The sequence below is a fragment of the Heteronotia binoei genome, chromosome 6 (assembly GCF_032191835.1).
Source record: "Heteronotia binoei isolate CCM8104 ecotype False Entrance Well chromosome 6, APGP_CSIRO_Hbin_v1, whole genome shotgun sequence".
Classification (NCBI taxonomy): domain Eukaryota; kingdom Metazoa; phylum Chordata; class Lepidosauria; order Squamata; family Gekkonidae; genus Heteronotia; species Heteronotia binoei.
Genome location: NC_083228.1, coordinates 38,883,092 through 39,027,270, shown reverse-complemented (window position 1 = coordinate 39,027,270; position 144,179 = coordinate 38,883,092). Strand labels below are relative to the sequence as shown.

General features: G+C 43.7%; 1 protein-coding gene across 4 annotated transcripts; it reads right to left on the bottom strand.

Moving 5' to 3' along the window:
* Positions 1–55,793: 55,793 nt before the first annotated feature.
* PCGF5 (polycomb group ring finger 5) lies at positions 55,794–104,584 on the bottom strand. Of its 4 annotated transcripts, none has more exons than XM_060241306.1 (10): positions 104,241–104,580; positions 73,100–73,413; positions 71,602–71,698; positions 69,320–69,375; positions 69,142–69,201; positions 65,062–65,207; positions 63,144–63,242; positions 61,009–61,098; positions 58,892–58,951; positions 55,794–57,097 (listed from the first exon to the last, which is right to left on the bottom strand). In XM_060241306.1, the coding sequence occupies exons 2-10, from the start codon at positions 73,209–73,211 to the stop codon at positions 57,050–57,052; spliced, it is 768 nt and encodes a 255-aa protein (XP_060097289.1). In that variant the 5' UTR covers positions 73,212–73,413; positions 104,241–104,580; the 3' UTR covers positions 55,794–57,049. The 4 variants fall into 4 exon arrangements, with proteins under 4 accessions (XP_060097289.1, XP_060097290.1, XP_060097291.1 ...); XM_060241307.1 differs by lacking the exon at positions 104,241–104,580 and adding an exon at positions 73,924–74,045; XM_060241308.1 differs by having other exon boundaries at positions 56,539–56,993; positions 104,241–104,584.
* Between the last annotated feature and the right edge of the window lie 39,595 nt (positions 104,585–144,179).

Below are 144,179 nucleotides of genomic sequence, written 5' to 3'. Positions count from 1 at the left end.
TTCTGTGAATTTATTATTTGTACCACTAGATGGAGTCTCAGGCAGGGAAGACCTACTACACGTACTGTGGTGAGCATATGAATTCAGGAGCCTTCAGTATCATCTTTGTGTAACTTGAATTAATGGAACAGATAGTAATGCACATACAAGCATCAGCATGCATAAGTACTCCTGACTTTTCATGAGTAAAAGGAGCGTGTGATACTGCCTTATACTAATGGGCTACCTAGGGGCAATAGCTCTCCAGGATCTCACGCAGAACTCTCCAGCACCTGCTATGTGTGATCTTTTAACTGGAGATACCTGGAATTGAGCTCTGGCCCTTGTACACACAAAGCACATGCTTTATTGCAACTCCTGCCAAACTGGGCAGATTATTCTAAGTAAGCTCCTCTAGCAAAAGAACATTGTAAAATATGTCACTGAGAAGAAGAAATATTTTTTTTATAATTTAAATTTTTATTAAGAACATTTTTATAAAATATAATAATAACCCGATTTAAAAAAGCCAGATAGTACAATCAACATAGATAGGAGTTATACATATATCACCAGCCTTATCAAGTGGGCACTAGATATCAGTACCTAAATAACAATATATTGGGACGAGGCAGAGTTATAAGGGAAGGAGATCGAGACATAATAGTGCTCGACCCCCTTCCAGCCTCCGTCCCATCCCGACGGTGACAAGTAGTAGGACCAGGCTGAATTACTCGCCTCCGTCACTGGTGTTATGCAATGCCAGGTCCATTAATAATAAGACCTCTGTCCTGCGAGAGTTTCTGACCGAACAGGACATGGACCTGGCTTGCGTGACCGAGACCTGGGTGCGGGAAGGGGAGACGGTAGCTCTCTCCCAGACCGTTCCCCCGGGATACTCGGTCTTCCACCAGTCACGGACTAGCGGGCGGGGGGGAGGGGTGGCTCTTCTCATACGAGAGGCTTACTCCTTTAGGGCACTTCCGGCCCCAGAGATTCCAGGCATAGAATGTGTTGGCCTGATGTGGGATGTTGGGGAGGGGTTGGCGATCTGGCTGGTGTACCGACCGCCTAACGCACCGGCCAGCGCCTTACCGTCCCTTGTGGAGGCCGCGGCGGGCTGGGCGTTGGAGCACCCAAGGCTTTTGGTCTTGGGTGACTTCAATGTCCATGCTGACGACGCGGCCTCCAGCCAGGCGACGGACCTGGTGTCATCCATGGCGACACTAGGACTCTCCCAGGTTATTACAACGCCCACTCATCAGGCGGGACACATGTTAGACCTGGTCTTTGCGGCCGGAATACCAGTGACTGATATTGCAATGGAAGCAGTGCCATGGTCAGATCACTTTGCCCTTAAGGCCCGTGTGGGAGTGTCACCCAAAACCTGTTTAGGCGGAGAGCGTATTTTAGCTCACCCGCGGAGCCAGATGGACCCGGAACGGTTCCTAACGGCTCTTCGGGACACCTGGCCTGCTGGCGACTCCCTGGATGATCTGGTAGAGTCCTGGAACGATGGGCTCTCCAGGGCCATCGAGGAGGTCGCACCCAAGCGCCCTCTGCGTTCCCGCCCGAAGCCATCGCCCTGGTTCAACCAGGGGCTGCGGCAACAAAAGCGGGGACTCAGACGGCTAGAGAGGCAATGGCGGCGTACTCGAGACGAAGTGACCCGAACAGCTTATAGAGAGAATTTGAAGGCCTATGAGATGGCAATCAAAGCCGCAAAGAAAGCGTTCTTTGCGGCTAAGATTGCGTCCGCAACTTCGCGCCCGGCCCAATTGTTCGACATAATTAGAGGACTTACAACACTGCCGCAAGGCAGACCAAATTCTATTGAATTGGAAATAGGCTGTGAGGCTTTTGCGAAATTTTTTGTGGATAAAATCGCGTCACTCCGCCCCGACTCCTCTGCCAATTTTGAGACAGTTAGTGAACCCGAGGCTCCGAGCCTGTCTTCGGATTATACGCTGGATGACTTCGACCCCCTCAGCCTGGAGGAAGTTGACAGGATACTCTTAGCTGCTCGCCCAACTACCTGTAAATTGGACCCATGCCCTTCCTGGCTTATTAAATCTTGCCAGGGTGACCTTAGATATCCTATACGGGATATCATAAATAGATCCCTGAGGGAAGGGCACTTTCCAACGCCACTCAAAGAGGCCGTGGTCCGTCCCCTCTTAAAGAAACCATCTTTAGACCCGGCCCAATTGGCACACTATCGGCCGGTCTCAAATTTGCCCTTTTTGGGCAAACTTATTGAGAGGGCAGTGGCGATGCAGCTGCAGACCTTCCTGGAGGATGCTTCCATCCTTGATCCATTCCAGTCCGGCTTTCGCCCGGGACATGGGACAGAGACGGTGCTGGTCGCCCTAATGGATGACCTTCAACGGCATCTGGATCGGGGCGGCTCGGCGGTGCTGATGTTGCTGGACCTGTCGGCGGCGTTCGACACGGTCGACCATCGGCTACTGAAGGGTCGCCTCGCCGACGCAGGGATTCAGGGGTTGGCTTTACAGTGGCTTTCCTCTTTCCTTGAAGGTCGGGGACAAAGGGTCGCAGTTGGGGGGGAGCTGTCCCGGAGGTGCACACTTGACTGTGGTGTGCCCCAAGGGGCGGTTCTCTCCCCGATGTTATTTAACATCTATATGCGACCTCTTGCCCAGATTGCCCGAAGGTACGGGCTAGGGTGTCATCAGTATGCTGATGAAACCCAGCTCTATCTATTGATGGACGGCCAGCCGACCTGCGTCCCGGAAAATCTAGACCGGGCATTATATGCCGTGGCTGAATGGCTCAGACTGAGCGGGCTGAAGCTTAATCCTGCGAAGACAGAGGTCCTTTGCTTGGGTCGCCGTGGTCCGGAAGGGGGAATCCCCCTACCAGCCTTTGACGGTGCGCCGCTGATAGCGGCGGACAGGGTCAGGAGCTTGGGGGTGCTGTTGGAGCCTTCCCTAAAGATGGAGGCTCAGATAGCAGCCGCTGCCAAGTCCGCGTTTTTTCATCTTAGGCGGGCAAGGCAGTTGGCCCCCTTTTTGGAGCGCGACGACCTAGCAACAGTGATCCATGCCACGGTCACCTCGAGGTTAGACTACTGTAATGCCCTCTACATGGGGCTGCCCCTGTCCCAAACTCGGAAATTGCAGCTGGTGCAGAATGCCGCGGCCCGGCTGTTATTGGGTCTCCCAAAGCGGGAACACATTCAGCCGGGTCTTCGGACCCTGCACTGGCTTCCAGTAATATACCGAGTCCGGTACAAGGTGCTGGTTATCACCTTTAAAGCCTTATATGGCTTGGGACCTGTCTACCTGAAGGACCGTCTTTCCCCGCACGTTCCCCAGAGAGTACTGAGGTCGGGAACACAAAATCTCCTTACTATCCCTGGGCCGAAGGAAGCCCGTTTGAAGTCCACCAGAGAAAGGGCTTTCTCTGTTATGGCCCCTACATGGTGGAATCAGCTGCCGGAAGAGGTGAGGGCCCTGCGGGACCTTGTTCAGTTCCGCAGGGCCTGTAAGACGACCCTCTTCCGGCTAGCCTATAACTAGCTTGAGAATTTTAATGTAACTTGCTGGATTTCTTTTATATACAGTTGAAATATTTATTAATGTGTATTAATAACTAAGGTTTTATCTGTTTTATCTGGTTTAAATACGGATCCCTTTATATGTTTAACTATTGTAATTTTGTTGGATCTACTATTGGAAGCCGCCCTGAGCCACTTGTGGGAAGGGCGGGATATAAATCTTAAATAAATAAATAAATAAATAAATAAATAAAATATACCAATCACCATTGAAATAGAGGGAAGAAGCAATTCATCAATCAAAAGTTTATAAATTATGAAATTCATATATTTATCCGGAATTTTACCAAATGCAGTATTCTTATTATTGATATATTAAAGAAAGCAAAAACATCTTTCTATAAACCAGTCTCCCGCTTTTGCATTTTCCAATAAAGAGATACTGGTAGTTAGCTTGTCATGAATTAGTAAGTCCCATACCTTGTTACTCCAATTTTGAAACGTAGGACTTTTATTTTGTTTCCAGCAACTAGCAATAGCAATCTTTCCCGCCAAGAGTAGTAATGATGAAAGCTCTGAATCAGGCCATAAATTAAATAATACCACTTTGGGTGTCAGTGGAACAACTATTTCTGATATTTTTCCTATAATATTTTTCCCAAAAGTCTTAATCGTTGGACACGCCCACCAGCAGTGGAGGAAAGTACCAGTCTGCCCGCAGCCTTTCCAAAAGTTGGGATCAACTTTCGCTCTACCCTTAAACAATTTGAAAGGAGTCATGTCCCACCTAGCAAATATTTTATAGTTCTGTAAACAAAAGTAAAGCGATTTAGATTTAAATAAAGATGAAGTCCACAGGATTAAGCTTATCTTTGCCTTGCTTGAGAATTAAAATCATACGAGATTCCAGCCAACTAGGCGGAAGTCGACCTTCTTCCAAGACCGAGTTGCAGGTATCTAGTAAGGGATTTAAAAGAGATGATTTAAAATGTTTGTAATATTCAATTGGAAAACCATCCCTCCCCGTAGCCTTATTACTTTTTATTTTTGAAATGACCGTGTTTAGTTCTGTCAAATTAAAAGGCCTGTCTAAGAAGGAAACATGATCATTCGTAAGGGTGGCATTACAATTAATGGATCTTAAGTATTTTTCAATATTCTGTGAATTTGGTTCGCCAGACTCATATAAAGTTTTATAAAAATCAAAAAAGGTTTTCGAAATCCCTCTAGAAGATTGAATAATACCCTGAGAATTTCGTACTGCATGTATTAGGTTTTGAGACCTTCTCTGTGCGATACGATATTTTAGTAATCTAACTGATTTAGAGGTCTTCGTAACGAATCTGTGTTTTTGAAAAAGAAAATTCTTTTGAATGGACGCTGATTCTAATAGCTCGAGATGATAAGTACTCCTTTGCAGATCTGGTATAATTTGACTTGTCCAATAACGTATCCATAACAAAATTTAAATCTCCACCAATCAATATATTGCCTTGTTGGAACTGCTGTAGTTCTAAAAGTGTTTTATTTAGAAAGTCAATTTGACTGCTATTGGTGGAATAGATTGAAGCAATGGTGGTGGCCATTCAAGAGCGCTTCTTGGAAGACTTTCTTTCTTTCTTTCTTTCTTTCTTTCTTTCTTTCTTTCTTTCTTTCTTTCTTTCTTTCTTTCTTTCTTTCTTTCTTTCTTTCTTTCTTTCTTTCTTTCTTTCTTTCTTTCTTTCTTTCTTTCTTTCTTTCTTTCTTTCTTTCTGCCTGTTTCATAGGACTGAGGCCCTCACAGTTAAGAGAGTGATAGAACAGTCCCTAATCTCAGGAGCATTATAGTGTATTATGATCATGATGCATTATCTATTCTTATTCAGTGGCTGCTTCCTCAGGGGGATTTTCTCCTGCATGGGCAGCAAGATGCCCCTTTAGAAGAAGAAGAAGAAGACTGCAGATTTATACCCCGCCCTTCTCTCTGAATCAGAGACTCAGAGAGGCTTACAATCTCCTCCCCCCACAACAGACACCCTGTGAGGTGGGTGGGGCTGAGAGGGCTCTCACAGAAATTGCCCTTTCAAGGACAACTCCTGCCACAGCTATGGATAACCTAAGGCCATTCCAGCAGCTGTAAGTGGAGGAGTGGGGAATCAAACCCGGTTCTCCCCAATAAGAGTCCACACACTTAACCACTACTCCACACTGCACCACATTTAACCACTACACTTTAGTATTTGGGAACACCCAGATGCCATCGTGAACAATCTAAGCATGACTTGTCTGGCCCCCATACATTTTCCCTTTGAGTCAGATCAAAGATAAGCCTACTGCTCAAACTGCAGGATGGCTGCGGGTGGCGCATCCATTTGGATCTCTACCTGCAGCTACTACTGGAAAAGTATAGAGACAAGCCACCTTCAGAATGGCAGCAGTAAGGTCCACATTTCCTTTCCCCCACTTTCAGCCTTTTAAAGGGGCCCTTTTTCTTTCCCAGCTGAGTTGTGCTCTAGAATTCAGCACAGCTCAACAGGGAAATGAAAGGGGGGGGGGGGCTAGACCATGAAGTGAGTACTTGTATGTTTGCTGCAATTGGATGGAGAAAAGGGGAATGAACAGAGCCGGGGGGGCAGTAGTGGAGCTGTGGGCAGCATCCCTGCCTGTTCCTTGATGCTGCTGCACCTGTGGCAGCAAAGACACATTTTCATGCCACTGGCTCTACTACTTCAGACCCACACGGCTGCCCACTTGGATTTAAGTGAAGAGAGGAAATGAACATTCTGTTTTGCAACGTGTTTGGCAGTGCTCTTTGTTGATTTTGCTTTTCTGCAGCTGCATGAGCAATTGCAGTTGCTAATCTTTTGCAACTTCTTGGGTTTTAAAAGATATTAATTCTGTCTTGGTTTCCAGCTGGCAAAACATCATTTGGTCAGTCCAGGAAACAGCGTCAAAGAGGCACATTGAGCAAAGTTGTGCTTCCAGATCTGTCAGGAACCACAGCGATGAGGTCATAGGAAGAGAGATTGGCTTGAAGAGACAAAAATAAGACAGCATCACTCGGCCAGTCAGCTGCAGATTAAAGCCCCTGCTACAACCGCTGCATAAACCTGGCATTTGGCTGAGCCTGTGAACAGACAAAGAATCCAGGAACTCTGATGTATCAGCAAAAATGCACCTATAATGTGTTAGCAAATGAAAGGCTCATTTATTTTTTCATCAGCAGGGCTTAGGAAGCAAATTTCCCTTTAACCAAAAGGTTATTTTTAACACAGAGAGCTTCAATTTGTAACAAAAATGCTGTTAAATTGCTCCCTCCTTTCCCACGGAGTGAGAAGCCCAGGAGCAGTGCTGCAGGGCTTAGCTTTCATTGGCTAAGAGAGTGAACTGGAGACTGAAGTTATAATATTGGGTTATTTACTGATATATAAGTGAAGAGCAAACAGACAGAGAGCGCAGCCCATGAATCTTTGTGGGTTTCTGTGGCTGACATTTTTTGTTGTTGTTCAGTCGCACAGTTGAGTCTGACTCTTTGCGACCCCATGGATGAAGTCATGCCAAGCCCTCCTGTCTTTCACCATCCTCCGAAGTCCGCTTAAATTCATGTTAGTTACATCAGTAACGCTGTCCGGCCATCTCATTTTTTGCCATCCCCTTCTTCTTTTGCTTTCTGTCTATCAGGGTCTTCTCCACTGAGTTCTCCCTTCTCATTTGGTGGCCAAAGTATTTGAGCTTCAGCTTCAGCATCTGACCTTCCAGGGAACAATCAGGGTTGAAGACATGTGGTCTGGTACTCCCATCTCTTTAAGGACTTGCCAGTTTGCTGTGATCCATACAATCAAATGCTTTAGCTGACTTTAGTGCTGCTAAATATATTTAAAAAAACTGCATCATGTTTCCAAAGAAAGTACCCACATCCCAGAAATGCTTCAATTTGAGCCCATCCAGGTTTGGGGGATTATTTTGAGCAATCTACCTGAATCCAAATCCAGATTGCAAATTTTCATCACCTGCCTCCTTTTGCAGGTAAATTGCCCGTTCAGGAAAACAGCTGCAGTCATTTGCTCCTGCTGAAACATCAATTGATCATTCCTGACTATCAGCACACATTCAGCTAAGCGGTCCTGTAACAATAATTACTTCATTGCTTCTCGGCCTTTTGGCTAAGATCAAGTGTAGTGTGTAATATATTCTTCAAGTAAATAGTGATGGGGCTTCAGGGAGCAGAGACTAAAATAATACGGTAAAAAGGTTATTTAAATGGAACTTTTATTTTCTTCAGTAAGGCATGATATGCTTATCAACATGATGCCTCTCATCTCATGCTGATCCAGGAAGTCCAGAGGGACTAGGAGCAATTAGCCTGAGTATTGGCACACACCCTGTCGGTACCAGTCGCACTGATTTGTCACAGCTTCCGCTTGCAGAGCTTTCCATCTGGGAACGCTTTGTGAAGTCCTGCTTCTCTGACCCGCCTGTTTTCTCTGCATCTAGGAAATGTATACATAAACAACAAAGCCCCCGTCCCCCATCAAATGAATAAAAAGCTCACACAGCATGGGATTTGAGGATGCTAGCATGCGCTATTGAAAATGGCATATGCTTTGTACCCAGGCCTCTCCACTTGGCTCAGCTACATGATCTGTCTCCTGGTGGGAGATTGCAGGAGGGAGGGGGACCTCCCTGATCAGCATCACACCAATGCTGCAATATCAGTTTTGGGGTGAACTCGATGTAACATCATCACATCAGTTTGTTACTTTGGGATCCACCCAGAACTCTATGATTTGACCATAGAGTTTGGAGCGATTTCCATAGCGTTGTGATGGAATGATGATGTCACTTCTGGTTCATACAGGAAGTGATGTTAGGGCATCAGCATGATGATGAATTCCTCTCCCATTTTCCCACACTGCCCTGTTGAGTGGTGGTAGAGAATAGAAGGGCTGCGGGTGGGGAGGTCTCTCGTTTTAGCAGGAGCCCTGGCTACTCTACCTCCAACATTCAACTCTGGCTACAGCCCTGAGTTTTTTCCTAAGGTTTTACTCCAGCTTTGAGTGGGGGAATGGTCGCTGTGAGTGCTGAGTACAGGAAAGTGGCACCAAACATGGGCAGGACTTGCAAAAATGCACTCCTTCTCTTCCACACAAGGTGCTTTCATTGCTATTTTTCTCAAAAGATCCTACCAAACCCAGTTTGTCAAGATTGCAGGAATGTGTGTGGGGGGGGGGGAGGAGAGGGAGGGACAGAAGTAGGGCAACATTTCATGTGGATGCTCCCCAAAACAGTGTCGCAATGAAGCCAAAGCAGAGCAAAACGTCTGTGTGAAAGTGGCTTAGCTCATTGGTCTACTGTCACCCAAGTATTTCAACACTCCTGATGTTTGCTTGCTTTGTCTGAGAACTGTGAACTGACAGGTACAATTTAGAACGGGCTGGGAGAAGAACTGGCAGATCTCCTGCCCTCACTGATGGCTGGCTAGTCAGAGGTGTTGCTTTGCAATTACTGCTTTCTCCTAGCCTCCTCCCATCACATGCCCTGACATTATTAACTCATCCTGGATAATGGGAAGAAAGCTGCCTTTAGGTGCTCTGCCAGTGCCTCGTGCTGTCAGCCAACTCTAGCAGTATGGCTGCTATTTAAAGCCTTTTCTGGCGACAGATGCGTCTGGGGATTGTGCTGCATTAGAAGAAGGTACAGTAGCATGTAGAGTGTATTCCAGTACATCCAGGAGGGTTACATAAGGGCTGTCTCCAACTGGCAGGCTTAGGGCCAAAGTACATGTGAGGCAGCTGGATCAGCTCACCCACTCACACACTTCTTCATCGCTACTCAAAATGCACCATAAGAAGGGTTTTTAATTAGTGGTATTTAATCCTCCCCCCATGCTGTTTTCATGATCTATATCAATCCCCACTCTTTGCCTCACTGAGAAAAACAACAACAACAGATGCAATTTATAGGACATAGTTTATGTGTCTCAGTAGAAGTTCAGGGACCCCAACAAGCCCGGCTGTGCAGAGCTGTATTCCTTTTCTCCTAATGAATGGATGACTGTTCCAGTCAATGGGCAGTCCAGAGCTAGCATAGGGGTAGGACAGAGGCAAGGCTTTACTGTTTGCTGTCACCAGAGCCAGCCTTACAACCTCACACAATGCTTTTCCCCTCACCTTCCCCCCATCATTTCCCCCTTGTGGCCCCACCTTTCCCTCCCCCACCACCACTTCCCCCTTGTGGCCCCACCTTTCCCTCCCCCACCACCACTTCCCCCTTGTGGCCCCACCTTTCCCTCCCTCACCACCACTTCCCCCTTGTGGCCCCACCTTTCCCTCCCACACCACTACTTCTCCCTTGTGGCCCCACCTTTCCCTCCCCCACCACCACTTCCCCCTTGTGGCCCCACCTTTCCCTCCCTCACCACCAATTCCCCCTTGTGGCCCCACCTTTCCCTCCCCCCCACCACTTTCCCCTTGTGGCCCCACCTTTCGCTCCCCACTACCACTTCCCCCTTGTGGCCCCACCTTTCCCTCCCCCACCACCACTTCCCCCTTGTGGCCTCACCTTTCCCTCCCTCACCACCACTTCCCCCTTGTGGCCCCACCTTTCCCTCCCCCACCACCACTTCCCCCTTGTGGCCCCACCTTTCTCTCCCCCCCCCACCACTTTCCCCTTATGGCCCCGCCTTTCCCTCCCTCACCACCACTTCCCCCTTGTGGCCTCACCTTTCCCTCCCTCACCACCACTTCCCCCTTGTGGCCCCACCTTTCCCTCCCCCACCACCACTTCCCCCTTATGGCCCCACCTTTCCCTCCCTCACCACCACTTCCCCCTTGTGGCCCCACCTTTCCCTCCCTCACCACCAATTCCCCCTTGTGTCCCCACTGAGTGCTGGTGGGATTGAAATGGAAAGTGCTGGTGGGGATTCCTCTACCTGCAGCAGGAAAATGCAACCCTACCTGAGAGCAGGGCTGTCTTAACACATGGGCCTGATGGGCACTTGCCTGTGGGTCCCACGAGCCTAGGGGTCCCATACTAATCTGTGTATCATGCAGTAATAATAACCAGGTATTGATAATTAGTGAATATATGAATGGATGAACTTTTTATTTGTTTTTCAAGCCTCATGTATTGTTCAAATGCTTATCACGTTGATTAATTGTTGCTGCACAGCATGTTTTTAATGTTTCAACACCGATTTTGTTGGAAGTGCCAATAAAATAAATATATATTTAATTTTATCGACCATTTACATTTTTATTCCTGTGAGTAGTTGTTGTAGGGGCCCAGTACACTGAAGAAGAAGAAGACATTGGATTTATATTCCGCCCTCCACTCAATAGTCTCAGAGCAGCTCACAATCTCCTTTATCTCCCTCCCCCACAACAGACACCCTGTGAGGTGGGTGGGGCTGAGAGGACTCTCACAGCAGCTGCCCTTTCAAGGACAACTTCTCCCAGATAAGAGTCTGCACACTTAACCACGACACCAAACTGCTTTGCCTGGTGCCCGTAATGCTGTTAAGATGGCCCTGCCTGAGAGAGACAATACCAGTCAGAAATGTAGATTAGTTTCATCCCTGTATTTCTATATGCAGTTATGAGCAAATGATCTCTTATGTAAACATCTGCCTAGTTAGAAGTCACTTATATGTCTCTAACAAAGTAGGCTGTTCTCCATAAAAGCTTATGCTGACATAAGAGAATGTTATTGTTTAAGATATCACTAGATATCTGCTTATTATGGATGTAACAGACTAACATGGTTATTTTATGGTTAATAATAATAAGTACTGAATTAATAACAATAAGTATTGAAACTTGTGTGCAAATTCCAAAGAGAAAAACAAAGAGTCATAAAGTGTAACCCAATGCTTCCTCCCTTGACTCATCCTCAAACTATTGATTATCCAGTTGGAGAAACCCAATACTAACTAATCATGCATTTTATTACATTGGCCTAAGCAGGAAAGGAGCCCCGTGGTGCAGCGTGGTAATGCTGCAGTATTGCAGTCCAAGCTCTCTGCTCACGACCTGAGTTCGATCCTGGCAGAAGCTGGGTTCAGGTAGCCAGCTCAAGGTTGACTCTGCCTTCCATCCTTCCGAGGTTGGTAAAATGAGTACCCAGCTTGCTGGGGGAAAAGTGTAGATGACTGGGGAAGGCAATGGCAAACCACCCTGTAAAAAGTCTGCCATGAAAATGTGGTGATGCAACGTCACCTCAGAGTCGGAAATGACTGTTGCCTGCACAGGGGACTACGTTTACCTTTTTTACTAAGCAGGAAAAATGTGCAGGTTTTACTATTGGGTCCCTAAGCTGCCTAACTAGGGCCGCGGTCACACTCACCATTAAATCCATCCCTAACCCGTCGCTATTATACCCCGCAGCTTTTTTACAACGAATTTCCTGATCAGACATCCCTCCATCCTTCAGTTCTAAGCAGCATTGGTCCTGTCGCCGGTTGATCAGAGGTCTCAACCGGACCTCATTTTTTGAGATGGCATTCCACACTCGTGCAAGTGCAGTATGTGGGATATTGTGCTTGGTTTAAAAAAAAATGTGCCAGAAAAGGTGGGCGATCTGCCCCCCCCCCATTGAAACACCCAGAAAGGAAGGGGAAGCCCAGGAGCTCTCTTTGCTGTCTCTCCACCTGGCAAAGAGACAGCAAAGGTGGGTGATCTTCTTTCCCCCCACCGTGGTGTTTAAATGGGGGGGGGGAGCACGGCAACTCTCTTTGCTGTCTCTCCGCCTGGCAGGGGTGTAATGTATGGCGTTCGCAGAACGCAACCATTGCATAATAACGCAACAGCGAAATAGCGTTAGTCCGCCCAAGCAGCGGAGGCAACTGAGAACATCCAGGTGCCTCCGCGCGGGGCGCTGCCAACCGCCAATCACAGCTAGTGGCGGGAAATATGGCTGGCCTGCATTGGACTGGCCAGCAGGAAGAATAGTTCCAGTGCTGTATATATGCGGGGCCCGGCCCGCGTGTTTCTCGCTTCCATCTTGTTTTGTACCATGTAATAAACTACGTTGCCCTACGCTCGTCTCTGTTATCGGTACATTACAGTGGCGACGAGGATGGGATTCTAGCCTCATCGGCTACTACGGAGATCCAGGGCAACCACGGGTCACGACCGCCGCCGCCATGGCAACCCAGCGCGGAACCACCGGCTACATCGAGACCTTCGACCCCGCAAATCCAGAGGGCTGGGAGTCCTACGCGAAACGGGTTGAGTTCTACCTTAGGGCCAACAAGATCGCCGATGCTAGCATGAAGAGGGACGTTCTCCTGAGCGTCTGCGGCCCGGCCACATTCGAGATCGCCAAGGGTCTCTCGGCTCCCGCCCGCCTAACGGAGAAGTCCTACGAGGACATCATCAGGCTCCTCACCGGCCATTTCTCGCCCCAGCCTTCACGGGTGGCCCGCAGGTTCCTGTTCCACAGAAGGGATCAGGCTGCAGGGGAATCGGCCGCTGACTACCTGGCGGCCCTCCGCAAAATCGCCGGGAACGGCAACTTCCCCCAGCTGGAAGACACCCTGGCCGACCGATTCACGTGGGGCCTCCGCGACGAGAGGCTCCAGCAGAAGCTCTTCGCCAAAGAGGAGCTCACCCTCCAGAGCGCCTTCAGCGAGGCTGTCGCGTTCGAGAGGACCACCCGGACCTTCCCCAGAGCCAAGACCGAGACCGCCCACCACGAGGAGCTGGAACCCGAGCACCAGGATGAGGGAGAAGCCTTCCAGATGCGCCGCTCCACAGGACCAACCGCCCGAGCTCCACAGTGCCCCCGAGCCAGCGAACGGCCGAATCAACGCACCAACGAAAGGACCAAATGCGCCAGCTGCGGTGACCCCCACGACCGACGGGACTGCCAGTACCGGACCTGGGACTGCAGGAGCTGCGGGAAGACCGGCCACATAGCGCGGGCTTGCCGAGCCAAGTCCAACCGCCCGCAGCCAACCGCGCACCACGAGGCTGCCGAGTCCCACTCCACGGCCTCCACCACACTCCAGGTACTGAACTTGCCCCTTACCACCCCCAACAAGATCAAGATGGCGGTCCTCATAGAAGGAGCCCCCTGCCTCATGGAAGTGGACTCAGGCTCCTCCATTTCCATAATCGCGGAGGAGACCCTGAGAAAGCTATGCCCCAGCCAGGGGGTGCAGCTGCGACCGGCAAATTTTATCTTGCAGGACTTCCAAAAAAACCCGGTTCAGATCGCGGGGTGGGCACGGGTACACGTGGAGCGAGGGTCCTTCAGGGGCCCGCTAGACATTCTGGTGGTCAAGCGACCGCTTACCACCCTGTTGGGTCTTGCATGGTTCGGCCCCTTGGGAATCCGCATTGAGGTAGCGCAAACGGCCACAGCAAGAGGGTTCGGGGAGGTGTGCAGAGAGTTCCCAGACGTATTTGACGGGTCGCTGGGTAGTTACAAGGGACCGGCCATCTCCCTACCGCTCGACCCAACGGTCAGACCGATCCGGCTCAAGGCAAGGAGGGTCCCCTTCACCCTGAAGCCTAAAATCGAGGTGGAGTTGGATCGCCTAGTAGCACAAGGGGTCCTGGAGCCGGTCGACTATGCCATGTGGGAGACCCCCATAGTGACTCCGGTCAAACCCAATGGGGAAGTGCAGATATGTGCAGACTATAAGTGCACAATCAACAAAGCGCTCCAAGATAACCCATACCCAGTGCTGGTAGTCAGCCACGTCCTGGCCGCCCTTGCGGGGTCAAAGATTTTCGGGAAGCTGGACTTGGCACAAGCCTACCAGCAGCTCCCGGTGGACGCCAAAACAGCTGAGGCACAGACGATAGTCACCCACAGAGGGGCGTTCAGGGTGAACAGGCTACAGTTTGGGGTCAGCGTAGCTCTGGGGATCTTCCAGAGTATAATGGATGCTCTCCTCAAAGGGATTCCCGGAGTCCAGCCGTTTTTTGACGATGTTTTAATCGCCGCCCCGGACCCTGAGGAGTTCAGCAACCGCCTCAGGGAAGTGCTCCGCCGTTTCCAAGCTGCTGGCCTAAGAGTAAAGAGGGAGACCGAGACCGCCCACCACGAGGAGCTGGAACCCGAGCACCAGGATGAGGGAGAAGCCTTCCAGATGCGCCGCTCCACAGGACCAGCCGCCCGAGCTCCACAGCGCCCCCGAGCCAGCGAACGGCCGAATCAACGCACCAACGAACTCCACGGGTGGAGTTCCTGGGATTCGCCGTGGACGCGGAGGGAATCCACCCGACCGAGGAGAAAACCAGGGCCATCGTTCAAGCCCCAGCCCCCACGTGTAAAGCGGAGCTACAGAGCTTCTTGGGGGTTCTCAATTTTTACCACACATTCATACCCCACAAGGCGGCCATTGCCGAGCCCCTACACCGGTTACTGGACAAAAAAGCTCCATGGGTGTGGGGGAAGAGGCAAGCCGCTGCTTTCCAGGCAGTGAAGGACGTTCTGGTCTCAAACGCGGTACTACAGCACTTCGACAAGCGCCTCCCGGTCATCCTGGCATGCGATGCATCGCCATACGGGGTGGGCGCAGTCCTGGGACACCAACTACCGGACGGCCGGGAGGTACCGGTCGCTTACTATTCGCGCACACTGACATCGGCGGAGCGTAATTACGCTCAAATCGACAAGGAAGCCCTGGCCATCGTAGCGGGCGTCCACAAATTTAATGATTATTTGTACGGGCGCCGGTTCACAATAGCGACCGACCATAAGCCGCTCTTGGGTCTGCTGGCCCCCGACCGCCAAACTCCACAAATCCTGTCCCAAAGGGTGTTGAGGTGGAACCAATTCCTCAACTCATACACCTACACCTTGGTACACAGGGCGGGTAAGGCAATGGGCCACGCTGACGCACTCAGCCACTTGCCACTTCCAGACATGGGCCCCGATCCTGCCCCAGCACACCTAGTCATGTCAGTCGAGTCACTCCCAGACCAGCCTCTCCACACGGCAGACGTGGCCAAGGCCACCGGGAAAAACAAAACTCTGGCAAGGGTGCTCGACTGGGTGGTAAGGGGGTGGCCAGAAGGGGACATGGGGGAAGAGTTCAAGCCCTACAAAATGAGACGGGAGGAACTTGCAGCCCACAAGGGGTGCCTGCTATGGGGGAGCCGGGTGGTGGTCCCCCCCCTCTACAGAAACGGGTCCTGGAATCACTCCATGAAACACACCCGGGCGTAGTGATAATGAAGGCCCTAGCCAGGAGCTATGTGTGGTGGCCGGGAATGGACGGGGAGATAGAAAACTGGGTCCAGCGGTGCAGCGCGTGCCAGGAGTCGCGGCTGGACCCACCCAGCGCCCCGGCTACACGGTGGGAGACTACAAGGAAACCTTGGTCCCGGCTCCACATAGACTTCACGGGGCCATTCCAGGGGCAGATCTTTATAATCATTGTAGATGCATACACAAAATGGTTAGAGGTCATCCCCGTGGGGTCCACCTCTTCCGCAGTGGCAATTAGAGCACTGCGCAGGGTCCTGTGCACCCACGGCATCCCGGACACCGTGGTCTCAGACAACGGGGCAGCATTCACCTCGGGGGAATTCCAGGCGTTCCTCCAAAGGTACCTCATAAGACACATCAGGTCGGCCCCCTTCCACCCGGCCACCAACGGCCAGGCTGAGCGGATGGTTCGTACAACAAAAGAGGCCCTGGGCAGAATAGTGCAGGGCGATTGGGACCACAGACTAGCCGCGTTCCTCTTCGACAACTGGGTCATCCCGAGCGCAGTCACCGGGGTCAGCCCAGCCGAGCTCCTCATGGGACGCAAGCTCACCACAAGGCTGGACCGACTGCACCCCGACCGAGCCTCCGACGTGCGAGGGTCCCCGGAGATCAGAGACGCGGCTAGGGGGTTCTTCGCGGGGGACCCAGTGTTCGCCCGCAACTACGCTTCGGGACCAGAGTGGGTAGCCAGGAGGGTACTACGGGTCGTGGGGTCCCGCCACTACGAGGTATCCACCGAGGGGGGCCAGATCCTACGCCGGCACATCGACCAGATGCGCTGCCGGACCCTACCAGAGGTACCCACAGAAACGAGGGATGTGGTGGGGTCTGAGGAGCCACCAACAACCCCTGTGCCAGCACCAAGCCCGCACCCGCAAGCAGAGGGGAACCAACCCCCAGAGACAGACCCGCAGCTCACCGACGCTCAGGTCCCCGGAGGGACCCCGGAAACCGAAGCCACCCCGGCACCGCAAGCAACCCCAAGGCGTTCAACACGGGAGCGCCGACCTCCCTCCTACCTCCAGGATTATGTCATGAACTAAGGGGGGAGGAGTGTAATGTATGGCGTTCGCAGAACGCAACCATTGCATAATAACGCAACAGCGAAATAGCGTTAGTCCGCCCAAGCAGCGGAGGCAACTGAGAACATCCAGGTGCCTCCGCACGGGGCGCTGCCAACCGCCAATCACAGCTAGTGGCGGGAAATACGGCTGGCCTGCATTGGACTGGCCAGCAGGAAGAATAGTTCCGGTGCTGTATATATGCGGGGCCCGGCCCGCGTGTTTCTCGCTTCCATCTTGTTTTGTACCATGTAATAAACTACGTTGCCCTACGCTCGTCTCTGTTATCGGTACATTACAAGGGGGACAGCAAAGGTGGATGATCTGCCTCCCCCCCCCCCATTTAGGAAAGGTTCCCTGTGCAAGCACCAGTCATTTTCGACTCTGGGGTGACGCTGCTTTCACAAAGTTTTCATGGCAGACCTTTTACAGGGTGGTTTGCCATTGCCTTCCCCAGTCATCTATACTTCCCCCCCCCCCCCCAGCAAGCTGGGTACATAATTTACCGCCCTTGGAAGGCTGGAAGGCTAAGTCAACAATTGCTGGCGCAATGATATCATTTGGAGTGGGCTCTCGCAGGGAAGTGGATGTGCGCTTGCGACGAGTCAGCTGCAATGGAGCATTCAAACATAGAAAGTACGCGTGGGAGTCGTCGGAAGCATTCTTATTCCAGATTTAATGTACTATCAAAAAAGTCCACATCTCAGTCATGGCAGTTCGGGACACGAATGAGCCAACGACCATTGCCAGATGCTGATGTTTGGACAACCGCATAAAATCCGACATGCATCTGGCTTTCATCCATGCCCATCTCATCAGTTTATGTGCGTCTGACCTCGGCCTAGAAATTAGCATGCATAACAAATAAGGCAATGCTTTCATGACAAACAGGAAAAGAACTCACAAATAACCCAACACAACGCACCGGGTCAAGATAGGCCCTGCCTATCACATTGGATACAGTACAGGAACTTCTGATTTCTCTCTTCCGCACGCCCAATAACTTGTGATTTGGACTCTTTCCCCTCTTGGCTGATTAAACCTTGCCAAAGGGAGCTTAGATGTCCTTTACGGGACATCATAAATAGATCCCTCTCTGAGGGGCGCATTCCAGCACCCTTGAAGGGCTATGGTCCACCCCCTCCTGAAAAAAAGTACAGCAGACCCGGCCGAATTGGCAAATGACCGACCAGTCTCCAATTTACCGTTTCTTGGTAAAATTATTGAGAGGGCAGTGGCGTTGCAGTTGCAGGGTTTTCTGGATGACGCTTTCATCCTAGACCCTTGCAAGTCTGGCTTTCACCCAGGTCATGGGACAGAGACAGTGCTGGTCGCCTTGGTAGATGACCTCCAGCGGCATCTGGACCGAGGCGGCGTGGTGGTGCTGATGCTATTAGATCTGTCGGTTGCATTCGATACAGTCGACCATCAGCTACTGACCCGCCACCTCACCGACATAGGGGTTAGGGAGCTGGCCTTACAATGGCTTTCCTCCTTCCTCAAGGGACGGGGACAAAGGGTGGCAATCGGGGGTGAGCTGTCCCAGAGGAACACACTAGATTGTGGGGTGCCGCAGGGAGCAGTTCTCTCCCCGATGCTATTTAACATCTATATGCGCCCCCTTGCCCAGATTGCCTGGAGGTATGGGCTTGGGTGTCATCAATATGCAGATGACACCCAGCTCTATCTGCTAATGGACGGCCGGCCTGACTGCGTTCCAGGGAGCCTGGACCTGCCATTGCAGGCCATGGCAACCTGGCTTAGGCTGAGTGGGCTGAAGCTGAACCTGACGAAGACAGAGGTCCTTTGCATGGGCCGCGGCGCCCTAGGGAGAGAGTAATACCTCTCCCGGTTTTTGACAGTGTGCTGCTGAAAGCGGCGCACCGGGTCAAGAGCTTGGGAGTTCTACTGGAGCCTTCATTATCAATGGAGGCCCAGATAGCAGCCACTGCCAAGTCGGCATTTTTTCATCTGACGCGGGCAAGGCAGTTGGCTCCCTTCCTGGAGCGCTGGGACCTAGCAACAGTGATCCATGCAACGGTCACATCAAGATTGGATTACTGTAATGCCCTCTACATGGGGCTGCCTCTGTGCCGAACCCGGAGGTTGCAGCTGGTGCAGAACGCGGCGGCTAGGCTGTTATTGGGGCTCCCGAAGTGGGAGCACATTCAGTCGGGGCTACGCGGACTGCACTGTTTGCTGGTTACTTACCGGGTTCGTTACAAAGTGCTGGTTATTACCTTTAAAGCCCTTTATGGCCGAGGACTTGCCTACCTGAGGGACCGTCTTTCCCCATACGAACCCCAGAGAGCACTGAGGTCAGCAGGGAAGAACCAGCTGGCTATCCCCGGACCAAAGGAGGCAAAACTACAAAATACTCGAACACGGGCCTTCTCTATCGCAGCTCCACACCTATGGAACCAGCTCCCAGAAGAAGTGCGAGCCCTTCAGGAGCCTTGACCAGTTCCACAGGGCCTGCAAGACCACTCTTTTCAGGATGGCCTTTGCCGGCTGAGCGACTGATGCTAGGTGACTTCTACCACCACTATTTTTATAAACACAATAAGCACCTGAAATGTTTTTGTTTTAAATTGGAATGTTTTAAGATTAATGTGATTTTAAACCCTTGTATAATTATATGGACATGTTGTTAGCCGCCCTGAGCCTGCTTCGGCGGGGAAGGCGGGATATAAATAAAATTTATTATTATTATTATTATTATAAGCCACCTGCAAGGCCTCCTGCTATAATCAGGCAAATGATCTTTCTATTGTTGGTTGACCCTGGTTCAGTCCATCACAGCGGTATCTTGGCCTAGATAACCCATGCTAGCCTGATCCCGTCAGAACTGAAGCTAAGTGGGGTTGGCCTTGGCTAGTATATGGAAGGTTGACCCTCAAGGAATACCCAGGCTGTGATGCAAAGGTAGGCAATGGCAAGCCCCCTCTGAAATGTTTCTTGCTTTAAAAACAAGTCTAGCTCGCCACCTAGTGGTGCATAACACTAAAAGAGCTAGAACTTTTGACTGCTAGACAATCTGAGGATCGACCGACTATTCTACACACAATGCCGTACAATAATAATTATTAGTCTCTCACAGTTTGAAAAATCTGACCTCTTGATGTTTTATCAGCTCTCTAAATAGTTGTTTTAGATGGACTCAGAACTTTGCTGCCTTTGACTTTCCCCCTCATATGTGGGTGTAGATTTTTTTTTTGCCTGCCCCATAAAGGGATTACAGATTAGTAAACCACTCTGAAAGGTGAAGGCCAAGTGTTTATTATTAGCTCTGGCTATGCAAGCTGAAGAGCCCAGCATGAGGCATCTCAGCCATCTTAAACCCACTTTCCCTCAAAAGGCCACAGGGCACGTTCAGCCATTATTTTTAAAAATGCTGATGAAGATATTTGCTTGGGTGCTGACAACTTGGTGATTGAGTTTCACTTTGGTGAGATCTGAAACATTCCATCTATAAACACTGTAGAAGAGAGGCTCTGAGGAATTAGAGCTGTCATTCTTCTTACATTACGAAAGTACAGCCCAGGTACCACATAGCAAATATTGCTTCTGCCTTTTTCATCTCTATCTTTCCTTTATAAAAATGCTAACTAGAGAATGCTGTGGCCATTTTTGGCCCCTGAAGCAAAAGCTCAAAATGTCATCTTCCTGCTGAAGATTGGAGCACTATTTCTTGAAATGACACGCAGGAATGGAAAAGGGAGGCAAGAAAATGGTTTAGATCCTGGGGTGGGGGGGAAACTTGCTTAACAAGAGCCACATAGAGTAAATGTCAGATGTTTGAGAGCCACAAGACATGAACATCAGATGTTTGAGAGAAGGAAGGAAAATAGATGGGAGAGGGAGGAAAGAATGAGAGGCAGAAAGAAAGCAACTTTAAATGCATTCTCCAAGCCGCTGGTTGGCTTGGCTTGGCAAAGTGATTTAAAGAGACAAGTGCCTTCTCCAAGATGGCCAACAGGGTGATGGGGGTTTTGAGAGCCACACAATATGTATGAAAGAGCCACATGTGGCTTCCAAGCTGCAGTTTGGCCACCCATGGTCCAAATCTGATCCAAATGCATCAACTTCATTTAGTATAAAGGTGTTGCCAGCCAGTGGATTCTAGTCCCCCACCCCACCCCAGTCCTGCTTTTGTTGCAACATTTACTCCTGATTTTACTATTCTCTTTACTGTTGAACCTGGGTTGGGATCCAGTCTAAATTGACACTTTCCATTGACTCTCTCTTCCCACTACAGACACACTTTTTGTCATTCCTTGGGATTCCCTTTGCCCTAGGATCAGCATTTCATGGAGATTGGTGGGAGGCAGGAGGCAGGAAGGCAGAAAACTGCTTTGGGAGTTCTCTGCTGAGAGCATGAGACACAATGAATAATAATAAACTGCTGGTATTTTGCTGTGTCATTGGCCGATTATGCTTACAGCAGATTTTCATAGTAGTTGAGTTATCAAACATGGATTTGGATTCTGTGCCTGCATTTCACACCATTTTTTTCTCCTTTTTTGTTTTGTTTTCTGAATTATGGTATATTTATTCTGCAGCCAAAACAGAAAACAGACTTTTCTTAACTGGGGTGGGGATGTCACTTGTGATGTGATGGTAGGAGGTTGCTGTGTGCTGTCACTCTATTGCAGCAGTAGCATCAAGTTACAACCTTACATTTGAATTGCTACGGTTTGGTGTTTGTGTATGCACTTTGACATTAGTTCACTGAGCTAAGCACAGCTGTGTTGTGATGCATAATTTAAAAAGTCTCTGATTGGCCACTTTGGCTTTGAGCCTCCTTTTTTGAAAACAGCCTCACCATTTCTCCTTGAGATTTTTTCATTTCCACTTATTTGCTGGCTGCCATCGTGGTAGTGCATTAAAGAATCTCTGTGTGTTGACTGCACCCCTTCCTTCAGATAGATCCTGAGCAACTTCTGATGGTGACAGAGGTCCATTAGTGGCTATTAGCCATAGCGTATTGTTGGAACCATGTTCCCTCTAAGCTGAGCTAGTGTGAACTAGCTCACAGATTTTTAGCCTCCAGCTCACACATTTTTGTCTTAGCTCAGGGAGCAGTTCAGCATTGAATTTCCTACAGTGGCAGAAGTAGTCAGGGAAGTGTGCTTCACAACTGAGAGCAAGCTGTACAGGAAGACTGTTTGCTTGGGTCCAAAGGTAGCAAAGGTATAATGTTTTTCCTACTTAAAAACCCCCTTTGTGTATTGTTGCTACTCTGCTCCTGTGCCAATTTTGTTTATCTGGTGTTTTCAGGTTTACTTTAGCTGGTTTTAGTTTAGCCGGTGTTTTCAGTTCTTTGCAGAAGGAGCCAGGCTCTCTTCTGCACCACCATAATGGTTTGCCTGAGGAGGGAGCTCTCTATGGGTTTTTGCAGGGAAAAGCCCAGCAGGAACTCATTTGCCCATCAGGCCACACTCCCTGATGTCACCACTGTTTCACACAGGGCTTTTTTTTAGTACAAAAAGCCCAGAAGGAACTCATTTGCATATTAGGCCACACACCCTGACACCAAGCCAGCCGGAACTGCATTCCTGCTAAAAAAAAAGCCGTTTTTTTTTTTAATAATCACTGGAAATGGCCACAGTGTAGTCATGCATCTCCTAGTTCACCAGGACCCAGCCATGTGACACAAGAGACTGAGAGGGATCTAACATAAAGCTGCTGACTTTTTCCTGGCTCTCCATTCTGAGCAACTTGTTGCTCAGGAATGAACTCTGTCCAATAATGTACACTTTGTTATTTACTCAGATCCATCCATGACTCCCTTTCATAGTTATCAAATGTGATGAAGATACCTTTGTGCTCATGATTCCTACTTCAGTAAACACAGGTTTACTGTGAATGCAAACAAAAAAAAATGTTATTGTTTGATTACTTTTCTTGTACAGGTGGGTAAGGTGCAAAGGCTTCTGTTCCTTTCATGTGCATGGATGTAATCCAGGTTTCTTTGTGTATGACATTGTAGAATGTGTCTTTTTCTTTCAGAGATGAGATGGAGGAAGAGCACTCTGGTGTTCTGAAGCTCTGTATAGAATGTCTAAATGTACTCAAACTAACATTTAACGAGAGCCAGAGGGTACAGAGAAGAAGGCAGCAGTCCTAGCTTCTGTCGAAGATCCATTTCAACACCCTATTCTCTGTGGCATGAAGCATGCCAGAATCCACTTGGAGAAATGCCATGGTTCTTTTGTCAGAAACAAAAAGGGAAGATACACTCCCCATACACAGAGCAGCATCATTTGAACAAACAGTAGCAAAAATAGCCAGGCGAGACTGATCTTCAGACGTAACTTCCTGTCTCCCAAACGGGGTCATGCAAGGACATTCCAGGGATGTGACATAACAAAATTTATGGAATTGGTGCCATAGGATGTGGATATGGCCACTAGCTTAAACTTAAAAGCATGCAAAAATGCACATTCAAGAAGGGGCAGCTTGCAATGCAGAAACTGGGGAGGGGTGCATGGTCCTCCACCTGTTTTCTGCTGCAGAGATTAGACCTGAGAGCCAAAACAGACAAGACAGAGATCACAGACCTCCAGCACTCCTAGGTTGGGGTCATGTGGCAAGGGAAGAGAGGATGTAACCCTTCCATCCAGCAAGGCCCCTGGCCTGGATAAGGTCCCAACTGAGCTTCTCAAACGAAATTCTTTGAGGTGGGGAAGAATTCCAGCACCTGTTTTCTCTAAGGCAAATCAAGTGGGAGAAATCCCTCCCATTTGAAAGCACTCAGTAATTGCTTCCAATTTTTTAGAAGGGCAATAGACGGGATCTGGCCTACTATTGACCAATTAGCCTCCTATCATCTGTTGGGAAATTATATTCTTCCCTTCTGCATCAAAGACTGGTGGAATGGATTGAGACCAATAAGATTCTGGGTTGGGAACAAATTGGTTTTAGGAAAGGTATTTCCACCATTGATCATTGTTTAACTCTCTTTCATCTAGCAGAAAATATACAGCAAGTGCCGGCTGGAAGCTTTACATGGCCTTTATGGATCTTAATAGAGCCTTTGATTCAGTTAGCTGAAGCAAGCTTGGGGAGAAACTGACAAGCCTATCCATTGATAAAATACTAGTATGGCTAATCAAGACCCTGTACTATTGCCCAGATCCACCGTAGCAGTGAGAAGTAACTTTCAGAAAACTTCACCATTGATAGAGGGGTGTTGTCTGCTTGCCCCTCTCCTCTTTAATTTATGTCTAAATGACCTGATGTTGCGTCTTCCTTCTCCAGAGTTTCGTGGCCCCGGCTTAGCTTTAAAAGAAATATCCTCGCTGTTGTAAACTGTTGATTTGGTTCCTATCTTCTGCACCACAATTGGCCTGAAGAGACTCCTGAGATGCTTTTTAAAGTATTACCTAGATAAAGCATTGCAAATAAACTATAAAATCCCTCTAAAATCTTGGTTTTCTCTAAAAGTGGCAACTCAGGACTTTTCAAATGGGCTATAACAAACTCAAGCTTTGAATATCAGGAATTTCTGCTACCTGGGGATTGTTTTTTTTTCCTTCAAACCATTCCTGGTGGTCACACCAGCATAAGTCTTATTTGAATAAGATTAAACCTGCATCCAGAGCAATATCTCGCTGCTTCTTTGCAATGGAAAGATTATATATCCCTGCTGTAACATTTTGTAATCCAAAATAATTCCCCTGTTACTTTATGGTGTTGCTACCTGGATTTCAGTGATCTCAGAATCTCTTGATCATCCCCTATGTCAGCTCATAGGATACTGAGAGTCCCTTGTTGTGTCTCAGACCCCTGCGCTGGCTGCGGCCCTCCCCAAGCTGGCTTGAAAGGAATCATTACGCACAAGCAAAGCGCACACAACCCGATGATGTCACAAAAGTGACATCATCACCCAGGCCGGTGAGCAGGGGATGAAGGAGTGAAGGGGGACGCACAAGAGTGCTGTTGCACCGCTGCTTTCCCTTGCAGTACACTCTTTGGAGGCTTCCTTGGAAGCCTCCGAAGAGTGCACTGTTTTAGCAGTGCCTGGTCGCTTTCAGGTTGAAAGCAGCCGAGCGATGCCTTCCCAGCCCTGGCCCCATCAGGCTTCCCTCATTTCAGGAAGCCTTATTGGGGTTGGGGAAAGCTACAACGCTTGCATACCACGCTCCTTGCCAGGAGTGAGGTACACAAGCACTGGCCCTGGGCCCCACTCTGCCTAGGGAAGAGAGGGGGCACCCAGCAGTGCACCCCAGGTGGGGTGGCACCTGGGGCGATGGCCTACCCTGCCTACTCCCACGCGCTGGCTCTGATTATGTTACACACTAAGTAAACATTCTGCAAAGTTTAATATGATATTCTGTTAGGGTTGCCAGGTCCAGCTCAAGAAATATCTGGAGACTTTGGGGGTGGAGCCAGAAGCAAGGGTGTGACAAGCATGATAGAACTCTGAAGGGAGTTCTGGCAATCACATTTAAAAGGATTGCATGTCTTTTAAATGCCTTCCCTCCATTTGGAAATAATGAAGGATAGGGCATGGGCACCTTTAGCTCGAGCTTCATGGTGCAGAGTGGTAAGCTGCAGTACTGCAGTCCAAGCTCTGCTCACAACCTCAGTTCGATCCCAGTGGAAGCTGGATTCAGGTAGCTGGCTCAAGGTTGATTCAGCCTTCCATCTTTCCAAGATGGGTAAAATGAGTACCCAGCTTGCTGGGGGGAAAGTGTAGATGACTGGGAAAAGGCAATGGTAAACCAATCCGTAAAAAAGTCTGCCAAGAAAATGTTGTGATATGATGTCACCCCATAGGTTGGTAACTACTCAGTGCTTGCACAGGGGACTGCCTTTACCTTTAGAGGCACCTACTTTTGGGGCTTGCAGAATTGGACCCCCCGTCCAACTTTTTTGAAACTGGGGGGGGGGGGGTGTTTTGAGAAGAGGCACCAGATTCTATGCTGAAAATTTGGTGCCACTCTACCTCAAAAAACAGCCCCACAGAGACCCAGATACCTATGGATAAATTCTCCATTATACCCTATGGGAATGTCTCCACAGGGTATAATGGAGTGCCCAGAAGACATTTCCCTCCCTCCCCACCACTTTCTGATAACTCTGAAGCAGGGGGAGGCCCTCCAAACTGGGGGATCCCCTGCCCCCAACTGGGGATTGGCAACCCTATTTTCAATGCTAAATAAAATTAGTGTAGCCCATTAGTGGTTCATTCCGCTGCCCAGAATAGAAAGTGTTAAGTGGTTTGGAAGAGCACAAAGAAGCAGTGAGGTTAAGAAAACTGTAATGTACTGAGTCGGAGACGTTCAGATGGCAACATGCTTTATTAGCGAGTCCATCACAAAGACAACATGGCGGGACTGGGTCCCCTGTTATAAACATTTCCCGGAACAAGCTTCTTCCTGGTCAGGTCCAATCCTGGCCAGTTAAACTTCCCGCCTCTGATCGTCATAGGCGGGTTGCGTTTGTCCCTTCCAGGCACCGCCCACAGGTGCGCTGTGCTGTACTTTCCGGGATGAACGCCTGACACAACAAAAACCAAAAACAAAAGATTATGTTTTCTCTTTGGCATCCAATGTAGGAAGTGAAGGGTGTTTGCAGCTTGGTTAAAAAATTAGTGAAGGAGACATTGTGGAATGTCCTTGGAAATACTTTACAGAGGAAAGGCTATAAAGTTACAGAAAACAAGTTTGCAGTGGAACATGTCCTGCTTTAATGTATCGGATAGGCATGGATCCTTTTAAAAATGTCTAAAATATATGTTTAGGGATAGTCAAAATATGTGCTATGTTATATAAAGGGAATGTAAGCAATTATTAGTCAAGATTCAGAACTGCCCAGAAATGGGTGGTGTGTTTGGGAAAAAAGAAAAAAAAAACACAGGAAAGTGAATATATATCCTGTTGCTAGTCACATACCAGCACACAAGAAATCTTTACAGCCCTCCCAGTTTCTAAAAAGAAATACTGAAGTAGTGGAAGATAAATGTATCTTAATGCACTTCTCTGTAAGTGTGTGTACTTGTATAGGACTTCCCTTTCAAACCATCCATAGCCAACTTTTCAGACAGCAGAATGTGTTTCATTTGCAATTTTCATACAAGTAGTGCAACCCAAACTATGTGATATTAAATGTTTTCAGAACATTGTTATGGTCACCTGCTGCATCTTACAGAGTCAAGGATGTGAGGATAGGTGTTACAAATACACAGGTACCTAATTTAATCTGTGAAATGTTGAAAAGTACATGATTGCCACTTAGATCTCCTAGAGCACAGAAACAGACCGCTTCTGTGGTCAGCGGACCTAAATGACAAACAGATGGAAGCTCTGTGTGTATGTGCACGCGCATATGGGGTGGGGTCACAGAGTAGTTGCTGAAACTCTGGCAAGGAGGTAGAGCCAGGTGGATTGAGTTCAGTTCTTCCTGCCTCTAGGCCTGGGCAGTTTAAAATTGGATTATACACAATGAAAGTTTGCACATTCTTATACAGAGAGGCCAATATTTTGTTATAATGATTCTGTTGATCAGACTGATGGATATTTTAAACTTCATTTATATGATTAATGGCTGAGGCCATTTTAGGCTTAGCAGTCTCCAGATTCAGGGGTGGAATTCTAGCAGGAGCTCATTTGCATATTAGACCACACACCCCTGATGTAGCCAATCCTCCAAGAGCTTACAAGTCTCTTTTTTGTGTGGTCTAATATGCAAAGGATTTCCTGCTAGAATTCCACCCCTGTCCAGGTTGGTCCTGGAGAATTCCTGCTATTACAACTGATCTCCAGGCAATTTTAAATATGGTTATCTATGATATTATTTTATAGTTTATTCTCCTTCTACTATGTGATTTAATCTAGGTTTTTGTTAATTTCTCTGTTTCTATTTTAACTGGATCTTAACTTGAATACCGGTGTACTTGGTAATATTCTTGTCAGTTGGATCTTGTCACTGACTGTAAGAAAATTGAACTGAACTGATCTCCAGACAGCAGATATCAGTTTCCTTGGAGAAAATGGCAGCTTTGGAGAATGGACTCCATGGCATCAATCCCTGCTGAGGCCCCTCCCCTCCCCAAATCCCACCATCCCCAGGCTCCACCCCCAAACCTCCAGGTATTTTGCCAGCCAGAGGTAGAAGAAGATATTGAAGATATTGGATTATACCCTCCCCTATACTATGAATCTCAGCCTCAGAGCGTCTCACAATCTCCTTTACCTTCCCCCCTCCCACAACAGACACCCTGTGAGGTGGGTGGGGCTGAGAGAGCTCTCTCAGAAGCTTCCCTTTCATCTCTGTGAGAGCTATGGCTGACCCAAGGCCATTCCAGCAGCTGCAAGTGGAGGAGTGGGGAATCAAATTCCAGATAAGAGTCCACGCACTTAACCACTACACCAAACTTGCAACCCTAGTCTTTGTTGCGCTGGCCAGGCAGCTTCCCTCAGTGTTGCACAAGTTTGTTTGTTTGGTTTTTTTTAAGAGGAAACTTTGGCTGATTCCGCACTCACCTTGCTCCGGGGCAGGCTTCCATTTCTGTGTGGGGCAAGCTGGCGATTTCGCACCTGTGCGATTTCGCACCTGTTGCTCCATGCCACCATTTTGTGCAGGGCAAACCCACAATTTGCCGTACCGCAGTATAAACCTGTTTTTTTCAGGTTTACACTGAGGCACAGCAAATTGTAGGTTTGCCCTGCGCAAAATGGCAACGTGGAGCAACTGGTGCAAAATCGCTAGTTTGCTCTGCACAGAAACAGAAGCTTGCCCCGGAGCAAGGTGAGTGCGGAATCAGCCTTTGATACCTTTAATAGGTATGTGAAAGGCCTAATTCCGGTAAATGTTCCAGGAAAAAGACAAACCTGTTGAATTTCTGCCTACCATATATTTGTTAAAGGCACAGAGCTGGAAAACTGCACCTGCCTCCCAATTGGAGGCAAAGATGGATCAAGATGCAGCAAGAACTCAAGAGTATTTGTTAGGATTTAAATGGATTTACTTGTTAATGACAGACATATCAGGATGATTTTTTAAAAAAAGAATACGTGCTAGTTGGCTGAGAGAATTTTCTGACATTTGCCTCTTAAAATCTGAAGAACTTCTAGCAAATGTCAATGCTCATCAAATTTCTCTTCATGACTGAACAGCTCTGAATGCTTACCCATAGCAGTATGTGGAAACCTGGACCCAAGCAGCACACCACCCAGCTCTTCAACCAACATTGTTCCAGCACAGGGCATAATTATAGAAAGATAGAACCAGATGGCTTAAAGAAGTATGTCCTATTCTGCGCCCCACAGCAAGGCAAAAATGCCTCAGCATCATTACACAATTTGATAAGCTGTGCCATACCACAAAACTTTTATATGATAATAATGGGTTCCAGCATTTATTTGGAAGTGTTTGTTTAGCTTAGCAGTAAAAGACAAGTTTTGGTCGGGCATTAGCTGCCTGCAAATCTTTTGCTGGACCATGGAAAAATGCAGCCTCTCTGACAAGCCTTTCTCATCCTAATAAGGCAGAGTTCTTTCAGCCGGTAACATAGTCTGAATGCCTTCTTTATGAAATAATGCAGATCACTGAGAGAACTGCAGCCACGTGGTGGAGTAGCTGTATCAGCTTTCCCATCCTTAATGGGGCAGGGATCATCTTTAAAGAATTACTCATTCTGAGCTACACATCTCCTTTGTGTTAGTCCAGTGTAAAATGGGTAACTAAAAAGAACAAGCACCACACATTCCATCCATTTGTTGACAGAGATGATGAGAACTGCCTTCAACCACCCAAAAATTCCAAAGCAACTGATATGGCAAAATCCACTTGCAAACAATAGCTGAAGTGCACGGAAAGTGCATTATCAATCATATGTGAAAGTCAGGGCTTTTTTTTGGGTAGAAAAAGCCCAGCAGGATCTCATTTGCTTATTAGGCCACACCCCCTGATGCCAAGCCAGCCGGAACTGCGTTTCTGTGCATTCCTGCTAAAAAAAAAATCCCTGGTGAAAGCACAGGCTAGTCCCTTACAATTGCTTTCACTTATCTTTTGCATGATCCTTGGAATCTTAATAGCCAATGGCTGGGATGATCTACAAGTGCATGGCCACCTACACTAGCAGGAAGGGGAGGGACGGTGGCTCAGTGGTAGAGCATCTGCTTGGGAAGCAGAAGGTCCCAGGTTCAATCCCTGGCATCTCCAAAAAAGGGTCCAGGCAAATAGGTGTGAAAAACCTCAGCTTGAGACCCTGGAGAGCCGCTGCCAGTCTGAGAAGACAACACTGACTTTGATGGACCAAGGGTCTGATTCAGTATAAGGCAGCTTCATATGTTCATATGAATCTCTTATTGTCAGGGAGCAGTGCTTTTAATTTTTTTAGCTTATGGACCTGATCCAGCTACTACTGTGTTTGGAAGCACATTGAAGCCCCAGAGAGGAATGCACTGTGCATATGTTTTCCCAAATACTTCCTGCCTGAAGCTAACAAAAGTGCTGTTGATTTTTCCAAAGGGAGATAAAGGAGCTTAACAATATTTTAAAGAGGTACCTGTTTATTGATATTCTGACAGATTCTATGTCAATGGCTTTTGAAGTCGCAAATAAAAAGTACTAGATGAATGGTAGGGTGGTTAGAATAACTGCTAAGAGTCTTGGTGGGATTTTGTATCGGTAGAGACCAAGGAGTTGTTTGGGGAAAAGATCCCAAATCAAAAGGGAATCTGTAAGACCATTCAGCAGCTTTTGAGTTCATTGCCATGGCCTCGTAAATGTGTGTGTGTGTTTTAAGTAATTATGACTGTGATGTTCAAGTGCAGGACTCTGGCTCCGATCTAAACACTACTGTGGGTGTGGGATTCTTGAGTGGTGCTAGAGTAAGTCATTGTTGGTTTCAGTCTGTACACAGTAGGACTGGGTTATTCAACAAACTGATTTTATATGGCTCAATTAAATCAATATTGCCTGAAAACAATTTTTCGACATTAAAGACCTTATGGCTTGGATTATTAAAAATAGAAGCCTGCAGATATTTTTTTTTAAGTTGTAAAACTGTTCAGGGGACTGGAAGGCAAGCTGTACTTCAGGGATGAGGAACCTTATTTTTGCCAAGGGCCACTTGGATATTTATAAAATCATCTGCAGGCCATACAAAATTATCAGCTTAAAAATAGTGCTCCCTTGAGGGAGAACAATTCAGGCCAGCAACATTATTGCAAATAATTGTTTTTCGATTTGAAGTCATGTGGGGAGAGCCTAATTTGGCACACACACACACCCTCCCCCCAAATGCCTAGGTCCAGGGCTTTTTTTGGTAGAAAAAGCCCAGCAGGAACTCATGAGCATATCAGACCTCATCCCCTAATATTAGCATATTAGTTCACACACTCATTAGCATATTAGGCTACACCATCTGGGATAATCAAGTGCAAATTGAACTGGTAGTAGCTGGGTAATAAAGGAAAATAAAGAAAGGGGGAAGAAAGGAGAATAAAGAGAAATAAAGAAATGGGGGAGGAAAGGGGAATAAAGGGAAATAAACAAATGGGGGAAGAAATGGAAAGAAAAGAAAATAAAGAAATGGAATAAAATGTGGGTGGAATAAAATGTGAATAAAGGGAAATAAAGAAAGGTGAGGCAGAAATGGAAATAAAGAAATTGGTGGGGGGGGGAGAAACGAAAATAAAGGGGAATTAAGGGAAACAAAGATATGGGGAAAAGAAATAGAAAGAAAGGGAAATAAAGAAATGAGGGGTAAACTTACCTGAACTGTGACAGTGACTTTTCCAGGCCCACAGCAATCCTGGCTGGCCGGCCAGGCCCCAGGGAGGCTGCTGTGTGGCTGGGCCCCATGATCCCTGCTGGCCAGCCAGCCACCAGGGAGGCCGCTGCACCGTGTGGCTGCTTCCCAAAATCCTCACTGGCCATGTGGCTCGGCTTGGCCCAGCAATCCCCAAGGGCCAGACCAAGTGGTCTCGAGGGCCGTAAACAGCCCTCAGGATGGACGTTCCCCACTCCTGCTGTATTTGCAGGGACACAAGCGCTAGCCAATAGGTACCCTATACAGCTGGCTTTGCCCCCAGTTCAAATTGAATGACAATGAAAACATGTCCCATAATGGGGAAACTTTTTTTTAGTGAATGCAATGAGAGCATTTTGAAACTGTTCCTCATGGCTCTTAAAACATTACATCTATTTTTACATTAACAGGAAATATATGCCATTTTCTGCACAGAAACATCCAAACACTCGTTTTTATGGTTATGCTTCTCAATGGCTGCTCTGTCATATTTGGGACTGGTCTGACTTTTGGCATGGGAAAAATTATTCTGAGGCAACTTTAAATGTAGATTAGTTTTCCTAGGCCTTTATGACAATGTTCTGGACATAGTCAGTTCCTATTATTTTTAATGCTTATTTTAGCATCTACTGAAAGTATTATTGATCCAAGGGTGCCAAGTCTTCAGCAAAAAAAAAAAAAAAACATTGGAAAATAAGGCTCTCCTTTATTCTTAAATGGTGTGCCTGTTTTTTAAAAGGATCTGAGCAAGCACTAAACAGAAGAGTCTGTTTCCTCTCCTTCCCCTTACTTCTCTGGTTTTCCTCAGAAACGCAAGCATACTTTTTCCAGTGGTCCTTAACTTATATTTACCAATACTGAATGTTAGATTTCTGAAGAACAAATCACCTCACTTCTTTCATTACAACATAAAAATTGTGTGATGCACAGGGCTTTTTTTTGTAGCAGGACTCCTTTGAATATTAGGCTACACTCTCCTAATGTAGCCAATCCTACAAGAGCTTTCAGGACTCTTTTTACAGGGCCTACTGTAAGCTCCTGGAGGATTGGCTACATCAGGGGGGGGGTGTAGCCTAATATGCAAAGGAGTTCCTGCTACAAAAAAAGCCCTGGTGATGCATAAAAACTGTACACTTTGATTGTGGCATAAGCTTTGTCAGCATGGACATACTTCATCAGATGCATGAAGTGATACACTCAGTGGACAGAACAGCAGTACAAGAAGAAGAAAGCTAGGTGGGGAACTGATTGGGTTTTTCTACACAAAGACACCAGAAAGCTTAACATGGATCAAAGACATAGATGTGTTACAGGTTATAGCAGCACTTTTCCCATTAAGAACATAAGAACATAAGAGAAGCCATGTTGGATCAGGCCAACGGCCCATCAAGTCCAACACTCTGTGTCACACAGTGGCAAAAAATTTTATATACACATATACACTGTGGCTAATAGCCACTGATGGACCTGTGCTCCATATTTTTATCTAAACCCTTCTTGAAGGTGGCTATACTTGTGGCCGCCACCACCTCCTGTGGCAGTGAATTCCACATGTTAATCACCCTTTGGGTGAAGAAGTACTTCCTTTTATCCGTTTTAACCTGTCTGCTCAGCAATTTCATCGAATGCCCACGAGTTCTTGTTTTGTGAGAAAGGGAGAAAAGTACTTCTTTCTCTACTTTCTCCATACCATGCATTATCTTGTAAACCTCTATCATGTCACCCCGCAGTCGACGTTTCTCCAAGCTAAAGAGTCCCAAGCGTTAACCTTTCTTCATAGGGAAAGTGCTCCAGCCCTTTAACCATTCTAGTTGCCCTTCTCTGGACTTTCTCCAATGCTATAATATCCTTTTTGAGGTGTGGCGACCAGAACTGCACACAGTACTCCAAATGAGACCGCACCATCGATTTATACAGGGGCATTATGATACTGGCTGATTTGTTTTCAATTCCCTTCCTAATAATTCCCAGCATGGCGTTGGCCTTTTTTATTGCAAACGCACACTGTCTTGACATTTTCAGTGAGTTATCTACCACGATCCCAAGATCTCTCTCTTGGTCAGTCTCTGCCAGTTCACACCCCATCAACTTGTATTTGTAGCTGGGATTCTTGGCCCCAATGTGCATTACTTTGCACTTGGCCACATTGAACCGCATCTGCCGCGTTGACGCCCACTCACCCAGCCTCAACAGATCCCTTTGGAGTTCCTCACAATCCTCTCTGGTTCTCACCACCCTGAACAATTTAGTGTCATCCGCAAACTTGGCCACTTCACTGCTCACTCCCAACTCTAAATCATTTATGAACAAGTTAAAGAGCATGGGACCCAGTACCGAGCCCTGCGGCACCCCACTGCTTACCGTCCTCCACTGCGAAGACTGCCCATTTATACTCACTCTCTGCTTCCTATTACTCAGCCAGTTTTTGATCCACAAGAGGACCTGTCCTTTTACTCCATGACTCTCAAGCTTTCTAAGGAGCCTTTGATGAGGAACTTTATCAAAAGCTTTCTGGAAGTCAAATTGTTTGTTTTCATGCTCCTCTCTCCTTTCCCTTCCTCTTTCCTTGTAGAAACCAGTTTGTGGGACACATTTTCAATACTTGCTGACTACAGCCAAATTTATACAGGCCTTACATAGTCTCAGCTCTAGAAGATGTGAAAAACAACTACAAGGAAAGAGAGTACAGAGCATGTTTAGAGTGTTTCTCACTGCTGAATTATGGTGGTGGGACCTGGGATGTGAGGGAAGAGGCTTTGGGCTTTACTTTCTAGAAATTATACACAGCTAATGAATTTATCAAAGAAAAACTACCCCAATATCAGTGGCCTCATTTGCCTTGAGTATGCTGGATATGAAAGCCTTAGATTGCTCATAATTATGTAGGGTTGCCAAGTCCAACTCAGCAAATATCTGGGGACTTTGGGGGTGGAGCCAGGAGACTTTAGAGGTGGAGCCAGGAGCAGGATATGACATCACCTTTGTGATTTCATATCCTGTGATGTCACTTCCAGGTCAAAGATCAAGTAATGTCACTTCCACGCTCCACTTCTTTCGATGGTGTCACTTTCAGCACACTGCACCCAAACGCCTTCCCTTCCTGTGATGTCACTTCCTCCTTCCAAATTTAAATGTATCTCTTTACATTGCTTTCTGCTACTCAAACATTTGTTGAGTAGCACATCTCCAGCCACCACCTGGAGGTTGGCAATCTTAATTTATATCCTACCTTCCATGGGAACCCAAAGCTGCTTCCATCAGAGGTTGAGAGTATTCCAATGTTACCCAGCAAGTTTCCTTGGCAGAGTGGGGATTCAAATCCAGGTCTCCCAGACCCTAGTCTAGCACTCTAGGTTAGACTTTACCCTTTTAAGCTTAGGATCCCCAGGTAGTTCCCTTCTTTGGTTTCCAAATAGTTAGCAAAACTGATTTACTGTGTCTCTCCCCACTCACCCCTCTCCAAATGTGATGCTGAGGAGGACAGACCCAGCCTTTCTTCCCTACCTGCAACAAACTCTCAGTCTCTTTCTCTCACACAAACACACACACACACAGGAAGGGGGGGGAAGTTTGTTGATGGTAAAGTGCTGCTGGGTCAAACATGATACTGAGGAAAGGGGGCGGGGAAGCAGGCACAGTCTTCACCCCCAACACACAGAAAAACTCAAGGAGGGGGGGGAAGCCTCCTTGATCTTAAAGGTGCAGTGCTGCTGGGGAAAACAATCACGAGGAGAGTGAGAAAGGATGGCATTTACCCCTTCACCTCCAGCACGCACTCGCTCGCTCACTCACAGATGAAGAGAGAAAAAAAACTTTGTTGATCTTAAAAGTGCTCCTGCTGGGTCAAATGCAATGGTGAGGAGGACAGACCCAGCCTCCCTTCCCCCACTTGCAACGTCGGTTGAGCGGACAGCTGCTCGTGCTCGTCCCGTTCTGTGGCTCTCTTTCCCCCCTGCCTCCACCCTCCCCTTCTCTCATTTTACCTCAGAGGCGGAGCAGGCGATGCTGCTGAGCTGCCACCTCTTGTCCGCTTCACACCGTAGCTGCTGCACTGAGATGGGCTCGGAGAAGGACTCGGACTCGCTGTTTCCCCCCTCCCCCCACTTCCAGATTTTTGGAGAGCAGGGGATGAAGCTGCAAATCCAGGGGTCCCCCGGTAGGGCGGGGGGGGGGGGTTGGGAAGCCTATAATTATGCCTTAATCAGAAAGGGCATTTTCTCTCCCCATTTGCCACTTCTCATTTACACGTGTCCCTGTCTGGTGACACAGGCCATAGATGTGGGGCAGTTGCCAGCCAGTGCAGCAAGAGTGAGCCAATAAGGCTCCTTCTTCCAGTTATTTCTCTTGGTCTGGGATGTGTGAATTGCCAGCCTCCAGGTGGTACCTGGAGATCTCCTGATTTTACAACTGATCTCCATCTGGCAGAGATCAGCTCCCTTGGAGAAAATGGCTGCTTTCAAGGGTGGACAATGGCATTGTACCATGCTGAGGGCCCTCCCCTCCCCAAACCCCATCTTCTCCTGGATCCACCCTCAAAGTCTGCAAATATTTTCCAACACAGACCTGGCAAGCCTAGTGTGGCTTGCCTAGGAAGTCATTATAAGCCATAACTGATATCCTCAGAACAGGCAGATGTTGCTAAGCATTGACATCACAGCTTGATTTTAAACAAGGCAGCTTAAATATCCAAACATTGGATACTATTAAAGCTTGGGCTGTTGCCTGACATTTCAATTAAATCTGTATATAACTGAGTGTGAATACAGCAATAGGAAGTAGGTGCCATTGTGAAAGAGGCACTGCTTCATGTCTTGAAGAAGAGGAGCAGGTCTATTGCAACATGGCTTTTTGCCTCCAGCTTTAATTCTTGCATTAACAATAGTACAAAGTAGTGGTAGCCAGGTAATCCAAAATTGTAACTTGGAATTGTAATCCAAAATGGAGGGAAAAACTCTCAGGTCATAATGCTCACCTTGGTTAGGGACTGGAAATGAACATTATTGGTTGCCAGAATTTGACAGCATCACAAAAGTTAATACATGGTCAGCTAACGTCCTCCATCTTTCATTTCTTAGATAGAAAAACAGTAGAGGGTGCAATTTTGAGTGGACAAGCAATTAAGAAGGAAAGGGTCAGCCTGTCCATTTCCATCCCCACTCTCACCCATCTCTTCTACTCAGCTCTAACAAGGGCTCCTGGTATACCAAACAGCCCCAATGGCTTGTTCATTAGATTTCACAGGCAGGGAGAAAACCCTACAACACAATGAGGACTAGGATCTCTGCAAGCTTCCCATAACTTTCTGGGTACTTTCAAGGTCCTGATTTTGACCTATAATACCTTTAGTGCTTTGGATCTTATACCTCAGAGACCACTTTCTTCTGCTGGAAGACTTGACTTACCAAGTTTAAAGAGTGACTGCCATTCCAGCATCAAGATCCACTGAAGCCCTTCCAGACTTTAGTTTGGAATTGTTTCTGAACAACTGGAGACAAACAACTGCATGGTAACATCTATATTTTATAGACATGTAGAACATTTGAAAATATTCTGTCCTGCCTGGAGAAGCTACATTCCCAGACATTTTGAAGCCACACTGGGACACTCGTACTTATATGTAAGTAAGGGTTCTAAAGGAGCATGCTTAAAGATACCTTACCAGAATAAATCTTCTGAGTGCTGAATGGAATGGACCAATGGCCTAAGGCAGCATCACACTTTTAAAACCTACAGGTCCAGCTTTGGTGGACCTTGGTATTGGAATGGTAGCCACTGAGTGCATACCTGCAGTGGCATTGTGGCAGTTGGACCAGATGCTGTGTGATGACAGCCTACCAGAGGGGCCAATACCCTGAACATGCTGGACTGGAGGAGAGTAAGGAGACTGTGGATCAGGACTGCTGATCCATTGGCCAGCAGAAGTTGAGGTATGGCTTCCAGTCCCTGCTACAGAGGCAAAATGGCAAGGTATTGCCCAACCAGAGGCAAAGCTGTAGGAGGCAGCAGGAGCATGGATGGCTTTGTGCCCTGAGAAGCTACAAAAAGGGAGAAGCTGGGCTGGGCCTGGAGAAGGCAGAGGAAAAAATTGAAAGTGAACGGGGGGGAGGGGTCAGGAGCAGTACTCCCTCTAAACTGTGGAGTCTTGTGAGAAAAAAATTCTACTTTGTGAGCTACTGGCATTAAAGTTGTGTGCTACTGCATAAATTACTTTGCTCTGGGGCCATCCTTCCTGAGCTAAGACAAAAAATGTGTGAACCAGAGGCTAAAGAACTGTGAGATAGCTCACACTAACTCAGCTTAGAGGGAACACTGGTCAGAAGTGGAGAAAAAAGGGAGCAGCGGAGGGAGATGGTTGGAGGAATGCAAAGAAGGGAGGGGCAAGGACTATGGGAGAAAAAGAAGAAGCAGGGAGGAGGCAAAGAAACCAGTGGGAGGCAGAGAAGAAAGGAAAGAGCAGCCTAATGGAAGAAGAAGGGCCCATTAGAGCAGAGGTGGCCAACGGTAGCTCTCCAGATGTTTTTTTGCCTAAAATTCCCATCAGCCCCAGCCAGCATGGCCAATGGCTGGGGCTAATGGGAGTTGTAGGCAAAAAACATCTGGAGAGCTACCGTTGGCCACCCCTACATTAGAGGATTGATCTAAAGTCAGCAAGAGCAACAGGTGGAGTACCTGGGCACAGTCAACTGTGGGCCAACATGTTGTTCTTGCCCAAACAAAAGGTAGCAAGTGGAGAATGCAGGCTTGTGACTGATTTGGTCAGCAGCGGAAGGAGCGTTCAACCTACCTCTTGTCCTGGGTGGGTGACTATTTTCATAAGGGGGTCGAGAGAAGATACTGAACATAATAAAAATCATTGCTTTATCACTCACTGTTCCCCCACAAACAAAATAAAATATAAAAATAATGAATGGAACAAAAGCAGGTTAGTCAACATACTGATAGAACGGTTAACATACTGATACAATAGTCACTTTCTCATTTTCTGTTTTGCAATATGTTACTTCCTTGAAAGTTTACAAATAGTGGCAGAAAGTGACATGTTGATTCAAACACTTAACAGTAATATAAATGATGTCAGGGGTATTTGTTGCTATTCTCAAGGCTAGCAAGAAGTTGCTATATATCAGAATTGCACACTTGAGACACCTCTCAGATCCAAAGCAAGCCAAATATGACAGATGAGTTTCTCAGGTCCTAAATTCCAGCACCCCTTACCTGTGCATCATCTAATATATTTCTAAAACCCTATGTATATAACATCTTATCCTCAGCAATGGCTTGTGAAAAAAATGAATTCACAATCTCAAATTCGCTGGCTGAAGGTCAGTGTTTCATAAATCCCAGAGTCCATTTTAGACAACCCAAGCTTAGATACACGTGGAATGTTTCTTTGGTTTAGGTCACCATCTTCTGCTTGTCGCAGGTTTAATAACTCACCCAAGTTCTGCAGCATATCACCTGGTCATATTTCTATCCACAGAGCAAAGGGTTGGATCCCTCCTGAGCATTTGATTATGGCTCCTTTCAGGCTTTCCTTAGATCAGGGTTTTCTGGAAAAATCATATGGGGCATTTTCTCACCACAATATCCTACCTATGTCTGGAGAAAAACAACACCTCAGCAAATCAAACTTGATTTTTGTGGTGCTGTTTTATGTCTTATATGTCGTTTCTTTTTACGAGTAGAAAACTGTAAGGGATGGGTGGCTATATTTTGGTAACATTATGTAATAACATGCCAGTTAGAGTGGTATAAAGGAAAATGATGTAGAGCTACTTCTGTGTATATTCTGCTCCCTCCAGACTAAAACAGGAATTCTATCCCAGAAAACTGGCCAGGCACACTGCACTAATGTCAGTTTCATGTATTGTGAATAGTTACATCAGGACTTGGAGCATTAGCTACTTCTCTGGGCTGGATGTAATAAAAATGCAAAGTCTGGACTTTTAAAACTCTCTGTATAGCATTCCCTGCTTTGTCCTGCTCTGGAGCTAGCCAAACTAATCATGGGGCAATGGTGTTCAATTCTGTAATATGAGAAAATGATATAAGGAGGAGGAGGAGAAGAAGATTGCATTTATATCCCAGTCTTCACTCTGAGTGGTTTCCTTTCCCTTCCTCTTCCCACACCAAGCACCCTGTGAGGTAGGTGGGGCTAAGAGAGCGTGGAGAGAACTGCTTTTGAGAGGACAGCTCTGCTGAAAGTGACACGAGACAGACCAATTCCAGGAGAAAGAAAAGTTGTTAACAGTCATATTGACCCACACAAAATCCAGACACCCCCCCCCCCATGAATCCATGAATTTTACTTTTACTGAGCCTGCCTTTGGCGGGGGAGGGCGGGATACAAAAATAAATTTATTATTATTATATTATTATTATTATTATTAGGGCCAACCAAAATGACACAAAACACTGCAGAAGGATTTGAGCTCACCAGAACTCTTTACGGGGCCTGATGTTACAAAATAAAACAGTCCCCCCCCCCCCCTTAAACAGCCAATTTTTCAGGTCAAGATCTTAAGACCTGGTCTTTTGTGTTAGATGCTGACACATACTCAATTATTATAAGCAACCTTGAACTATGAGGAAACGGGTATAAATGTTCCAATAAAATGAATGAACGTAGCTCTTGCATTCTAGGAAGAAGAAGCAGACAGTGGGGAACCCTCTTATTTCCAGAAGCCCAGGAAATATTTTAATGGAAGAGCACTATGGCCATGCAATATAGTCCCAAACCAGAGTGCCTCAGAGGACATTTCTTTGTGCAGGTAGAGATTCTAAAGTCACTTGAGGTATAAACCATGGGCTGTATACAGTTGAAACAGAGAAGCAGGCGTGTTTTCACTTCACATTTTACTTTATAAAAGACAACTGGTTCAAGAGTCTTAAGTTTGCATCCTCGGCATTTGAGGATTATTTTGATCTTTTAAAACTCTTGATAGAGGATTCTCTGGCCTTCCCACATACCAAAAGCCGAACTTCAGGGAAGGCATCTACAGGGGTAGAAGAAAAGCACAGCTGTTGCTTTGTCTGCTGTTTTCTCTGCTGCAGTGTTCCCCAAGGCTGAACAGGAGACATGCTAGGACTAGAGAATCCTGTTCCAAGTCCTGCAGTTCTTTGGAAATTGTCTATGGCCAGCAGAGGCAATAGATGACTTTGTGCTACCTTTGTATTTCCTCTTAGGGAACCATCAGAAGCAAGAGAGGGGAAAATACAACAAGATTTCTTTCACAGTATGTCGAGGGGACATATTTGCCCATGCTAACTCTGGCACAAAGCTCTAATGTTAGAAGCAGCCAGGAGATATTTGAGGTATCCCTCCCCAGGGGAAACATTTGATCTTTAATTGCATTATTTAGGACTGTTTGTGTTCTTTTGCCAGGTCTCTGCTGAACTGATCCGCCAATAGGTCATTTTTCCATGCTAAAAATAAATGCCCCAATCAACTGATTGTGAGGTATTATCTACATTTTATAGCTTAAATGTCCAAAACTTTATCAAAAGAATCCTGAGAAACACAAATTGATAACTACTGAGTATTCTGTTAGAACTTTGGCTTCCTCACAGTTGCTGTCCCCAGAGCTTGCAAGTAAGACAGAATAACTATTAAACCTGTTTTAAGTCTGTGACATAGACATACCCTCAGTCCAGGGCTGGCTCTGCCACTAGGCAAACTAGGTGACTACCTAGGATGCCGGCCTTCTGGGGGTGATGAATTGGACGCCTCCCATGTGACCCAGTGATGTTATCAGTGCGATGTGGGGGGGGGGGCACCAGAAGTTAGCCTTGCCTAGGATGCCGACAGTCTAGGGCCGGCCCTGCCTCAGTCTCATTCCCTGAAGAGTTCAGTTCATCAGAAAATATTAAAACTAAGCATCATAGCTAAGCAGGGGCCCATGGCCCCCCCACCCCTTATGGTTTGAGGGGGGCCCACACCCCCATCCCAGGGCTGCACCCTCCCCTCCCCTCCTGCGTGATTGGAATCATGTGAGAGGGGGGCCCAGGAGCAGCCACTGCCCTTCTCACACCTGTTAAAGAGCCTGCCAATTACATGCAGGAGGGGCAGCTGCTCCTGCATGTCCATCCCACACAATTTAAATCATGCAGGAGGGAAAGAGAGAGGGGCAGCCGCAGCCTTGACCTCTCAAGCTTCCTGCTCTCACCCCCATGGTCCCCTCCCCCTATGGCCCCTTGCTATGGGGCTGTTAAAACTTCTCATACTTGCAAAACAAACTTTTATCTGAATCCAGATTGTTAAATCTTTCATGTTTTCTGAAGGTAAGAGTGTATACTTATCTAAAGTCCTTTGTAACACTATGCAACTAGGCATTGTTTATCTTATATTCCACTGATCATCCAGATACGTTGGTTGCCCCAAGAAGATCAAGACAAAGATGTTAAGGTTATGGTTTTTTTATTGCTTGGCAAAACATTTTGTCCTCTTTGCGCCCTCCCTTCAAAACATTTCAAAATGTATCTTGATTTGCCTCCCTCTTTCCTATTACTGATTCCTCATATTTTAATGTTCGTTTCGGCCAAGGTTACTTGTCCTATTAAGTGCAAAATCAGATGTTTAACTGTCCTATTGAAATGAATGGGACCTTCAAGTGCTTAACTACACAGTCGTGCAAATGTACATAATGGAGCTCCAACCTCACGGCAAAAAGGTAGAGCAGCTTCGAGTACAAGAAATCTAGAACAAAGCAGCAATCTAAGAAGGGGATGCTCAAGCCTTTCCCTGCCCTCAGCATCTCTGCTACAAATTAGCCTACCTGCCGCCGCAGATTCACACTGCATGTTGGCGATTTGTTAGAGTTACGCAACAGTGAACAGGTGGGCCGTTTGGGTAACCAGGGAAAAGGGTTATGTGCACCCTCACTTGCCATTGCTTTGTCACTCCTCAAGCTGCACAACAACTTTGAGGCTTTATCATGAACTTTTGTACATTATCTGTAGTCTTCCTCTACATTTAGCTTCCTGGTTTTCCTCATGTAGTAACCCAAGGGTTAATCTACTCTACAGGAGGTATACCAGACTGTGGGGTCTTAAGCTCAGTTCCTACCAGAAAACTGTGTCTAGTCTCTGTTGCTGTAAACTTGGCCCACCTAAAAGAGTAATCAAACCCAAATCTAGAAGAAGCATGTGGGAAGCTGCAGGCTCTGGAAGCAGGAGCTGGAAGTATACTAGGCAAGAGCAGAGTTGGGCATTTATTATCAGGCTTGGCCAATCCAGAAACTTCCTATTGCTTGTGAGGTGCCAGGAACAGCGTTGACATTCCTGATCCTTCTTTACCTAGAAAGGACTTGGAAGCTTCTTCCACACGGCAGCAACTTTCTGGGTTGCTTTTCTCACCACTACAAAAGCAGGCACACTGGCAATGGGGAGCTCACATGGGAAGTTTCTGTGCTCTGTCCTCTGTCTTCCTTAAAAAAAATTCCCTTCTACATGTGCTCTGCAGCAACTCTACATTGGCTCCTGGGGATATGGTTGTCACAGCCACTTGCCTTTTTTCCTTTCACACACACATCATTTTTTTTTTGTTGCTCAGTTGCAGTCGAGTTTGACTCTTTGTGACCCCATGAAGTCTGCTCAAATTTGTGTTTGTTACATCAGTAACGCTGTCCAGCCATCTCATCTTTTACCGTCCCCTTCTTCTTTTACCTTCTGTCTTTCCCAGCATTAGGGCCGTCAGTGAGTGCTCCCTTCTCATTTGGTGGCCAAAGTATTTGAGCTTCAGCTTCAGCATCTGACCTTCCAGGGAACAGTCAGGGTTGATTTCCCTTAGGACTGACTGATTTGATCTTCTTGCAGTCCAAAGGACTGTCAAGATTCTTCTCCAGCACCACAGCTCAAGAGCATCTATTTTTCTGCGCTTGGCCTTCCTTATACTTCAACTCTCAGAGCCATACATTACTACTGGTAAAACAAAGCATCTCTACAGCTGTCTTACCATTCTTTTCCAGGCAACTGGGACAAAAACTGTCCATAATTCCCACCCACCCCCATCTCTGTACAAAAAGGGCTAGGAAATTTGAAATGGAAATCGATATGTGGTGATGATGTGGCACAACAGAAATAAAAGTTGGTGAAAGGGAAAAGAGCTGGTGGCAAGAAAATGTTGCCATTGAGCATGCCATCTTTGCAGCAGGAAAATGAACACCATAATGCACTTGGGCTGTGTTCTTTTAAAAAAGATCAAAGAAAAGCTAGGTTGAGAAACTGTGTAGGGATGTGAGGAAATAAAAATCTGAGGGGAAAAAAATCAGAGCACAATGTTGAGATGGTTCAAAAAAAGCCAAACTGTGTGTAAGCAGCCATAGAGGTCTCTCTTTTTTGGCATGGACCAGTTTCCTGTCTTTCCAAATTATTTTCTTTTTATTATTTTTCAGAGTGTAATCCACCTTGGGCAGGGTTCTATTTAGTTTACCCTTTTCTGCTATGAAAGAAGAATGATTGCAACAGTTTTAGCTCTACAGGTGGCTTTGCTGTGTGCAACAGCTCTGTAAGTTCATCCCCCCCCCCCTTTGCATGGAATTTTCCCTTTGATGGAAAAAGTGATTTAATCATTCAGTTCTGACTTAAACAAAAATGCACTGGCATCCCGCAATGCAAATTCCTCATTCTCATGGCAAGATTCCAGCAACTTCATTTGTAAACGAGCCTTCTGCATTCATAATTCATAAAAAGGCTGGCATGTGTCCCATTAAAATAAGGGAAGAAGAGAAAATATTCTTACATTCAAAAATCCTCTTCCTCTGTTTTTCAGAACTATTTAGATAAAGGGGCTCTCATTTCCTCAATTAAAATATGCAACAACAATGTGTATATTTGGAGATATATGGAACACTAAAGATTAACAGAGCTTTTAAAAAGAAGGACATGGAGAAGTTATTTGCAATCACCACACATTATTTGAATGTTTAATTATCATTCACCGCAAGCTAAGAAGGAACAGCGAAAAGGCTCTTGCATGTAACAAAGATGAGGCCCACACATTTTCCACATTTAATAATAGGTCCTTTACCTAGCAGCAGGGCATTTGTTAGCTATATTTGCACTCACGAAACATAACAGTGTGCCCCTTGCATTAATTCTGGCCGAGAAAATAGACTGGATGGAGCATTAAGAACATAAGAGAAGCCATGTTGGATCAGGCCAATGGCCCATCCAGTCCAACACTCTGTGTCACACAGTGGCCAAAAAAATTATATATATATAAATACACACATATATATACACACTATGGCTAATAGCCACTGATGGACCTCTGCTCCATATTTTTATCTAACCCCCTCTTGAAGCTGTCTATGCTTGTAGCCGCCGCCACCTCCTGTGACAGTGAATTCCACATGTTGGGTGAAGAAGTACTTCCTTTTATGTTTTAACCTGACTGCTCAGCAATTTCATCGAATGCCCACGAGTTCTTATATTGTGAGAAAGGGAGAAAAGTACTTCTTTCTCTACTTTCTCCATCCCATGCATTATCTTGTAAACCTCTATCATGTCACTCCGCAGTCGACGTTTCTCCAAGCTAAAGAGCCCCAAGCGTTAACCTTTCTTCATAGGGAAAGTGTTCCAACCCTTTTTTCATTCTAGTTGCCCTTTTCTGGACTTTTTCCAATGCTATAATATCCTTTTTGAGGTGCGGTGACCAGAATTGCACACAGTATTCCAAATGAGACCGCACCATCGATTTATACAGGGGCATTATGATACTGGCTGATTTGTTTTCAATTCCCTTCCTAATAATTCCCAGCATGGCGTTGGCCTTTTTTATTGCAATCGCACACTGTCTTGACATTTTCAGTGAGTTATCTACCACGACCCCAAGATCTCTCTCTTGGTCAGTCTCTTCCAGTTCACACTCCATCAACTTGTATTTGTAGCTGGGATTCTTGGCCCCAATGTGCATTATTTTGCACTTAGCCACATTGAACTTCATCTGCCACGTTGACGCCCACTCACCCAGCCTCAACAGATCCCTTTGGAGTGCCTCACAATCCTCTCTGGTTCTCACCACCCTGAACAATTTGGTGTCATCTGCAAACTTGGCCACTTCACTGCTCACTCCCAACTCCAAATCATTTATGAACAAGTTAAAGAGCATGGGACCCAGTACTGAGCCCTGCGGCACTCCACTGCTTACCATCCTCCACTGCGAAGACTGCCCATTTATACTCACTCTCTGCTTCCTATTAATTAGCCAGTTTACAAGAGGACCTGTCCTTTTACTCCATGACTCTCGTGCTTTCTAAGGAGCCTTTGATGAGAAACTTTATCAAAAGCTTTCTGGAAGTCAAGGTAAACAACATCTATTGGGTTTCCTTTGTCCACATATTTGTTCACCCCCTCAAAGAAATGTAACAGGTTAGTGAGGCAAGGTCTTCCCTTGCAGAACCCATACTGAGTCTTCCTCAATAACTAGTGTTCATCAATGTGCCGACTCATTCTGTCCTTGATAATGGATTCTATCAACTTTCCCGGTATTGAAGTCAGACTGACTGGCCTGTAATTTCCCAGATCTCCTCTGGAACTCTTTTTAAAGATGGGGGTGACATTTGCTACCTTCCAGTCCTCAGGAACGGAGGCACATTTCAATGAAAGTACTTGCAGAAAGCAGAGGATGTGCAATTACTGAGTGTTGTAAATATACCAGCTATGTTGATAGATACTAAGAAAACTGTAGTGTATGTCAGATGACGTTGAGCCAAGAACAATAGGGCAAATGAGGAAGAGTATGAACAATGGCCTAAAGGAGAAAAATATATATTGCAAAGAGTGTTTATTTTTTCACATGGGATGGGGAGAAAAATATCAGCTGTGGAAGGAAAATGGAAAGGAAAGGTCCCCATGTGCAAGCACCAATCGTTTCCAACTCTGGGGTCATGTTGCTTTCACAACGTTTTCACGGCAGACTTTTTTACGGGGTGGTTTGCCATTGCATTCCCCAGTCATCTATGCTTTCCCACCAGCAAGCTGGGTACTCATTTTACTGACCTCGGAAGGATGGAAGGCTGAGTCAACCTCGAGTCGGCTACCTGAAAACCCAGCTTCTATGGGGGATCAAACTCAGGTCATGAGCAGAGCTTGGACTGCAGTACTGCAGATTTAACACTCTGCGCCACGGGGCTATGTTATCAGCTGTGAACTAAATCCCCTTTTCTTGGAGAAAACATTTCCAAGTTCTTTCATATGTGTGTTTGTTTTTTTGGATGTTGCAGTGAATGACATGAAAGCATGGATCCAAATAGGTAGCCATGTCAATCTAAAGCAACAGAACAAAGTTAGAGTCCAGTGGCAGCTTTAACACCAATGAAGATTTATTCAAGGTATGAGCTTTCACGTGCACACACCTCTTCAGTATGAAAGCATGGTATGTAATCTAGACTATGTTTGCAACTAGTTTTTCACAAAATCTTGTATTTGTGTGTGAATGAGCATATGTCCTATCAAACCAAAGGGCAGTTCTTGTGCCTCCCGTTTCCCCAGCAAGTAATCAAACACTTGCTGCAGCCCTGGTACGTCACTGGTACAGAAGCGTTGTGAGTGCTGTCTCTTTCTGACTGGCTCCATTCTCCACTTCCACCTCTAAACTAAAGCAGCTGCATCTCTAGAGTCTCTATCACTGTAGACCTGGATACTTTGTTAAGTCTGTTTACTAACAGAAGTTGTAAACTAGAATCAGAACTTACTGGGAAACATAATTGTTGAACAAACAAGTGGAGCCTAAGGGCGTTTTCGCACTGACCTTAATCGGCAGCGACGTCCCTCTTCACCGCGCAGGATCTGCGCGGATTTCGCACCAATTGCTGTGGAGCACCCGGAAGAGCCGCAAAGTCCCGTGGCTTTTGCGGTGCAAATGGAAACCGCCAAAAACCAGTTTCCATTTGCGCCGCAAAGGCCGCGGGACTTTGCGGCTCTTCCGGGTGCTCCGCAGCAATTGGTGCGAAATCCGCGCAGATCCTGCGCGGTGAAGAGGGATGTCGCTGCCGATTAAGGTCAGTGCGAAAATGCCCTAAGAAGCTTCTGCCTATACACAAAACCAGAGCTTTGTGGGGGGGTTTTGGAGCAGGAATGAAGTTCCGGCTGGCTTGGCATCAGGGGGTATGGCCTAATATGCAAATGAGTTCCTGCTGGGCCTTTTCTACAAAAAAAAAAAAGCACTGCACAAAGCACTTCTGTGGTCTGTGTACTGATCTTCCTTTCCGGTTGCAGTTCTTCACATCATACCTCTCTGAATGATCCCCAAAGCAGTTCCAGGAGGAAGACTGTATACTTATTATGTCAGAATAGCAAAAGACAGGTTACAATGAACAAATATTAAATGCAACAAGAAGTGTTGGCAGTTAGGATTCCCCAGGATTCAAATCAACTGAATTCTATTCATGGCTTTATGATAGTTGCAAGGTTGTTACAGCGCTGATATTATATAACATAGACCCAGAAAACACATTCACTCAAATGAGACAACTTTTCAGATAGACCAAAGAATTCTTTTTATAGCACAAAATAAATTATATAGAAAACAAAACCACAACAAAATGCCTCATATTGTATGCTGCACAACAGATGTTACAACATGAATATATTTATTGCTTTCAGAAAGGAACAGTTCAGTGCTAACAAGCAGAGTCATTATACAACTTGCCCAACTTGATTTTCTTGGGTTTTATCCAACTGGGTTAGAAGCATATTGCAGCATATGGTCCATATATGGTTTCCTTCAGCAACTAACAATGGTGCCTCTGGACATCCTTGATATTAGCATTGAACAGAGTTTGAAGCACAGTCATGGTATGTATTTAAAATAAATTAGAGGTACAACATATATAACTGGCAAGTAAATGGCCACTCGATTGCCTGTAACAAGTATGAATCTCTGCTAGACGACCGTGAAAGAACAAGCTGGAGGACACTTTGTTCTTTCTCCCCTTCTTTATGCCACTCATGGACTACAAATTAGTAAAACAGGTAAGTGTGACTAGGCAGACTAGTACACATTTCTGTAGCCTAGTGCACTTTGTAGACTAACTCTCAAGAATGTTTATTATACTTCAGTGAACTATTTATACCATTTTCATGGTACTACGAATTTTACTGGTAGGCATTGCCTTTTAATATAAAGTTTAAAATGCATGTACTAGACCCAAAGTAAACGCAATATCTGTACTCCACCTTAGATTGTATGTAAATCCAGTTAAGTGATTATGTTACATTACCCTCGACAGTAAGAGGCTTTCATTATTTCCAGGGAAAGCATATGTATGAGGGCTGACACTCAGCTCAAAGAAAATAATTTGAAATCAAATGCAATACAAGACTTTAAACAGCTTTGGTATAATTCATTGCCAATGGAATATATGGACACACAGAGACTAACAAGCGCTCGACATCAGACAAGATGTCTGATGTTGAGACAGAAGATGGGAACTTGAGTCAGTCTTGTAGGTCTACTGAAAAGATAGTGCATATTCATATAGAGATATAGAAGTCAGCAACATTATCAGAATGTGACCATTTGATTCAGTTCTGGAGCATTTCTGGCGAGTGCTTAGTTGCTAATGGCTGTCTCAAAAAGAAAGATGAAAAAGAACTAAGGTTCAGCCCCTGCACAAATTCCTGTGACTTGTTCTAGTCTCAGAATCTGCTCCCCCCCCCACCTCCAAAGTCTTTAAAGAGCTCTGCTGAAAACGCCTCTTTGTATTAGTCATTCATGAATTGCAGTTGAAACCTTGTGTGTTCCAACAGCAGTTTCCTAGGGAACAGCTTTTCAAAAGTGCACCAGGTATACCACCCCTCCCTGCTCTGGGGGAAAAATATGTATTTAAATTTTCTTTTGAGGGGTTTTTCTTTTCATTTCAGTTATATCCACCATTAACTGGATATAAGAATAAACTATGTTTTATAATCATGGTTGTCAAGCATCCAGTATCTTACTGGCCTAAGCAGTAAGTCTCTTCTGTCTGGCTGCAAACCATCACACTACAGAGATCATTTCCCCCAGAGGAAATGTCAGCATACTCTATCACATACAACTACATAGTTTAGGAGAAACAGTAATCCTAGAATGACATCACATCTTTGCTAAGTTCCCTGTCCTACTCAAACTCTACCCTTCCCCTCACCACCTCCTGACCACAATACTCCAGGGTTTTCTCAAGCCAGAGTTGGCGACCCTGTTTAAATGCCCACTCCTCAACATTGGAATCTGCACTGAATGTTTTATTGTCTTATTGAGTAGGTATTAAATAGTCCAATTAACTGTCGAATCTGCCAGGCTCCACCCGTACCTCTCAACCTTGTGCCGTGATTGCTGCTTTTGCTCCTGCAAGTCCATCTTGATTCCTTCCCTGATTTGCCAGAACCCTCCAAATTCCACTGCTGAGCCACCAGATCCTGCCTTCCCTCCTTCCACCCTGGCTTTGTCTCCTGGCTCCTGCCCAAAGGGTCAGTATTACAAATATATATATATATACAAATATATATATATATATATAATATATATATATATATACACATACAGTTGACAGCCTGATTATTAGTTGCAAAATGGAAAATAAGTACTCACTTAAACATCAAGTTGGAATGTGACCTTCACAATGAAATCAGATTTTTTTTTTAAATAACACAACAGCAACAACAAACTAGGAATGTTGCAGAGCAGGAGGAGGATAATATCAAAGATGAAAAAAGCACCATTATATAGCATGCCTTCAGGTGGATTTAATGAGAGACTCTGTGGCGTACTCAAAACATCCTTGGCAAAGTCTAGATTTAAAAAAAATGCATTGAGCCCAGTTGTAACCATTCAGCTATGTACAGAAGAAACATGCCACTAATCCAAAGAAAATCCATTTGAGCACAAAACCTTTTTTTAAAAAAATGTAGGCGATCCCTTTAAGCAGCAGCATTTTTGTTCAAAAAACAAACACCTAGGTAACAAGACAAATTCAATATTTACAAGTGCATTTTCTTTACAAAAATACATATATTCTTAATAAGTAGGTCACTCTAAGTCATTAAACAAATGACCTGGTAAGATTTTTTTTTCACTTCAATTTGAATGATTCGTAAGCTGAATTTTACAACCACAAAAAAAAAATTGTTATAAGATGTTCCCACTTTTGACAAAAAAAACCCCAACCCTCAAAACATTCCGTATGTTAAAAAAGAAAATTAGCAATGACATATTTTGTATTAAGATATTGCAAGAATGGCTATGGCAATGCAGTCAAAACCATCAAACCAGACATTAAAAAGTACAGAAGCATTACTGCTCATGTCAACCAACTCCCTCTTGTCATTACTGGGATCACCACCTTACATAAGGACACTTACAGCTCAAGCCTATGCATATTTTCTCAGAATCAAGTCACTGGGAACTCAGGGGTGCTTACTCCCAACTAAGTAGGCAGAGGAATTCAACCTTTGCCCTTCTCTTCCACCATTTAGCCTGGAATATATGTGTATGTGTGTTTATATCAATGAGGCATAGGAGCTCTTTGTAGCAGCTGACTGTGTAACAGCAGGCAGTTTATGCTTTGTTTGTAACCTAGAAAACAACAGCACAGATCTACCACTAGAGTTTGAAAGGCAGATTTTAACATTCAGCATTTTCTGACATCTTTTAACATTAAGAACTGCCCTGGAACTGTACCACACAGTATTGCTTTACTGGCCAGACATTATTGACAGAAGTGCATTTTTGCCTTTAGAAGTTGCCCTGAAAAATAAATTCTATAAAAATGGATGAGAAGACCACCTTTCTTCGACTCTCCAAGCTTGTATCTTCAGGTTTCAAAAAATAATGTAATTAAACCCTGCTGCTATTTTGTAAAAGTCTGAAATTTGTTTATTATGATGTGCTTTACAGATTTTGAAAGACTGACAGCACGCTGAATTTTTGGTTCATAGGCCAGGTATAGCTGAACACTGAAAAAAAAAAGCTGAGCGCTGGTAATAAAGGCCTTTGTACTGTTCTGTAAATTGTCATTAATGAGACCCTCATTATTATGGTGCTCACTAATTGGGAGGCAACCAATATGTAAATCCTTCAGTGTTTTATTTTAAAAACCAAAAAGGTTTTCAAGGCTAATTCTAAAGCAGTAGAAAATTCTTCAGGCACAATCCAGCATCCACAATGATAATTGACTGTGACAAAGTACACAGTTCCAGGAGAAAATATTCAATTCCTAGAAACCCTTCCACCCAAAAACTTAATTCGCTAGCAAATAACTTCACTTAAAGAAAAACCCACTGGGCAACCAGAAGAGCATTTGCTGTTTGGGGGCCCTCATTCTCTAATCTTGTCTATCACTCATTCCTTAAAGAATTATGCACAAAGTGTTTATGCTCTTCCCCTCCGGCCTTAGATATATTTGATTCTTGTCACATACTCTGTACTCCTGGAACCATACATAAAAGATGCTGCTAGAAAAAGCACAGTGGAAGATTATGTCACCCTGCAAATTCAGTCCAATACTTTTCTTTGGCAAGAATCACAATAGGCATGGAACTATTTTTGTTTGTTTGTTTGTTTAACTGTCCTGGGGCAGCACAAACTTCAGTTCCAAAAGATAACCCTTTCAAAACATTTTAAAGTACTTTTTTTAATAATAAATTTGAATAAATGGATTTGTAGGAATGGGCTTTTTACAGTTGAATGCTTCAGCACTATCAAAATATTGGTGACCTAACAGAATTGCATTATAAAGGCATTTGAGACTGGATACCATCCAAAAAGTAAGCAAATCATTTGGCACAAGACCTGTGCTGAATTATTATAGCTAGTGTAGATTCTGTTAGTGGAAGTAAAAACTGGCACTGCCCCTGTGGTTGTATAGGAAAGATAGATTTAACATTGTACAATCTTAAATAAAAGGTAGTTGCATAAATCCAGGAAACAAAAATTACAAATGTAACCTGTGATGTCTTATTCTGTATGGGTCCCTGTGTTCCCTAAACTTTTGCACTAGGCAGTATTTGGTTGCAGGCCAAGAAAGAGTTTGTATCTGTGGTGAGTTTTCAGTAGAAACTATATAGTATTTATTCTTTTTTCTATGTAATTTGTATGGATTGGAGAAAATTTCTGGAGCCTCATCTGAATAAGAAGCATGTTGGCTCTTCTATCATTGAATGACTCTGTTAGCAGACCTGGATTTTAATGTAACATTAGATATGTGTAAATATATAGCTGCTGCAATAAAATATTTGTTTTTAATCAGGGCTTTTTTTTCTGGAAAAAGAGATTCCAGAAATCTCAAGAGTGGAACGAAGGGCATCCTTCATGAACACACGGGTGTCCCTCATGAACTTTTAAACATTTTTTGAGAATTTTGTTTCCACAAAGATGTTCCGGAACTCCATTCAACCACGTTCCCCCAGAAAAAAAGTCATGTTTTTAATGAATATTGAACAGCAATAGCTTTTTTGTTATAGTGTTGTCTTTTTCTGGTCAAGTAGCCTATTGACTTTAAGACCTAGATGGGAATCTTATTTGCTCACAGCTGCAACAACCTTGCAGCTCTCTGGACTCAACCTGCAGTGGAGATGAGATACTGTGAGCCAAAATACAGATGCCATTTTAAAAACATTGATAGTTCTTTAAAAATTGCTGTGAGCCCTGATCCAGACTGGATATGCTGTGGATCCAGGAGCTCTTGTTCCCTCCTGCCTTTTTCAGGTGCAGAAACAGCCCACAATGGCACTTGAAAAGATACGGTGTGTATGTGTGGGGAAAAGAAATCCTGGGATCACCGTGCCAATCTGGACCAGGGCATTGCAGCAATTCTGAAAGAACTACAAATGCTTTTAAAATGGTGCCAGCAGCCACAGGATGGACCTGTGGCCTGTCACTTGAATTTTGGCCATGTACAGGAAAGACCTGTACATGCATGGAATAGTCTTTCAAAGAGAGGAAAGGGAAATCTAGCATGTGCCAGGTCTCACAAGAAGTGAGTCACAGCAGAAAGTAGTACAATTGTCAGATCTGATATTTTTGTCCTCAACTGTACCTTTTTTTTAGTGCTTGCTATGGAAATTTCCATATACACTCAGCAGCTTGGATTAATATATTTAGTTATATAATCTTTGGCACAAAAAGCTTGTGTGGGTTCTACTAATCTCTTGAATTTATTCTGAGTACACACAGATTTTTAGGAGAGGTCAAAGTATAAATGGGTAGAATGCTTTGTTAAAATACTAAGAAGTTCTGCAGAAGATATCTGTAGCTGGCTGGCTCTTTGGACAATTATACAGCCAAAGGCTTAGAGGAACTATGCAACTGAATCAGTAATGCCAAGGTATAGGCTGCAAAGTTACATGAGCAAGGAAAATTTAAAGGTTCTGAGTTTCACACGTAACATGGTTGTCTTGAATTTCCATGATGCACATGGAAAGCTATTTGCTTTCATAAATCTAGGTTACAAAAATAAAGCATTACAAAATGAAATCCGCACTAGCTCTCAGAAAAATGTATGAGCTTACTGAATTTGCACAGAAAATCTTCATATCCATACCCCAAATATTTGCATTTATGTACAGCAAAAAGCAAATTTTTTTCCTAATGTCAGAGGAAACATGAGCCTTATTATTTGTGAACTTGAAAATACTTGCTAAAAATCCTCAAAATCAAGCATACCACAAAAATAATGCCTTTTGGTCAACTGGCATGAAATTTTGGAACAGTGCATCATGAGCCAACGAAGAATTACTGAATATAGTTCAGATATAAAAGTAGAAGAGGCATAGACTTCATCTAAACAAAATTCAGAATGTTTTAATGCCTGTTCAAATGTCAACAACCCTTAAAGGGAACATAAATTATTGATATTTGCTCCAGTAAATGAGCTTTTATAATCAGTGCAGATGCTAGTGCCAGTATTAACAAACGGATCGTATGTGGCACATACCTTTGGGGCTGGCACCATTTTTATTAAAAGTCCATGCCCAAGACTTCAAACATGTCTAGGGTTGCCAGACACAGCCAGGCAACCTGTGGGAGACTCTGGGCAGAGGGGCATGTCAGTGACAGTGTGATGTGACTTCCATTTCCCTTCCTCTGGAGGTGATGTCAGGCCCCTTTATGAATTGTCACAGGAAAATTCTCACAGAGGACTGATGTTATTTCTGAAGAAAACCAGAAGTGACATCAAACCATCAGCTTAATGGGCTTTTTATGTCTTTTTCGCCACCACTTGGAAGGGCAGCTGGAAATCAGAGGTGAGAGATCCTCCACCCCCACTTGGGGGAGTGGGGAGCAACCTTAGAAATGTCAATCATGCATTACTGATTTGTAACTTTCTTACAGCAAATTTGCAAAATAGTGGCTTTTGCATTCCTTTCCATGCTTCTGGTAACCTCTAAAGGGGTTCCTTACATAGTTTCCCCATGGTAAGGTGCACAGATTCTAGATATGCACTTAGCTCAGGCATCTCTACCTCCTATCTTATCACAAGGAGATATGGAAGATGCTTTTTGAAAGGCAGAATAAGAAACACATATCATTGTAAAACTTCCAGTTAACGTCTGAAGTCATCTTATAACCAATTACGTCTAATGCCAGATGCATCTATCTAGGAATCACGTAACTAATTCTGTGAGCCCAAAGGTGCTTTAAACTTATTCTTCTTGAATAACAGCCTCTCATGTGTAGTGTAACAGACTGGTTTTAAAACGAAGCAAATTTTGATATGGCATTGGAGCAGGGAAAAGGCCAGAAAAACTAACACTTTCACAGAGCAAGCAAGAGTTCCTTCCTGGACTCAAGGTGCTATACAGATCTAATAAACTGCATGAAGGATGTTGGGAGTGGGAAGAATGCAGGTGGCTACGGGGGTCATCATCCTGCAGTGCATCAACAAAACCAACAAGCAATCAGTGCTACTAGTCTGACAGCACCAGTCCCCCCTTTATCATGTCTGGCAGCACTGACCCCATGGCGGGGCACAGGCACAGCCAGGGGGGCCTGCTGTTGTCTGCTGGGTACTTGATGCCTTTTATTGAAGCCTCTGTCTCTTTTTCGTGGGTCCTCGAGAAGTAATGACCTGAAACTGTTCACAGTCTAATCTTCTCTGTGCTTCACAAGCCAATTTTCAGTGTTATTCTATCACTGCTTCTTAAAGTGAATTATTCCATTATTACTCATAGTTTGTAATTTACCCTGCAAGTGCTTGTGTTTATTAAAAGTTGTATGAATTATTAAATGGAATTATTATTTGGCTTTTCACTATGCAATGGTAACGGAAGACAGGAAACAACCTACGATATATTACAATCTCTGTAATGACGTCCAAATTCACAAAACAACATTTCAAATGGAAAGAATATATGTGTAATACCTAAGACAGTCATTAAAGTTTTAACATTATTCACCACTCCCCTAAACAGCCAATAATTCTGGTCAGACAGGAGTTAGCTACTTCAGTTTCAGATGTGGCAACTAACTGTCCAACAGTTTTCATATTCCAGATAATCAAAGAATGTGGATATCTGCATATGATGATGTCTTTTATGGAGTAGGCTGACATAAGGTTACTAAAGCACAGTGGTCCCAATTCATTTAACCCTGTTGATCTCAGTCGTTCTTTGTGATGGATTGTTACTAAGAGAAAAATATAAATTTCAGAGGAAAGCTTGCAAGGGCAACAAAGACACCCAGCACATACTTTTTAGAGTAAGTTTACATGACAGTTCCCATTTATCCCTAAGGCATGTATTTTTTTTTTAAAAAAATATGCACTGGATTAAAAAAAAAAGACAAATAACCTTATTTGCTGCATTGTACAAGATTTGCTACTCCTCAAATTGAAATCTCCTAAGTTATACACTAGCAAAAGGAGGCTGTGGGGCATTATGTGAGTGTCTATAAACACAATTTCAATTTAGTAATGATTGTGTATCACTTCTCTGAAAAGTCTAATTTTTAGATGCTTCAAAGAGACTGTTGCATACTAATGAGAGAGCTAACCTGGACTTATGAGAAACTGAACAAGAAACAAAAAAAGTAGTGGCACAATAACCACATTTTAAAACATATATTATATACAAAATATTTCCAAAGGTATAGTCTTTAACCTTTAATACAGTACTTCTTTTAAACAACATTATTCAGTAAAATTGTAAATGTGAAAAAACTACAACACCACATGTGAAAGAACGCATGGCTGTCTCTATTAATGTAATCAACATTATGGACCAGGGGAAATTTCTAACAGGCATAGCAAACTATTCCAGAGATTTTGACTCTTAACTATACATCGAACAATTTGCCTATGACTTGCAGACTTAGATACCACAGATATCTTATGGATGTTTCAGTAGCAGAATGGCACTTGGCTTGGTCTAAGTGGGGTGGGGAGGGGGGAAGAGAAAAAAATACAGTTGAATAAGAAGTCCATATTTACATGCTGAAATTCTGGTTGTGTCCCCCCAGTCCAGGCACATCCATTCATTGTGCAATCTGTCGATGGGTAAACATAGTGCAGCATTAATCTCAGTGGGATCTGGCCCTTTGGTCTAACCGAAGTCAATTCTGGGTCGATACTGCAGTACCATGGGGTAAGACTAAAACCACAATGAAAAAAATAGAATAAAAACAAATTACTGTATATAGACAGAAATATTAAAAAGTGGTACAATTATTAGAATTATATCAACAGATTGGGAACAGTAGCTCACGTTAAAGGAATGTGTGCTTTGTGTTAAGGGAATCAGATAAACTGAAGTCCAAAGTAAAGGCTCAGAATAGAAAAGCCAACTCTTGACTGCATCTGAGATACCCTGGTAACTGCACACAGGACTTACAGTTCCTTCCTACATCCATGGAAAGTAAAAGGGTGGAGTTTCCCAATGCACACAATAGGCACATTCTCTCCCACCTCTGAATGATGTCACAACCTGGGACAACCCCCATGTACAAGAGCAATCTGTTCAACATACATAGAGAAGTCCACAGTCTCCAGCAGGAGCTAAGCCATGGTTTCAAGGAGATAATTCAGGGGTGAGAGTTGGAAAATCCTTATAAGAGGTCACTGTAGTGCCAGGCCATATCTCAGCAACAAGAGAAAACTGAAAGATCATGAAATGTGGGGCATAAATTCTCTAAATAAATGAATATAGTTCCTGGAATGAGCACCAAGGGACTAGACATTTTTAAAAATGTTGTATACCATGGCTAGTTCAGGTAGCAAGTTACAATACTCCTCAGATTGACATTTGATTGACATTTGATTCCAAAACATTTTGGGCATCATCCTGCTAAACTCTGCATATAATTAGCTAACCTATTATTTCAATGGGTTAGCTAATTATATGCTTCAACTGCTCCCTTCGAACCCATTTGGTTTTGGAAAAGCTTAACATAACACCTGTTGTATGCTCAGGCTCTCTGAGCAAAACCTCCTTTCTCCACTCCCACCACTCCAAAATACATAAAGCTGCAATCTCATGAAATTTCAAAGAAACGAATGACAGCTGCAGTTCTCCAGTGGCTGCAGGCATAAGTCAACACTGCATGGAAATGCCATTGTCCAGCTGCCATGTTTCAGGAATCTGAGTTTATGCCTTTAGACATATTTTTTTAACCAAGAAACGACTGCCCATTCTGGCCTACTATTTTGGTTCTTGTTTTACAAATTACAGAAAGCTGGAGTCAGCTTATCTCAGTATTAAACATCTATATTAGTTCTTTATCCAGGTGATTTCACCAACTGGCTTCTTTCAAGATATTCATCTCCATGTCTCCTAAATCTTGATGTATTTTAAACTATAAGAGCAACAACTAGCCAGAAACACAGTAAAAGGTCATGGGGGCTTTTCTACTTGCCATTCTTGCTGCTGACACTGGAAACATGAATTGCCACAGCAGAGATAAGGTGAAGAACAGCCTTCCACTTTCCATTTCTACTATGGCTACTGCAGTTGTTAACAGCAGACAGAAGGGCAACTTCTCAGTTTTTAGTTGGCTGTTACAACAGTTGCTGTAAGATCAACTCTTGTTTAGTACCAATTTTTAATGCGTTTTTGTTATCTTGTCCTTCAGCATATTTGTTATTTATACAATGTAAAGTTTGTTTTTTGTTGAATGAAAGTTTTTAAAGTAAAAAAAAAACTAATGGAAATGTAGAATCTAATGTTGATTAAAAATACTGAATGAATGCTATATTCCCAAGTTCCTTTATTCCTTAGATAACATGTAAAAAGCACTTTGAGGCTCTGACCTTCAAGGCTTAATTTCAGATGGAAGATCTTTGTAATATGGAACTTCAGGGACAACCACCTTCCATCAGGCCTGACTAATACAGGATGTACTGATATGATATTAATGACTGTAATTGTACAGTCGGGAGTGCCTCTTACCTGATAAAAAGAGCCGTCCTGTGAGCAGACTTGCGAAGATGAGCAGTTCTGACACCGAAACTGCGAAGGAGATTATTTTCTGATCAGATAAGAGGCATCCACAACTGGACACTGATTATCAGTCATTTACTTCCCCCTCCCATACACACACATGTGAGGCTTTTACAGTCAATACAGGTACTACATTGGTCTCAGAGTTAATAGGCAAATTTATTAAACTTCTACTAGACCAATTTCTGTTGGAGATATATACTCTCTCTACAGTTACATAAACATTTTCATCTGTAAAATAAGAAAAAGTAACAAGAATTTAATATGCATAGGTTAGCTTCATGGACCCTACTGTGTGAGCAGAAGGCACTTCCACTCACATGTGGGGTGTATGCATACACACATCTAAATCCTCCCACTCTCCCCTAAAAAAACAAAAAACCTGATTCCAGAGAGAAGAGGCCTCTCTGAAGAGACCCTAATTTCTCTGGAGTCAGCTTCCAAGAGCTGTAGGAGAGGGTGCAGACATGGAGGGAGGAAATTTACAACCCATGCACAAGGGGATATGTAAGCAGAAGCACTTTCTTCATTAGTAGAGGAATCTTTAGATCCAAGACATGGAGAACAACATGTAGGTACGGGTAAAAACGTGTATTGCAAATAGACCCATTGTCACACACAAAAATGCATTTATACAGAAAACAAAAAAGAAATTTAATTTTCAGTGTTACAACCAGTAGAAGCATTGTTTCAGGGTTAAGCCTGGCCATTCTATTTTTAAAAAGCCGATAGTGATCTAGAGGACTATTTTTAGCTCAGTATTGCAAAATGTGCTAAAAAAAGAACATGAACAGACATAACACATATTTAAATGACTTTCTGAAGTAATAATACTTAATGCTGATTATATACTGTAATAAGAACACAGATCTTTTCTTTTAGAGAAAGGTGCAATCCAGCCAAAGATAACTATGTTCAATTTCAACTGATTTCAATTTAAGAGTAAACGTTCTTACTGTACTTTGGCTAACCAGATCTATTGTTTATTTTTAGAACTGTGCAGCTTCCCTTTTACTGATAAATCATGAGCATTTGAAGAGGCAGGGTAAAAACATAAATACGTCACTAACCACACGGTAATGCACTGAAGAAATATAATGTTAGCTATGCCCCAATGCTAATAATAGAATATGAAAAAGTTTAATGAGCACAGAACATTCTAGCTGTTCTGTACATAAACTTACATGTTCTGCATTATTACAGAACTACTGCCATGTTGACTTTGGAAATTACTGGCTTGCCGAATTGTAAGAAGCCGGGGGCTGAATATTCCCTCCTGCAACTATGGCTAAAGTTTAACACAAAGCATAATGTTAATGGTCAAACATTGCCACCTAGATTAGCTGAGCACATATCCTGACTGATGGTGTTTAGCAAACCACAAACTTTAAACAAAATCCTGTTACACAATTATTTCGAACTTGCCTAGGTCGTTCCAAAGTAAAATGGCAGCACTGTTATGTTTGGTACATGTTTTTGGAAATGTATATTGATAAGGATGCTACTTCTTTTAAACATTCAGGTATGGAATGCCCTTCTCACAGCTTCCCAACAGGTACCTAGCCTGCAGATTTAGGTGCTACACTTCCAGCTGATTCCCCCCCCCCCCACACTTTTTTTTTTATTAAATACTGGGCTGTTATAAGTTTTATAGATGTTTTGTGTTTTTTCTTTAAACTGTTTTAATTCAAGTTATATATTTAGTCATTCTGTAAATTTTAGAATGAGAGATGGGGTATAAAATTCCACAAACAAAAATAAAACTACTGAGTCCTTTTGTACCAAAGGTTCCAAAGCACCACTGTTCCTGTTTTTCTTTCTTTTTTTTAACTTTTCGATAAGACTGTAACATTCACAGCATACCATTTACATTCTAACTTTGGGGACCTATTTAAATCAAGGCCTTCTGGTCTGTCCTGAATGCAAACACTAGATAACTTTTTTAATGTAAGAAAAGGCAGGACTCCCTATATTAGATTCTATAAATGTATGGAAGCATACACAGTAAAATGTTATAAATGCACAAAACTACTACTTAAACCCAACAAAAATATATCTTTATTTACATTTTCGCCTCGTAGTCTCCATCTTGTCATGTAGATGAATTCCATAGTGTGATCCTTACCCATGATTTCTCCATTGCATAGTACATCCAACTGAAAAAAGGAGAAAAAAACCAAATACAATAAACCAGAAAATAATCCCAAGTCATAACAACAGTTTCCTGGCAACTTCTGCAACACCTTTTGGAAATGAATTACCAACATTCAAGACAGAGGTGGGGCACCTCCATCCCGAGGGCTGTATGTGGCCCTCGAGGTCACTAGGTGTGGCCCTTGGGGATTGCTGGGCTGAACCGAACCATGTGGCAGCCCCCCTGGGGCCTGGCTGGCCAGCGAGGATCGTGAGGCCCAGCCATGCTGTGCAGCAGCCTCCCCAGGGCCAGGCAGGGATCACAGGGCCCAGATGTACTGTGCGGCAGCCTCCCTGGGGCCTGGCTGGCTGGCCAGAATTGCTGCAGGGCCTGGAAAAGTTACTGTCACAGTTCAGTTTGCACGTGATAATCCCAGATGGTGTGACCTAATATGCTAATATTAGGGGATGTGGTCTAATATGTTACTGAGTTCCTGCTGGGCTTTTTCTACAAAAAAGCCCTGGACCCATGCATTGCCTAGGGCAGCGGGCTGGGGGTGTGTGTGTGTGTGTGTGTGTGTGTGAGATTAGGTTTTCGCCACATGACTTCAAATAGAAAAACAATTATTTGCATTAATTTTGCTGGCCTGAATCATTCTACCTCGGCAGAGCACAGTTTTTAAGTTGATAATCTTTTACGGCCTGTGAATGATGTTATAAATATCCATATGGCCCTTAGCAGAAAAAAGGTTCCCCACCCCTGATTTAAGAGGAAGAGGAAACAGCAGAAAGCGTACCAGTGCCTGTGTACAACTTACCAATGAGATAATGATTGATCATTGTACAGTTGAACAAAAATAAAAACAAAATAGGCTTGATCAGGTCAATTTACATGCTTTTAAATACTTTTATCTTTAATTTCTGACTGTAGATACAAACATTCCTTTTTGAAGGAATTTTATAAGTCATTTTGGGATCTGACCTGTGGCAAACATCCTTGTGCATGTCTTTGGATCAAATGCAGAATGAAGTCAGAATTAAGACTCAGGGAATTAAGACTCTGCTCTCTGAATACACATACACTTTTGTCTTCTGGAATTAGCTCAGGGGGAAAACAATTCTGCAAAATTTTGGAGCCTACTGCAAAAGAAGCCTACTTGGGTGATGTTTATGACATCACTAATGGTGTCCATTCAAATCCCCTTGGAAGGTTTTGAGCCTTTTAAAAACATTCCTATAAGTTTGGCACAATAACTTAACCCAAGGAAGTACTGAAAAAATTAAAATTTCTTCCCTTAACTAACAGCTGTTCACATGCCATGTTTTGCTACAACTGAGAGGTTGACTGTTCTGTGGTGTTTCAAATCTGCTCCCTTGTTCTTCCACTTTCTCATTTTAATTTGAAAGGTCTCAATTCAAGTGATGGGGATAGATGGAAAGACAGATATTCAGGAAGTAAAAGTGCCATTTTAAACAGGTCTACTCAGAATCCTGCTCAGATATATTCTATGGGGCTTACTCCTAGGAAAGCTTTCTTAAGACTGCACTACAAATGACCCCAGCGTTATGAAAACGTTGGAGCTGCAATCCTATGCACTGTTTCATTTAGCAGCACAGTATCTATATTATGTGGTTACAGCTGAGGATATTAACCAATGAGAATCTCTTTTCAGACCTCCGGAAGATTTTGAGATGATGGCAAAAGTGCATCAAAAAAGTTCCAAAGGCCTATGAGACACCACATAAATTAATATGGGGGGTTATTATGGAGCCAAGATATCACGCATATATGACTGTGTTGCTTGTGTTATGAACAATAACAACCAAATTCCATATTTAGATTTTTTTTTCAATTATGACATTGGAGCTGCAATCCCATGGATACTTATGGTGGCAAGCAAGTCCTCAGTCACACCACTGACTTCTGAGTAAATATGCATATGATGTACAGTTAACTCCACATTCCATCTTCAGCATTAGAGGCCAACTACTACTTGTACAGCTGAACCTTTACAATGAAAACCATTACACAAAGGAGTCTACAACCTTTCAGTTGTTATCTTCATACCTCATAAGAACTCGGAAGCTTTAATTTTAAGCTTAGAAACTTCTTGATAGTTCCTACGGTCACCCGTGTAGAACACCGGATGAATTTCTTCATCAATCCCTAACAGAAAAGAAACAAACACTGTAAACTCAGACACATATTTTAAACATAAGGTCTCAATTGGCTGGACCCCAAAACCTTGTACTGAAAAACAAACTTGTGTTGTTTGATGTCATTAGTGTGATGAGAAAATGGGGCCAAAGCTCAATGATGGAGCACATGTGCTACATGTGAAAGGTCTCAATTTGTGGCTTCTCTAGCTAAAGGATTTCAAATAACAGAGCTAAGAAATGACATTGGAGACCTCACACAGCTGCTTCCTGAGAGTAGACAACATTGGGCAATATAGACAAACAGTAAAATGGATTAAGTAGGAACCTGAAAATTTTGGGGCAGTTTCTGATGTTCGTATGATAAGACATCAGTATTTATGAAAATTCTGCAAATTCAACTCATTCAAGTAGATTCATGCTAAACTTTACAGACAAGCTGATTCACAAGCGAGCCATTTAATAGAAAGCAAACCTAACAATGTAATTAATGGAACAAAAATCTAAACTATGTATTCAATGACTCATAGTTTAAAATGAAGGGTTGCTGAAGAGTTGTAGAATGTGGGGCAAATTCAAATGAACAAATGGTGAGGCTGACTTTGCTTAATATTTCTCCTTCTAGCTCCTGCCCCAGACATTTTTCTCTGTGCCAGGTCTGAGAGTGGAAATGAATTAGGATGGGGGAAAACTGGCCTAGGAAGAGGGGCTGCAAGGAGAAAACAAGAGAAAGGGGAAAGAGAAGATGATGATGATATTGGATTTATATTCCGCCCTCCACTCTGAATTTCAGAGTCTCAGAGCGGCTCACAATCTCCTTTATCTTCCTCCCCCACAACAGACACCCTGTGAGATGGGTGGGGCTGAGAGGGCTCTCACAGCAGCTGTCCTTTCAAGGACAACCTCTGCCTGAGCTACAGCTGACCCAAGGCCATTCCAGAAGGTGCAAGTGGAGAAGTGGGGAATCAAATCCAATTCTCTCAGATAAGAGTCCGCACACTTAACTACTACACCAAACTGGCTTTCAAAGAGATGAGCTGAGAAGCTCTTTCATGCACACTACTTTTCTGTATGAAATCACCCCCATACTCTGCCTCTACTCAGTAGGAACCATTTTTAAGACACAGATCCATTGTTGTAACACAGAGACCCCCAACTTGCTAAGCCTATGAGCACATTTGACTTTTAAGAAAGGTCAGTGGATGCCACCATGAAATGGTTCTCACAGGGGGGTGGTGGATATAATAAAATATTGGGAGCCTCCCAACATTTTGTGGATGCTTCAAGCCAAGAATGCTCTCATGATGGAGACTGCTGCTTCCAAACTGGCACACAGAGATGTAAAGTTGATGTCTCCTGGTTCTTCTGAAGCCTTCCATCACCACAGAGAGGGAAGAAACTGAGACTGGCTGTTTGCTTTGAGGAAGTAATACCATTCAGTCTCAGTTTCCAAAAAAGGGTAAATTTGCTTCTTGTGGAACCACAGAGAGAGACTGGTTTGAAAGAAAGTATGTGTTTATTGCTAGTTGAAGGCCCAAAGGATACCTCAGATGAACTCAGTGTACTGCTAGTCAGCTCATATATAGTGACCCAAAACATCCCTGTTTTTATATGTTCCATTCAAAAACTATTAGATTTTATCCTCAAGACTCAAAAAGACAATGGGTGCTAGGATTACATGATTTGCTGCTGTGATGTCAAATTTGGCCTTAGGTTGCCTGTGGTTTTGGAGGAGCATAAAGATACAGAAAATTAGAATAGCAAGCAGTAACATACTTAGAAAGTTGGTATCATAAACCTTTAAAAAATGCTGCATTATCCAAACTCACTTTTACTACATTATCTCCAGATTGTCCATTGTTACGTAAGCAATCCAAACAGATAGCAATCTGAGGGTCACTCCTGTGATAGTCTTTTTCTTGATTTTCATCTCCATCTTCCTCATCTTTGGGATTTTCAGATTTTGGATTCCCTTCTGGAAAAAAATTAAACGTTTATTCATACACCACATATTTTAGCTTATGTACCAAAATCTCAGTTGTCGCATATTCAGTTAAATCAGTGAGAGAATACCAAATAATGAGGATATGTAAGTCAACAATACAGCTCTCATAATAGTATTTATTTATTTTAGTAGATTTATATTCCACCCTTTCCCATGACAGGATAGTACACAATCCTGGAAATGGGAAACCAGGGTAGTTAACAGTTGCGCTGATACATTCTTTAACTGCTATGCTATGGTAAAAGGACAGAATTTGCTCTAATGATGGGGTGGTCAAACTTGCTTAGTGTAAGCGCCATATAGAATAAACGTCAGGTGTTCGAGAGCTGCAAGACATGATCGTGGCTGGACTTGCTCTGGGCTGCCAGCTCCTGAGATGCTGACAATACCTAATTCCAATTCACTGTAAAATTATATATTATGAGAGAGAGAGAGAGAGAGAGAGAAAATCAGGCAAGAATAAAAGCAGACAAGCACAACATCTAATTTATTTCTATTTTTAACTGGTCTTTGATGGTAATAAATGGAACTACGTAACTAGAACTATTTGTTTCCTGAAATGTTTTTGGCAAGCATTCTCTAGGTCCTCAACTGGAAACAAATTAGAAAGAGAGAGAGAGAGAGAGAGAGAACAGATGGGGAGGGAAGAGGGAGGGAGAGGTAGAAAGAAAGCAACTAACTTCAAATGTATTCTCCAAGTCACTGGCTTGGCTTGGATAAGAGATTTAAAGAGACAAATGCCTTCTCCACACCAGCTGATGGGGCAGTAGGGGATTTGAGAGCCACAAAATATGTGTGAGAGTCGCATGTGGTCATCCTTGCTCTAAGACCTGGAAGCAGCACCAAATTCTGAATCACCAACCAATAAATACATATTAAATGAGCATGTTTCTGAAAAGCAGGAATTTCTTAGTAAATGTCCAGTGTATGTATTTAAGGGATTTATAAGCCCTGCTCAAATCCCCCAAGCAGAATTGTTTTGCAAGTGTCTGGGTTCCACCTCATGTATTATGTGTAGATAGCTTGTAAGAAAAGGAAATGTTTTTGTCTATTTAGAATGTTCAGCAATTAATAGTAAAGAGTCTAGAAGCACCTTTAAGACTAACAAATTTTACTGTAGCATACGTTTTCGAGAAACACAGCTCTCTTTGTCAAATCCATCTGACAAAGACAGCTGTGTTTCTCATCTGATGAAGAGAGCTGTGTTTCTCGAAAGCTTATGCTACAATAAAATTTGTTAGTCTTAGTTAGTGCTATTGGACTCTTTACAGTTTTGCAGCAACAGACTACCATGGCTAACTTCTAAAGTTAACAGTTAGAAGCAACCTTTAGTAATGGAATATCCTGCTTGACTTCTTAAAATTATAAGCAAACTTCCAGTACATAGCAGAACATAGCCTTTCAGGACTACCTATGAGAAACTCCAGAATTTTTTAACAGTACTAACAGCTCTATGTAACTGAATGCAATAGGTTAGTTAGTTAATTAGATTTATATCCTGCCCTCTCCACTGGTTTCTGAAATTATGTCCTTTGTTAACTCAGTTACAAGGATGAATACAATCACAACTCTTAAAAATATAAAAATGGATAAAAAGATTACAGATCTACAAAGAGAAGTACAATTGAAGACAACTTTGTCAAACAGTTTCAAAAATGCACATGACACCCAGAAAATAAATACATTTCCACAAATGAACAGATTACTTAGATAATTGGCTTATAAATGGTTATTCTATAATTGTCTAGTAACAACAACCACCACCACCTTTAATGGCATACCAAATTGTCCAGTAAGAAATTGGTGTTACTAATTTCTGTTTCCTGCACAAGTTTAAAATCTTTTAAACTATTTAATTTAATTTTTACTTCTGTTACACAATCCTAACATTATCTTAATATATACTTCAGATTTAAACTTCCAAGTTCAGGATAACCTGTCACCAACAAAGAGACCTGCACGCTATAGCAGGATACTTTGTGGAAGTTTTGTAAATGGCCGAGCTATACAAATCTGAAGTAGCTATCTAATTGTGTAACACTCTGAAAATCAAGCCTTGGATTCAGTGGGAGCTCACAGGAGCACAGCTCCTGAACCTTTCTGAGAGTTCCACCTCCTCCTTCTGAGAGTTCCACCTCCTTGTCCATTGAATAGTAGGTGCAGTTGCATAACAATCCCTGGATGTGCTCCACCACCTATTTTTCTACAAAATGACCCCTGCTGAAAATCATTGCCTAATGTACAAAAATACTTCAGATATAAATCGAAGATTCTGCCTGAGGACCAGATTTTTTGGTGGGTGGGGGGAGCGGGGAGTCAAACCTCTAGTGACAGGTATACCTTGAAGTTTTGCACTATGTTTTTGGTTTAGGATTTTCATCTATCATTTTTGAAGGCATAGGATGAATACTGCAATCCAGCATATAATTTACACTTTGCCTTCAGATAACTATGCACATCTCAACTCTCATGGGAATAGAACTATGTTTACAGCTGCCACTGCAATAACTAGTGCTTATGTGGGACTGTGACACAAGAGCAGTATAAATTGCTCTCACGTTCCCTTTTAAAGAGGTAATGAAGGGGGAGGAGAAGGGGTGGACTTTGAGGAAGGAAGTGCGAAATTATTTGCACTGCTGAAACACTCTAACAGAAGCTGAGATAGCCACTAAAATATTACTCTTATCAGACAAGGTTTTAGATGACAGGCACAAATGTGGAACTATGGAGCACATGTCTGCATATTTAAACATACAATGCTCACTGATTTCAGAGAACATCACTGGCAAGATGCCATTAAACCATCAACAGCAGATTAAGGGCCCACTAGATGTAGTAGGCATCCTTTTGATCACAGGGGTATCAGTGCCTTTGAAAACTGATTTAAAAATGCTGTGATGGCCCAAATCAAGCTCACAGCACAGCAGGTTGTTGTGTTCTTGGCCCTTTATCCCCGCCATGTATCTTTTCAAGTGTCAAAGCAGTTTCAGGTGTATGTATGGCCAACTTGGGGAAGAAAGAAGCGCATCTCAGTCTGCTACACTGTGGGCCCAATTAAGAGTGGCCCTTGCAACATTTTCAGATCATTTAAGATGGTGGTGGCTTCCCCGTGGTGGACACAAGGATGTCATCATGTCTAGTTTGGCTCAAAGGCCAGACAATTGAAAAACAGGAAGAATAGCTGAGTGTATCATGTTTATGATTTTTTTAAGGGCTAATCCAGTCCTATGTTAATATTTTGCCATCTGTAAACTGCCTGGAGAGATTTCAGCCCAAAAAAAAAAAAGGCACATGCAGAAGATAGCAGAAATAGAAATGTTCAGGTGTTTTTCAGACAGTTGCAGAACCTGTGAGTAGGGTATTACATTATTGCCTGCTTGCATTCATGAGATTGTCTTCTCTAAACTCTACACAGGTGATAAATTCCAATGAAAATGTATGTACTCCATGCAAACATTCCCAAGTCAACTACTTGGATCTTAGACAATATAACTAGACAAAACATTAACAGCAGCATAAGGTATTTACAATATAACTTTACTGAGGATTTCTTGCAAGCAGGAGAGCTCTGTATACACCCTGCAGTGCACAGGAACCAAAGAAACCTTTAGATTAGATAACTCAAAGTAATTTTGTATCCTACTGCAACATCATATATAATAATATATGTACATAATATATACATCATGTATAATAATAAATAGCATAGTACTATAATGTAACAAACTGCTTCAAGAGTTAAGTTGAACAAATATCGTTGAACACGAAGACACAATTTTGCATACATTTACTGTATATATATATATATATACACACACACACAACTACCGTATATCAATTCTGCCATGAAAATATAATGAACATTATCAAAATGTTGTTACATTATCAAAAATGATGTAACTACCTTCTCCATTTGCTTGAGGTTTGTTTTTCCTCCAGAAGTCAGCCTCATGTTGTAGTTCTTCTAGTTAGCAAAATAAAAAGGGTGATATTTCAAATCAATAATGCTGGACTACCAACAAAATTGCAGGAGGGAAAATGGCAAATCTAGTTAAGAAAGTTTGTTTTTTTTTTAAACTTACGTTCTCGAAGTCCTGGTACCAACTTAAATATAATTTCCTCTAATGTATTATCCAGCCTTTAAAAGAGAAGATATTTTAAGAAGTCAAAAAACTGATTATTGAAAATATGGTAGATTTTAAAAGAAACACTTATTTTTGGACTGCTGTTCTTACTGCTTAATTCAAATATCTTAATATATGGGATGAAAATATCAGACTGCTTTTGAGTCAACAGTAAAGATAGGGTATAGATATTTTAACAAATAAATTCCATAATATGCTACACAGTACTTTATATGCTTAGTTATACGTTACTCCTGTTTTATTGTTAAAGCAGAAAAAAAGTTTAGGTTTCGTAGGAAAGCAATTATTGCATATATTTCAAAGACAGAAAAGACACATTTTTCTATGTTTTAAAATTTTTACAGATATTTTACATTTTTATCCTCACCTGCTCGTGAATGCACAGAACATTTCTTGCACAAGTGGGGTTACCTATATTAATTATTACTTCTTCCTGCTGCCCCTGTACCATATCACATTCTGTTCCTGGAGTACAAGAATGTTCAGCAGTGGCTTTTCAGAGTGAACTGGGGGCTGCAGCAGGACAAGGGAGGTGGGAAAGCCAGTTTCTAGGAGCAGTGCTCTACCCATGGTTCACTGGATCTAAGCCAAAATCTACTGTCTGTCCTGTCAGCTTATATGTATGGAACTACTATACTAGCTTTATCCTAAGGCACTGCCCAAACACAAGAGAGCACGCTAGGGATGAGTCACTTCAACTCCATTTGATTTTAATGATATCAGATAGTATTCATGGTCAGCTGGTAATGTTATCTATAAATATGTTTCCATACAGGCGGAGCAGAGAACTTGACTTTTGTTTCAATTTTTCTGTTCCATACCTGATCTAATGAGATAACATTTAAAGTTACTTAAGGCTGAAGATAAATCATAATATAAAAAGAGGATTCATACTGTACATCCCAATTGTTCTACAAACTCAGTTTTGCAAATGAACCAATGAACATACTGATTAATTGAATACTGGTTTAAACAATCAGTACTACCCTACTCAGCTCTTCTCTCATGACTGTTTCCACCTCTTCTTCCTATTGCTGAAGAAAGTTAACAAAGCCCCCTACTTTGGGATGCTTGAGAAGGAAGCAGCACAACTTCAGGTTACTGTTGTATGGTCCTTTAGGTGATAAAGGGACTGATATTGTTCACAAAAAAAGCTTCAGTTGGACAGCCATTCCTAGAACAAACTGCTAACTTTCTTCTGCCAGAGAAGAAAGAAAACAATGGAGGAATACAATTCATAGCTTGAACTAGCATTAATTGCAAAACTGGCCCAACGATATAGTGAGTCCTCTCCATATGTTATTACATGTGCCCAGCTTTCCTGATTGGTGAGAAGTTCCAGGGGCCACAGTTATCTTCCTTTGGAAGAGAGAACAGTAGAGACATAGGGTATTTGTCTTCATACTTTTGTTATTTCACTTGTAATTATAAATTAATGCCGCTTTGTATGAAGAAAAGTGCTGTAAACCTTAAAGTTTGTAGTCAACTCACCCTTACCAAGAGAAGTTCCCTTTTCATATCCAGAAATCTTTATTGATTTGTAATATCCCTAAGGACACAGTGTATGATCCAATTAAGGTCAGTTTTGACTACTTCCCAGTGAAACCAACAGAAAATCATGTCACTGTGTTGTGCCATCAAGATGCTTCCAACTTTGATCGATTAAAAACGTTTATTTATTTATATTTTTAATCTTTCTACTCTATGGGAGTATTCATTTGGTCATTGTCAGTAGGCACTATATTTTAAAAAATTAGAAAAAGTTGCTGTCATCTTTTTGACTCCCTAAAATGGGTTTCACTGAAGGCAACAGTCCTGGTTTGTAGAGTGGAAATGGAGGAAGGGAAAAAAAAGAATTTCAAGTTCAGAAAAGAAAAGGAAGTGCAGCAAGAAAAGCCACCAGCACCCTGGAGCTGGTTTTCTCTTTCCAAGGATACTTATGCAATCTCCTAAAGACATATGTCTTCAAGTGCTTCTGAATGGAAGTATGTTTATTTCAGTCACCACCAACATTACCAGGATACCAACAGCAATATTTCCATAAAATAACAACTTCTTTAAATTCTTCAGACTTCATTTATCTAAAGTTCTGGTAACACTGTACAAACATCAATTCATTTTCAAAGCTAACATATCCTATGTATCATATTTTTTTTCATTACACTAAATCAGGATGAACTGTGTTCTATTGAGACAATTTACAACCAATATCTCCTTACCGTAACATTTCTAAAGGATTGGTCTCATGCACTTGATTGCCACATCTAGGACAGTCATTGCTGTCTTCAAAGTGCTGCACAATACAACTCTTACAAACTGCAAAATAAGAAATGTGCATTAGGCAAAATGGAAATCGGAGGACTGGGTGCCAAACATTGGCATAAAAAAAAAATCTAGTGATCTCAGGTCCCTCATGGGTCCATCCAAAATTGCCTCCCTTCCCCATACTCAACTGGAACCCTTCTTACTCAGATTGGTTTTTGCAGCTATCCATCATCTGCACTATCCATCATCTGCACTATAAGAACATAAGAGAAGCCATATTGGATCAGGCCAATGGCCCATTCAATCCAACACTGTGTCACACAGTGGCCAAAAAAACCCAGGTGTCATCAGGAGGTCCGTCAGTGGGGCCAGGACACTAGAAGCCCTCCCAAGCACCAAGAATACAGAACATCACTGCCCGAGACAGAGAGTTCCAACAATACGCTGTGGCTAATAGCGTACTATGGTAAACTCTACAGAAATGATTTTATTAATTTACTTGTGTTGAGCTGCCCTTGAAAGTAAAGTCAGTGGAGATACTAATCTGCAAGAGAGGTCCATGCATATATCTTCCTCAAAAGAGCTCAAGAAGTCTTTTTTTCCCTCAGTCTCCCACCCTGGTACCTTACAGGACAAACCTTCATCACTTCAGCAATATAAGTGTTATTCAATTCTACTGTTAGTTTTTACCACTTTATTTTACGTTTTTTTAGCATAAAGCAGATTCAAGAAGAATTCACTAAAAATAAAGAGTATTGTGTACGGATAGTCCCTGGCTTCAAACCTGACCTTCCTTATCATCCCATATGTGTAACTGCCAGGGCTTTTTTTCTGGGAGAATGCGGCAGAATGGAGGCTCTGGAACCTCTTTGTGGAAACAAAATTCTCAGGAATTGTGAAAAAGTTCACAAGGGACACCCATGCATTTCTCCTTCATTTCTCTGAGAGTTCTGCCACTTCTTTCCCCAGAAAAAAAGGCCCTGGTAACTATTAATATTGATGATTTATGACTGGACCTGTCCCATACCTACCTTTTCTATAACTCTTCTCTTTCCCCCCTTGCATTGAGATTTACACTTGAAAGACTCATGGTATAATTCACACTTAACCTTGGCTCCTCCCCCACAACCATCCCTATAAAATCTCCCAGTAGGATTTTCTTCACATATCTATTTTGCAAAGTGGGCTGTGACTCATGGTTAGTATTTAACGTGCTGCTGGAATTTTGTTTTATTTTGCTGCAAATACAACCGAACAAGTTAAACCAGTATTCAATTTTTCTGCAGGGTGCACTGTGTAAAAACTGTTATTATCAAGACTATAATCCAATTCCTTAATTTAAAAATCCCTGGAGTGATTAACCTCTATTCACATGGATTAATAGAAACAGACACACACACACACCACAAACAAAGATGAAACACAAGAAAACTACTTACAAAAATTACTTACAAGTATGGAGGCACTCAGTTACTGTTGTTGGTTTGATAAGATATCCTTTGCAGATACAACAGGTGATGTAAGGGTTGAAATCTTTCACAAAATGCTTCCTCTGGGTAGCCATTCGTGGCACAAACTGCAGCAGAGGAAAATGTTTTGGACCCAAGCTATGAAATGTGCAAAGTGAAAGAGGCAGTATCACAGGAACTGGGATGCTGCTCTATGCAGCTGGACTTCTCCAGGCATTGGAGGATTGGGATCCGGGGATCTCAAAGGGTGATGACTCTCAGCCTCTCCTTCTTTTTAGAGTTAGACATCTTCCAGCCCTGTAAGGCACAGAAAGGCAAACATAACGTATGTATGAGCAGAGACATTAACCACAGAACATACAACTAGGGCAGAGAAATGGGGGGGGGGGGGGGGAATCACTTGTCATCCAGCACAGTCTAAGCAGTAAAGTAGAGGAGAAGGCAACATGCCAAGAGTTTGTGTTGTAAGGATAATATGGGCCCAAGCCCCCGGGCGATTCACCGCCTGCGTGGGAACACCTACGTAAGTTTAGGAAAGTCCTTTTCTACGAGCAATGCCGTTTCCCCCTATAAAAGGAAACACAGGGCGCTGGCAGGGCGGGAGGGTGCTTTTGAAAGCCCTCGTCTACGCTCCACCCACTGCCCTCTCTCTCCTCTCCGAGCCACCGGCAGTTGCTGGTCATGGGGTGGGCACCGTCTCCGGGCTGCTCCTGCTGCTGCCTCCGGCACTTTCCCGCGCCCTCCCCTAGGCGCTCCCGCTCTCTCCAGCCTTGGCCTGCGTGTCCTTCCAAGTCTCCTGCCTCATACCTGGCGGCCTCAGCCCCGGCAACGAAAGAGAAAGGGAAAGAGCAAGCGCGGCCTCCTGCTCCTACCCGCTTCTCAGCCGGCTTGCTACTGCCGCGCCGCCCCCCTCCCGCCAACCCCGTTCCGGCTGAGGCCGACGGGACAGCCCCGAAGCAAGTCTTCCTGCGCCACAGCCTTGGCCTCTCTCACTCTCTCTTAACCACACACAGCATATTATGAGGCAGCAGGCTTCTCTTCATAACCTCATTCCCACTGCTGCTCATCCTTGCTGTACTTAGGAAGGATAGTGTCTGAGCATGTACAGAATATTTCGTTGTCTTCCGCCCTATTCAACCACGGTCTGGACCACGGATAAGTGGCACAACAGCAAGGATTGCTAGCAGTCTTGGGATAGGAGGAGGAGAGGATCCAGTCAGGCCAGCTTCCACAGTACCGCCTGCTAAGACCCCGGTTGCGCGGGTGGGGGGTGGGTGGGGAGGACATAGCCACACACAGCAGGAAAACATGTACTGTAGGACACACTGACACAGTTGCAAACTGCGGACCTGACTTTGATTGCGTTTATCAAAAAGATTGGCCAACGCTGGTACATTTTCAACATCTTGTTGAGAAGAAACAAGACGTTAAAGAGATTTTTAAAACATCATATTGAATGGTTTTCAGGCAGCCAGCTTAAGGCTGCCAGTCTCCAGGTGGGGCCTGGAGATCCCTCAGAATTACAACTCATCTCCAGACTAGAGTTTAATTCCCCCAGTGAAAATGCCTATTTTGGAGGGTGAACTCTAGAATTATACCCCATTGATGCCCCTCCCTCCCCAAACTCCACCTTCTACAGGCTCCACCCCCAAATCTCCTGGAATTTCCCAAGCCACACTTGACAACCTTAGCCTTGAGCCCTAGCAGTTTTTAAAAAAGAAACTAAGCATATTATATTTCCTTGCCACATCTGTTTATTTACACCAATTTAACCCACCTTTGTCAAACAGAAGACTCAAGGCAGGTTAGTGTCATATAAAATACAATAAGAATACTAACAGCAAACAGAATAGACAGCTTAACTCAAATATCAGCATATGACTAGGTCTGGAGAGGTCTGGGCCCAGGGTCCTGTTGAAATAATTCAGTCTTACTATTGCTTCTGAAAAATTATCAAGGTAGGAAGGGAGCTTTCCTAACAGTATTGGATAAGCTGTTCTACCAAGTAGCCATAACAGAAAAAGCTCTTTATCCAAAATACATCTAATTTAAAAGTCAGATGGAAATTTTAACAATGATTGATTTGATTGGCTGAAAGGAGCAACTTTATTGTGGTGTATCAAGAGAAATGGTCCAGTAGATAGGTGAGACCCTCTAGTGAAAGCCATCAAGCAAATATTTGTTAAAACTGTCCTGTGTCACACCAGCAGTATGCACCTATAGAACTGGAGACAGAGTATGGGTGGCTTGGAGAAAAATTGTTTTCTAAGGAAAAGGTGCACGTGTGGCTAGAGACTGTCAATTAAAAACAGAGGTCTGCATGCTGCAGCAGATAACAGACAGGAAAGTGGTATCTCTGCTGCTTGACCATCTATCACAGGGGTCCTCAAACTTTTTAAATAGGGGGCCAGTCCACTGTCCCTCAGACTGTTGGAGGGCCGGACTGCCGTTACTGTACAAGGCCGCGGGCCGTCAGTTCTCCGTCTTCTGCATCTCTCTCCCTTCCCCACACCACACACCCCGGCCTGGGAACTCACCTCACCTCGGTATCACCTCACACTCTGTCTCCACCGCCTCAGCCCAGTGCCGGAAGTGTGTGTTGCTAACGCGAGTTTAGGTCGAACATCACTTCTGGTCTGATTTTGCCATAACCCGGCGGGCCGCATAAACATCCTCAGCGGGCCGCATCTGGCCCGCGGGCCGTAGTTTGAGGACCCCTGATCTATCAGATCGATAATATAGTGGGTTCGATGCAAAGAAGAGACGCGTTTGCAGTGATCATAGTTCTTTATTGAGTTACAGCATGGTTGAACTAGAAGACTGCTGTACTGGGCCAACTATATACAGTTCCAAGTTCCCGGGCTAGGATGCCATTGGGTCATTTGAACCCACAGGGGGCCGGTGATTGGCTCAGGGAAGCAGGGATTAGGATCCTGCTTCCTATTGTTCCTCCATCCCCAAACTCAGTCCTAAAAGCTTCAATGAGCCAGAAGACTAAATACGAAGTCCACCACATAGACAACAAGATCTAACTACATGTTACATATGTATGAGTGTAACCAAACCCGTGATCCTTTTTTCTAGGAGCAGGGAGGAGGTGTTTGGAACATAGAACTGCACTGTCTTCCCTATGAGTTCTTCGCCCAAAATCATCCTCTAAGGAAATGGCTTTTCTTAAGAAAAAAGATGGGGGATTAGGCTTCAGTTACATGCATTTGCATGCATTGTATAGTTAGGTTCTCAGCCTTAGAAATTATTACACATCATTAGAAATAACTGATAAATTACATTTTGTTCCAGGGGTGGCCAAACTGCAGCTTGGGAGCCACATGCAGTTCTTTAACACATATTGTGTGGCTCTCAAAGCCCCCACTGCCCATTGCAGCTCTTAAACATCTGATGTTCATGTACTGCAGCTCTCAAACATCTGACATTTATCCTATGTGGCTCTTAAATTAAGCAAGTTTGGCTACCCCTGGTTTGTTCATATGTATTAAGTACTAGGAACTAGTACCTAGACATAGTGGCACCTAGACATACATTTAAGATTTAGCCACTGAATCTGTACTAGCACACTATTTATTTATTTAATTAATTCATTTATACCCCCACCTTTCTCTTCAACAGGAAATCAGTGGTTTACATCATTCTTCTCTCCTCCATTTTACCCTCACGACAACCCTTTGAAGTAGGTTAAGATGGGAGAGGGTGACTGGCCCAAGGGCCGTGGTATAAGTGGACATTCAAATCTGGGACTCCCAGATACAAGTCTGACACTCTTAGCCACTACACCACACTGGCTTTCAAGGTAAAATCATGAAAACGTTAGAATTTGGTAGGAGGTGTTTGCGTGGCAATAAAATTATGATTTAAAAATTCATTACAAGCTGAGGCCTCGCTGCCATTAATGGGAACCCTCTTCACAGTTTAGATAGGTGTATCTTTGGTCAAATGTTGGAGGGCCTATAATCCCAATCTATGGTTGCCAACCTCCAGCTGGTAGCTGGATGTCTCCTGCTATTACAATTGATCTCCAGGTAACCAAGATTAGTTCCCCTAGAGAAAATGGCTGCTTTGGAGGGTGGACTCTATGACATTGTAACCTGCTGAGGTGCTTCCCTTTCCCAAACCCTGCCTTGGCTCTGCCCTCAAAATCTCCAGGTATTTCCCAACCCAGAGCTGGCAAATCTACAATAAGCACTTCAAAATATTACAATTATTGTTTTCATTAAATATACCAGATAATTACTACATTAGCCCTTTTAAATTTTGAACCTGTCCTTGTACTCTTGGACTCCCCTCCCCCCAGCCTTCTGGCCTCTCTGTAATTGGTCCAATCACAGTTTCACATATATTCTGAGGTACTTACGTAGCTCATTTTTTTTGGTAAGTTCATTACCTCCAGCTGCTCAAAATGTTGAGGGTATGTGGTACTGAAATGTCAGCTTCAAAATACATAACTTTCTGCATCATATGCCTCTATGCTTAACATTATGTAAAATTAATTACTTTTTTAAAACATCTACAGGAATTTCACAAAGGACTTTCACACAGTGACTCAACTACAGGCAAATCTCCACTAACTAACCTGTCTCTTGGCTTTAAATTGCTGCTCCAAAATGACATATTTAATTCAGTGATAGAATACTACACTTAATAAGGTACAGTTTAGGGCAGGGGTCCTCAACCTTTTTAAATAGGGGGCCAGTACACTGTCCCTCAGACTGTTGGAGGGCCGGACTGCCGTTACTGTACAAGGCCGCGGGCCGTCAGTTCTCCGTCTTCTGCATCTCTCTCCCTTCCCCACACCACACACCCCGGCCTGGGAACTCACCTCACCTCGGTATCGCCTCACACTCTGTCTCCGCCGCCTCAGCCCAGTGCCGGAAGCGTGCGTTGCTAACGCGAGTTTAGGTCGAACATCACTTCCGGTCTGATTTTGCCATAACCCGGCGGGCCGCATAAACGTCCTCAGCGGGCCGCATCTGGCCCGCGGGCCGTAGGTTGAGGACCCCTGGTTTAGGGTATGATGGTGCTAGATGAAACAATCCTAATCCTCAATATATTTCAGAGTAAATATAGTGGCTTGCAATATAACTTTCTTCTAATTGTCAGTTTAGGAATGCAGCCCCAAAGTTCCACTATTGTGCCAGACTACAGCTGAAATAGCAAAAATAAAAAAATGCTAATTGTTCAACCACAGGTGTGGCTGAAATTATACACATGCTTTGTCTAAGCCAACAAAAACACATTATAGGGTTGCAACAAATGCATTTAGACTTCTACCTGAAGAAATGTGAGGCAGAACAGCCATGGAGCTTTTTTTGAACAGGAACACAGTTCCAGCTGGCTTGGTGTCAGGGGGTGTCGCCTAATATGCAAATTAGTTCCTACTGGACTTTTTATATATATATATAAAAACAACCTGTGTGAAACAATGGTAATATCCGTGTGTGTGTCTTAATACGCAAATAAGTTCCCATTGGTTTTTTTTCTACCCCCCCCCCCAAAAAAAAAAAAAAGCCCTGGCCACAGAAATGGAAGAATGTGAAGTAGTATAATCCATCATGTATTTTCCAGGATGTTTCCATTCTTTTCACACAGTTCCCCATTAGTCATGCAAGTTTGCAGTTCATTTCCTGCATTTCCAAGTTCAAAGCAATTTACAGAAAAAAACAATAATATAAAACTAAGACTGCTAGTAAAAACAGAAATAAAAAAGCAACAGCAGCAGTGAAAATCATAATATTGTTTCTAAAGTTCATTATGGCATGGAAAGTTTCTTTGCCAGTGACACACTAGTGCAAAAACTCTCCATACCTGGTAGAACTGTGAAATCAGCTATGCTACGTGCTATAATGTCAGCATGGAGCAGCCTTCACAAGAGGAGCCCAGCACATACTGCATGATGGAAATCTCATATAATTTGGCTCCAAACTGCAGGAAAAGACTGGGGAGTGTGGAAAGAGAAGCACTGTGCATTGTTCTTTCTTCTTGTTCCTGAATTAAGCAGCTGAGCCATAATGCAAACCATTTCGAATCTCATTCTGTTTTTGACCATGCTGACTTTTAATGCTATCTAGCATAAAACTATTTCAAATAATTTTATGGCTGAAATAACACAGCTCTTACAGAATGAAATATTTATCCTGTATGAGTCAGTGTCAAAATATTCAGCCAAGTTTTCCTTGAAATACGCGTGCTTGTGTCGCTGTCCAAAGCATCACTTAGGAAGAGTCCCTTTAGTTGAAATCCATGAGACTGAATTCTGAATAGATTCATTTAGAATTGGGCGTGCAACTACAATTATGGCCTGGACTTGCAAAACAAGCAAATGTTTGTACAGTAGTGGTTATTCTTAAATAACAGGTGCTCTAGTTCTAAATATACAGATGAGCTATACTAATTGTTCTGCATTTGTTCAGCAAATGGACTACAGAACTGGCTTGGTCACATTTTTACATAACTTTCAAATATTAGGTCTTACTGTTACTTCTGCATCATACTGATATTTATTCCAGATTACCATGAATCTATCTGGTGAATTTTAAATTTCAAGATGAGGTATGCTTATGTGTTGCTTTTCTTGTTAAAAAGATTCCTTGTTTAAACACAAGCATATCAATCCACTTTCCTGACAAATTATCTTTCAAACAGGATGCCTATGGCCCTTTTAATGCTATTCAAAGGACCTTGTATTTCATCAGTGAATTCCATGACATCCAGTCACAGAAGTTAAATGTAAAGTTATGAATAAGCCACCATTCATAGTATGAGTCATAGTGACAGAGATCAGTTCACCTGGAAAAAATGGCTGCTTTTGAAGGTGGACTCTATAGCATTATAGCCCTCCCTCCCCAAAACCTGGCCTCCTCATGCTCCACCCCCAACATCTCCAGGTATTCCCCAACCCAACCCATTAAAGAACTCTTTAAGATGAAAACCCCATGCAGATTTACTTCAGGCTAAACACACTGAAAACAGTGGGCATAGATTAATGGAACTCTGCTAGGACTGCATTGTATGAAATTTGTCAGTTGTTTTATCAATTAAATCTGCATGCAACTTAAGTTTTGAAGCAAAATGCATTCTTTTGAAGATTTTAGATTATGCATATGTCTGTTGTAGGTAGCAAGAATTGCCTTAGAGAACGCATTCTGAGAAAAGATGAATACTTCTGATAGGTGTATACACATTTTTAGAGACTGCCAGATTAATCAGGAGAATCCTTTTTCAACCAAAATAGTTTTAATTGAACCTATTAATCATCTTTTGATTTAAAACTATTACTTTTCCTTATATTTGATTGAATAAAAATCATTTTATATTTCATATATAGCTTTAAACCTTATATGCACTAGCATGTTTTCGTCCTATACTTATAGTATAGTTATAGGATGTCAGCCTCTAGGTGGGACCTGGGGATCCCCCAGAATTACAGCTCATCTTCAAACTACACAGTTCCCCTGGAGAAAATGGATGCTTTGGATGGTGGACTCTGGGGCACTGTCCTCCCCAGGCTCCATCCTCAGCTCTCCAGGAGTTTTCCGACCTGGATCTGGCAACCCTCCCCCCCCCCCCACCCGCCAGTGGCCAAGGGAGACCTGGTAACCCTACCTTCTATGCCCATTGACTTCAAGGGACTTAGAAGTGTATAACTCTGCCCAGGGCTTTTTGTCTTTTGACTTTGTCTTCAGTTATTTATTGTCGGGACTTTTATCCCACCCTACCCTGCAAGCGAGCTCAGGGCACCTTACAAGCAGTTCCCTTTAAACTGAGTTAGTGTGAGCTACTGTTTTTTTAGCCTGTGGCACGCACATTTTTTGTCTTTTTTGGTATTTTAATATATCCGAGTGTGTGTGTGCTTGTGTCTGCACCCGGAAGTCACGTCAACTTCTGGTGACTAACTGAGGAGGATATTTTGCACCAGTCCGCACTTGGAGAATATTCAGAGAGGGGGCTGGGTATTTCAAGGAAGTCTCCCATCCAAGTACTAACCACAGTTGACCCTGCTTAGCTTCTGAGATCTGAGGAGATCGGGCTTGCCTGGCCCAATCAGGCCAGGCTCATTTTTGTTTTTTGTTTGTCAGGAAGGGTAGCCCCAGATCAAACTAATTTATGCAGTAGCCAAATAGCTTGCTTACAACTTTAATGCCAGTAGCTCACAAGTAGAATTTTTGCTCACAAGACTCGACAGCATAGAGGTAGCATTGTTTACAATGTATCATTAAACTATAAAGCCATACATTAATTAAATAGGACAGTTAATTAAAACATCAACTCAAACAATTTAAAATGCAGTTAATTTAAATATCTACTAGCAGCTCAGCAAATAGTTTCTTTTTCTTTCAATGTCTGCTGGGCAGACTTATGTAGAAAGTTTGTCAAACCCCTCTGAAGTGGAAAAACAAAGAAACTTTCTGATGTTAATATCCCCCTTGAAATGGAAAGAATGAATATTACATTCCTTTGTCATTGGATTTTTGCTGAGAAACTGTGTTTGTGAACACTTAAAATGTACTTTGATAATATTATTTTAAGATTACACCTACAATCACACATAGCTATAAAAGCTTACCTAAGCTAACTATAAATCTTAGCTTGGTAGTTGCTTCATTTAAGAAGCTGAAAGAGCATGCATTTTTAACTGGGAATAACCTAGACAGTTGTTTAGTATCTTAACTCCAAATACTTAAAATACTCAAGAAATATCTATAATTTAATAGTTTCTCACCTAACTTTAAAGAATGTCCTTTTGAATTATGTTCCAGTGGATCAAAAACGCAAAATACTTTTAAACCATGATCTCTCCAATTATGTCACTGAAAAGGTTTTAAGTAGAGTGGGAAATTATAAGATTGTTCTCACTCTAATCCTCTTGCTCAACAAACAACCTCATTGTTAAATCAGTAATTAGGCTATCCACTTTGGATGGTGCTCCACTTAGAATCATAGCGTTGGCACAGGCCAAACAGGGTATCTAGTCCAATCCCCTGATCAATGCAGGATCAGCCTAGATCATTCCTAACACATGTTTCTCCAGCTGTTGCTTAAAAACTGCCAGTGAGAGGGAGCTCATCACCCCCCTCGGTAGCTGATTCCACTGCTGAAAAACTCAAAAGTTTTTCCTAATATCCAGCCAGTACCTTCCTACCCTTTTGAACCCATTATTTTGAGATCCCTCCTCTGCTGCCAACAGGAACAACTCCCTGTCCTCCTCTACGTGACAGCCCTTCAAATACTTAAATGTTTCCCCCTCAACCTCCTCTTCTCCAGACTGAGCATTCCTAAGTCCCTGAGCCTTTCTTCATAAGGCTTTGTCTACAGGCCCCTGATCATCCTATCCTATCCTATCCTTGTCGGTCTCCTCTGTACCTGCTCCATTCTGTCCACATCCTTCTTGAAGTGAGGCCTCCAGAACTGCTAACAATACTCCAGGTGCAGCCTGACCAATGCAGTGTTCAATGGAACGACGCCATCTTGTAATTTGGATGTTATGCCTTTGTGCCAGTCCAGAAGATGAGGAGCCTGGGGGTGGTCCTTGATGCCTTGCTTACTATGGAGGCCCGGTTAACCACAGTTGCCGGGTCTGCCTTTTATCATCTTTGGCAGATCAAGCCGCTGGTTCTTTATCTCTTCCCTCAGTTCTTGGCTACAGTGACCCATGCAATGGTCACTTCCAGCCTGACTACTGTAACTCACTCAGTGCAGGTTTGCCCTTGTGGCTGATCTGGGAATTACAGCTACTGCAAAATGTGGCGGCATCTCTGCTGACTGTATCACCTGTGCAGGCACACATTCAGTCAGCGCTATGCAAATTGCACTGGCTACTGATTAAGTACTGGATCCACTTCAAGGTATTGGTTTTGACCTTTAAAGCCTTGGGTGCCCAGGGACCAACATACCTGAGGGTTCACATTTCCCCATATGTGCCCTGGAGAGCCCTGTGCTGAATCGACCAACATTGACTGGTTCTCCCCGGTCTAAGGATGTCTGTTTAGCCTTGGCCAGGGCCAGGGTCTTTTTTGTCCTGCTCCAGCCAGGTGGAACAAGCTCCTACTTGAGATCAGGGCCCTGCAGGACTTACTACCATTCCACAGGGCCTATAAGACTGAGCTCTTCTGCCAGGCCTTTGAATGAGGCAGCTGATGTCCAATGAAGCTGGCCTCCCTTGCTGAACTCTCCGTCATTATTTGGCCCAGATTAAGAGGACCTTGGGATCTAATCACACCAGCTTGGAAACGATATATTCATATTCTCAATTGCTGCCTGTTTTAAATTATATTATTTAACTGTTTTTAAATATTGTTTTAAATATTGCATTAATGCATTTATCTATTTATCTCTGTATCAAGCTAATGGCTTGCAAATTTATGATGTGATCTACCCTGAGCCCACTTGCAGGGAGAGTGTAATACAAATCTAAGGAAATAAAATGACTATGAAGATATGAATGGGGGCTGAATCACAAAAAGGCAGTTTAAGCAGTTAAATGGCATGCATTGGTTGGGAGTCAGACAGCATTAACATCCCAGTTTTTTTCCCAGTCTGGGCACATAAAACTGGGGAGGGGAGGAGATAGGGTTGCCAGCCTCCAGGTGGTGCCTGGAGATCTCCTGCTTTTACAACTTATCACCAGTCAGCAGAGATGAGCTCCTCTGGAGAAAATGGCTGCTTTGAAGGGTGGGTTCTATGGCATTGTACCATGCTGAGACCCGTCTCCTCCCCAAACCCCACCCTCTCCAGATCCATTCCCAAAATCTTCAGGTATTTTCCAACACATGCCTGGCAACCCTAGGAGAAATCCTGGGTATTCTTGAACTTAACCTTCCCTTTCTGTCTATCCTTTTGTAGGAAGTCTTTTTAAAAACAAAGCAAAAACAACCCAGAGTCTATCGTGCAACGAACAACATCATGACCGTACTTATGGATAATAAGACAGATCAGAGTCTACAGTCTGTACAAATTATGAGAGTTACAGTTTGCTGAGACAATATTTAAATCACTAGGTACAAGCATCTTATCTTTAGAAACCTAAATGGTCAGCGTCTGGCATTTTTTCCAGACACACTGCAAGTTTCAACATACAGCATTTTTTTAAAAGATGTAATATTTAGCTGAGTTTTAGCACTGTTTTCTTTACCAAACGCTTAAAAGTGTTGAGTATCAAGTTTTATTTTAAAGTTAAGTTACATAGTCATTTTGTTTGCTCACCAGTGAGACAAGCTACACCATTTTTATGCCCTGAAAACTCCTGCTCTCTCACCGGGGAATGGACTTGGACTATTTCTACAGATGCAATGCACAGCAACTAGGCAAACAACTTTTATTAACAAAAGTTAATATACCTCTGCAGTGTGAGTAGGATCTATACAGTGTATTGGTTTTCACGTCACTACTTTCTTTAGGAAAACAAAAGAAAACCACATTGTGTGATAGAACAGAGTTCTGTTCAACTCTAGTATTTCTCAGCGAGATGCTCTGAAAATGAGTTCAGAATACTGGAAGGTAATGTGTCCATCTCCTCCCTCAAGAGCAGCCTGCAAGCAAATCTTTCTGCCACACATGCCATACTAGGGTTGTCAGCTCTGGGTGGGGGAGTAGCTGGGGATTTGGGGGTGGAGCCTGGGGAGGGTGGGGTTTGGGGAGGGACCTCTGCAGGGTACAATGCCATACAGTCCACTCTGCAAAGCAGCCCTTGTTTCCAGGGGGAACAGATCCTTGTTGTATAGAGATCAATTGTAATAGCAGGAGATCTCCAGACCTGGCCTGGGGGCTGGTAACCCTAGGTCACCCTCAACACAATTTTTTGCCCATGCGTTAGCTGCTGGGGAAGAAAGGGTACAGGACCTGTGGTGGCAGATTTGACCCAGGGAATCTAATTGTTGAGCCTTATCATAAGCAATGTTCTTTCTAAGCTGCAGTCTTGTAAGCAAAAATTCTACTTTGTGGGCTACTGGCATTAAAATTGTGAGCTACTGCATAAATTAGTGTGCTCTGGGGTCATCCTTCCTGAGCTAAGACAAAAATGTGTAAGCTGGAGGCTAAAATTCTGTGAGCTATCTCACGTTAACTCAGCTTAGAGGGAACACTGATCATAAGATATTGAATATTTTATCCATTTCATCAGGGCTGAATGGCCTAATATGCAAAGGAGTTCCTGCTACAGAAAAAAAGCCCTGCATGGAGGTAAAACAAGTATTTTGCAAAAGGTTAGCTGAAGTTTATTAAGAAGATGACATTGGATTTATATTCCGCCCTCCACTCAGAGTCTCAGAGCAGCTCACAATCTCCTTTATTTTCCTCCACAACAAACACCCTGTGAGGTAGGTGGGGATGAGAGAGCTCTCGCAGAAGCTGCCCTTTCAAAATCAGCTCTGAGAGAGCTATGGCTGACCCAAGGCCATTCCAGCAGCTGCATTTGCATTTGCATTCCAGCATTTGCAAGTGGAGGAGTGGGGAATCAAACTCGGTTTTCCTATATAATAGTCCGCTCACTTAACCACTACATCAAACTGGCTCTAAGTTGTCTGTGTCCCATACGCTGACTCTAAGTTACCATACCATAGACCTTTATTGGCATTAATACAAGAATACAGTATACTTTAAATCCAACGGTGACACTCTAAGTTGTTCTATTGGTCCCAGGAACCAGATCTAGGAGTCATACAGTATGCACAGTATCACAAGAGCCTTGTATGCCTTCAAAAGCACTGGCACATTTTGAGCTACTTGTAAAAAGAAAAACCTCCTTAGAGACAGCAAAGCTAAGCCGATTTTCTGCTTGAGATATTGAACATGCTTGGACCAAGATAAATTTGACTGGAACACAGTTCCCAGGTATCTAAATTTGTCAATCTGTTGCAATTCATCCTACCAATTTTCCATTTTTTGTTTAATCACTTTGTTCACTTTGTAAACACCATGATCTTAGATTTACCTTTGTTTATTTCCAAACGTTTGCTATTGCAATAGGCAACAAATGCTTTTATAGTGCACTTTAAATCAATCTGAGTTCTGGAGAGCAAGACAAGGCCATCAGCATATAGCAAGGCAGGTACTGGATGATTTCCCAGATATGGTATGTGAGTGGAGATGCCTTGTAAGTGTGGAACAAAGTAATTCAAATAGTGGTTGAATAGGTGAGGAGCTAGGACATAGCCCTGGTGGATGCCTGTTTGGACAGGTATTTGATTTGATATAGATTCCGTGTTGTTTAATTTACACATAATGAATTTTCAAAGTAGAGGTTCATTATTAGTTTTAACAATCTCCTGGACAGACATGCAGCATTTAGCTTTCATTTGTTCTACAGCCGTGTATGGGACACAGAATCAAAGGCAGCCCTTAAATCAATAAATGTTGCATTTAAAGAACTGGGTGTGTCTAACACATACTTGCTTACAGTGAGGCCAGCATAAAGCAGTAGTCCACACAAGAGTGACCCTTTCTGAAGCCTGCTTGCTAGTGACCCATTATCTTCTCTTTATCTATCCAGTGCAGCAGGGTTTTTTTTAATGCAAAAGAGATGTGTACAGCTTGCCTATTACTGCCAAGAGACTAATTTGTAGATACTTGTTTGGATTGGTTTTATTGCCTTTTTAATATATAGGTGTAATCAGTGTTTCCCAAGAATCTGGCATAATTCTGTCCTGATTTACCAATGTAAATAAAGTACAAGCACTTGAGCCCACCAATCAGGGGCTATCTGCACAAAACTTTAAAAATTGAGCTTACTGATTGTTGCCTTATTTGCATATGGAAACTTGTCCTTTAAGAGTTTCTGTAGTGTACCTGCCAAGACCAGATTTCCCAGGGTTTAGGTGAAAGAGAAGAGAAAAACAACATGAAAGATGTGCTTTATAAATGGTATAAGGTAAATATAGTCCCCTGTGCAAGCACCAGTCGTTTCCGACTTTGGGGTGACGTCACATCACGACGTTTTCACGGCAGACTTTTTATGGGGTAGTTTACCATTGCCTTCCGCAGTCATCTACACTTTCCCCCCAGCAAGCTGGGTACTCATTTTACTGACCTCGGAAGGATGAAAGGCTGAGTCAACCTTGAGCCGGCTACCTGAACCCAGCTTCCATCGGGATCGAACTCAGGTCGTGAGCAGGGAGTTTGGACTGCAGTACTGTCTGTGGTCTCTCGATTCCATTTCCACAGTGGGAACCAGTATGTCCCAGCCACTTTACAGGTTTTTCAGACGAAGATTATAAATCAACTTTTATATGGAATTCCAATCTGGATCCTGGCAGCAAATTCGGAAGTGGATCGTATTGCGGCTACTTTTTTACATCGCATTCTGGGCCTTCCAAATATGATCAGATTTACTACCAGGTGTCACTTTGTAGAAAAATAGGTAGTGGAGCTCATCCAGGGATTGTTATGCAGCTCCACCTACTATTCAATGGACAAGGTGGGGAGGAGGCGGAACCCTCAGAAAGGTTCAGGAGCTGTGCTCCTGTGAGCTCCTGCTGAATCTAAGGCCTGCTTACTAATATTTCTAATGAACTTGGCCTTCATCTTCCTTCAACTATAGCCTGGACAGTTACCATTAAATACTGGCTGAGACTGAAGTACTGCAGCTTTACCACTCTGCGCCATGGGGCTCTCTTTTATAAATGGAGCTAATGTTTAAAATATTTTTGTGGGTGCCTATTAAATCCTGTCTAGTGTGTCCTCCCTTGTCAGGAACAAATGATGAAAAAGAGTCCCTTCAGAGAGGGAAGCTCATCTAGGGTGGCCAGTCCCTCATGTCAGACTGGAGATCTCCTTTCATTACAACTGATCTCCAGGCAACAGTGATCAGTTCCTCTGGAGAAAACAGCAGCTTTGGAGGGTGGACTACATGCCATTATACCAGGGGTGGCCAAACTTACTTAACGTAAGAGCCACATAGAATAAATGTCAGATTTTTGAGAGCCGCAAGATATGCACATCAGATGTTTGAGAGCTGCAAAACAGGAAGGAGGGAAAATAGATGGGGAGGGAGAGGTAGAAATAAAGCAACTTTAACTTGAAATGCATTCTCCAAACCACTGGCTTGCTTGGTGTGGAGAAGTGATTGAAAGATATAAAAGCCATTTCCAAATCAGCTGGTGGGGGCTTTGAGAGCCACACAATATGTGTGAAAGGGCTGCAGTTTCGCCACCCCTACATTATCCCCTTCCGAGGTCTCTCCCCTTCTCAAACCCCATCCTCCCCAGGCTCTACCCTCAAATCTCCAGGAATTTTCCAACTTCGAGTTGACAAGACTACCTTAGGTGAGACGCAAATACAGAGAACGCCTGCTATGAGCCTTTGCAGATAGCATCACAATAAGAAGGAAGCAACAGCATGTTGTTGGTGGGAAGTACTATCAAGTCACTGCTACCTTATGGCGACCCCTTTGGGTTTTCAAGGCAAGAGATGTATAGAGGTGGTTTACCATTGCTTGCCTTCACATCATGGCCCTGGTATTGTTTGGAAGTCATTCATCCCAATACTGGCTAGTGCCAACCAGTGTTCCCTCTAAGCTGTGGAGTCTTGTGAGCAAAAAATTCCACTTTGTGAGCTACTGGCATTAAAGTCGTGAGCTACTGCATAAATTAGTTTGCTCTAGTGACATTTTTCCTGAGCTGAGACAAAAATGTGTGAGCTGGAGGCTAAAAAATTGTGAGCTAGCTCACACTAACTCAGCTTAGAGGGAACACTGGTGCCAACCCTGCTTAGCTTCCAAGATCTGGGGAGACTGAGGAGGGCTATCCAGGTCAGAGCAACAGCATGTTACCAAATCTCCAAAAATGGGGAGCACCTTGAGGACATATATGCTATTTTTTAATTAAAAAAACAACACAGTGGCAATATTATAAGCACAGTTCAAAAGTAAAAATAATTTTAACTGAATTAATGCTTCAGAATAAAATTTAGATAATTTTAAAACTATTGCTTGTCAACATATTTCAGTTATTATGACTTTCACAAAGTCTGTACTCTGTATAGAACAAACAGCTTCAACATCAGTTTTGAGTTGACCACTCCACTTTAAGTGTGCATTTCAGTGCTAGAATTAGGACTGTGCCAATAGTCCCCTGGGACTGAGAGAAATGTTCCCAGAGGAGCTCATATGCCATCTAGCAGTGATAACTTACATTTCCCCACCAAGTGCAACTTCAGCAATAGAATACACAGAAAGAAAGCATAGTTGATACTGCACCAGATAACTCACTTTACATAGTTTTGTGAATTCCTGTATGCATTCTTTTGTAATCGTCATGGCTAAGGTGACCATATGCTAGGAGCCAGTACTGCCATCTTGTTTCTCATTGGTGTGGGCAGGGATTGTTTTGTGGGAAAAACAGGAGGTGGAGTTCATTAGCATAACTCATTAGCATATGCCACCCCACCCCCTAGCAGCCAAAAGCAACCTGATGCAAGAAAGGAAAGCCCCAGGCGAGCAAGGCCTCCTTGGGCTGGTAGAGATCCAGCCAGGTCAAACAGGCCTTGCTCACCTGGGGCTCTCCTTGACCGCCCTCCCTCCCTACGGTCAAAAGGCCAGCAAACCACCTGCTGCTCAAAATCACATAAGAAGTAGAGAAAGGATGGCATCGGCTTCTTCAGGGGTCAATGAGGGCTTCTGGGAATGTGGCAAAGCTCCTGGTGGCTGGCTGGCTGCCCGCTCTCCTAATCCAGAGATTGTTATGCAGCTGCACTACTATTCAATGGACAAGGTAGGTTGGGGGGAGGAGGAGGGGGGTCATCAGAAAGGTTCAGGAGCTGCGCCACTGTAAACTCCTGCTGAATTCAAGGCCAGGGTGTGGGGCATGTGGTCATTAACCTTGCCAACAAGTCCTATATAAAGTAAGAGTCTGCTACTTAGACTTTCCTGTACAAGCTAGGGGACTCTGGTATTCTTTTAATTGTTAAGATTTTTCTGGTCAGTTGCTTTCCAGTCCTGTAATCCTAGTCCTCCTGCATTGCTTATTAGAGGTCTTTGTTGCCTGACTGAATTGTTTTTCATACTAGTACCCTCAGCTGGACATAGTAACAAGGCTTTCCTAAGGTCCCCTAAAACCTGAAAATAGCTTTGACAATTGTTTTCTCTTAGCATCTTGCTCTTGTATGCTACAGAGTTTTATCAACAGAGGTTTCACAGTGTCAACCTGCCTTTCTTTTTTAGTGAAAACTGTGTCCACAAATAGGGTTGTGAACACTATGAAGGGCCTGAAGCTCTCAGGGAATTATTACTGCTTTCTGGGAGAAAATGGCTATTTTGGAGGGTGGACTCTATGGCATTATACCTTGCTGAGATCCCTCCCCTTCCCAAACCCTCCTCCTCCCCAGGCTCCCCCTCCCATCTCCAGAAATTTCCCAAACAGGAACCCATAATATTGGGTACACAATTAAGAACATAGCGTATGTTCCCTGCTACAGCCCTAAATACCAAATGATAATAACAACACAGAACTAAACAGAATTTGCAGTTTAGGAATTCTGCTGGTCTCCCGATTAAAATATATCGTGATGAAATTCATATTATATCATCCTAGATATATTACCATATTACATCTCTGTTCTCTTTCCTCAGATTCCACAGAATCTTATTGGAACCTTTCTCTCAAGTTGTTTATATTTGTTATGAAATCTTTCCCCCCTTCTCAGTCAGTCAGTGTTTCTTATAACAATCACAGACCAGGTAAAAAGAACATATCTATCAGTAATAAAAAGTACAAATCTGTTAAAGGTATACTACTGAAATACATGTCCATATAATACAACAACATTAAAATATAGATAAAATTTTAGTACATAGCAGTAGTTATTTGTAATAGCTCCACAAAGTCTACACCAAAAGAGAAAGCTCCTATGATTTGAAACTATTCTTCTGTTTGATCACTTGGGTGCAAAACCTAGCTGTCACTCTAGTGATTGCTGGTATTTCATCAACCAGCAGTTTCCCCAGAGATATCTTATCTGTTAGCACCTTAGACTGTTCCAAAATAGGGAGAATTGTCTTGTCTCTAACTTCCTTATAGAGGGGACAATGAATAAGAATGTGTTCCAGTGTTCCCACCTCAGCAATGGGGCATGTACAGATTCTTTCGCTGTACGGGGTCCAGTATCTCTCTTCTGCTACCTTAAATGGCATAGCATCACACCTGGCAAGAGTAAATCCCCCCTTCTGTTTCAGTGTTTACATCTGAGTTCAAGAAACTAATTGAATTCCATCCTTCCACCCAATAGACCAGGGTTATAATTTCATTTCTGGCTCATTAGGCAGCACATTAGTATATTATTTAAACATGTAGGTGAATTAATAAGGTATTACATATTTAGATTATTTATATATATTTTTTAAAATAATGGGGCAGGGGAGAAGCATCCCCCTCAAAAATGCAGAGAGTTTTGTCTCGAGTAAAAATCTCAAGACACATCCCATCACTACTTAAGTTATTGCCTGAGTTGAACAAGTGAATTTGGATTGTAGAACACATTCCCCTATGATTAAATAAATACTTGTAAAGCTCATTCACTACCACATAGTCAGCTGCTTCCAGTGGCGGACTGGCCAGGGTGTCAGCTTGCCCGACGGCAAGTGGGCTCTGTGAGCCCCCTTAAATATTAGACAATATGTTTAAAATGTTAATGACCTTTTAGAAACTTGAAAATATAATAGAAGTTCCAATATAATAGTTCTTTCTCTCCTGGCAAGGAATATTTTTAGACCCAGTCTGCCACTGTTTGCTACTTCAGTTGAAATCAAGTTCAGACCCCAGTTATGAACCACTGGTGGTTGTCTGATGCAATCTTACACTTGGTTATTATAATTATTGATTTACTGCTTGGGGCACAAAAAACTCTTGGTCCAGGCCTGTTCTCACTCACATCCTGCATATATTTGGTCTTGTAAGGCACTAGCTGACTGCTTAGCACAAACCAATACTGACTGTCACTGTTTTCCAGCTTTGGCCAGTGGCGATGCCTACCCAGCTGTTAGCTGAATCACACACAATTGGAATTTTTGCTTTGCCTGTATTCTCCCACACCTTTGGATAACTACTCAAATACTAGGAAAATTCTATTGTATTTTCAAAGAGCAAAGCTGCAGCATCCTTTCAGGAATTAAATAAGAAAGAAGTCTCAGGCCACTTGCTGTAAAGAACCCAAGAAGGTACCTGCATGCTCTGGCCAATGCACCACTCTTTCTTCTAATCAAAAAAGTGTGGAAATAACTGTAATCATTGACAAGTATGAATAATAGTTACAATAGTTATGAATAATAGTTACAATAGTTATGCTTGGGGATAAGCAGTTAGTTGTAGTTAGCATGTAGGGCAGATGGAGTAAACTGTAAGGGCTTAATTTCAGGGAAGGCTCTCTCCTAGGCAGCCGGGGGATGGGGCCGGAGACTTACCAGGAGAAAGAAAATGGCCCAGGCCATGTCACTGATGTTGCATAGGAAGTGACATCATCACACCAGCAACTTTCAGGTGACAGTCTGGTATTTGGGCAAAAACTCTATGGTAAAACCAGTTTCTACCATACAGTTTTTACTCACATATCAGTGTCACCTGGAGGTTGTTGCTGTGATGACATCACTTCCCATGTGACACTATTAACATGGCCTGGGTCTCTCTCTTTCTCCTGTTAAGTCCTCCCTTGGCCAGCTGATTGCCCAAAGGAGGGGCTCTCACCGAAACCATGGGATCTGACAACCCTAGTTTCCCCTAGATTTCCTTTTATGCATGTGATCCGGCTTTCTTCTATTCATGATGAGACCTTTTGGGGAAAAATAACTGGAAAATCAGTGATCTGTCTTCCTTATGATTCAATTTTTACTGTTCAGCTTCTAGGACACTTGTAGTTGCTTTGATTTTGGCTTAAGGCAGAAACCAGAAACCACTGCTAATGGTGAGTTCCATTATACATCCGCAACACTTTCTCATCTTTGCCACTTATATACATACCTCTCTGCTAGTCTGCACCAGAGCTGTATCTGTTCAACCCAGTTTGTCAACTTCATCTGTTTCTGAATAGTCCTTTTAACCTTCATTGCTCCTACGATTTTATTATCAGGCATACAAATCAACCTGGAATTCAGATATGGCCTTTGGGAGAAATTAGACTCCATGTTTAGATTACTTCATCTTTCTGGGAACATTAAGGAGACCTTGTGTCCTCTCTTTTTTCTGTGAACAAAATGGGACAGAATGGGATAACTGCATAGATTTCAATCAAATGCATATAAATAAGCTTATGATTCTGACTTATGAAGAACTTTATATAATATATATAATGGACTATGGAACATAGAACTGCCCTTGAAGGCAACTAAGAGCTCTAGTTGTGTCCTCTCTTTTTTCTGTGAACAAAATGGGACAGAATGGGATAACTGCATAGATTTCAATCAAATGCATATAAATAAGCTTATGATTCTGACTTATGAAGAACTTTATATAATATATATAATGGACTATGGAACATAGAACTGCCCTTGAAGGCAACTAAGAGCTCTAGTTAATGCAACACCTGGTTGCCAGTCTGTTTCCTGGCAGTAGTCCATATGCAGATATTACATCAGTGTTAAAGCAGCCACACTGGTATACTTCTAGGTTCAACTCAAGGTGCTGCTTCTTGAAAGTTTATGAAGATGAAGCATGACACTGAGGCACTGGGTGTACCCTGGAATCAGTTAAAGCTGTCCTATAGAATCAGACCACTGGTCTATCAAAGTCAGTATTGTCTACTCCGACTGGCAGTGGTTCTCCAGGGTTTCAAGCAGAGGTCTTTCACTTCATCTACTACCTAAGCTTTTTGAATGGAGATGCCAGGGACTGAAGCTGGGAGCTTCTTGATGAAAGGGAGATGTTCTACCAGCTACAGCTCTTCCCATCATGACACAGGACCCATAACTACTCTGTATGAATCTGTGTGCAAGTTGGGTTTTGTGAACCGGTTTCTACATGTGGCACCTTCATTGCAGGTGGCACACTATCCCTCTGCTGATTTCACGTTGTAGCACTCCCCTTGTGAAACAGGCTCTTGGAGACTGTAGAGAAGGAGCTATTTTATTTGAACTTTTGTAAAAGACCTGTAAGGCAATGCAGTTTCAGTAGGCCTTTTCTGAAAGATGTTATGAACTATCAGTTGTCAATAATGGATTCTGTTGCATGTATATGGGCAGGAGTTACCGGTACTTCTTGGTAGTTTCGCTGTTTTATTATACTGCTTGAAGTGAGGTTTATTGGACAAGTTGTTAACTTTTTCTTTAATGAAAGCTACCTCTGAGTAAAGAAAAAAAAAATCCAACAGGTTACCAAGTTTTCTTTTGTGTTAGATACAGAGCACAGAACAAGAAAAGCATGAGAAATGAAGCTTACATGCTAAAGTACAGGAAAATTGTGAAATAGAAACTTTACAACAAACAAGTAAAAGCCTAGAGCAAATCTTTTCAAAATATTCTTAGGTTTTCTGGGGGATGTATGAGCTCATTCTGCACCAGCCAGTGAGCTACAAGCCACCTGCTGGAGACCCATTTGATTCTACGTGGTTTTAATTTGATTTTGATCGTAAGATGCCTTGAACTGACTCATAAGGTAGGATAGCTATATTTTGAAATAAATAACATTTTGAACATGGTATTTAATAAACTTGTAGCTATTAAAGACAGGGAGGGAAGGCAGTGTAGTACAGCCTGATCAAGGATCTTGGAAGCTAAACAGGGAGACCAAGGGAGGGAGACCACCAAGGAAGACCCTGCACAGGAAGGCAATAGCAAACCTCCTCCACTTCTCACTTACCTTGAAAATTCCTTGCTAGGATCACCATAAGATGGCTGCGACTTGATGGCACTTTATACCCAAACATTAAAAGCATATTCAAGATAGTTTGTTGTTTGAAAGTACAGAAAAGCCTAAAGTTACAGATGTATGTAGTGCTTCTCTTCTTGTGGCAACTGAAGCTTCTTTATATGATATTATAGCATTGGGAAAAGTGCAGAAAATGGCAACTAGAATGATTAAAGGGTTGGAACACTTTTCCTATGAAGGAAGGTTAAAACGCTTGGGGCTCTTTAGCTTGGAGAAATATCGACTGTGGGGTAAAATGATAGAGGTTTACAAAATTATGCATGGGATAGAGAAGGTAGAGAAAGAAGTACTTTTCTCCCTTTCTCACAATACAAGAACTCATGGGCATTCAATGAAATTGCTGAGCAGTCAGGTTTGAACTGATAAAAGGAAGTACTTCACTCAAATGGTGATTAATATGTAGAATTCACTGCCACAGGAGGTGGTGGTGGCTACAAGCATAGCTTCAAGAGGAGAATGGATAAGCATATGGAGCAGAGGTCCATCAGTGGCTATTAGCCACAGCTTATTGTTGGAACTCTCTGTCTGGGGCAGCGATGCTCTGTATTCTTGTGCTTGGGGGAGGGCACAGTGGAAGGGCTTCTAGCCCCACTGGTGGACCTCTTGATGGCACTTGGTTTTATTAACCACTGTGTGACAAAGGCCCTGTTCACACAGCGTGTTGAGTCCATGTTAAACTGACCTGGTTCTGTTCCGAATATCTTTGTTCTGGATATTATTGATCAGACTGCCATACTGCAATTTGAATCACTCCGCGGTGAAACTGTCTTTTGCCGCCCACACGACGGCACCATGCATTTTCCTCTCCAGTATTATGCGTGTGTGTGCATTATGTGCATGCACACATTATGCACATATGCGCATAGGTTAAAACATTATGTGGTTATGCGGTTATGCACCTATTGCTATGTAGTAAAAAAAATGGCGACCGTAAACCGGATGTCTGAGGCTCCTTTTGCTCTGGGACAGCCTTCAGACATCTGGAAGTTGGTTAATATCGCAGCAGAACTATCCAGACGGAGAAAACTACGAGGTGAAACCGGAGAACTAAAAAACACTGCAAAGGAGCAGGTAACAAAATAATCCAGTTCCAAGAAGGATTTGGGGGGGGGGGGCTACCACGAGTTAATACCGGGAGGCAGATGTTGCTATCTGATCAGCCACTTTAAATCCAGAAGGAAACAGCAGCGACATCTGATTATACTGTGCGTCTGAATAGGGCCACAGAGTGTTGGACTGGAAGGGCCCTTGGCCTGATCCAACATGGCTTCTCTTATGTTCTTATTTACTTCATTAACTGATCCAACACAGCATCCTTTTTCTCTATATTGCCTTCTTGACACAGTCTTGATTTGCTGTCCTCCTAGACTAGACACAACCAGTGTTCCCTCTAAGCTGAGTTAGCGTGAGCTAGCTCACAGAGATTTTTAGCCTTCAGTTTACGCATTTTTGTATCAGCTCAGGAAAAATGGCCCCATAGCAAACTAATTTATGCAGTAGCTCACAACTTTTATGCCAGTAGCATACAACTTTAATGCAAGTAGCTCACAAAGTAGAATTTTTGCTCACAAGACTCTGCAGCATAGAGGGAACATTGGACACAACTTATATTAGCCAAGTGGGTGTGCCTTTCCCTATATTTTATATAATGAGTTCTCTGCTGCATCAGCCTTCTGCCATGCTGCTCATATGCCACTGGACCCAATAGTGGCACTGTCCATATCAACACATGAAGTGTGATGCCTGGCTGGAATGCTAGTGAAAAACTATGTTATAATATTATACTGGCATGCTGTTCATTTGCCCCTCCTTCCCAGTATCCATGTACGTACTGACATAAGATACACAACTAAATATCAGGAGCAATACTTGCATCTTTCTAAAACAAATGCAATATCTTACAAATTTGTCTGTTTCTTGCTAAGTTAATCAACATATATACTAGCTGGGGCTTTTTTCCCTGGAGGAATGCTGTGGAACAGAGTTCCAGAACCTCTTTATGAAAAGAAGATTCTAAAAAAAAAAAATGTTTAAAAGTTTATGAGGGGCACCCATGTGTTTCTCCTTCATTTCTTCCTTGAGAGTTCCAGCACCTCTTTTTCCAGAAAGAAAGCCTCGATGCTAGCATGTGTTGATAGCCTGATCTAGACCATTAATTCTAGTGTTCTACAGCATTGGGCATAATGTCCCTTCTATGACTCAGCAATGAAACATGCTGTATTATGCTAGAACCTTAGATGAACCAGCTGCTAGTACAGTTGTCCCTCACCTTACATTATGTGTATTTGCATGGCACTTACAAGGAGCAGACCAGGTTACCAATGCAACATTCATGAAGAATCCTCTGTTATAGCACAGATAACCATGTGACTTAGAGCATAACTGTCCTATAATAACAGACTCTGTGGGGACATCCCCTGCCCCCATCTCCTTGCCAGGCTGTGGATTCTGCTTTAGCTGCAACACTGCAAGTTGCTGTAGCTAGTATGGAATACAAGATCAGGTACAAGGCACAGGTTATTTGGAAATGGTACAGATAAACAATACATAATAAGATAATTAGACAAATGCTGCCTCTCTGTACTGACAAATGACAATACGCAGCATTCAGATTGCAAAAGTTCCATAACTAATGCTATAATGGACAGTTTTCATAGATGGAGAAATGACAAATATTTAAAAGTGGCTTGTTCTTTCTCTATATACGAGTCACATAGTGCTTGCAAGAATATTTTAAACACAAGAGTGCTTTCTTTGTATTAACTGAGAGAATATCCATTTTTAAAATTTTATGTAGTTGAAATAAGTGTGCAAGTGAAGGCACCAGCTCTATCAATGACTTGAAGTTTGCAGAATGGACAACAGAAGCACAGTATTTTCTTCAGTATTTTTATTTCAACTTAGTTTCTGGAAGGAACAGTGCAGGGAGGTAGAACATCACTGCTGGTATCACAGCAAAAGTAATACCTGGTAGATCAAGACATCAGCCAACATAATTGACAACCTGATATACAACTTTTGACCACTTTTTCCAAACCCATTTCCTTTGGTAATTCAAGTCTTGCTTTTTATGGCAAAAGAATTGTATAGAAGCAGCCATGCTCTGTGCACCTTAAAACCCACTCATGAATTTGGCACCTTTCCCTTCCACCCCTCTTGATCCATTTCTTTCTGAAAGATGAGGAACTAAGATAAACTGGCTCTACTTTACTTTGAAAGCAGACAGCATCTAAAAGAGCATAAAGAAGAGACAGGAACAGTACAACACCTTAGTACTTGAGCTGATATACTATGCTCCCTGCTGTTTGAGTCTGCTTGTTTTTGTGATAAAATTGTACTTGTCATTTTTTTAAAAAAGTTGCCATTCTTTAAGAAAAACAAAATACACACATGGCTTAAAAATAGCAAGTTAACAAAGCCCAATGTTTCCATAGCAAGGCACACTATCTATTTCTCATTATCACTGGGTATCATGATAATACCAGTCCAACTAAGGCTTCCGTACAAGGACTTATGGCTGGGAATGTCAGTATAAGGATGCCAACTATCTGCATTGCATTGGTTGGAGTGGGATGAGCATTCTAGTTTGCCATTTTTTGGCACAGTGGCCCATAAAGTCAACCAGTACTTACCGGAAATTCCATCCCCCATCTATATTTTCATATAAAAACATGTTTTTAATGGCTTTATTTATACGCAGATAGGACAGTTTTGAGATGACACAAAAGCCTGCCCCAACATACTGGTCTTGCATGCTCTATAGGGAGGCATCTGAACAGCAACTCCTTCTGGCCTGAATTTAGCACCTAAGCAAAAAACTGGAAGCAAAGAAAGTCTGCAAAATACAGGAACTACTTTGAGCAGTGGCTATTTGTTGTAGCAATGAGGTTCTCTGGCCCACACAAGAAGGAACTAACTATAGCCTGTGTTGCAGATGGGCAAAGACAGGCAAGACATCAGCGCTAATTATAAGGTTATATTCATGGGTGGAATTCTAGCAGGAGCTCCTTTGCATATTAGGCCACATACCCCTGATGTAGCCAAGAGCTTACAATAAGAGCTTTGTAAGCTCTTGGAGGACTGGCTACATCAGGGGTGTGTGGCCTAATATGCAAAGGAGCTCCTGCTAGAATTCTACCCCTGGCTATATTCTATTTATTTTTATGTATGCATGTTTCACTATCTTCAAGTAAAACATAATATATATTTTATCTAAGTAATCCCTACAATGCTACCATGAGTTGGACCCTATGGCACTGTCCTGCTGATAGCAGAACTCTTCTGAACAAGGGGTCTTCCATCAATAGAAGGCTCCTTGTGACACAGGAGAACCCCATCATTAGCAGAATGGAGTCATAGGATCTCACTTATTGTTATGGACAAGTTAAGTTAATAGCTTAGCTGAAATTTGAAACAGAGATTTGTTGGTTTATTAATGCACATCCACCAGGCCCAAAGCCACCAAATGGATATAATTTAGAATGTTCTCCAAGTAATATCACTGAAAGAGTGAATTAGTCATTGGTACATTATAATAAAATGTATAACCTACAATGTGTAGGTTTTTGTGATAAAACTGTACTTGTGGGGGATCACTTTATTTCTGTGTTTCCCATTTCCCAATCTACATCCTCCTTCTCTTCTTCTGGCAGCCCTATATCTTCTCCCCTTTCCCTGCTTCCTTCTCTACTCCCCACACACAAATCATACTTTATTTTATTTGGTCCCACACCGTTCATATGTCTCCCTCTATTGGTGCCTTCCATCAGCAGGTGAAGGCTTTTTTGTTTGTTTGTTTGATATACCCCAATCAGCAGTTATTGGCTCTGGCTCCTCCCTGTAAAGTAGATTAGGCTGACAGAGAGTGATTGGTTCAAGGTCACCCAGCAAGCTTCCATGGCAGAGTGGGGGTTTGAACCTGAGTCTCCTAGATCTTAGTCTGACACTATAAGCACTACACCACTCTCAGATTTCTCTCCTTCCCTCGCCCTAGCAGTTTCTCCCCAGGAAAAATCTGGCCAAGTAGCATAAGTCATGTTGTAGCAATCCACTCAGATGAGTTTATGATAGCCACAGCTAGGGCCAGCCAAGCCATGTAAGTTTTGTGGAGACTGGGACTAGGTGAGTGGTGTGGCATTAGGTTGTCTGGTGTCAAGTCATCATAGCCATCTGGATGAGTCACCCAGATTGCACAGTAGCAAGCTGCCTGGCCTTGATGAGTCTCCTCTCCAAGGTAGGAGGGGAGAAAAGTACAGGTGGACTGGGAAGCCAAAATAGCTCCAGAACCAACATCCCAGCACCTTTTACTCACAGAAATCATGGCAATATTGTTGTAATTGCCTAGAAATCCTCACAATGCCCATTGAGACCTACTTTTTTTTAAGGTAAAGGCACTGCTTCTATTATTTTTAAACCCCCACTCAATGCATTTTTTAAAATTTCAGATTTTTCTGCAAACCTGGGGCTTTTCTCAGATTTGAAGAAAGATCGTCTGGTGACAGCTTCAGTCTCTGGATATAAGTATCCACAGATGGGGTCACACTGAGAATGCAATATACTGATGCTCTAGAGTAACATACAAAACTTCCCAATACCAAATAAGTTAACTGATTTATTTAAATCAGTGGTCTTCAATATCTACATATTCAGGATCTGCATTTAACCCTCCAGGAAGCTACCCTGGAGCCACTGAATAACAAGTACATGACATCACAGCCATCTGTCTTTCTATCACATGACAGAAAAAGGAGGAGTCAAAGTTACAATCTCACTTGTAGGAAAAGGGAACTTGCCCAGCTTGTGGAGGTGGGGGATATCCAGGCTTGGCTTTGGTGCATAGGGTGAAAAGAGTTCTCATAGAGGTGGGGCTCAGAACTTCCCTGTGTTAAGAAGAAATTCTCTCTGCTGCTGGGAAATCTTGCTTTCCTGCTCTCAGAGTACATGCAATTAAAAATCATTAAGCATATGTCCCTTGCTCTCTATGCATTCACACTAGTAAAAGATCCTTTCAAAGAGCTGGAAAAAAAAAGAAAGAAAGAAAAGTGGCAGCTCTATAGAAGCGCTTCACCCAAAAGCTTTCATGATCCACCCAAAGATTGCAACTCATGAGTTGAAGATGATTGATAAGGTCTAGTGATGACTATGCTGACCAGCAGAAACTCTGGAAAGTCACAGAACATGAGAAAGTTTATCTTGAAAACCGGCTACCTGAAATCCTTTTAACTGGAGATGCCAAAGGCTGAAAAAGGGGTGTTCTACCACTGAGCCACAGTCTTTGCTTATTACATGGTAGCTAATCTTCTTGGAGCACAAACCTTTGATTCTCCAACGTCATAAGAACAGCCCTGCAGGATGAGGCCAGTGGTCCACCAGCATCAGTCAGGATCCTAAAGACCATGGACTGATTCAGCGAAAAGTAGTCACATCACTTGAGAGCACATCAGTTGTGAATTAATTTTTTCCATCAACTTGAGCTTAGTTCCAAAAACTGCATCAGAGTTCATGGCGCTATTCTGTTCTTATTGAAGTTAATAACAAAGTTTCAATTGATTTTACAGCCCAGTATTTTTTTGGTGCTGGAGAAGACTCTTGAGAGCCCCTTGGATTACAAGAAGATCAAACCAGTCAGTCCTAAGGGAAATCAACCCTGACTGTTCCCTGGAAGGTCAGATGCTGAAGCTCAAATATTTTGGCCACCAAATGAGAAGGGAGTACTCATTGGAGAAGACCCTGAAGCAAAAGATGTGATGGCTGGACAGCATTACTGATATAACCAGGGCTTTTTTTGTAGCAGGAACTCCTTGCATTTTAGACCACACCCCCATGATGTAGCCAATCCTCTGGGAGCTTACTGGGCTCTTATTACAGGGCCTATTGGAAGCTCTTGGAGGATTGGCTACGTCAGGGGTGTGCGACCTAATATGCAAAGAAGTTCCTGCTACAAAAAAAGCCCTGGTAACCAACATGAATTTGAGCAGGCTTCAGAGGATGGTGGAAGACAGGAGGGTCTGGGATGACTTGATCCATGGGGTCGCAAAGAGTTGGACTCGACTGTACGACTGAACGTTTTGTTTTTAAAAAATTTTCCTTTAATTGGGATGCACATTCTGCGCATGCAGAATTAATGTAGGTTTTGTCACTGAAAATTCATGATATTCCAAACCTTTGAGATTAAAAGCTTGCCAGCTTGACTTCAGTTGAAGTATTATTCAGTATATTTTTATTTCTGCCCTTCCTTAAAGGTGTTCAGAGTGACATATATGGCCATCCTTCCCCTGTTTTGTCCTCACAAGAACCCTGTGAGGTAGGCAAAGCTGCAAAAGTCTGACTGGTCCAAGTTCAGCCCAAAAAGTTTAACTATAGAGTGAGGATGCAAACCTATAATCAGGTAAGTACTCATCATCATCAACACATTTATTACTGGCAAAGATCAGCTAAGGGGTAAGTAGGCCCACAAAATTTTCCAGGGTATAAGCTACATGAGTCAACTATTTGAACCTGAAGTTCTACACTAACCTACATCACACTGGCACTGTGCATAGTTGAAGTATCTCTTGCTAAGAGCCATCCTTTGAAATATCTAATGGGTCCTGTATAGTCCAGGCTAGCTCAATCTCAGAAATATCTAACACACATATACCTATTTAAATCAGAGCTAATTTTAAATAAGAGGTAACATGATTTTAAATAATGGACCAATTACGACTAATCAGTTCAGATGTCCACAGTGTTTTCTAATGCATTAAATATTAACAGAACAATCTCAAAGGGGAAAAAAAAGGTATCAGTGGCCTGGCCTATAGCAGGCATAAATTAACATTCTGTCCAATATTTCCCCCTTTATGGCAAGCAACCAAAATCTTTTGAGCATCCGTACCCCTGACCCTAAACACAGTTACTTAAAACCAACAGAACTTCCAGTCTAAACCTGGTCAGGATTACAATTTAACTCTTCAGTCCAGAACATAAATACAGGAAAGGAGGCTCTGCTTCTAGGAAAAGCCTCATCAGGCTTTTAAGTTCTTTTGGCACTTTCTCCTTACCCGGATTTGGGACCCAGCCCTGCCATCAAGACCTTTTACAATGTGAGGTGTGTGTAAGAGAGAGAGAGAGAAATGAGTCATCCCCGGTTCCTATTCCGTGGAACTGATGATTCATCCATTCAGTCATCATCTCCGGACCACATTAACAAGCAAAACACACGTGGGTTGTAATCCACAAACCACTTTATACCCCAGTGCTCCTCAGCCTAAATCATCAGCTTCAACCAGATTTCGATTGACTCTTTGTAAAGGAAACATTTGCGTTTTTTCAACTCCACCCCCCCCCCAAACCCACCAAATATGCGCATATGTTTCTTCCATGAGGCAGGTGCCAGGTTTTAGCTCCCCCCATGCCATTAGAGCTGCCCCTTCCTTCACACACGAGATCAGGTGCAAGCTCCAAGATCCGCCTGTTAGTGTCACTTGTGAGATCAGACAGATGTGTGCCTGCGTGTTGCACACTGGCCCATCACAACCGTAAATACCGAGAGAGCAGGGCACTAGGGAACGCGAACACCTCCTCTCGCCACATCCAGGACTTGCGTCGTCCCTCCATCTCCTCCTCCTGTGACATCTTATATAATAATGATCCCAGCTAATCAAAAGCGGAAGCCGAGCCAGCAGCCTTTAGAGGGCTGAGCCGGGAATCGTTTGCCTTCGGAAAAGATGCTTCGGACAAGAAACCTCGCGCTTTTGCCGAACTAGCGACATCGGGCGATCTTGCTAGAAAAATCCGAAACGGAAGAAGCGACGCAGCAGCAAAAAAACCCAAAAAAAATTGCAAAAAAAAAAACAAAAACCGCCCGCCGGTACTTAAGAGAGGATGGGCTGCTGCTGCCTGCGCTCTCCGTTCCCCCATTACGAAGCTTACATTAGAACCAGGTCTTTGGGACCTTCCCCACGCTTTTGGGGTGATCCCCGCACACTTTAAGCAGGCTCCTTAATTAAGGTGGGCGGGGGGGGACCATCTAAGGGGAGAAAGTTAACTCTCCTCTACAGTCCTTTTAGAAGCCTCCTTCCAAGCCAGAGGAGCTAGCCCGTCTTCGCCGCTGCAGCAAGGCGCGATTCAGCAGAGAGCACGTTAAGCAACTTGTTATGACAGCCGAGAGCCGCTCTTGGCCACCATCCCTTCTCTCTCCACACCCCACCCCAGCAAGTCCTCCCCCCACCTCCCTTCCCTCAACTTTCCAGCGGGGCGAGGTGGAATCGGGCAGACGGGGTCCCTTACCTTCCCCCAAACAGCCCAGAGGGAGCGCCCCGGGGAGGCAGCGCGGGAGTTAGGTTATGTTGCAAGGAGCAGCGAGGTGCGCTTTAAGCTGCTGTTCAGCTGACAGGAGTTCCGCGCGGGGTGGGGGAGGGAGGAAGGGAGAAGGAGGAGGCTGTGGAGAGTCTAGCGAGAAGGAAGCCTCAAAGAGTGGAGCGGTGCAGGGGGGCGGAGGACTTTCTCAGGGCTGGTTGTTTACGCACTGCTGCCCTGCTCGGTGCACGCAAATCAGGCCGCTGATTGGACACAAACTGGGGCACAGCCTTTCGCTGCCCGGCAGCCCGCCCGCCTTCGCGTCTAGCAGTCATGGTGCCCCAGAGCCCCTGGAGGGAATAGCGGTGGCAGGCTAGCAACTTTGCTCTGCGAAGGGAGACGCGGCTCCCAGGCTGGCCCCGGCGGCGGCGGCGCGCGCGCCCACAGCCAAGCCAATCGTATGGCAAACGGCGTCGCGCGCGCCCTGGCTCTGCAAGCCTTCAGCCGCCAGTAGCCGCTTCACTTCTTTTTTTTTTAACCCTTCCTAGTTCGGCAAACACAAGGCTTTAGAAGATGGAGCATGTGCGCGCATGCTCATTGTGCCTCAGTGAGGTCGGAGGGAAGTCGTTGCGCTTACTTTGGCTTTCCCTTACCGTTGACGAGAACGCTTAGCTGTAAGGGTATTCACACATGCTAAATAATGCAGTTTTCATCCACTTCAGCGGCTGTTTGCAACTGGATTTACCATTTCACACAGCAAAATCCATTTGTCAAGTGCATTAAAAGTGTGTTATTTTGTGTGTGTGGAAGTGCCTATACAGCGCATCGGATTTGTCGTGACGCCGCTTCCCTCCAGTAAACATTCTGAAAGCGGGCCGAAGTTACCTCCTTTACTCTTGCACATCGAAGAGCGGTTAAGACAGCTGGATAAAGCCGGCCCTTTTCTAAGCGTGTTTACTCTGAAATAAAACAAAGCAGTAGACAAGTGCACCTTTAAGACCAACTAAGTTATATTCAGAATGTAAGCTTTCGTATGCTCTTAAGCAGACTTCATCAGACAAGTTGGAATGGGAATTAAGAAATTCTTAATATAAGTGGGCAGTGTGGAATCATGGGAACGTTTTTAGCAGATTAAAAGAATCACAAATAGGGATCTGTGTTGAAAAAACACTGGAGTGCAGGGTGATAAAAAGCAGACTGCTGTCAGTAGGGGTGCCATAAATCTAAGTAACATTCTGGCGTTAGTTTAAACGGCATGGTTTCTCAAGAGATTATAACATTCATATTGTTTGCCACAGGATGGATTGGTATGTGCAATAAGACAAACAGCTAATATCCCTCATTTGAGTATGTCCATACAAAAAAACAAAAAACAACATATTCTGATACACTGTTCTAAAAGAGAAATAATATTAGCCCTTAGAAAAACTGTGCATTAAAGTATAGTGGAAGGTGGATTAGTATATGTCATGAGACAAACAGCCCATATCCCTCATTTGAGCATGTCAACACACACAAAAAAAACATTCTGATACACTGCTCTAAAAGAGAAATACATTGGAACACCATGGATGCACAGATATACTCAGTGAGAGTTGGTTTAGCATATGTAATGAGATAAAAAACCAATATCCCTGTTCAGTCCTGGGGAGGTATTTATTCCAAGTTTCATGATAATTTGTAATTCAGCAATTTCTCTCTCCATTCTGTTCTTGAAGTTCCTTTGCAGTAAAACAGCTTCTTTGAGGTCACCCATTGAATGCTCAGGAAGGTTAAAGTGTTCTCCAACAGGTTTCTCAGTTCTGTGATTCCTGATGTCAGATTTGTGTCCATTTATCCTTTGGCGTAGGGTTTGTCTTGTTTGCCCTATGTAGAGAGCTGAGGGGCATTGTTGGCATTTAATGGCCTATATAATGTTGGAAGATGAACAAGTGAATGAGCCTGAGATGGTATAGTTAATGCTGTTAGGCCCAGTGTGTTGTCTGGGTGTATGTGGCAGCAAAGTTGGCATTTGGGTTTATTGTAAGCTCTGGTCCTGGTGTTCCTGCCCAGATGCAATGTTGTATTGTTGTGGGTGAGGAGTTGTTTGAGATTGGGGGACTGTCTGTGTGCAAGGAAAGGTTTACTCCCCAGTACTTTTGAAAGAGAGCTGTCATTGTCCAATAGAGGATGTAAGTTGTTGATGATACGTTGAACTGTTTTCAGTTGAGAGTTGTCTGTGACCACTAGTGGTGTTTTGTTATTGTCTCTTCGGGGTTTGTCTTGTAACAGGTTTTCTCTGGGTATCATTCCGGCTTTGTTAATCTGTTTCTTGACTTCATCGGGTGGGTACTTTAGTTCCAAAAAAGTTTTTTGTAGATCCCTCAGATGAGAATCTCTGTCAGTAGGAGCAAATGTGGCTGTAGCGGAGAGCCTGGCTGTATACAATGGATCGTTTGGTATGTTTGGGATGGTAGCCGGAGACATGCAAGTATGTTTGTTGGTCAGTAGGTTTCCTGTATAAGGTAGTGTCTATGTGTCCCTCATGTATTTTTACAGTGGTGTCCAGAAAATGTATTTTTTGCATAGACTGGTTCATTGTCAGGTTGATGGTAGGATGAAAGTCATTGAATGCTTGGTGGAAGGCATCCAGGGCTTCTTTACCATGTGTCCAGACCATAAAGATGTCATCAATATAACGCAGGTATAAGGCAGGTATGAGTGGGTGGGAGTCTAAGAAGCGTTGCTCCAAGTCAGCCATAAAGATGTTAGCATATTGTGGGGCCATGCAAGTGCCCATGGCTGTACCATTGATCTGCAGGAAAAGTTCATTGCCAAACCTGAAGTACGTAGTTATGGGTGAGAACAAAATTCTCCAGGAATGGGGGTGGGAGTGTGTGGGATAGGTTGAAGTTGATAAAATTGTCAATGTATCGGTATTTTGGCCTTCAGTACAACACTAGAACGCTATGTCATTGAAGAAAAGCTGTGGGTTCAGGACAAACAAGAACACTGCTTTGTACAATGCATGATTAACTTAAGGCATTCACTGCTACAAGATGTCATGATGCCCTCTGGCTTAGCTTAGTCATAAAGCCAACTCCAAGGCATGTATGATCAGAAGTAAGTCCCCATGAACTCAGTGGAATTTACTCACAAATTAGTGTGATGGGATTGCATCCTTTTAATTCTCTTACTGCATGAGACAAAGAAGTTTGTCTTTGTTTTCTTTGCCAGTTAAATGCTGTTAAATAAACCTAGAAACTATTTGAAAGTCTTCATTTCTGGTGCATAAAGATGGGTGGAGTTTATTACTCAGTGCAAGTACATAGTGAACAGAAATGTCTGAGAGATTATGAATTGCAACTTTCACTGTTAATCCTTATTTGAGTAATACATGTCCAATTGGTATATATTCATTTATTTGTTTTGTACATTTTTATTCTGCCCTTCCTCCAAGGAGCTCACAGCAGCACACATGGTTCCCTCCAACCCCACCCCCTTAATTTTAGCCCCACAACAAGATAGTCTTTGATTTGAAACTGTGTCCCAGCCCTATGCCAGCATTCTAACTCGGGGGTGTCAAACATGCAGCCCGTAGGCCAAATCAGGCCCCCAAGAAACTGGCTGTCATCTGCTTCCCTCTCCCTCTCTCTTGCTTCTTTCTGCATAGCAGCTTGCTTTTCAAGGCTTACTCAGTCACACAGGAGCTACAGAGCAAAGCCTCTATTTTCTCCATTGGCTGAGGCTTCTCCCTTGGGGAGGAAGGGGGGAGGGGAAGCTTGCTTTGCCAGACTCTCTCAATCGCATAGCGGAGCAACTGAGCCAAGCCTCTCTTCTTTCTATTGGCTGAGGCTCCTCCCCCTTCTTGTTCCCTGGAGAAGGAAGGAAAGAGCCACAGCTTCCTTTGCCCAGTTCCCTGGATCACACAGGAGAGATACAAAGAAAACACCTTTAGGACCAATGAGTGCTAATGTTTTAAGCATTTTTTATTTTACATTTAAAAAAAAAAAAAAACCCTTTAATTGTGCTTGTCTGTGTCCTTTATAAAGTTTATCTCTGCTGCCTGGCATTACATTTTATGACATTCATGGCATAGTCCAACAAGGTCTCATTTATGTCAGATCTGGCCCTCATAACAAATGAGTTTGACACCCCTGCTCTAACCACTATACTGCATTGGTCTTTTTTCATCACAGGGAGCACAAATGAATACATGAACATGTGAAACTGCTTCATCCTGAATCAGAGCCTTGGTTAGGGTTGCCAAGTCTAATTCAGAAAATATCTGGGGACTTTGGGGGTGGAGCCAGGAGACTTTGGGGTGGAGCCAGACTTTCCCATTTCCAAAATAAATGCATAACATAAAAATACAGCAGTACAGTTCACCTGAATAGCCATCATTTCCTCATCCCCGCAATAGCTACAATTCTAGTAAATGAAAATGTAAACACACATAAAGCAGCCAGAATGCACAAAGTTTGCAAGGTCACATTTTTGTGATCTCACTGGGGCTTTAGTCACAGGAACTGTTGTTCTTCAGCCTAACACAGGCAAACAAAAGAGAGAGAGGTGGAGTTTTCCTCTATCCCATAAACAGGCTCCTATACAAAAGACTCTGAAAACAACGCAAAACAAGCACAAAGACAGACGCACACTATTACTGCCTCCCCTACAAAGACTTCTGAGAAGTACTCTCTCTCTATCTCTCACTGGGTCTAGTTCCTCCACGACGACATCTGACAGTTACAGGGGCTACGCTGCTCTCTCTCTCACAGCACACACTCTTACTTGCTTGAAATGAAAACAAAACAAACAGAGGCTCTGCTTCTGACCCGTCCCCATAAAGTACTTCCTGCTTCCTGCTCAATTTTAAAGGGGCACGCACACACAAAGATGCATTTAAAAACGGGACCTGTTTGCAGGTTTCTTAACCTGCAGGAGATCTAGAGGTACTGGTGGCTGTGGGGGCATGGCTTTCCCCTGCCGACCAGTTGGCTGGGGGAAGCTTGTAAAGGGGGATCCCCTGCTGGGGATTGGGAAGCCTAGCCTTGGTCTGTCAAAGTCAGATTGGCAACAGCTCTCCAGGGACTCGGGCAGAGGCCTTCAACATCAATTCCTACCCGGAATCTTCTGAGATTGAACCTGGGATCTTCTGTACGCCAAGCAGATGCTCTGCCACTGAGTTACAGCCCCACTTCCCTCATGAAATATGAATATCCCTTTGTTGGAAAAATCTCATGTTTTCCAGCACTCAAGTGGCACTGTTTGGTAACTGGGAAAACTATATTTTCCCTTTGTTAGCATTTCCTTTGTGATGGTGAGATGGCTCAGTAACATTTCTAATTAGAAAGAACATAACTTCCCACTCCACTGCACTTGAAAGTCATTTTATGCTTTATTTTATTTTGCTTCTTTGTTGCAGTTTTAAACCTCCACTCCCCATGCTATTTACCTACGTTGCATTTCTTTTTATAAGAAGTGATATAATATACCTGTGCCACCACAGCAAAAAAGACCATCCTTTATGTGCAAGGTGTGCACACAGAATGCCACTGGTGCTATATCTATGTTCGACAAATACATTAGGAATCTCCATATTTTTTAAGATGGACCTATTCCAGTGCTTTTAACAGCAGCTTGAAACCTACAAAAGCAAGTAAAGCATATCCTCCTATGGAGGTCCTATAATGGGGAAATCTCCACTTACTTCATTTCTGCTTTTGTTAAAAAGCACAGGAGCAGGTCCAGAAAAAAACACTTGGCAATTTTCAATACCCTAAAGAAAAAGCCTAAGAACATCTGAAAAGGTCTTTAGAGTATGGCTGAAACACCATGAATTTCTGACACATATAAACAAAGGCTGTTGATGCAGAATAGCCCAATCAACTGTTTTAGAAACAGTCCTGGGGAGTTTTAATCTCTAAAATATTTCTTAAAGGAGAAGTTTAGCAGTTTGTACATTCTCAAAATTTTATGCATGGTATTATCTATTACCATAATTCAGCCAAAAGTTAAAAACTTACCAATGTTTCTATGGACTTTATTTGTTAGATTTATAGCCTCCCCTCCCCTGTGCAACAGGGCTCAGAACAGTATCCATATAAACAATATTCATACTTTTAAAATTATTATAACAGCTCTTGTAATACTAATGGCAACTGGTAAATTAGTACATAATAGAAAATCTTTAACAGAATACGTATTAATTTTTTTGGGAAAGTTAATCATGGGCGGATGCAAATGAGTTCCTGCTGGGATTTTTCTACAAACATTTATTTATTTATTTTGTTCCATTTATATCCTGCCCTCCCCACTGGAGCTGACTCCTGCGACTCCCTATAATAGTTTATACTTTGAATAGTCTGAATTAAAATGTCCTGACAACAGATGTTGTCTGTGTATGGGTGCGGTCACACGTCACATTAAAAGCAGGTGTGTAGCGCTCAAATTTGAACCGCTGAATATTGATTCGATGCAGGGTCGTTCAGACGAGCATCCAAGAATTCTACTCATTCTGTTGTTGAGCGATCAGACATCCAATACTATCACGCTCTTTTCTTGGAGCATGCATGATCAGATGGTGATTTCTGGGAGGGGGGGTCCATTGAACATGCGCCCAACTGTTTTGAAGTGGGAAATCAAACGTTGCTTCAGAGGCAGGGGGGAAGTTTCTGGAATTAACGTTGCCGATTCAAACCAAGGAACTGCAAGGAATTACTTTCCTAGAAATTGGCAGTGACAATGATATCTGGAAATCCTCCACATTGAAAAAAAAAGTTTTTTTCCTATTCTGAATACTGGGATAACATTTCCCTCCCCGCTCCGATCCTGTGTTGATTGGATAAGCAGAAACGTCACCTCAGATTCCCGGATGATCTTGCAATGCGCATGTCTGCTAAGGCTTTTTTTTTTTAAAAAAAGGTGGGAGGGGCGGTAAACATTCCAAGGGGCAGTATCGCGCGTGAGCTGTCCAAACAGGAAAAAGCCGATCTTGTGCTGCTTTTTTGAAAAAGGGCCAGACTTTCTGCGCTGTCAAATTAATGTGGCACTGATCCGCAGCAAGTCGGAATGACCCTGGATGATGCTCGATTGCCAGATGTGGATGTGTGGACGAACATATTTAATCCGTCAGCGAGACGGAGCTGTGTCGCCACTAATGGTACATGTGACTGCACCCTATGTGTGTGAAGAGTGTTTAGATTGTGTGTAGTCAACTGACAGAAACTGCACAGGCCACTGGAAAAATCCAATAAAGAACAGAATTAATAATATCTGTATTAGAAACAACCAAACCATTATTATGTGCGTACTACTGTATTTTTGTTTTAGCAGTTAGCTGTGCAGTTTTCATTATAAACCTAGCTTATTAGATCTATTCTGCCAGGGAGGTTCCCATCAGTTAAGTAGTATGAAATACTTCAACTGGATGGCAGTGAGTTTTTAAAAATTATACTGCATTCACATTTTCCAATAGCAGATTTTTAAAAATTACTCCACGGGACTTTTCCAGCTCCCGGCATTTATATGCTTCCTCTAAGGAACAGATATTATAATTTTTGTAAGTTCTGTCATCACAGCTAGATGACAACACTTGCATCTCCTTGTAGATCTAATCCTGTGATGATACACATCTTCAGAGATCAAGGAACGCTGGTGTGGTTTTGCAGCTATAAAATCTGCGGTTGGCAAAAGCCTTTTACAGAGCAGTGTTGAAACAACCAAAGCACTTCTTAGCTGAGTGGTTTAAGAGAGACACAGAAATGAGCAATTTGCCAATATCCACTAATACAGCAAAATATGCTTTGCAGAAATGCCCATGGAGATATCATGGGAGGATAAAGACACACAGTACAGTAAAAGTAAGGTTCACCTGTAAGTTCAGATTTCATTTAAGAACTATAATCAGACACCTTACTGCCCGCTTCCCAGGAATAATAATAAACATCAGGCTTTGCAAACGTGTCAAAGTATAAAATTATTACAGTGGATTCATCATTATGAAAGCATTAATGTGTCAAAATGAGGTCAACCTGCCAACTGTGAGCACAAGAGTTAGACATTACATTTAGGTATTTGAATTTTTAAAAATGAACTAGGTTCGTATATAAAGTGTTGTTTCTGACTCCTGCCCCAAGAAAGTGAAATTAAAAACAGTTTAGGAAAATATTCTATTAATGCATGTTTCAACCTGATGAAGAATTCCACATAACTAAACAACATGAATACTCTTATACAAACCAGAGGTATCGTAATTATAAAAATTAGCCTACATTTATCTCCCACAATCTTAGCAAAAAAAAAAAAATCAAAAAAATCTGTTCCCAGCCTTAACTATGTTTCTTCATGTAGGTTTAATTTAATTTAATTTTCGATTTATACCCTGCCCTATCCCGCAAGCGGACTCTGTGCGGCTTACGACATTAAAAAAGTTCTATAGGGACCATACCAGCCAGAGAACTAAATGAATGCTTGTCTTATTAAGCAGCCAGACTGGTGTCCCGATTAATACGTGATTTTTCAATACTGTTGGAGAAGCCATGACACATTGAGTTGTGAAAAAAGATTTTGGCTGAGGAAGGTACGACACCAAAACTGGTCCCTATTGGACTTTTGGCTCAGTGCCTTGGCTTCTCGTTATTTGAAGATATTAAGTGAAGACTATGCCTTGGATTTAAGTCTACAAGTACTTCTATTGGATATATAGACTTTCTTATATTTATAATGATTTGAGAGACTTATCTGTGGTTACTGTATGGATTTGTGTGTCTATGCCATATTATAATTTGTTAATAGAAATTTTATATAGTGCTACAGTTTGTTCTGTTTTTTTGCCATCCTCACCATAAGAGCCAACATAGTCGGGGTTGCAATCTCCAGGTGGCAGCTGGAGATCTCCTGGAATTACAAGAGGTCTCCAGACAACAGAGACCAGTTTTCCTGAGGGGGGGGAGTTGCTTTGAAAGGGGGACTGTATGACATGAGGTCTCTTCTCTCACAATACGCTGTGGCTAACAGCCATTGATGGACCTCTGCTCCATATGCTTATCCAATCCCCTCTTGAAGCTGTCTGTGCTTGCAGCCGCCGCCACCTCCTGAGGCAGTGAATTCCATGTGTTAATCACCCTTTGGGTGAAGAAGTACTTCCTTTTATCAGTTGTAACCCGACTGCTCAGCAATTTCATTGAATGTCCATGAGTTCTTGTATTGTGAGAAGGGCTTGTAGGCCAAAACATCTAAAGTCTCGTGATTACATAGTTTGTTTTGGTCATTTGAAAGTGATTCATTTGACACCTTTATGTATATTGTTATTGAGAATTTTTTCAACATAAGGGGAGATGCTATAATGAGTTGGTGTATAAAGTTATTGTTTTAATCTGATTTTATTTTTCTGCATTTGTTTAACATTTTGTATATTTTTATTATCAAATAATAAAAATTTTAGTTACCAAATTTTAGCCTTTTAGTTACCTAATTCTTTTTTTGGGTTTGATTTTTTGTGAGGCACAACCATCTTTCAGCAGTATAAAGGCAATAGGGCCATAGTAGTAATTCAGGAGGGTTCTTTAATAAAGAAAATGCATCTGTTTATTGCATTGTTTACTGTACATATTATCTTGTTATTATTTGATTGTTTTCTTAATTTTTGCAATGCAGTTTTTGCATTGTTGATGGTATGTCATGTCTTATACTGCTTTTTTATTGTGTTGCTTTCTCATTTTGAAATCTGTCTTGAGCCTCAGTGAGAATGGCTACATATAAATAAATAAAATAGTATAGTGAGATGTTTTTATCTGGGCTACACAGATTGTCCATGCTAAACCATAGCTTGCACAACCATGTGTTCTGTTTAATCAATTAAAATTGTAATTGGCTTCAAAACTTTGCAATATGGCTGACAGGGTTCTAAATAAACAACTAAATTTAAAGCAGGAAGAGAGATGCAGAGGGCAAAATACAAACAGGAGACAGCATGATAGAGGGCAGATGGAAGGGTTGGGAAATATTTCAAATCTTCATGTAGCTAAAAGTGTTCAAGAGATATGGTTGCTAACTGCATGCATTGCCAGAATTTTTAAAGCTATTTTTAGCTTTCATTCACAAACTCTGTAGGATGGAACTGAGGAAAGCAATTCTTCCCCCTCACTCCCAGTTGCTTTGGAAATCATGGGTATGAAATCTACAAGTTGTGTTTGCAAGTTGCCGGGTTGTAGCGTTTTTAATTACTGCAATTATCTTCTTTTACATTTGCATTTTCTGTATGTCTTTATTGATCTTAGTAAAAATATCCAGCATTTTTCTTTCTCAGTAACAAAGTGTAATAATCTGATTTGGCATATTACGATGTAATGGTCAACATCACAGGACAGAAACAAAGTATCTTTTCGGGAGAGGGGTTATATCAACATTCCTGTTTTTATTATATTTTTATCATATTATAGAAGGTGGAGAAAAATAATGGCCAGTAAAGTTATCAGCAAATCTTGTTGATGGTTTCTATCATGGGTCTGACGTTTTCAGTGAATGTGGCCACATTGTTTTTTTATTTAAGGTTTTTCCAAATATATGAACGATTTCTCACTAGCATTGCTCCTCACCCAGGCTTCGGTTTCCTGCAGCGCAAGTGATCAATTTCCCACCAGTTGCTCTGCAGACACATTTTGATACAGGGCTCCCTCCAGTTCCCCACACGGTTTTGTGATACTGTCTTTTAAGGATTATGATGCCATGCAAAGAATTGGAAGGAGCCCCGTGTCAAAATGCACCGGTGGAGCAACTGGTGGGAAATTGGTTGCTTGCGCCAGGTGAAAACAGGGGCCTCAGGATAGAGCAACACTAGTGAGAAATTGCTCTATATCATCTATATACTTATAACCAGAGCTTTTTTTCTGGGAGAACGTGGCAGAATAGAGTTCCAGAACATCTTCATGGAAACAAAAATTCTCAAAAAATATTTAAAAGGATATGGGGGGCTCCCATGTGCTTCTCCTTCATATCCCTCTTGAGAGTTCCAGCACCAATTTTTCCAGAAAAAAAATTCTGCTTATAGCAAAGTCAGCCAAACCTGAGAATACTTAAATCTGGTAACAGGAACTTTGAATGGGTGAGATAGATCTTTTTACAAACCTGACAAGGACCCCAGGCCTGTAGAAAAATATGAAATCTTAACCCCCCCCCCCAAAAAAACCCCATATTTTTTAAAAAGGAGCATCTGTGGCTTTAAGCAACAGACTCATTCAGTAGCTGTTGTTAGGCAACCATAAATTCTAGGTTTGGTTTTGTCAGTGAAAGACAGGGGGAGGGGCCAGAAAGGAAGAGAATATGAAGGTTGCCAAGAGTAGGGAAAGACGAAACAGTACAGGGAAGTGGATATAGTGCCCCCCACAAGTACTTGAGGGTTCCCTACCATGAAAGTAGGTCTGGGCCAGAAGCCAGCACTATATAACTGGGCCATGGTTTTTTTTAGGCAGAGTCCACGGGGTGGGGGGAGCTGAAGACAAAGGGGAAGATAAATGTAGGCTTGCTGTTAGTTGGGAAGCAGAGAAGGATGCAGGAAAATGGGAGAGGCTATAGGGCAGTGATGGCGAAACTTTTAGAGAGCGAGTGCCCAAACTGCAACTCAAAACCCACTTATTTATCATAAAGTGCCAACACGGCAATTTAACCTGAATACTGAGGTTTTAGTTTAGAAAAAGGGGAAGTGAGGAGAGCGGGAGAGGCTGAAACGGGTGGCGGGGTGAGGAGAAGAGGTGAAAATGAGTGGCGGGGAGAGTGGGAGAGGCGAAAACGGGTGGTGGGGAGGGTGGGAGAGGCGAAAACAGGTGGTGTGGAGAGTGGGAGAGGCGAAAATGGGTGGTGGGGAGAGCGAGAGAGGTGAAAACGGGTGGAGGGGAGAGCGGGAGAGGCAAAAACGGGTGGTGGGGAGAGTGGAAATAGCGAAAACAGGTGGCAGGGAAAGTGAGACAGGTGAAAACAGGTGGCAGGGAAAGTGAGAGAGGCGAAAATGGATGGCAGGGAGAGCAAGAGAGGTGAAAACGGGTGGCAGGGAGAGTGAGAGAGGCAAAAATGGGTGGCAGAGAGAGCGAGAGAGGCAAAAATGGGTGGCGGGGGAGCAGGGAAAGTGAAAATGGATGGCGTGGATAGTGAGAGAGGCAAAAACGGGCAATGGCGCACGTGCCCAGAGAGAGGGCTCTGAGTGCTGCCTCTGGCACGCATGCCATAGATTCGCCACTAGGGCTTGAGAGGCTTTCAGGGAAGAGTCAGATGAAATAGTGGGCGTGGGAAAAGTGAGATACCTCCTGCAAGTTCTTGCTGGTTACTGCTTATATATTCTAATAGCCAAGTCAGCCAAATCTGAGAATTCTTAAATCCAGTGATTGGAGACAGTGAGACAGATCTTTCTATAGCCTTGAAAAACATCCCAGGTTTGCAGAAAAATCTGAAATCTAAAATAATAATACATTGGATTTTTTTTTTTAAAAAAACACTCAAATAATAAATGTAACTTTAAGTAATGTATTCCCTCAGGGCCATTGCTAGGCAACCACAGCTTCCAGGCTTGGTTCTGTCAGTAGAAGGCAGGGAGTAGGGTTGACAAGTCCAATTCAAGAAATATCTGGGGACTTTGGGGTTGGATTCAGGAGACATGGGGGTAGTGGAGCCAGGAGCAGGGTTGTGACAAACATAATTGAGCTCCAGAGGGAGTTCTGGCCGTCACAATTAAAGGGACTGCACACCTTCAAAATGCCTTCCCTCCACTGGAAATAATGGATAGGGGCACCTTTTTTTTAGGGCTCATAGAATTGAACTGCCTGGTCCAATCCTTTTAAAACTTGGAGGGTATTTTGCGGAAAGACATTGGATGCTATGCTGCAATTGTGGTGCCTCTACCTCAAAAAAAGAGCCCCCCCCTAGAGCCCCAGTTACCCGCAGATCAATTTTCCATTATTCCCTATGGGAATTGGTCTCCATAGGGAATAACGGAGTGCACAGCAGACATTTCCTCTCCCCCTCACTTTCTAAAGCAGGGGCAGGGCCTCCAAACCAAGAGATCCTCTGCCCCCACTGGAATTGGCAACCCTAGCAGTGAGAGTGGGCAGGGCCCTTTGAGAAAGCAGTATCCCAACAAAGGGGAAAAATACACCTGAAGACACCCCCCCCCCCTCGTGCACCACGCTGCGCTGCACTGAGGCTAGTCCTTACTGATTTCGATTCGGCTGGTGTGGCTTCTACTTCTTTGAAGAGCCCGTGACGTGAGAGGAGACTTCACTCCCCCTTACTTCTGGTTTCTGGGGATGATCTAGGACAGGGTTTCCCACCCCCCCCCCAAAAAAAAAGCCCAGTTATTTTTACACTTCTCATTTGTGGCCCACTAAAATTTGGGGGTGGAGCCAGGAGACTTTGAGGGTGGAACCAGGAGACAGGAAATGATGTACAAACAAGCCTAAAACTCTTGTAATATATTCTTTAGGAAAAGTAGGAGATGGTGGAATTTTGCAATGCAATTTTAAAAATAAAAAATCAAGAAGAAGCACAAGGATCACATAGCAGAAAACTAAAAATATAAAATGCTCTCAACCTGGGAAAACATGAAATGGCAGCCTGGGAAAACATGAAACAGCAGGGCATTTCAAGCTTCTCCCTCCCCCCAGGTCTATTCAGATTAGCAAAAGGAAGGAAGGAAGGAAGGAAGGAAGGAAGGAAGGAAGGAAGGAAGGAAGGAAGGAAGGAAGGAAGGAAGGAAGGAAGGAAGGAAGGAAGGAGAGAGAGAGACGGGGGAAAGTCTGACAGAAAGAGAGACAGAGAAAAGGAAGGAAGGAACTGACCTGAAATGGCAGTGGTGGGAAAACATGAAATGGCAGGGCATCTCCCCCCGCCAGGTCTACTCAGATTAGCAATGCGAAGGAAGGAGAAATGATCCCTTCCCCACTGACAGAAAGAGAGAGAGAGAGAGGATGGGAAAAGACTGACTGACAGAAAGAAAGAATGAATGAATGAATGAAAGGGAAGGAGGGGAGAGAAAGAGAAAGAAAAAATGAAGGCAGGAAAGGGGAAGAAAGGAGTGAAAGAAAAGAGGGACAAAAGGAAGAAAGAAAAAAGAAAGGAAAAGAAAAATGGAAAATAACAGGATGGGAGCAACTCACTTTTTTGAAATGCTGACTCTCACTGCAAGCGCCTACTTCTCCCTCCCTTCCCCACCACTGGTATATTTCCGGCTTTGTAAAGCTCCCCCTCCGCACCTCCTCGGCAAGGAAAATGGAGCTGAGATAATTCAGCGCTGAGGCATGCCGCCGGCATTTCAAAGGGACCGCATCTGGAAAGAGCGTGTGGCTGATCCCTTCCCCACTGAAGTGTGGGGAGGGATCAGCCACGTGCCCTTTCCAAGCGCGGTCCCTTCGAAATGCCAGCAGTATGCCTCAGCGCTGAATTATCTCAGCTCTGTTTTCCTCGCCGAGGAGATGGTCAGCGGGGAGGGAGAGCTTTTCAAAGTTGGAAATTTACCAACAGTGGGGAAGGGAGGGAGGGAGGAGGGGGTGGGGGCTATGCTGCGCGGGGGGGGGGGAGAGGTGCGGGATGGCGACCGATTGCCCAATCGGTGGGAAATCAGCACTGAGCTCATTCCCTGATGGGCCAAGCTGGCCGCAGGTCAAACAGACCGTGGCTGAAAAGGACGCATGGCTCCTCCCTCCCTGGCACTTCCTGGATGGGAAGGGAGTGCCGGGGAGGGAGGAGCCATGCACCCTTTTTGGCTGCGGTCTGTTTGACTTGTGACCGGCTTGGCCCAGTGCAGAATGAATTCAGCGCCGATTTCGCACCGATTGGGTGATCAGTTGGGGGGGGGGAGGGTTTTGGACAGCATAAAACTGACTAGCTTGCGGTGGGGAAGGGTGGGAGAAGGAGGTGCAGAGGCGGAGGAGGGAGGGAGGCACGATGTGGAGGAAAGTGGGGAGGGGCGGCCAGGGGACTGGAGGCCCCACGGCCCACAATTGAAGGCTCCACAGCCCGGTGCTGGGTCGCGACCTTGCCTTTGGGAAATGCTGATCTAGGGGAATTTCACCATGTTTCTATAATGTTTACATTGAGATTGGGGAAAATCCTAGAGTATCACCTAGAAGTGACATCATATCCTCCCCAAACACCACCCTCTCCCATGCATCATCCTCAAAATCCAAGGTAGTTCTTTTCCAGAGCCAGTTTGGTGTAGTGGTTAAGTGCCTGGACTCTTATCTGGGAGAACCGGGTTTGATTCCCCACTCCTCCACATGCACCTTCTGGAATGGCCTTGGGTCAGCCATAGCTCTGGCAGAGGTTGTCCTTGAAAGGGCAGTTGCTGTGAGAGCCCTCTCAGCCCCACCCACCTTACAGGGTGTCTGTTGTGGAGGAGGAAGGTAAAGGAGATTGTGAGCCTCTCAGAGACTCAGATTCAGAGAGAAGGGCAGGGTATAAATCTGCAATTCTTCTTCTTCCCCACAGTTGTGGCTATAACCCTAGTGAGTACCAACATCAAAAAGAGGGATTTTATCTACCACAACCCTCATTTGACACCTTCAGCAGTATTCTGAAAGCTAGTCTTAAATAAGAGTCTTGTCTGTCTTTGCTTCAGATTGGCAAGACGATAACATTCAGAATATAATCTAGTACTCAGACACACTTGAAAAGGAGACATCATTATCCAAACAACATTGCCCTCCTATCAGTTGCTTTTCATTATTGTGAATTACTTTGAGAATCGTTATGGTACATACATACTGCAAATAAATAACTGTGATACCTCTTTGGGACCAGGCTTCTGAAAAGCTATTTGATTACTCATCAGATTTTAGTTTCACCTTTTCTCCTGTTATCTCAGAACCTCACCCGCCTTCCTTGATGCTTGAGCTGTTTAATACAAATGTTTTGTTTTCTCCCTCTGCCATAATAATCCAGACTTATCCATCTTTACCATCTGCAAGACAGCAGTATGAAAAAGGCCTTTCATTCAGCTCCACTCATCAAAAAGTGAGAACAAATGCTCAGTGACGTCCCATTGCACAGCAGTTTCATAGTGCATAGTACAAAGGAGCACCAATATAATCTATAGGAAAAAAATCAGCATTTTGCATTCAAAATTATTCAGCTTTATAATGCGATGAATCATTCTGCCAATAATCGCAAGGGGTTTGGTGTATGGCATGGTTGAGCCAAATTTAAGCATTTGATTTCAGTACAAGGGGTGGGGGAGATTTATGCATGAGTTTACTTAATCAAAGGAATGTTAAAGCTGATATTGTGCACTGGAACTCTCTCTCCAGGGAGGCTCATCTGTCTCCTTCTGTTGCCATCTTCCACCAGTGGATGAAGACTTTTTCATGTTGTTTGGTACTCCTTGCTTCCTACCCACTGTTTTAATTGTTGTAATGTTTTTGCATGTATTTTAGCTCTGGTTTTAATTGTTTTTGTTGGTTTTAATGATATTGAAGATATGATTTTATTATGTACTATCAGTAAAGCCCATTATAGGAAGAAATACAACAGGCCTTAGAAAAATAGGGGGGTGATGATTGTGTAGGGGGTAGGAAGGAAGGAAGGAAGATAGACAAACAGAATGAAAGAAAGAGAGAGACAGAGAAAAAATGAGAGAAAGAGCAGTAGGAAAAAGATAGGGAGAAAGAAGTTCGAGAAAGAAAAACAAAAGGAAGGAAGGTAGACAATGAAATAAAAAGATAGACAGAGATACAGAGAAAGAATAAAAACAGAACACACAGGTTAAAAAAACAGGAGGAGAAAGAAGTGAGAGAAAGAAAAATGAGAAGGTAGAATGAAAGAAAAGGGGAAAGACAGAAAGAGACAGAGAACAAATGAGAGGGAGGGAGGGAGGGAGGGAGGGAGGAAGGAAGGAAGGAAGGAAGGAAGGAAGGAAGGAAGGAAGGAAGGAAGGAAGGAAGGAAGGAAGGAAGGGAGGGAGAGTTATGGAAAAGTTGGGAAGAAAGAAGTGAAAGAAAGGAAAATGAAAGGAAGGAGGAAGGAAGACAGAAAAAATGACAGGAAGGCAGGCAGGCAGAAAGGTAGGCAGCTATTAGAAGCCTCCCTTTCACTGCCTCCCACTTGCAGGTGGGGAGGGGGTGAAAGGGAGCCTTCCAATGACTCCCAGCCTCTTACAGCCACCAGTGGAGCCTCCCTTTTGCTTCCTCCTGCTTGCAAATGGTGGGAAAGTGAAAGGGAGCCCATCCCATCTCATGGGTCCATAAGACAGAGGGGACTTCATTGTATCTTGTGGGCCCATAGGACAGAATGGACTCCATTCTATGCTATAAGCCCATAGGACAGAATGAAGTCCATTCCATCCTATGGGCCCATAGGATACAATGGAGTCTATTCTGTCCAATGGGTTCATAGTATGGAATGGACTCCAATCTGTCCAATGGGCCCATAGGACAGAATGGAGTCCATTCTGTCCTTTGGACTGATAAGATAGAATGGAGTCCATTCTATCATATGAGCCCACTGTAGCCTAATTTGAATAGAAAGAGTAAAGAGTATTTGCAGGTGGAAAATGGCTTGATACATTGTATAGTGTCAGTCTGTTTATCTGCTGCTGTTGAACTGGCCCCTTCCTGCTGTGAATGAACATTCCTTTTGTGTCAGTTGAAGAATAGTAACTGCTACTGTTTGTCTCATGAACATCTCTCTCACAGTGTACTGTTTGCTTTGTGGCAGCATTGTTGGTGGGGGGAGGGGAGAGATGGACTGTCCCGGACTTCCTACAACAGGCCCTGAGGAGAGACCCTGAGGAGATCAGTAAGACCCTGAGGAGATCAGTAAGAGAACCTGTCAGCAGAGAACTGTCTCCCTCAGAGGTCAGTGGCTGTCTTGTGAGGTTCCTGCCCGACGAGCCTGTGGCACACCAGAGCCTGTGGCACACCAGAGACAGAGTGTGAGCCGATCCTGCGTCGCCCACATCCAACCAATGAAAATCCTCAGATTTGCCATCACAGTAGGGTTTCTATTACCTAATATCCTTCTTTTGGGATAGGGCGGGATATATAAATCCAAATTAAAATTAAATTAAAGGATGTTTTAATTTGTTAGCCATCTTGATGGCCCTTATGAGGGCAGGATGTAAATTTTGTTAAATAATAAAATAAAATGTTTATTTATTTATTTCAGATGCTTATATTCTGCTTCTTCAAAGCAACTTTTTCAAATGCCTCATCATTCTTCCACATCCCAAAATCAACTATGCCTCCAGGTTCTACAACCAGAAATCAACTACCCAAAGTATATAAGGACAAGGTTGCTTTCTAAATCTTGCCAGAGAAGGCACCCTCTGAACCTCTTCTGGTGTACCATTCCAAAGGGAGGTATGTACTATAGAAACACAGCTGTCACAGAGGGCAGATGAACCACCCAACAGGAAGAAACCCTTACAAAGGATTACTTAAAAGTGCAGGTGATTAAAACCATGAGGCAGATCTTGCATTGGAAAGGAGAAAAAAGGGAAGTGACTAAAATGGAAAGTTGTTGTAATATCGGATGACTTCAACTTCAACTCACATAGGCAGAGCAAATGAGTTATGCTATAGAAACAAGATTTCTAGACAACATAAATGTGCATTGGAGTAGCTGGTCATGGAGTTGTAGTGACTGTGGACTTGGTTCTGAATGGGTATCAAGATTTGGTGCAAGACACAGATGTTGTTGCACAGACTGGGAAAAGTGACAAAAATGCTATTCAGTTGAGCATTCATGTTGATGGGAAGTTTTTCCCACAAAGATCAAAACAATCAGTTTTCATTTCAAAAGAAGGAACATAACAAAAGAGGCTATTCAGAAGCAAATTAAAAGAGGGAATGAATTATGAGAATCAGATCCCTCTGGGATGCCTGGAAAGTATTTAAAATCACAGACCGATTTTGCACTCACCCTATGCTGCTCTGATGTTCCTCTTTTCAGCGTGGTGTCCTTCTGATTTCCCACTATCTGCCCCGGGGCTTCAACCTGCGTAGCTGTTTTTGTGTGGCAAAGAGAAACTGCTAAAAACCAGTTTCTCTTTGCCTCCCAAAAACAACAATGCAGGCTGAAGCCCCGGGGGCAGATAGTGGGAAATCGGAAGGACTCCACGCTGAAAAGAGGAATGTCAGAGCGGCATAGGGAGAGTGCGAAATCAGTCACACTGTTGAGGTCCAGATAGAATGCATACCTCAGGAAAGCTATCACTAAGTCTAAGAGGATGTTTATGTGGTTAATCACCCACGTTAAGGAAGCCATAAAAGGCTCCCTTTAAAAGTGAAAAGTTTTCTTCAAATATGGTAAACAGAAGGAGCACAGATTCTGGCAAAACAAATATAATTTGGCAATAAGGTGAGCCAAAAGAAAACTTTATGAATAGATGGCTAAAAACATTGAGTCAATAAACATTTATTCAGAGGATGGGCCTTTGGATGGCACAGAAATCAAATGATTGCTTAAAGACGATGGCAGATAACCTGAATGAAGTTTTTGCATCTGTTTTCAGTGTGGAAAATGTGGGGCACGTACCAGTGCCAGAATAACAATATTGAGGAAGGGGATCTGAAGAACTGAGTCAATTTGAGGTGACAAGAGATGAAGTTCTAGGACTAGTATACAAAATGAAAACTATTGGCTTAGACTCCATTGAGTGTTTCAGCAGGCAGAGGGATATGTGCTCATGAAATGCAACATTCTAGCAGCAATCTGAAATGCAGTTTCCCTGTCTTGTTCTTGGCCTAGACAGCAAATGGTTTAAAAGATGCAGTCATTCATTTTACAAAAACCCCCAAGTGATGCCAGCAAAAAGGCTTTCTGATTCAGTAGATTTTTAAAACCCAGTTTAACCTTTAATAATTTAATTGCTCCGATCAATCAGTTAAAGTTGGCAACCATAACTGGCACTGATGCAAAGAAATGCATTTCTTAATTCAACAGAATTAAGCCAAGTAACAAAATGCCACAATGCAGTCACTAATTTTCTTACCAGACACAATCAGTTTTCCTTTAGAACTCTAAATATATATCTTATGTCAATAAAAAGTACCCTGCAGCTGCTTTAGCATGTTTTCACTTTCAAAAGTATGTAGCTGTTACTAAAACTGATCCATATTTGAATTGAAACTTTATTTCTAGAGCAAGAAATACATTCATAAAGAACCTGTTGAAAAGATTCATTTGGGCTTATGTGTCATACCACAGTGATAGCTTCCTTCAGCCATTTTGGAGTGGGCTGAATTTTGTTCCAAAGGTAAAGGCTGTGTATTATTACAGAGATTGAAGGCACGCCGAAGCAGCCTGTCACTAATAACACAGGTCGAGATGCAGGACAGGAACCCGGAAGTGACCGACAGGCTGCTTCAGCGTGCCGCTGTGCCGGCCCCCTGGGCCCCACAACGATGGGACTGATGCCACAGGGACGGGCTCGAAACACTCTATAACCCCTCAAAAGAACAGCAGTCTAGCTCGCTTCCCCCGAGCCCTGCCGCCATAAGCCTCAAGGGGGCTCATTTTGCGGCATCTTCCGGCGGGAGGGTGGCACCCGCACGGGACACATATCAAATGAAAGAGGGGGCGCAGGGCTATCAGAAACAGCCGGCGGGGGGAGTCACGAGACCACCCCACTGGGGGATCCACACCCCGAAAGTGATGAAGGTGGCGCAGATAGAGCCAACAGAGCAAACAGGACAAAATAAATAGGCTGCATTATGCAGCACAGTTTAGAAAGTGCCTTATCCCATATACTGATGAAGTAAATACAGGATCTGAGAACAAAATTGCACCAGAAGACACAAACACAAAGCTCCCTTACACTGAATCAGTGCTTGGGTCCACCAAAGTCAGTATTGTCTACTCCAGTCACAAGAGCAACACAGAATAAAGGTCAGATGTTTGAGAGCTGCAAGACATGAACATCGGATATTTGAGAGCCACGGAAGGAAGGAAGGAAGGAAGGAAGGAAGGAAGGAAGGAAGGAAGGAAGGAAGGAAGGAAGGAAGGAAGGAGGGAGGGAGGGAGGGAAGGAAGGAAGGAAGGAAGGAAGGAAGGAAGGAAGGAGGGAGGGAGGGAGGGAGGGAAGGGAGGGAGGAGGGAGGGAGGGAGGGAAGGAAGGAAGGAAGAAAGGAAAGAAGAAGGAAGGAAGGAGGGAGGGAGGGAAGGAAGGGAGGAGGGAGGGAAGGAAGGAAGAAAGAAAGAAAGAAAGAAAGAAAGAAAGGAAGGAAGGAAGGAAGGAAGGAAGGAAGGAAGGAAGGAAGGAGGGAGGAAGGAGGGAGGGAGGGAGGGAAGGAAGGGAGGAGGGAAGGAGGGAAGGAAGAAAGGAAGGAAGGAGGGAGGGAGGGAAGGAGGGAGGGAGGGAGGGAAGGAAGGAGGGAGGAAGGAAGAAAGGAAGGAGGGAGGGAGGAAGGAGGGAGGGAGGGAGGGAAGGAAGGAAGGAAGGGAGGAGGGAGGGAGGGAAGGAGGGAAGGAAGAAAGGAAGGAAGGAGGGAGGGAAGGAGGGAGGGAGGGAAGGAAGGGAGGGAAGGAGGGAGGGAGGAGGGAGGGAGGGAAGGGAGGGAGGAAGGCCGGCTGCCCCCTCCCGCCAGCCGCCCCCCCTGCTTTCGGCCCCCTCCCTCCCTGCTTAGCTTCTTCCAGGGGCGTGGTGGCGGCCTCTCCTCCGGGCGGCTGGTGCTGCTGGCGGGGCTGGCGGCGGCTGCGGAGGCCGGGGAGGTGGCGGAGAGGCCGGCGCTGGTCTCTGGAGGGCCTCCAGGGACCAGCGCCGGCCTCTCCGCGGCCTCCGATGGTCTCTGGAGGCCCTCCAGGGACCAGCGCCGGCCTCTCCGCGGCCTCCGATGGTCTCTGGAGGGCCTCCAGGGACCAGCGCCGGCCTCTCCGCGGCCTCCCCTGGTCTCTGGAGGCCCTCCAGGGACCAGCGGCGGCCTCTCCGCAGCCTCCCCAGCCTCCGCCACTGCCGCCGGGCCCCGCGCGCGGGTGGGGAAGGCGGCGAGTGAGGGAGCCAGCGTCCCTGCGCGTGCGCACACCGCCGTGCGCACGCGCAGGGACGCTGGCTCCCTCACTCGCCGCCTTCCCCTCCCGCACGCGCGGCCCGCCGGCTCCCCGCTGGCTATACCGGGACTTCTAATGGTCCCGGTATAGCCAGCCCGGGAGCCGGGAATTGGGGGCCAGAACCGGGACTTTCCCGGGAGACCGGGACGGTCTGGCCACCCCTACCTTAGGGAGAGGAAATACTATAATCTGCCTCCTGCTTTTGTCACCGGACAAGTAATCACATAGAAAGTATCAGTTGGGAGGAGACACCAAATTGTATGCAGGCTTTTCATGCCAGGAGCTGAATTCAGCCCCTAAGCATAAATATAGATATAGTATCATCTGAGCTGCTGACAATACATTAGCAAAAAAAAAAAAAAGAGTATTGCGTATCTCATAAACTAGTGGTTAATATAAATGGAAACAGTATTTATTTATTTATTTATTTATATTGGGATTTATACCCCGCCCTTCGCACCGAAGTGTCTCAGGGCGGCTTACAACATGATAATACAAATACTACAATTTAAAACACAAGTAAGATTAAAACCATAAATTAATAAAAGCAAGATAGATAAAAACCGGCGGTCTACAGATGCATTTTGTTCCATCCAAAAGATTTCCTTGTCAGTCAGTATTATAGGCCTGCCGGAAGAGGGCTGTCTTACAGGCCCTGCGGAACTGCCCTAGGTCCCGCAGGGCCCGCACCTCCTCCGGCAGCTGGTTCCACCAATAAGGTGCCGTTACTGAGAAGGCCCGATCCCTGGTGGATTTTAGACGGGCCTCCTTTGGCCCGGGGACTATCAACAGGTTTTGTGAACCCGAGCGTAGTACTCTCTGGGGAACGTGTGGGGAAAGACGGTCCCTAAGGTAGACAGGTCCTAGGCCATATAGGGCTTTAAAGGTAATAACCAACACCTTGTACCGGACTCGGAATATTACTGGCAGCCAGTGCAGATCCCGGAGCCCCGGCCGAATGTGCTCCCGTCTTGGGAGCCCTAATAACAGCCGGGCAGCAGCGTTCTGCACCAACTGCAGTTTCCGGGTCCGGCACAAGGGTAGCCCCATGTAGAGGGCATTACAGTAGTCTAACCTCGAGGTGACCGTAGCATGAATCACTGTTGCCAGGTCGTCACGTTCCAGGAAGGGGGCCAACTGCTTCACCCGCCGAAGGTGAAAAAACGCGGACTTGGCAGTGGCTGCTATCTGGGCCTCCATTGTCAGTGAAGGCTCCAACAGCACCCCCAGGCTCTTAACCCTGCCCGACGCTGTTAGTGGCGCGCCGTCAAAAACTGGCAGGGGGATTTCCCTTCCCGGGCCGCAGCGACCAAGGCACAGGACCTCTGTCTTCGCCGGATTCAGCTTCAGCCCGCTCAGCCTAAACCACCTAGCCACTGCCTGTAACGCTCGGTCCAAATTTTCTGGGGCGCAGGCGGGCCGGCCATCCATAAGCAGATAGAGCTGGGTGTCATCAGCATATTGGTGACACCCAAGCCCATACCTTCGGGCAATCTGGGCAAGGGGGCGCATGTAGATGTTAAATAACATCGGGGAGAGCACCGCCCCTTGAGGCACCCCGCAATCAAGCGTGTGTCTCCGGGACAGTTCCTCCCCAATCGCCACCCTTTGTCCCCGACCGTCAAGGAAAGAGGAAAACCATTGCAAGGCCAACCCCTGAATCCCTGCGTCGGCAAGGCGGCGCGCCAGAAGCCGATGGTCGACCATATCGAACGCTGCCGATAGGTCCAACAACATCAGCACTGCCGAGCCGCCTTGATCCAGATGCCGCTGAAGGTCATCCACCAGGGCGACCAGCACCGTCTCCGTCCCGTGGCCCGGGCGAAAACCAGACTGGTAGGGGTCAAGGATAGAAGCGTCCTCCAGGAAGCTCTGTAGCTGCAACGCCACTGCCCTCTCGATAAGTTTGCCCAAAAAGGGCAAATTCGATACCGGCCGATAGTGTGCCAATTCGGTCGGATCTAACGATGTTTTCTTCAAGAGGGGACGGACCACCGCCTCTCTGAGCGCTGATGGAAAATGCCCCTCCAGTAGGGATCTATTTATGATATCCCGTATAGGATATCTTAGCTCCCTCCGGCAGGTCTTAATAAGCCAGGAGGGGCATGGGTCCAATTTACAAGTTGTTGGGCGTGCAGATAGGAGGATCCTGTCAACTTCTTCCAGGCTGAGCGCGCCGAAGCCGTCCAGGACGCGATCCGAAGACAGGCACGGAGCCTCAGGTTCGCTAACTGTATCTAATATGGCAGGAAAGTCGGAACGGAGCGATGCGATTTTATCCGCAAAAAAATCCGCAAAAGCCTCACAGCCAATTTCCAATTCATTAAAAGTAGCATTTCAGTTATTTGCATAGCTTCAAAATTAGACATTTCCGCTGCCCCCCCCTCGCATTACGTGTCAAGGTTGCATCATGCAGTCTGCCTTGCAAAATTAGGGTGGGGGGTGTCTCTGGCCAGCAGAACTCCAAACAATGTAAATAGTTGTTAATGTTATTAATTTTATTTAATGTTTCCCTATGGCCTTCATAAATTGTTCCAAGGAACTCACAGAGGTAGGGACACTTCTGTGAAGAATATCAAGTTGAGGGATTAATATAATAATAATATCAACAGCAACATTTAATTTATACCCCGCCCTACCCACCGAAGCAGGCTCAAGGTGGCTCACAACATAATATAAAATACAAAGGTTACATAATAAAACAATAATCTAAAACTGACCCAGGATTAACCCTGGGTCAATCAGTGAGCTTCATGGACCAGCTGAGATTTGAACCCCAGTCAGTCCAATCCACATTGAGCACTCTTACCATCGCAGTGCTGCGGCTCTCCTTAAGAGCCTGTCTTTCTTTGAGAGAAAATGGCACAGCTGAGGAAATCAGGTAGCCTTGCCTCAGGTTGGGCTCTGGTTACTTGTACATTGCTTCAGGCTTGAGCGAGATGCCAGAGAATTCTTCCAGAGGAGTCACATCTGAAATGTCATCCTGAAGCTAATGGCTTGAATGAAGCTATGAGGAGTTTTCAAAGGTCAGCAATGGGGAGGACTATTAACACGGCTACCATACAAGAGACACAGACAATGCATAGGCTCTGAAACACCCTTGAGATTCTTACATTTGTGCTTTCCAAGAAAGACAACAAAAAGTTAACAGACTCACAATTCCATACAGTACGTTAACAGGTTCACTATTCGATATGTGCATGTTCTTAAGCTGCTTCCCTTGCCCCATGCTGCTCAAACTTTCTGGAACTAGATTCCCCTTCTAAGGTTGCTCTGTCTTTTGGGGACCCTCAAAAGCTGTGCCTGTCACCTGATTGATGGGTGAATGTGGAACTTCTCATATACTACAGCTGTCCATTGGAGGGTATTACAGATTATATCACTTGAGGGGGATGGGCATGCATGTAGCTCTCTATTCCATTTTCCTTGACCTTTTCCTTTTCACCTTCTTGCCTGTACTTCTTTGCCTTTCCCACCATCGCTGGCAAAGGAGGAAAAGGCAGAATCTCAGTGATCATCCTGCACTGTTTTCTGGTTTATTTTATAAACCAATGACTGAATGGATGATTAGAATCAACACCCACTGAGTAATTGCCACGGCATGTCTTCCAAAGGCAGCATGTGCTTGGCATAGTACATGACCAATAGGCTGCCCATTAGCTACTCCGTTAAGGTATGATTAGGAAGATCTAAGCAAGATAGCATCAAAACAATTACTTGTTTGGTGAACTCTTGCCCAATCTATAAGTTTGGAAACAAGCAAAAAAATAACCTGATATTATTTAGGCAACAGGCTATGATGCACTCTGATTCTACTGAAATCTATTAAATTTTGATCATTTATTGCAATGGAACCTGGAAAGCAGTGTGACTTCAAGGAGTTTGTCTGTCTGTCTGTCTTGACAAATGTAGTTAATAAAGAAGCTGCAATCTAGTATCACCGTTTGGACTGTGTGTCTACCTTTGTGTCAATCAGTGTGTGATACCTTAGATTCAGTTTTCTTTTCTATATTGAGAATGAAGGCACACTTTACCATTATGCTCCATTTACAAATGTTTGTGAACATATGAGTGTGAATGTGTGTGTGTATTTTAGATTTCAGAACAGTGGGCAGGCATCTTCCTTGCATCTGGAGGATGGCTCAATGAACTTCCAGTGGCCCACTCTTGCTCAGTCCAGGTTTTGAGATCGGACTGTATTTGTGACTTTCCTTCTGGTATCCCCCTATGCCTGTCTGCCATAGGGCTTAATCAGGGAATTCTGGTTCAACTTGACTGCCTCTTTGAGGGCAAGGTAATGATTTCACTGCCCACATTTGGCAAAGAGAGAAAGAGAGGGAATCAGTTCTGCATTATGCTCTCTTGCTGCAAACAGGCAATTGATTGTAGGCACCTCCAACATGGCAGCTTTTTTGGGGGGGGGGGCAGGAGGACACTCTTCTACTCTTCACATGATGGATGGTTTAGGAAGCACTAGCACAGACAGCTATTTGGGTTTTCATTTCTCTGCAATAATTGGATAGTAAAAGTGACTGTTTGTTTAGCAGAGAAGCATGGTTATGCCGTGGAATTATTTCCTCAGCACTCAGATCTTTCTCTATATCCATCTTCAGGTCAGGACTTGTCAATATTAGTTCCTGGTTCTCACTATGGGAAGAATGTTTTTGGCTCAAATTGAATAGACACATGTTATGCAATCTGTTTTTTATTCTTAAACAGAGATTTAGGAAATCTGTCTCACCCACAGAGGAAAAGCTTTGTGGACTTTTAAAAGAGAAATTAACATCATGCTTTCTGAAGCTGTTATTGTGCAGAAAATGTGTACTATTGCCCTCTGCAGGATATTTAAAGAGCTACAAAATCTCACAGAGACAGACATGTGCCTTCTGACTCTGAAGTCCAAGTTTCATGCCTGTTCTTGCTACAATTGCACATCCTGCAGTGCTTCAGGTGCATGATGCTCCTCACCATACTAGTACAAATTCAATGTGGTATTTTTTTGGTCTTTAACTCTGCATTTTAAAAGCAACCATTGGCTAACATCCAGAAGGCATGCACATCGTTCTGTCATTGAAGCCACTGAGTTCCTCAGTCCCAATTTCATGGAAGTGTGCTATGTTTATTCCTTATGTCAGTAGCAGTCAAAGTCTTTTAAATCCTAGTGAAGTGTTGTGTACATAAATGCATTTAAATTTGAATTTTATTGTTTGTTATTATGTTGTAACCTGCTCTGAGCCCATTCGTGGGAAAGGCGGGCTAGAATCAAGCAAACAAACTTGTCTGGCAAGGAACCCTTGAATATCTGCAGGGGACTGGTATATGCTTCCAAGGATTCTGGGAAATATTCTTGGATGCACACAATGTGCTGGCCAGACTTGTAGGGCCTCATTGTCATGGCCAGCCCCACCCACCAAATTGTTGCCAGAGGAGATTTATGGGTTTCTCAAACCAAATTGGGAACCAAGGAGGGAACATGTCTATGTAGTATTTCTCTGTCTCTATGCTCGTTCCCACACTCTGCATCTAAATCATGCCCTGAACTTCAAAGCCGTCTCTTGTTAGAAGTCAGTAGGTGTGGCTATGAGCATCCCCTCCTAAGAACAACCTGTTCAGGGTTTTTTGTTTGTTTGTTTTTGAGCCACAAGGTAGCAGAGATTTTTCTGCTCACTATTGTTCCTTGTAAAGTGTGTTCCGCAGCACACCTAATGCTGTAAAGGTAGTCCCCTGTGCAAGCACCGGGTCATTACTGACCCATGGGATGACATCAAATCAGGACGTTTTCTTGGCAGACTTTTTAATACTGTAGTTGCTCATTTTTGGGGAGATAAAGAGTGGTAGGCAAACAGGGTTGCCAACCTCCTGGTGGTGGCTGGCATTCTCCTGGAATTACAGCTGATCTCCGGGCAACAGAGATCCATTAACCTAGAGAAAACGTCTGTTTTTTGGAAGGTGGACTCTGGCATTATCACCTGCTGAAGCCCCTCCCCTCTCCAAACCCTGCCTCATCAGGCTCCACCCCCAAAGTCTCCAATTATTTCCTAACCTGAAGCTGGCATCCCTAGGACAAAGTGTCTTCCAGGAAGTTTTTTCTTCATTATTGATCTCACTGAGGAACCGCTGATAAATTTCCAAAGAATCTCAGGGTTCTCCATAGCACAGTTTGAAAACCACTGCCTTATTTTTAAAAAGAAAAATATGAGACATACACAAGTGCATGGATTGGTTGAAATGACTCTTTTGATATATATGTCCCAACCACTGTTACGCTTTTAATGTTGGCTCTGAAGGGTGAAAGTGTGTGAGTTGAGGAGTGGGCTTCATGGCTTTGCTTGGATTTGTGAACAAAGTGTGCAGCGTGCTTGTCTGCTTGGGATTTAGTCACAGTTCAGGTCAAGATCTTGGAGAAAGGCAAACGATACTGTGGGAAAGTGAGCTGGGTTTGAATGTCACTTATCCACTCTTGCACTCTCTCTGTCTTGGGAGATAAAGCATGGAAGGAAAGGACAGGAGGGCGGCTTCCCCCTGGTGAGAATTCTCCACATTGCTTTAATGTCAATGAAGAGGCACGTGTGCTTCCAGTGAAGCTTCCTCTTCATTGTACTCTTTCTTACATCCTTTTAAAAACTTTTCTACATGTGTTGTTGTTGTTTTCAGTCGCACAGTTGAGTCCGACTCTTTGTGACCCCATGAACCAAGTCGCGCCAGGCCCACCATCCTCCAAAGTCTGCTCAAATTTGAGTTAGTTACATCAGTAATGCTGTCCAGCCATCTCATCTTTTGCCGTCCCCTTCTTCTTTTGCCTTCTATCTTTCCCAGCATCAGGATCTTCTCCAGTGAGTGCTCCCTTCTCATTTGGTGGCCGAAGTATTTGTGCTTCAGCTTCAGCATCTGGCCTTCCAGGGAACAGTCCAGGTTGATTTCCCTTAGGACTGTCTGATTTGATCTTCTTGCAGTCCAAGGGACTCTCAAGATTCTTCTCCAACATGTACTTTGCAGTAATTCGACACTGGCTCCTGGTGGGGTACTCTGAGAAGCTTTTGGATGACTCACTGCCCTTTTTTCTTGACACTTGCACTATGATAGCATTATAATATTTCTATTAAAATCTGAAATGGCTAAGTGGCAATAGATAGAGTTTTTTTGTAGAAAAAGCTCAGCAGGAACTCATTTGCATATTAGGCCACATCCCCTGACATCACCATTGGTTTACCCAGGACTTTTCTGTAGAAAAAGCCCAGCAGGAACTCATTTGCATATTTGGCCACACCTGTGACACCAAGTCAGCTGGAACAGCGTTCCTGTGTGTTCTTGCTAAAAAAAAAGCCCTGGATAGTTATAGCCAAGGGTTTTTTTTTAGCAGGAAGGCACAGGACCACAGTTCCAGCTGGCTTGGCATCAGGGGTGTGTGGCCTAATATGCAAATAAGTTCCTGCTGAGCTTTTTCTACAAAAAGCCCTGGTTATAGCACTATAGTGGTTACAATTTTGCTGGGGACATGCTGGGAAAATGGTAGCTGTAAGGGGCTGGATGACTGTTGGGAAATGGTGCTGATGTGGGTGAGACGTCTACAGGGCACAAAAATGTGTACTATTCTCTTCAGTTGGCAAGCTAATGCACTTGTACTGCATTCTTTCCAAACAGAAGAAAAACAAGTTTGGGAATGGGTGTAGTGAAGATGGGGAAAGGAGGACAAGTTCAAGTTTGTTCAAGTTTAACAGCCCATGGGCCAGCCTTTGTAAAATAAAATTTAAAATTGAGAACTAAGAGTTAAAACAGATTTAAAACCTAGTATGACAGAAATTTGCCACATCCGCAATAAAATTCTTACAGAGACTATTTAAAAATAGTCTTAGTCTTGAGGTGTCAGAAAAGGTCAAAAACTTTGATAACTGTTTTCTAAGATTTTTTTCCTTCTGGCTATTGCATATTTTGGGCGGTGAAAAAAAAAGATATGGGACGATATCATTGCCTTCAGAAGTGCTGGCACTTACTGGGCTCCCTGAATTAAGAAAAAAAAAATCTATTAAAGCAAGCAAAGCTAAATCAATTTTCTGTTTAAGATATTTAATATGATTGAGCCAGGAGAAGTGGAACATGATTCCCAAGTATTTAAATTCATTAACTATATGTAGTTTATATGCACCAATTTTCCATCTTCTATTTGATAGCTTTATGGATTTTGAGAATACCATGATCTTAGATTTATCCAAGTTTATCTCCAGAAGTTCACTATTGCAATAGGCAATAGATGCCTTTATAGTATGTTGTAGTCTGATCTGAGTTCTGGAGAGCAAAACAAGGTTGTCAGCATATAATGAGGCAAGTAATGGGCAGTTTTCCAGACATGGCAGGTGCATAGATGTCCAGTAAAGCTTGGGACAAAGTTGTTCAGATACAAGGTAAACTAGTGTGGTAGAATAACGCAGCCATTACCTCTTTGAACTGGCATTTGGTTGGATATAGCTCCTGAGTTGTTTAATTTAACATGCAGTGAATTTTCAGAATAAAGATTTGTTAGTGAGAGGATAATGACTGGAATTATGTGGAAGCACCTGAGAAACAAAGTTCTCCAGAAATGAAAGCCAAGTCAGAGAAAAACCTCTGTGTGAAAACAGCCCTGCTTTCCTAACATCAGAACATATATGAGACTGATCTATGTGGTGGGGCATCCTCTGTGGAATTCCCTCCCTGTGCCTTTTCACCTGATATCAGCTCTGCTAATCTTTAGGGGCTCTGCACTGCAACTATGCATGGAGCACTGGAGGAGTAGAGTGGGGGTGGAGAAAGAAGACAGAGAAGACAACTGTTAGCCACCCTGAGTCTGCTTGCAGAGAGGGCAGAATAGAAAACTAAAGTAATAAATAAATAAGTTTGCATTTGTGGGGTGATGAGGTGTCTGGGAACCTGCCTCTGCTAAAAAGGAATCTTCTCCACTACTGGGGGACTTTTCTTCTCCTTCCTATTGAACATCTCATCCTGCATGCAAACAGAAGCAGGGGACATGCTGTCCCTGCTCTCTAGGCATGTGCACAAGGAGCCAGCAGTTCTATAGGAGTTTCAAACCCAGGAGCTTCACAACCCATGGGATAAACATCATTGCTACAGAGGAAATACTGAGAGTCATTAAAGAATGGCTAAATCCATTCACATTGATCCAGGGATGCAACCAGCATATGGGTGAGGCAGGGACACCGGGGGACAGCGTCAGCTATGGCATGGCATCATTTACAGTTTCTTTTCTGGAAGTGATGTCATGCCATAGATGATGGTGTCCCCTCACGTCTGCCTCTCTAGGAATCACCAGAAACTATGTTTTTACCATGCAATTTTCAGAAATTGCAAGAGAACTGTGATATCACTGATGGTGATTTTTAAAAACTTCCCCCCTCCTCTGGCTGATGGAGTGGTGGCAGGAAAGGCCCACCAGGGGCAGGAAATCTGCCTCCAGTAGGCATACGGCAATTCTACATTGATTAGATGCCATTTTCACAACAGTACTTAGGTAAATCTGTGCCTGTGTGTCACATTCCAGTTTTCAAGCAGTGGCTCTCACATGAGAAAATGTTCTTCCATTAAGTTCCCCCAATATAGAAATCTGTAGGACAGCTTCTGTTCATTCTACTTCTGTTAATTCTATTTGCATAGGAGAGCTTGCCAATGAGATTGTATTCTTACTCATTTATGCTCCCTTTCCAAACCAGAGTTGATTATTATTCTAGTGTCTTTTTAACCATACAGACGTTCTGGCAGCTCAGAAAATTTGCTCTTTTCTCAATGTTTTCTAAAAAATGAAGAAAAATTACATTGAGCTCTGGCATTGATCATCATTGTTGGGTTCATCAAAATTATCCAAGAGGTTTCTGACTTTCCTCTCAGCCCTGATGGTTAGGAAAGCTTTGACCTCTATCTCACCTGCCCATTCTCAAGCAGCCTACTGAGATTCCTTGTCTGCGCCCCCCTCCCCCAATTGTGTAAATAAAGTAAATAAAGCCCTCTAAACAAAAACTGTCTTACCAGTCTTTGCTCATCTAAGTCTGTGTTTAAAAAACCCTGGTTTTTAAAAGGGTGTAACTTTTTCTAAATATCCTGCTAGTGAAGCTACAATTCTTCTCCCAATGCAGAATTTCTCAGATTTTAGTTACATTTTTTTCCAGAATGAAAAATAGAGCCCCTTTCACTTTTATTACCAAAATGCTACTGTTCTGGGACATGTATGAGGAACCTGTTCTACCTATTTTATTAGAGAGAGATTCAAAAGGTGTTTTTTTTTATAACAAATATGTAACTTTATTGAGATATAGTACATAGTAAATATACTTGATATATCAACAAAAACGTACAGGTGTTGGGGCAATCCCAATAGTTAAGTCATGGACTACATAAAACAACTAATACATACAATTTAAACTTCAAATAATAAAAATTAACTTTATCGGAGAGAAAATTGATAACGCAATAGGATATAACTCTATCCAGAATGATTTTGTAGAAATGAGAGTTCAAAGTAGTAGAATGTCTTCATATATTTTGTTTTTCGAGATGGAATTAATGTAGAGTGGGTCAGTGTCCAATTTGTCTGTTACCGGAAGCCAAGTAGCTAAGTAGTCAGAGTACGCTTGGTAAGGATTGACCTGATCTAGACCAGCTTGGATCTTATCCATCACAATGTGTTTCCAGACCTTAAGAAGCCAAACATCAAGGAACAAGTTGTTCAGGGTTTTCCAGGACTGTGCTATGACCATCTTTGCAGCCGTTAAAAGTTTGGTTAATAGAGGCGTCTTTAAGGAAGGTAGTTGCATGCTCGACCAATTGTTAAACAAAATAATGTCTGGGTTATTCAGGATTATAATGTCAGTTAAGCTTGTAAGGTGTGCACGGATAAGAGTCCAAAAGGATCTGATTTTGGGGTATTCCCACCAACAGTGAATATAGGAAGCTTTGATACCACAGTTTTGCCAACAGGACAGAGAGGCTGATGGAGACATATGGGAAAGGCACAGAGGTGTGTAATGCCAACGAGCCATTACTTTATAATTTTGTTGGAATATATTTGTGATTTTAGAGTGTAATGTTTCCAAGGCCCATATGGAATCCCTTTGGTCTGGCAAAAGGGTGAGCTTACAGTCTTTGTGCCAGAGTATAGCATATGACGGAAGTGAAGTTCAGTTTGCTATAAAAGAATTTTGTATATGTTAGAAATTAAACCTTTCTTAGGTTTGGATTTGGGGGGGTGGAGAATCATATTTTCAAAGTTAGTCTGTGGATGGAGTATAGATACCCATATTTTGGGAACTTGGAGTAAGTGCCTTAGTTGGAAATATTCAAACCATGGAGATGGAGTAGTCAGTTTTTCATCTATTTGTTTTTTTGAATGCATTTGAAACTTATTGGAGAGGAGTTCGTGTAGGGTCTGATAAATAAAGAATGATATCATCAGCAAATAAGCTTATTTTAAAAAGCATGACCCTGAACAGAGATACCAGAAATTGCCGGAGAATTTCTAATCATGTTTGTCAAAGGCTTGATAACCAGAGCAAACAGCAAGGCCGAAAGGGGACGTCCCTGACAGGTTCCTCTCATGAAGGGAAATTCAGAAGATTGTTGGCTGTTTATCTGTAATATGGCTGAGGGATGTGACTAGAGAGTTTTTATAACAGTCATGAATTTGGACCCAAACCTCATATGTTGTAACGTTTGTTGCAAGAAAAGTGTCTCCACACAGTTGAAGGCCTTTTCGATATCTAAGGCTAGGACACATGACTCATAAGGTTGAAAGACCTCTACAATTAAGAGAAATTAATTTTAAATCAGACATAATAACACCTTGGCAGGATTGTAATAAATGTGTGTGTGGGGGGGTGCCCCAAGGTTTACACATGGAGAGGAAATCAGTTAAAGCTGAACATACCTTAACCACAAGTAAACAGTGGTTACTAGAATAGAAGACATAGGCACAACTCAAAGAAATTATTTGGGCATTTGAGTCACTGAGAGAGTCCCTCAGGCAGAAGTTTATATTTTTTGGTATTCCAGAAAGAAATTGACTGATGCATGATTTTTTCAAAAAGCAGCAGGAAAGCAATATATTGGACCCTAATTGGTCTTGGACCTCAAAGATAAGAGGCTTTACTAGAGGCTTGCAAGTATCTCCTCTCAAAACACTTATCAACAACAAAAACAATTTAACTAACACAAATATATCTAAACAATTCATTGTCTCTTGATAGAGAGCAATAAATTCCTAAATGAAGTTTCTTCAAACTGGGTAATTACAACTTATGGAGAGCAAAGGAAATGGGGTTCTGACAGCCCCTTAGTTATACTCAGCCACTAGTGCCCTCAGACTGCGGGATTTATCAGCAAGTAAATACTAGGTAATTCTTTCCGGAGGGCCAGAAAAGTTAGAAATAGCAGGATCAAGAAGTTGCTGGAGAATTTTACTAGGGAAAAGCTCCTTATCTAAGGAAGGAAGCCCAAGGAGTAACTTATGCTGAGATGCAATAGGTGTCTTCTAATTCTGTTTTGACTCTGCACCTGGAATTAGAGAATGACTAAAACCCAAGCCCCAGTCCAGCATTCTAACTATTACCAGCTTTCAGTGCAGGCTTACCTTCCTGATAACGCACAGATAGGTAAGGATTACATTTCCATTCATTCACACACACATACTCAGCTACTTAGGAGCCATTTCCCTGTGGTACATTCTCATCCCACTTGAGAATGAATTTCCGCATTCTAACCATGTTGGCAGGGGTTTTCACACCACTGCTCTCTAGATCTGGTTTCAAAATCTTCGATTCTATATGTTTCCTGTGCATTCTGAACTTCCAGAACTGGGAAACTACTGAGAATGGATTCATGTAGTTTCACTAAGATCCCTAATAGCCCAAGTCACCTTACCACTCCACATTTATAAGATGTGTCAACCTCTCTCCTCACAGCCCAGAACTGAACTGTTCAAAACTGTACATCATGATAATCATGAAAGCTAATTCCAGTCTGGCACAAAAACGGCTAACTTCCAGTTTTTAATGCAATTAAGGAACAGAATGATTGTTCTGGCGGGGAATGTATTATATGGAACACTTCACTGTTCAGTAGCCAATATACTATTCAGTAGAAGTGTCTCAAGGATGAAGAAAAGCCACTGCTGCTTTGCATGTAAACATTCACGGACTCTGTGTAGACAAAGTCTTGTGTGTAGCCAGCCTGGGCAACCAATCCCACAACAAGCCAGTTCTCTTTTGATGTGATAAATATATACAACGGCTAAGGTTAAATGAAATCCTTGTTGCTGTTAGGAATTAGAGAATGAATACATATCCTTGGTAGCAACAGGCTGCTCAGACAACTACTCTATATTGTGTAATATGGAGTCTGAGGAGGGAGGGAAGAGGTCTCAGCTGGATATAATGCCATAGAGTCCCCCTTTGCCAAACTAGCCATTTTTTACAGGGGGACAGATTATCATCTGTAGGTCAGTGGTAATTCTGGGAGATCTCCAGGTTCCACCTGGATGTTGGCAACCCTAATATTCAGTTCAGTTGAAACCCCCTCTTGCTGTGGAAGTTCACTGGGTGATTTTGGACCAGTCACATACTTCCAGATGAACTTACCCCGCTGGGTTGTTCTGCAGATGACAGAGATCAGTTCCCCTGAAGAAAATGGGCTTTGGAGGGTGGATTCTATGGCATTATACTCTGTTGAGGTTGCTTCCCTCCCCAAACTTCACCCTCTCAAGGCTCAACCCCCAAATCTCTAGGAATTTCTCATCTTGGAGCTGGCAACCCAAAGGCTAGCTGGGAGATCCATTGAGATTCCAAGAGACCTCCTGGTTGGCAACTATAGAAGGAGAGAAGGAAGCAGGAAAAGGCTATAGGGGCTTTCAGGAAAGGGACAGAGAAATCATTGGGGAGGCGGAAATGAGGTGTCTCCTGCAAATCTTTGCAGGTTCCCACGTCTTAAATCTTGGTTAAAAGAACAGGACATTTCTCCCCCCCAGACAGTTGGAAATCCTGTTTATATTGAAGGAGTGATCTTTAAAACAGGAAAGTAATTTTAAAATCCATGTTGTTTGAAATGACGTTCCAGTGGGGTACTTCTGCTCTGTCCTGACCTGGATGGCCAGACTCGCTTGATCTTGTCAGATCTTGGAAACGAAGCAGTGTCAGCCCTGGTTAGTATTTGGGTGGGAAACCACAAAGTCCAAGGTTACTGCATGGAGGAAGGCAAGGCTGGCCCTAGACTATCTGGCACCCTATGCAAGGCAAAATTCTGGCACCCCCCCTCTGTCTTCTAGTAACCAATCTGAGGAAAGCACTGCCACCCCATGCCTCTGGGGCAGTCCTGGGACTCAGAGGCATGCGTGGGGGAAGGGGAGATCTTGGCTGGAAACACAGGAGTTAAGCCCTGCCATCCCATTCTTCTGGGGCAGTCCTGAGAGGCCCGGGGAAGGGGTGGGAGAGACCTTCTTTCTGTGTTTCCAGTCAAGGCTGGAAATGCAGGAGTAAACCCCACCACCCCATGCTTCTGAAGAATTCATGGGAGGTGTGGGGGAGTGATCTTCCTCCTTGGCTGGAAACACAGGCTGAAGCCCAGCCACCCTGCACATAAGTGGTGGAAGCCCAAGTCACGTGAGAGGCATTCAGTTTTGCCACCCAGAGGCCAGCGCCCTAGGCAGGCACCTGTCTTACCTAGTGGCAGGGCTGGCCCTGGAGGCAGGCAATGGCAAACCACCTTTGTTTTTCACTTGCCCTGAAAACTCTCTTGGGTCAACCTAAGTCAACTGAGCCCTGATGACACTCTCCACCACCACTACCCCTGCTTTGACTGGGTCTTAAACTGTCCAATGAAAGCAACCGTTTGCTGATCTGAAAACCACTGTGGCATCTCTACATTCTCTTTTAGCTTTATTTCTCCCCCTTCTAAAATGTTTTAATGATTCTCTTCAATCAGAAGCTTGGGAAGCATAGTAATAGAGGCTGGTTGCTCAGTCTTATTCCAAGGAGTATCTTTTGGTATCAGTCTATGGCAGGGGTAACCAATGGTAGCTCTCCAGAAGTTTTTTGCCTACAACCCGCATCAGCCCCAGCCAGTATGGCCAATGATGGGCTGATGGGAGTTGTAGGCAAAAAACATCTGGAGAGCTACCGTTGGCCACCCCTCGTCTATGGGGTCTCCTGGTTTCTGCATTTTTCCAGGAGAACATATTATTTAGCCTGTCAGCTATTTTTTTTCTTGTGCACAGAATGCCAGGCAGAGCTGCTTTTATGACTGTCTTAAAAGGTAGCTGGAAAATCATGCGCCTTTTTACTGCACCAGTAAAAGGATTTTTATTACAAGCTACAGCTCACTTTTCATTGGTCTTTCAGTGTATCCATTGACAATGCCATCTGATGTATTATGAATCCAGCAGTAACTCATTCATTTCTGCATAGCTTATTTTATGAATTTGACAAGGTTCCAAGCATGGGGGTTGAAGGGTTTAGATATGTGCCTGTGCCAAGGGAGGGATGAGATAAATACTAATGATTCGTCCAAAATGCTTGATTTTCTTTGGGATTAGTTTCTGTAAAACTTTAACAGAAGTTACAGGCAGAAAGATTTATCAGGCAATTTCAGCATCTTGAATCATGTAAGTTATTATTTGCCTTGGAGTCTGAATAGAAGACCAAGGATATGAACTTTTTAAACTGTCAAGAGAAGACAGACATGCTCTGTCTGAGAACCATTTGAAAGCCTGGAATGAACTGAGGCTCTTCTTTTTTGATAGCATAACTTCCCAAGTTGTAATTTCTTCTTGTTCTGATCCCGCCTTCCATCTGTTAAACTGGCGAATGATGGAGTCAACACTAAGTAGCGTCACATAAGCCTTTTCATCACTTGTTGACTGCAGCAGTAAGTGATGGCTTCCATATGTGAAAGGGCACATATCTAACTCCACTGATAGAACATTCATATAACTTCACCTTGCCTTTCTGTGCAATGTCTTTCAATGGAGCCAGTTTACATATTCAGTTGCAAATCATTTAATGTTCTTACAAAACAGAAAAAAAATGTCAAACTTGTATTTTTCCATGAATAAATTTTTGGGCAGAGAGTACTGTTTATACATGTTATAATGAATGAATGCATGTATGCATGCACAGATGCATGAACTAACAAACTAAAACTGGAGGTGGACAGGACTCTCCTCCCTCCGATTGCTGTCTTTCATATATATTGTTCTTCCCAATGCACTATCTCTTGGGATGTATATTCCTTTATTTTAAAAAAGTATAATTTTAACTACTGATATTAACATAGTGAAAATGAAAACAAGTATTGGGGGGAGGGACGGTGGCTCAGTGGTAGAGCATCTGCTTGGGAAGCAGAAGGTCCAAGGTTCAATCCCCGGCATCTCCAAAAAAGGGTCCAGGCAAATAGGTGTGAAAAACCTCAGCTTGAGACCTTGGAGAGCCGCTGCCAGTCTGAAAAGTCAATACTGGCTTTGATGGACCACGTGTCTGATTCAGTATAAGGCAGCTTCATATGTTCATATGTTCATATTATCAGTGTGAATTAATATTACTTAATCTTTGTTATTCTGTTTCCTTGTCATCCAGTTTAGACTTCACAGAGATCAGGAGGAGAGGGAGAGATTACGGGCGTTTTTGCACAGGGCTTACCCCGGAGCACTGTCCCTCTTCACCGCGCAGCGTCTGCGCGGATTTTGCACCAACTGCTCCACAGAACCAGGAAGAGCCGCGAAGTGCCGCGGCTTTTGCGTCACAAATGTAAACCACCAAAAACCAGTTTACATTTGCGATGCAACAGCTGCAACTCTTTGGAGCTCTGCGGAGCAGTTGGTGTGAAATCCGCGCAGACGCTGCGCGGTGAAGAGGGACGTCGCTCCGGGGTAAGCCCTGTGCGAAAACGCCTTACGTCTTTCTCTCTTTCTCTGCCTCCTCTCTGCACCACTTGATAGCATGGTTGTCGCTGGGTTCCACAGCATTGTGGGACTATATTTCCTAAGATGATACAAGGTGCAGCATCTTTGATGCTTCAGAAGGAATTTCCAAGGAAGGCATGGGAACAAGGATTTCTTCCTCATCATCCATGTGGGCCCTTTAGCCTTCTACACGGTACAGCTATGTCAGTGTGGTGTGGCATGGCAGTCAGACTAGGGTCTGCTCTGCCATCAAACCTTGTTGTGTTATTTTTAGCCAGCCACACAATTGGCTTAACCTACCACAAAGCATTGTTGTGAGGATCAGGCCTCGGATTCAGCAGGAGCTCACAAAAGCACAGCTCCTGAACCTTTCTGAGGGTTTCCCCTCCTCCTCCCCACCTTGTCCATTGAATAGTAGGTACAGCTGCATAACAACCCCTGGATGAGCTCCACCATCTATTTTTCTACAAAGCAACCCTTGGTGAGGATGAAATGGAGGAAAGGAGAATGATGTAAGCTGCTTTGGGTCCCCACTGTGGAGAAAGTTGGGGTATAGTGTAGTGTAATGGTAAAAGCTGCCCTGTTAAGTTACAGTGGACACATGTGCAACTTAATTTTATTTATAAGTACATTGACTAGTTCTCATGTTGTGTTCAACACACATACAACTGAACTTGTGACTGAAACCCCCCACTTATCTAATTACTGACTCCTGGCTTTGTTGCAAAGGGGAAGCATGTTGGCTCTCACAAACAGATGCATGCATGTACATGCAGGATGTATGTGCAATCACTGTAACATGTGAACAGGACGTGCCAGGTTAGGATCTGTAGACCGCAGTTCAAATCTCCACTCTGCCATGGAAGCTGGTTGGGTGACCTTTGGCCTTTCACACACTCTCATTTACCTGGCAGAATTGTTGTGAAGAGAGGAGACTGCTTTGGATCGTACCGAGGCTGCTGAGGAGAAAGGCAAGGTATATATGTGAAGTA

What these genes read in the sequence shown, in the direction of transcription:
- PCGF5 (XM_060241306.1), bottom strand. Translation starts at nt 73,211, where the DNA reads ATGGCTACCCAGAGGAAGCATTTTGTGAAAGATTTCAACCCTTACATC. An exon ending in AACTGAGTGCCTCCATACTT is followed by an intron (nt 71,699 to 73,099) that starts GTAAGTAATTTT and finishes CTTATTTTGCAG; the next exon opens with TTTGTAAGAGTTGTATTGTG. An exon ending in ACCTCAAGCAAATGGAGAAG is followed by an intron (nt 65,208 to 69,141) that starts GTAGTTACATCA and finishes ATTTTTTTCCAG; the next exon opens with AAGGGAATCCAAAATCTGAA.